The following is a 142,942-nucleotide window of genomic DNA, read 5'->3' as shown; positions in this document are numbered from 1 at the left end:
AGCATGGACTTGTAAATTCTCTGGCTTGATCATCCTGCACAAGCGTTTGATGAACAAAACTAACACAAACATTACTTAAAAGTACTTTTTATTTAACTTTAATTTCTGAGGTAAAATACTTTTTTCTTTCAACTTCCATAACAAAATACAGAGCTATCAGATACCCCTGGAAAAAATATGTATATTATACATATATTTCTATAACATTACATCATATATATAATATATATGCAAAAATTTGGAGACTGTATAGAAAGCGAAACATCTAAAAGGCACTGCACAATGGAGTTAAAATTACTTACATTTTATGTACATATACACACTTTATTCTGCTTATATGGGTAACTAGTGAAGTTACCTTTCACACATGAATGTCTTATTCACAAATCCCTGCATCACAATTTTATAACTCAAAGAATGTCTAAATATTTCAGAACAAATTAACTGGTAACTTTTTTCCCCAAGAAGAAACTAAAAATGGAACAATTCTTAAAAGACTGAATCAAAATTTTCTTTTAAACTACATAAAAATATATGATCCATTACTGTTTATAAAACAAAAGCACAAACATAATTACAGAATAAATTAACAACAACAACAACAACAACAACAGGGGACAAACAGCCAACTGACTACTCACTTGGTGAGGAGTGATTAACTATTTTTTTTTTTTTCTTTAATGCTTCTGGAAGTTTCTTGGCCCATGAATCACTAGGGTGTGGTAATTCCCTGTATTAGTGAGCTGGGTTTAATGTAGTACAACTTGACAATGGGGGTGGTGGGGCTTGGGATCTGTTTACATTTTACTCCTACCCTTCAGAAAACAAGGTGAGCTCAGCAAGGCTGGATGCCCTTAAGGGATCTCTACTGTTTCCTTCCTATAGCTAAAAAAAAAAAAAAAAAGCAAACTTTTTTACACGAACAAGTTCTTGATTAATGAAATTTCAATAATTTATATTTGCAAAGTCCTAGACATTTGGCACAGCAAAATTGGAAAAATGGAGGGGGGGGAGTAGATCTGGCTTTTGTCCCCCCCCTTTTTTCCATCTGCTGTCGGACAGTGATGAGATGCTCACGGAAGAGAAAAACCTGCCTTGTACCAGGCTGGTGACAGGTGCTGCCAGGAGTGGGCTGGGGGAGATAAAGACTCTTGCCAGAGGAAATGTCACTGACCTGCACATTCCCCAGTCTCCTTCCTGAGCAACCCGAAGTTCTGCTGTTTAAGAAGCTCCACCCCCACCCTCCCAGTGTGCAGTGCAAATCAACAATCACTGGTGGAATGGCAATCAAAGGAAACAGTTACAAAGCAAACAATTTCTTAAAGCCAAAAAACATTTTCCATGGAGTTAAACATATTTTGAGTGTGTTTTCAAGTGTAAAAGCGGTGACTTTTCTTCAAACAGAAGCAGCATCTAGGAATTAATTCTGGCACTTGGGTTCTAGGGGGTTACAGGTATGTAACATGGATTTTTCTCCCTCTTATTTTAAAGGCCCCATGTTTCTATTCCTGAGTTCATACTGACACCTGCTGGCCCTCCCCTCTAGTGGACGATGGGTGTCCAGCTGGCCTCCCTGGTTAGATTGGGCAATACCTAGCAGAGAGCCTTCTTTCACCTGCTGGGCTTGCTTTCTGATTTAGAGGTAAGTCAAGGTGCAGAGAAGAAAACACAACCACAAAGGCAGCATGACCAAAGCCTGAGTCATTAGGGACCATTCTCTCAGTCCCTTTCCTGGGGGAAAGACAAGTCACTCATGGAATTTGGATTAAGCAAGGAGGACACTTGTCATAAAAAAGCATGGACTCCAGTAAAACATTACTGTTAAATGTTACTTAGTATACAGTTTCTTAGGCCAGGGGAGTCAGGAATCTCTCCAATTCCCAGAAGCTATTCCCATGCCTCCCCTCTTCTCTGCTGCCCTGTTAAGGTGGATCTGGGCCACAGCCAGCTAGGTGTTTTCTACACTACAGAGGTACACATGCACACACATCCACAGCTGGCTGCTGCCTCCATGCCCCTGGGTACTAGTGTTTCGCTTCATATAAGACTAATATGTTTCCATTCTCTTGAAGCTGCTAGGAGGGAATCTCCCAGAAAGAAGTGTCTGTAAACTGGTCTGACTCAGGGTACTTAACTGATCAGGAGGACTCAGAACTAGCTGGGCAAACAGGGATGGCAAGAATGGCAACACTAGAAGAGCAGACACTGACTTCTACCCACACCAGACCTCTCAGCATCTAACTGTGACTGTCTTCTTTCTGCTCCTTCCTACAGACTCAACAAACTTCCACTTCTTCCTGGAGCAACCTTCTGTGTTACCAGGCATCTGTCCTCAGCTCTCATAATTTTGCCTTTTGCTATATCATTCCAACATTAAGAGGAAATGACTACCAGTAAGAAATTTAACCATGTCTCAACATTCCTTGATTATCTGAACAGTGGCCATGTCCTTTACAGGTTTACGTTGACAGACCCGTATCACTTTAAAGTGTGTTCATAGTTAAGGCTCGACTTAGGAAAATGATAAGAGAGTTAGACAAATGCAAAGACATGTCAGGCTTCTCAGTGAACTTGCTCACTTTGGTTTGGCTTCCCAAACCCACAATGGAAAAAGAAAAAAAGAAAAATGACTATTTTTTTTTAAAGGCATTGGGTTACTTCCTCCTGCCCTCTTCTTTCTTCCCTGAACAAGAGTTTACAAGTCTTCATGGCTTCTTAGTAGGTGAAGTGGATGAAAAGTCTGAGGAGGAGTGGGCTGCAGAGCTTACTTCCTGCCACCCCCAACCCCAAAGGGGAGAGAGCCTCCAGCCCCCACTCCCCTGGGGCAGTATCCTCATGTGTCCTGAAAACATTTTTAAAAAAGGAAATGAAAAATGCCAAACAACAACGAAAGAAAAAGAGGAAAAGAGAGACACCTAAACATCCTCTGCCCTAGTTAAGCCCCACATTCTATTGTTCTTCCCCTGAAATAATTAAAGAGTATTTTCATGTAAAATACTTACTGTTGAACCTCTCCCAGCTACAATGCTTTCCCTTTTTATGTCTGTCTCTCAGAACAAAAGAAACTCATCAATGGCTTTCCATGTATATATAGAGAAGAAAGTCTGGAACCTGAACTGTCATGGGACCAGTAAGTACCTGGGCCCTTTAGAAATTTCCTTGTCAGGAAGTATAAGCCTCAAATGGGAAACAAGGCTCCTTCCCCCTTCAGTTCAATACTGTGTCCTACTTCCCAGTAAAAAAAAGTGTGTTCACATCCAACCTAATTTACAACAGAAGATTCCCATCCCATCCCCAACAGAAAAGTACAAGACTATGCCCCAGAATGATCAAACCAGTCTAATGCCCTCCCCCCGCCCCAAATCTTGCTACATAAATACATGTATTTGATTATTATAATATAAACAGTCCCATCTCACTTGTAGTTCTAAGCATCAGCGGCAGCTGCTGCCAGGCCCCGAGGTCCTGCCCCACTCCACAAGAACTTGCCGGTCTTACTCAGCTCCCGGGCTTCAGGGTCACCATTCCAGCGCCGCTTCAATCGAAGCTTGGGGGGCATTAGGGCGTCTTCTTTCTTCTCAGGCGCACTGGGTTCTTTGCCTGATCTATCCTCACTGTCTTCAGTCACCTCTGGAGGTTCCTCATTGGAGGTACTAATGGGTGCAGAGGGCCAGACAGGTGGGGCAGTAGGGCGGGCAAAGATGGTGCCTTTCTCCTCTTCCATGGTCCTGCTTGGCACAGTGCCCTCCTCTTTAGAGTGCTCTTCCTTCTCCTGGGCTGACTGCCTGAGGCTCTCGGTATCCTTCTCAGAAGTGGGCTCCACCTTAATTCGAGGGGGAATGGGAGCCATGGTGGGCGCAGCAACAGGTACAGACTCCTCGGTGCTCTCTGCTCTCTCTCGGTTCTTCCGTCCAATGGGTGGGGGCTGCAGCTTGATAGAAAACTGAGTAGACTCTTCAGGATGCATTTGGCATTGCAGTGGTGGAACCATGAGCCCTGGGTAGCGGGGAAAAGTCCGAGGACTCAGATGATAATTGAACACAGAACAGGCTTGAGAATGAAGGTAGTGTTTCATTTCCTCTGGGTTGAAGGAGAAGCAACTGCTGTTGGTGAAGGGGCTGAGGCCTGGTGAAGGGCTATAGGAGAAGATGGTGGGAGTCAGGGAGAGGGCCGGTGAGATGGGGACACTAAGGACACCTCCACGGCTAGGAATTGGAGAGACAGCAAAAGGACTGTGGGGGTCAGGGTACATCCCTGGCCTAGAGAACAGAGGAAGCATTATGTCAGGCTTGCGTTTCTGATGGCTGATCCCTCCTCCACCAACAGCATTCCGGGAGGCCATGAGATCCACGCCCCGGCGCCAGTCAGCAGCTGAGCCATCTTCTAGCTCTGAAAGCTCCACCTTTCTATCGGTGCCATTATTTGACTCCTGGCCAGAGGCAGTTAGGGAGCTAGCAGAGAACCGCCCTGACTGCACATCACCAGGTGGAGAATGGGCATCCAGCGGTGGGAAATGGAACCTCGACGAGGCTGTTGGCACTGGTGGTGCACTTTGAGGAACCACACCTGTGATGGTGGAAAAGACAAGACTCCACTGATCATGTGCTCATTCACTATCATCAGTTTTACTATGCTAGTCCTGTGAATAATTCTCAGTGGCAACAGGATATAAACACTCCAAATGACCCAGATCCCATAGTTTCCTGTCTAACTAGAAAATACGGACCAGCCTGGGTGTAGTGGCATATACCTATGATCTCAGCACACAGGTGAATAGATAATGAGTTCAAAACAGCTGGGGTCCAGTGGCTCCTGCCTATAATCCAAGCTACACAGAAGGCTGAGATCTGAGGACTGCTGTCAGTGCAGGCAGGGAAGTCCATGAGACTCTTATCTCCAATTAACCAACAAAAAGCCAGAAGTGGAGCTGTGGCTCAAGTGGTAGAGTGCTGGCCTTGAGCAAAAATGCAGAGACAGCACCCAGGCCTGAGTTCAAGCCCAGGACTAGCATGTGTACACTCACACACACGTGCAGTCACACACACATTATTCAGCTTCTTTCCATTTAATCTGTCAACTTTTTTTTTCTTTTGTGGAACTCTGGGCCTGGGCACTGTCCCTGAGCTATTCAGCTCAAGGCTACTGCCCTACTCCTTGAGCTTCAGCCTCACTTCCCATTTTTCTAGTGGTTAACTGGAGATAAGAATCTCAGGTTCTTTAGTGCGCAGGCTGGCTTTGAACTGAGACCTTCAGATCTCAGCCTCCTGAGTAGCTAGGATTACAGGTGTGAGCCTCCTCACTCGGCTTAGCTGCCATCTTTCTCTAGTCACTTTATTGTCTTTACAGTATTCCTTACTATCAGCACTATTATACTATATTTTGATTTATACTGATATTTTATTAATGCTTATATTTTGATTTCTGAAGGCAGGGATTTCCTATTGTTTACAATTATATTCTTAGCAGTTCAAGATTTAGCAATTAGTAGATTCCTAATGAATATTAAGGTAAGTGTATGAGCACAAGAAACTTTTCTGCAATAAAAAATATATTGTGCAAGCATTACCTGCCTCAATTTTTAACACTGCAAATAATGTTCACATTTTCTTAAATTTTGGTCCTATCTAAAGTGAAGAAAATCTAACCAAAACACAAATAATGAAAATAACATCTAATACAAGTACCCCACCGAAAACCCAAAGATTGTGTATATTGTTAAAAAGCTCTATTACAGACCCTCCTGCCCCTGCCAAAAAAAAAAGTCTGTTCAGCTGCACCATGTCTGTGCTTTATATTTTTATTTTATAGTTTTAATAATGCTGAAGACTAGCACTCTACCACTTGAGCCACAGCTCCACATAAAGCTTTTTTTGGTGGTATATTGGAGATAATTCTCATGGACTTTCCTGCCTTAACTGCCTTCGAAACGCAATCCTCAGCAATCCTAAGATTACAGGTATGAATGATCAATGCCTACACGTATCTTCTACTGTTAGGGTAAGAGTATTTATATATATCTATATATGAGACTGTAGCTTTTAACAAGTCACTGTGCTAGAAGAACATTTCCTGAACTGATGTTCCACAGAAAACTGTTCTGTAATACTTTAAAGTCTCATAGACTTTCCTGCCTGGGCTGGTTTTGAACTGTGATCCTCACATCTCAGCCTCCTGAGGAGCTAGGATTACAGGTCTGCGGCTCTTTATTTTTTAAGAGTAAATGTACTCAAATGCAAAAAGATCACTTGTATGCATTCTGAAGGACAATAAGTTGTAAGCATAATGTGGGAAGATCCAACTCCTAAGCTATAGAAATACTTAGTGCTGTCCCTGAACTCTTCTGCTCAAGGCTACCACCCTACCCCTGGGCCTGGGCGCTGTTCCTGAACTTTTCAGCTCCAGGCTACTGACCTACCCAAGAGCCAAGCCTTACTTCCTGTTTTCTAGAGGTTAATTGGAGATAAGAGTCTCAGGTCCTTTTGTGCCGGGCTGGCTTTGAACCTTTATCTTCAGATCTCAGCCTCCAGAGCAGCTAGGATTACAAGCATGAGCCACCTCGCCTGGTTAGTATTTTTTTGCTAGTCCTGGGACATGAACTCAGGGGCCTGGGCACTGTCCTTGGTCACATTTTGTTCAAGGCTAGTGTTCTGCCATAAGCCACAGGGTCACTTCCAGCTTTTTCCTGTGTATCTGGTACCAAGCAATCAAACCCAGGGCTTCATGCACGCTAGGCGAGCACTCTACCACTAGGTTACACTCCTGGCCCCAGTTAGCATTTTTTTTTTAAGGAGAATATTTCAGTATTTACACTTATATGTACATTCACAAGGAGAAATAATATAACATTTCCCAAATGCATTTATGTGGGGCAAAGGAAGATCAGACATATGGAAGACAGCATTCTCATCCCTCTTCTCTGAGAAATGGAATTGCTCCCCACTTTTATGTTATATCTTGAGATGTCAATGCTAAGATTCTGTTCACAATGGAGTTTGCTGCTAAAAAAAACCCCCCAAAACGACAAATACTATTGCTCTTAAAAGACATCATTTCTATGGGACTCAAGTCACAGAGCTGAAAAATCTGGGTCTGAATCTCAACTCTGGCACCTTCTACCTTGTAGCCAAAGTAAGTAGCAAACTGGAATTCTTGAACCTCCTTTGGAAGAAATGAAAATATTCAATCCTGGTCACAGTTTATATCTGTGTGCCTGTTTCCTTACCCGTAAAACTGATAGTAATAGGACAACTCTAATATTCAAGTTAACAGCTAATACTTGTGAAGTCCTTAGAATAGTACCAGCGCATAGCTAATTGTTAAAATAATTTATTAGATAATAATCATGGTTCAAAAATCAAAACATAAAGGAAAGGCATACCTCGTTCAAAAATGTATTTCGATAACAGTATTAGAGCAATGTTAAACTTCCTGGGTGTGGCAATGTTATTGTGGTTAAAGAAAAGAATGTTCTTGCTCCTGAGAGATACATGCTGAAGTACAGGGGGTGAAGTGCCAGGATGTCTGTGATTTAATCTCAAAAGATTTAAAAAGTATATATAAATAGAAAGAGATAAAACAAATGTGGCAGTAACATTAACCATTTAGTAGATCTAAGGATAGATGGGTTCATTCACTGTTTCTAACCCAATTTTTCTGTAGGCTGAAGTTCTCCAAAATAATCATGAAAACTGAGGATAAGTAAGCATTGACAGGTATAGACAGATGAGATCTAAAGCCCTGCCCCACTTGTTGGTATCTACTTCTACTAACATCTTCTACATCTTTCTTATGTAAATAAAAGTAAACATTTAAATATACTCAGTAATACTTTTTTTTTTATTGTAATTAGTAAAAGGGTTACATGATATTCACCAGATAGAAGGTGCATTAATTTACATACATTGATACCCTTTCACATGTCTTGGTACCCGTTTCCCTCCCCCCCTCAGTAATACTTTCATAGGATGTTTTTAGTCATAAAAATAGGATAGTCTATATAAAGAACTGTTTTATTTTCTTTGTTACCTTTCCCTCCGCCCCCCCACCTCTTTCTCCTTTGTGCGTCTGGGGCTTGAACTTTAGGCCTGGGCATTGTCCCTCCTGAGCTCTTCAGCTCAAGGCTACCACCCTGCCCTTGGAGCCAAAAAGCCCCACTTTCCACTTTCTAGTGGTTAACTGGAGATAAGAGTCTCATGTTCCTCAGTGCCCAGGCTGGCTATAAGCTGAGATCCTCAGATCTCTGCTTCCTGAGTATCTAGGATTTCAAGAGTGAGCCACAATTTCTAGCTTCATTTTTTGGAGACAAGCTCCCATTATGTAGTACAGCCTATAGTTGAACATTCAATTCTTCTACCTGGGTTCCCAAGAACTGGGAACTACCTTGCATGATTTGTATTTCAACATTATTTGTTATTTCAACATTGTTCACATGTTAATTGTTCTACCTTAAACTGTTAGCGGTAAGACCAAGGGAAAGGAAAAAAATACAAATATTTATCCTGTTGCTCAATAAACTTTTGCATTATTTGACTATATTACAGCCAGCAATGTACCTATAGATAGAATGCCTTTGCTTTGAGGATCTAAATCTATACAGACTACTGTCTAGAGCACAACATTTCACATTACAATAAAACAAGTATATAGTGCCTCTCCTGCTAAACACTAAATTGCTTAAGGGAAAGAACTCCCCCATAATCCATAATTGTGCCTTTAGGATTTACACATCTATTTAACTAATAAATGAATCCCAAAATTGAGAAGAGGAATGTGTATAATCTATAAAATAGGAGCGATATTCAATCTTTCAGTTATCTCAACGAGTCAATTACATTTTACCAGAGCAGAAAGGATAGAATGAGAATTCACCAACCACTCAGCGAAAGTATCTCAATTAAGTATATGTTTAATAATTTTATACTCCTTTGTTATCATGAAAGTAAACACTTAGCCTATGTGGGCAAAATTCACCATATGCAACTGTTTCTCTGGAATTACTTGTACTTAAGATATGAGTAATCAAATTCGGTCTTATTTTCCCTGTAACATTTTTTTTTTAAGTGCTGATTATTGTACCCAGAGCTTTAAGATTGACAGGCACATACTCTTCTGATCTATATCCCAGACCCTCATTGTGACTTCTAGATTAAGGATCTGGAGGCTGTTAAGGACCAAGATTGATTCAATTAGAACAGGTGTGTGTCATACCACTACAGTTAGGTCTCCAGACCAGAGCCTTCACAGAGTACTTGCCCTGGAAAATCACCCTTCTCACAGGGGCTGATAAGATACTCCATTTCAGGTTGTCCAATTGTCTAGACTTGATGAGTTTTCAACCAACAGAAAATGAATCAAATAAGAATCAGACCAAGCTGGGCACTGGTGGCTCACACTTGCAATCCTAGCTACTCAGTAGGCTGAGATCTAAGGAACTTGGTTCAAAAGACCATGAGACTCTTATCTGTAATTAACCACCAGAAAACTGGAAGTGGCACTGTGCTTCAGTGGTAGAGTGCTGGCCTTGAGCTAAAGAGCTCAGAGACAGCACCCAGGCCCAGACTTCAAGTCCCACAACTGACAAAAAAAAAAAAAAAGAATCGGACCAATATAGTATGTAGGGTCAGGGTATAGCTGGTCCCAGACTCCCATCCACTGCCTACGTAAAGTCCTAATTCCTAAAGGTACACAGGGAAAGGGGCAATAGTGAGAAATAGAGGAAACAAGATTTCAGTCGCTAGAACAGGTCTGATTTCCTAATGCAGCTCCCTCAGGCACAAGGAAAGAAAACAGGCTGTAATTAGAGATGCATTCCAATACCACTTTTTTTTAAATGCATGCCCCAGGGACAGGAGGGAGTGGTTACAGGAAAGATGGAACTGTAATGATAGCAGAGTCAAGCTAAAACTGCCCTAACTTGTTGAGTGTAGTAATTACATATCTGCAATATATCTTCCCATTATAATCTCTCAGCCACACCCCATTCTAATTTTGCAGTTTCTTCAAACTTTTTTCTGAAAAGTTGTAGTATGTCAAAATCACAAACAGTTTTCTTTGGCTTAACACACAAGCCCTCGAGGATAGAAGGATGATGAACAGGTAAAAAAGTAATTAAATACAATCTATTGTTTTGAGGTAAGAACAGGAATAATTTTCATATTAACACCCCTACCCCAAACAACCCACTAACAAACAATACTGCCTTCTCCACCAAAAGAGGCAGTCCTGGGGAGAGTGTGTATTATATGTATGTGACATTGTCCATAAGGAATTGTACCCTTATCCAGGCATGATGGTTCATGCCTATAATCCTAGCTACACAAGAGGATGAGATCTGAGGATCAAGGTTCAAAGCCAGCCCAGGCACAAAAGAACCTGAGCTCAAGCCCCATGATCCACAAAAAAAAAAAAAAAAAAGAAAATTGTACTCTTTACCTAACTCATGTAACTGTTAACAACACCATACATCACCTTTATAATAACAATAAAAATTAATTTAAGAGAGGAGAGCCTGGGGAGAATGTATATAATATGTATTCATGGAAATGTCATAATGAACCTCCCCATTAAACACCTAATTTAAATAAAAAAGAAAAATGATAAGCACTAAAGCCTCTATGAGCTGGGATGGAAAGCTGTAACTCAGCAGTTGGAGGGGAAGCCCTGCTACACTTACAGCAGATAAGGCTAAGTAAGCCTTAGTGCCTTGTTCTCTGAGTTGCTGGCAGAGATCAAAGACACTGCCTTTCACTGCAAGCATGTGAACCTTCTCTTCTCTGATGAAGGATGCTGTGGTTTTGATGAGATTCACTTGATAAAAGAGCCTGATAGTTTCACAGAAAATCGGAAGTGTTTGTACTGAGTCCTGAACAAAAAAGTCAACATAGCCCTTCGGAACTCCATTTCTAAACAGTATACTTTAATACTATACAGGAGACTGCAAATAAGATGAAGAAAAAAGTTTAAATAAACAAATCTACTTTGGTATCTTCAAGTCTATTACTCCTTTTAGGAGATGAGGGGGGAGACTCAAAGAACAGAGGGCTGGGAATGTGGCTTACTGGGAGAGTGCTTGCCTAGCATGCATGAAGCACTGGGTTCAATTCCTCAGTACCATATACACAGAAAAAGCTGGAAGCTGTGGCTCAAGTGGTAGAGCACCAGCCTTGAGCAAAAGAATGAGAGACAGTGCCCTAGGCTCTGAGCTCAAGCCCCAGGGCTGGGAGGAAAAAAAAAAGAGGAAAAAACACTGATGTAATTCATCACATTGGTGCTTCTGAAATTCCCTTAAACATGTCTTAGAGTTTGCTTTTTAAAGTTCTTTTTCATTCAAAATACATTCTTAATCAAAGGAATTTGCATCTTACCACTTGACCGAATGTTGATGAATGGGTAGTTGGGCATCACCAGCTTATTGAAGTTAAACTTGTAAGTAAACCTTTTCCCTTTTGTTTTATGAAGAATCCTCTTGTTGTAATAATATCTGTAAAAAAGGAACACACTCAGTTTATCTTCTAGCCACTGACAGCTTCTGATAAATTTGAGTAATCACCAAGATCAACAATTCTTGCTCTTAATATAATTTGCAAACATTCTTATTGCTCCTCTGTGGCCTGGTCCTCAGGTTACAGCTAGGAGAATGAAGAGCTTACTTTTGTCATCCAATTTTCAACTAAGTCATTTGGTGAGAGCTTTTATAAAAGTATCCTTAATTTAAAGATCCCAGTCACCTACCCCAACTCTAACCACCTTTCTTCTCCATCTCTACAACTTCAATTCTACAGCTCACTTCCTTCCTGTTCTACTGCAAGTTCCTACAGAGTAGTTTATGCTAACTGTGTATTTTAATTTCTGTCTTGTCTGGTGTGGGGGGACGGGCAGACAAGTCTTTTGGGAGAACCTGATGTGGTTAGTCTGGAGACATAAGTGCAAGATACAAAGGAACATAAAATTATTTATGGTAGACAATGAGATAGGGAAAATAGCAGTCGTCCTGGTCTCTTCACCTTCAAACATTCAAAAGGAATATAGGACATGGGAAATTACTACAAAGTTACTGCACAGATTTTAAGTTCAGGGGACTAAGAATGATGAAAAGCAGGGAATGTTCATATACCTGGACCTTTTAACATGGCTTCTATTAAATAGTACAAGTCATAAACTGCCTCTAGCCTCTTGAAGGGCAGAGTCATGAAATTTAAAAACTACCCAATGAAAAGGAGTATCTGAAAGAATTTATAGTGATTGTTCTTTAGACTTATGCGGTAACCAGTGGACTGATAACTGAGCCTAAGGACATAGTATTTGGGTAGGTAGCTATGTGAGCAAGTCCTCCTGTGCTGGTTTTCCCTTCCTGGCCTCTTCTGGGTGAGCCCAATAAAAGAAATTCCAATGAACTCTCTCTAAGGAAATCTCAACTAATCCTCTGGATTAAAAAAGAACTCCAATCCATGTCTTACCATATACTCTCGCCCACTACAGGAGCACGATCGGCTGTCTGTCAAGATCCAGTGCCAGCTACACTGGAATTCCCTCCTACATATAACCAAAGATATGCCTTTTCTCCTCCTGAGCCTGCACTACTTGGATTCAACACCTCTTCCACTCCCACTCTTAACGCTACACATTATTCACTATAATATTGTAATTGCTTTATTATTTGATATCCTTTTTTATCTAAGATTTGCCAAACTGCGTGGTCTCCTTTCCAATCTGTTAACATCACAGATTTGGGAAATCTTTCTCTTACCTGAGGGCCCGGCTCAGCTTGTCATAGTTCATCTGTGGTTTGCATTTCCTGCGGCCCCAGAGGCGGGCCACCTCATCTGGATCCTTGATGACAAACTCCCCATACTCTCCCTGCTGCCAGGCAATGACATGGCGGAACTCTTCCTTCTGCAGCAGCTCCAGGATGAAGTGCCACAGCTGGATCTGCCGAGAGCCTGGGGATGACTCAGTTTTGTAGGCCCAGTCTGGAAACTGATACCCTTTAATGTGAAAAGGGTGAGATCAAAGAAATCATGAGCTAGGTACACACATACCAGAACCCCTAACTCCACATTCCACTGCTCAGAATTTCTAGAGTGCTTTGCAAACATGCCATAAACACCCAGGCAGCTGGGGCTAACCACAACAGGGGAGTAAAGGTCAGAGAAAATACCCATCTTATGGCAATCACTGAATCTGACAAAGCTGGGTAGTTAACACTCAAGCTACCCTTTCATATTTACAAATCTCACACATACTTTCTATAAGGACACCCAAGTTACCACAGAAACAAACAGGACAAACTATACAAAAATACAGCGGAAAAACTCCATATCATATCCCCCCCTCCTCAAGCTGAACTTATGTCTTCAACTAGGGAAGGGACTAAAACTTGGGAAAAAGGTGTATTTAGCAGACATGTTAAATACATAGCCTACAGCTGTCAATCATAGTCTAGCATTCTTGAGCTAAGCCCAAGTACAGAGAACAGGAACCATCAAGGGACATTCCAGGTACATTAGAATGATTAACTTCTGCTCACCTCCACCTCCTTCTGGCTTTTCCACGATGCTACAGCCTGCTTTCATTTTCGCCTTCCTGCTGAGAGACAGAAGCCACACAATTACTTTGTGATAGTATATATTATCCTCTTGAGCTTTTCCTGGCATAGCCTTTTCTCAGACTTCCTTTTCCCATTTTTCCTTCCTTACACAGGGTTGTCTTTCAAACATGTCACTTCCAAACTGCTAATCCTCAAGTCATCCAATGACAGTCCTCAGGCCTTCAGCCTCCAAAACCATAATTATCTCTCACCTGACTTTAACCACAAAGTGTAAACACTATCCTTAATATTTGCTTTTTCCTCCTGACCAACCCTTCAAATGCTTAAAAAAAAAAAAAAAAAGGAAGGGTACAGTGAAATGGGTCCAAAGAGGCAGCCAAAACAAGTCAGTTTGTCTTCTATTACTAGACAAGTCGAGATGCCAAGACACACAAGTCTGAGATCACCCAGATGTACTACTCTAAAGGGTGAAAAAAAAAAAAAGACAAATGCATCTGATTCCCACTCCAGAGTGAACATCTGATTTTGATTTCTTTTACTAAACTATGTGAGATGGGAGAAAGAAAACTCTCAGTCAGAAACTGTCCCCTCCCCCTAGAAAAAAACACTCGAGGATACAGGAAGTCAATGTACACAAGAAACACACTCTTAAAGTGTTTTGTTTTTTGAGAAGATGTTTTACATGCAATCCCTTTCACAGGGAAGGAGGAGTAGGAATCTTCGGCTGAAGAGCATTGTCTTGCTCTGATTTGAATTCATTCCATCCAGATTTATAGTTCCTCAATAAATTTCCTATTCCCAGCAGCAAGCTGCTTTGTGTCAGTCAGTCCACCAGTAAAGAGTGAAACTGCCAGAGGGATCTGGGGGCAGGAGGGCAGATTTACCCTCATTGTTCCCCAGGTGGATGACAGGCCCTGAGCACTCACATTAGCAGGTCAGGAGGGAATGTACACACACACCTCAGTGGCTCCGGGGTGGGGTGGGGACAAATTCCTAATCTTGTAAATGTCAACTAATTTGGGATTCCTCTAGAATCTAGATTTTCTTTCTCAACACACACTATTAAGGAGACTAGTACATTTCGGTCCATTAAAACCACCAGGGGAGATAAATAGCCCCAAGGAAGGAGAGAAAACATACACACACACAAGCACACAGATATACAATAACAAGGCACCAGAGGCTGAGGCAGGAGCTTCCTCTCCCATTTCCGTGAGGATGAGGGAGGAAAAACATTCATTTCCCCCATGGCTCCAGGAGGTTGCCAACCAGGGACACCCCTAACTCCTACACTGCTATGCCAGCTACAGGGATCTCCTTCAACCAGCAGGACCGTGGTGGTGGGGGATCCATACTCTAGTGACGACACTCGGATCTGCAATCCCTCCCTCGATACTCCAGCTCTCGATTTTCCCCTAAGGGGCACCGGGGATCCGAGAAGCCTCAACAGGCCTATTTTATATTATTCTTTTACGAAGTCGCCCCGACAACACTCCCTCTGCTCAAGGAGACTCACTCGAATTCAGCTCTGCAACCCGCAAGCCCCCCCCTACCCGGGTCTCCGATCCCGACCATTCCCTCAAGAATGAGATGCGGCCAGCTGGGCGCTGCGGACCACGCAAGCAGTTCCCCGTCCCGGAGCCTCCGCTCCCCTGGTCTCCAGGCCCGGCCTCCGCGGACCCATGCAGTCCCAGGTCCTGTCGCCCCTCGGACGCCGGCCCCCTCGCTCCTCGCCCGGGGCGAGGCCCGGCAGCACTGGCACAGCCTGGCTGGCGGTCCCGACCTCAGGGACACTGTTTCCGCGGGGGTCCCGGATGCTGGCTGCGGAGGGGCGGTGAGGGGGGGGGGAGCCCGGAGACCGCGACCGAGCCAGCTCACTCACCTCTCCCCGGCTCGGTCCGTCTTCAGTCCGGTCTCCTCCGCGGCGTCTCCAGCTCCTCCTCATCCACCCCAGCAGGAAGTGACCTCCTTGTCTGCTTTCGTCACTTCCATCCTTAAAGCGAGGGCGGGGGAGGAGGCGGCGCTCGCCCTCCCGCCGGCTTCGGGGCCTCGCCGCGCCGCGCCCTGCTGCGTCTCCCTTTCCTTTCTCCTTTTCCGCAGACGCCGACTTCCGCCCGCACTCCGCCCCCCTGCGTGCTCCTCACGCCGCCGCGTCCCGCGCCTCCGCCCGGTGCGCCGCCGTGTGCGTCACGCTGCGGGGACACGTGACGCGCGCACGCACGCAGGCACGCCGTGCACTCGCGGCCAGACTCCCGCCCCCCCCAGCCCCCGCAGCCAGGGTCTCAGCGCCGCCGGGTAGGGGCCGGGGGGCGGGGGGAGGGGGCCGCGGGGCGTCCTGCGTGGTGTCGCGGCGGCCGCGGAGGGCCCGGGGTCCCACGTCCCGCACAAGGAGTCCTCGCGGGCCCCACAGGGCTAGAGCGCACCGAGGAGACAGATCCCCGGCTTGCCCGGACAAGGGCTACGGCCTCCAGACGTGAGCGCCCTCCCGGGAAGGAGTCCCGCGGGCTGCCCTCCCCGCCCAGGGGTCCTTCCACGCCAGGTTAAAGAAGCGGGGGAGCCCTGGGCTCTGCCCCCCCCCGCCCCCGTCCAGTCCAGGCTCTGCCTCTCCTCTGATCACTTAATTTGTCCCTGATCCTCCTTGCCTTTCCTTTTATGCATGCAATCCCAAACAGCTTGTCTAAAGCAAAACTTTCTTTAAGGCTTGAAAAATGACACGAGGTACCAAACAGTATAGCAGACAGTTCCGTTTTGTGTCCAAAATCGAATGGGGGTGTCCAGAGGTAAAGAATAGGGTCAGTAAATGGTGAGATAAATTAGAACAATGTGTGTGTGTGTGTGTGTGTGTGTGTGTGTGTGTGTGTGTTTACCTAACACTTAAAAAAAAAATCTAGTGGGGTTTGGTGGCTCACACCTGTAATCGTAGCTACTCAGGAGGTTGAGATCTGAGGATCAAGGTTCAAAGCCAGCCCCAGGCAAAAAAAGGACTTGAGACTCTTATCTCCAATTAACCTCTAGAAAACAGGAAGTGGGGCTTGGCCCAAGGTGGTAGCCTTGAGCCTTGAGCTCAGGGTCAGGACCCAGGCCAAGTTCAAACCCCATGACCCATAAAAAAATAAAAAAATCTCCTCTGCCCGTAAAACATGAAAATACTGTCAGTTGTTAGTAAGAGTTGGCTTCCAGTTTTTGGGACATGCTACTTACTCCCTCACTGGCTGGTTCCATTTTAGCCTAAAATTGTCTTACTTGTAGAAAAAAAAAAGTATAAGCAATACAGGTCTTTTCATAATAGGTAATCTTATGAAATGAGAAAAAAATTAAGCGTCAGAGAATATTACTAGTATCTTTAACTATTCCACGGAGTTCTTTGAGTTCTTTGGTTGAACAGATCAAAATATCAGGAGGCTAACTAAAAGATTACATTTGAGTCCTCATGTCTTCAACCACTAGCTTTGTTACATTGTTACTTGACCTCTCTGTGCTAGTTTCTTGTTTGCCTGAGCATAGTACTGTGAAGAATTATGTAGACATCTCTATCTGTAAACATATCTATCATATATGTCTATATGTAGACATATCTTTTCTTGTATTTTTAAAATTGTTATAAAGGTGATGCGTGGAGGGGTTACAGTTACATAAGTCAACTATTGTGTACACTTCTTTTTGGACTAACCCTCTCTGTAGGTATCTCTTATTAATGTGTTACATTAGGTAGAGTGTTTAAGACAGAGAATGACATATTGTAAATATAGCAGATGAATAAACAGTGGCAAAGCAATTCTAAGAATCGTTAGGACCAGGGACCAGTAAGTAGTTCATGCCTATACTTCTAGCTAGTCCAGAGGCTGAGACCTGAAGATTGAGGTCAAAGCCAGTTCAGGCAGGAAGTCTATTAAGACTCTTATCTCTAACCACCAAAAAGTCTGAAGTGGAGGTATAGCTCAAGTGGAAGTAGGGCCAATCTTGAGCAGGAAAAGCTAAAAGGGCAGTGCCTAGGCCCTGAGTTCAAGCCCCAATACCAGGAAGAAAAATAATTGTTATAAGGATCTTGAACCTTTCATACCATGTAAATCTTACTGTGTTAACTCAGAAACCAGAGTGATGGGAACTGAGTAGTTTATTCAGAAAGTCTGAAATTGCCCATCTTTTTGCTCACAGTTAAAATGGTCCTGGTGAGAGCTAGCACTATTAACTTTTTTTTTTTTTGGTGGGTCATGGGACTTGAACTCTGGGCCTGGGTGCTGTCTCTGAGCTCTTCAGCTCAAGGCTACTGCCCTATTCTTGAGCCACAGCCCCACTTCCCATTTTCTAGAGGTCATGTTCTTTAGTGCCCAGGCTGGCTTTGAATCTCAATCCTTAGATCTCAGCCTCTTGAGTAGCTAGGATTATAGGTGTGAGCCACCACACCTGGCTGCACTATTAACTCTTAAGTACTCCTATGATCTACAGAGGGTTAGGAACCAGAGTTTAGGGACTCTTTTTACATGTAACTTTACTCATCCCAGACTCCTAGTGGCTTTTCTATTGCTGCTTTTCTAACTAATCAGGGTCACAAAGGATGATTTGAGTAAACACAGCAGAGACAAACAGGTCTCTCTACTTGGCTGGAATTCGAATTGGTAGATTGAGAAATGTTTATACCCCAGCATAACTCAACATTGAGTTTTTACACTGAGAATCTAGCCAGTGGCCTGAAAACTCCACAAGTGAATTTACAAACTGCACATCCCTAGCAATGAGTGGGTACATGAGCTGTGTACTGGGATTTGTCCTGTGGGGACAGAATCTGGGGAGACTCAGATGTCTGGGGACTTCTTGCCCAACATACCAAGTCCCTATCCACCATCTCCTTCACCACAGCACTGCTGTCTTCTGCATCTGCTGCAAACAGAGTTTCACAACTTGAAAATTCTTTGTATTCCAGAAGTAGGGAGGACATGTGTCTGCTGAGAGCAAGGGGGTGGAAACCCCTAGGCACAGCCAAGGAATCAGGACAGGTTGTAATAGCTCTTGAATTTCCACCTGCTCAGAGCTCTCTTTGTCCACTGACATTGCCCTCCTACCCCTTCCCACACTTTATAATTGCTCCATGTATCCAAGATTAGTTTCTGTTCTGAACCACACACTACTCTCAGCACAGCATAGCTATTTGTTTATCTAGGCAAGGTCTTGTTATGTAGCCCAGACTGGCCTCAAACTTGGGGTCTTCCAGCCTCAGCCTCCCAAGGACTGGGAACACAGGCTTGTAAAACACCATACATGACTTTCTACTTATCTTAAGTTTTAAAAAGAAAAGAGAATCTGTGTATCCATGGCCTAAGTCTAATCCTAGCTACTCAGGAGGCTGAGATCTGAGGATCGCAGTTTGAAGCCAGCCCAGGCAGGAAAACCGAGTCTCTTATCTCTAATTAACTGCCAAAAATGTTAGATGTGGTGGAGCTATGGCTCAAGTGATAAGAGTGCTAACCTTGAGCAAAGAAGCTCAGGGATAGTGCTCAGGTCCTGAGTTCAAGCGCCAGGATTGGCACACACACCCCTCCCCACAAAAGAGAATTTCTAAAATGCATTTTTTTCTTTCAAAAAACCCTTGTTGTTAGTTGGGTGCCAGTGGCTCACACTTGTAATCTTAGCTACTCAGGAGGCTGAGATCTGAGGATTGCAGTTCAAAGCCAGCCCTGGCACTGATGTCTGTGATACTCATCTCCAGTTTACCATCAGGACTGTGTAGTACTGTGTCTCAAGGGGTAGAGCTGTAGTCTTGAGCTGAAGAGCTCAGAGACAACACCCAGGCCCAGAGTTCAAGCTCCATGACTGATCAAAACACACACACGCACGCACGCACGCACGCACACACACACGCACGCACACACATGCACGCACACATGCACATACACACACACACCTTGTTGAGTATCCCATTCCCCTTTTTTGGTGAAGATACTGGAGCCTCAAGATTTCACTTGGCTTTTTCTGCTTTAGGTTGGTGTTCTACCACTTGATCCACATATCCACTTTCAGCTTTTTGCTGTTAATTGAGGATAAGTCTCAGATTTGTCTGCTCCTGCTGACTTCAAGTCTTGATCTTTAGATACTAAATTCTTGAGTGGCTAGAGCAGTTTGTACTTCTTTATTGCTCTCATTTTCACTTAGGCATTTAGGTTCTCCACACCCAGAGCCTACCTGAACATGTATGTCATCTAAGTGCTTTCCTGTCTACTCTTGTAGGGGTTCACTGTTCTCACTCTGTCATCTGTGTGTCATATACATATTTGTTCTTCCTAGCGTGTTTGTTTTAGATCGTAGGCCCTCAGAGGTTAGAGACGGTCCCCACAGTGCCAAGGCAGTTCTGTGCCACCATTTGAGTTGGCTAATGATAATAATTTCTTCCACTGCTATCCTGTGCTGAGGTGCTGTGTGGAGTGGCTTCTTCCCACTCCCTCAATCTTGTCAAAGTCTTCCAGTAAAAATATAGTCTTTCCCCTGCCCCAAGTTTGTTTCCCTGGAAATTTAGATAAATCTAAAGCAGGCCCAAGTTTCAGTACCTTCAGTTCTTCACAAACTTCATTCTCTGACAGTCCACTAACCTTTTCTGAGTTCCAGCCTCCACGTATCTACAAAGGGACAGTATTGATGTCCTTGATGAGGACAGAGTGTAATAGTGGCTGTACGGTGCTTGTCAACTCTGAAAGCCTTCACAGAGGTCAAGGATCATGATTACAATAGCTCCCATCCAAGACTCTTCACTGTTCTCAGTATCAACAATTCAAAGTTGACAGCACTTTTCACATAGTGTCACGAACTCTAAGTAGATTCAATGTTTCCAACTTAGATTGGAATGTAACGAGAAATGAATTTTGTCCTGAGAATTAGAGCTTCTGGGTTTCTCACCTAAGCATCATTTTAGGAGATTTAGCTCTTAATACTGCGTCTCAGTTTCTTCAGCTGAAATGATTATAAGGCCAGGGGCTGGTGGCTTACGCCTATAATCCTAGCTACTCAGAAGGCTGAGATCTGAAAATCCTAGGCAGAAAAGTCTGTGAGACTCTCATATCCAATGTTAATTCGGAAAAACTCAGAGGTGGAGGGGTGACTCAAGTGGTAGTGTGCCAACCTTGAGTGAAAAAAAGCCAACTGAGAGGATTGAGTTCAAGCCGCAGCTCCAGCATGCATGTGAATATGCATGGACACACGCACACACACACACACACACACACACACACACACACACACACACACACACACAAATCATAAGAATTTCCAGGAAGAAAAAAATACTATAACATCAAAACCTTATTGACATTTACAAAGTCATGAATGATATAAAATTGTGGATATAAAATTAGCTTATTTACATGCTTTGTGACTTGGCTTCCCTTTAAGTAAAGTGAAGGTAAGTTATATAAGGGTAAATTTTGACCAGATATGATTTGGATTTTACCACATTGGACTAGAGTAGCTAGTAATACCTTGCGTTTTGGTTTATTTTTCCCATCAACCTATGGTTGTTGTGAGGATAGAGGAATAATGTCAGCAACATGATTGGGGATCCCCAGATTAAAGGTTAAATGAGTCCAAAGCAGAAGTAACTTCACTCAAAATTATAGCTTAGCCAGAAGGAGTAGAGAACATGGCTATTTATTTAGCAATGATTTGGGGACTCAAGGACTCTCCGGGATTCCACGTCCACAACAGTCCACAAACACCCCTGCCTCTCATTTCCCTTTTTTAGGTCTTAGTTCCCGCTCTGAGATCAGCACACTGGGGAAGGTAGTGAGAGATCATGAAGGAACAGAATGGGAGAATAGGATCAGGGGAGGAAATGACCACTTTAAGTTATTTTATCTTTATTTATTTATGTATTTTGTATCCAGGAGAAAGATTTCCCTCACCAAAGGTTTGATGGCCAGAATCTTCTTCTGAAGGCTCACATGGTCCAGGATGCCTGCTGAAGCTAACTAGAGTAAAGAACCAGATTTTGGTCTTAACCCATCTATGCTGTGTTTCTCAAAGCCCAGTATTTGTTCGCCACTTTTACAATACTCCAAACCTTGACCTTGACCACATAAACCTTTTCACTTATTTTGTATTTATTCACTGTTTACATCTGACTCCCATGGTATTCTCTTTATAATTGTCCCTGCTGTTTATTATCCTAAGAGGGACTTTCTATCTACTTCTCTTTATATAATGGCCAATGAAAATGATAATCACTGTAACAGAGACATTGATGGTTAGATGCTAACAAATTTTAGTCATGGTTATAACAAATCCACATCAAGTGAGGCTCCAATCAAGTTAATTAAAAGCTTTAGAAATGCTTTGCTGGGCAGGGAGTTTGGCCTAGTGGTAGAGTGCTTGCCTAAAATGCACAAAGACCTGGGTTCAATTCCTCAGTACTACATAAATAGAAAAAGCTGAAAGTGGTGTGCCTGGCTCAAGTGGTAGAGCTCTAGCCTTGAGAAAAACCCAAGGACAGTGCTCAGGCCCTGAGTTCAAGCCTCAGGACTGACCCAAAAATAAAGAAAAATAAAAAAAGAAATGCTTTGCTGTAACCATCACCCCTGTTGTTTATGGAATTGCAGGAACTTGAAGATGAATGGGCATCATAAGTCATCGCTCCATTCTCTCATCCTTTAACCTTCACATTCCTGATGACGTGTTCATGTCTTTGCCCTACAACACAGTCTATGCTTTATCATCATAAAATACACTTCCCAATAAGATGAAAACATATGTGGATCAGTTAGAGAATTATAACAGAAACATTTTAGTGCTTATTGCCAAGTGAAGAGTAGATATTACTATTCCCCAGAAGTCTCAAAACTCAGTGTCCTGAGCATCTTAAACCTTCCTTATATGGAGCAAGATGCTTCTCTGACACTTCTAATCATGACTTCTGGTTCTGGGCGTTAGCGCTATGTGATTTAATTTAATATCTCTTCCATATGACACTCACCAGCTTTTGAAAACAGGTATTATATCAGAGTTTCTCCCCCCTCCAAATACTCTTGATTCCTTTCTTCTTCAAGTGTGACCTCCATAACTAACCACAGTTCTCCATAGACCTGTCTTGTCTAGCTAAGTGAGGAGTGAAACAGTTCCTTCTTTGAATTGGGTACATTTATTTATTTATTGCCAAGTGCTGGTGTCTTGTGCCTGTAATCCTAGCTAATCAGGAGGCTGAAATATGACAATTCTGGTTTGAGGGTAGACCAGGCAGCCAAATCCTGGAGAGTCTTATCTGTAATTAACCAGCAAAAACCAGAAGTGGAGGTGTGGCTCAAGTGGTAGAGTGCCAGCCTTGAGAAAAACAAGTTACGTGAGTGAGCAGGCAAGGCCCTGAGTTTAAGCCCTTAGTACTGGCACAAAAAAATAAATTACAACAATCAGACAAACAAACAAACATGTCTTTGGATAAAATCATCTGTTTCAAAACCTATTGAACATATGATTCAATACCCTCTGATTGAACTGCTCAATTCACAACCAAAATCCCCATGGCCTTCTTACAGGAACTGTGAATTCAGGTCTCTTCTGGTAAGTAGCTTTCAAACCTGAATACCAGACTTCATGTTAGTTACACTAATTCCTGTTAATTTACTTTGTGGATTTTTGTTCTGTTATTCACTCCAGCTTGTCCACATCGTCTTGATTTATTAGAATGTATTACTGTATCTTTTATTAATAGACAGAGTGTACTTGGAGCAAACATGAAAACAGTTTCTACAGAAGGCATTAAAACACTTAAGTTAAACTATTCTAAGCACGACAAAATGTTTTCTAAATGGCTCAGAAGTCCTTGCAGGATTGTGCAGCATCTCATCAGTCACTGCACCTTTGATCTGTGGGATGCCAGTTAGTAGCACTGCAGGTAATGCTTAGTGTGTGAAACTTTGCCAGCGTTTTAAAGCCATGGTGGAAAGCAGAGAACATCAAAGTAAAGCTAGTCATTATGTTGGCAGTAGGAGAGAGGAGTGGGAGTTCACCTCCAGTAGTTGGACATCATAAGGAACTGGGAATCTGTCCTATTTTGGCACCAATCCAAAAGGCGGAACATTGAGATACATGTATTGCCAGAATACTTTTCTCTCAACAATAGATTATTGTAATGGGCTTGGCTAATATGCTTGCAATAAATAATGTGTTAAGACCAGGTTTATTGGCATACTTCCAAAAAATTGCCATCATTACAGTAATAATCCTTGATTTTTGCAGCAAAAAAAAAAATCTGGGCTGCCAATGCTTTAAGGAAAGAAGAAGAAAAACAAAAACAAACAACAACAACAAAAAACCCTTCACAGCTTGTGGGGAAAACACTTTAACATGCAACTGGCTGTTAGGAAAGCACCCGAGGCACGGGAACAGGAGCTGCAAGAGCACGAACGCACACAAGTGCCATCTTGTCCTGCTTCTTCATTATGCAGATGTTGGTTGCAGACCAAGTCCTCTCCTGCCCCTGCATGCCACTCCAGTCCACAACAGTGCTAGTTTCTCTTATGTTCCTCGGAGAAAATATTTTGCCAGGGACTGCCCTTGAAGCCCTGAAACACTAATTGAACCTGAACGTTTTAATTGAACCTCATTACTTGAACTGCATGAGGGAGACATGAGTCCCTTGGGTCTGAAATAGGGCAAGAGGAGACTCAACTCCCAGTTACACAGTTGTCTCATGATGCCAAAATACACTGCCTCTGGGAACTCAGTTACTTGTGGCAACTTTGATTTTTTTTTTGTCTCCCTTGCTCCTCTTTTACTCATGTGATTTGCACCTTACCTGTCTGGCCTGAGTCTTCTCACCTTGATGCAGAGAGAGGCCCAGGGAGAGAGAGGGAGAGAAGGGGGAAGGGAGGAATGAAGGGAGGGATGGACAGGAAGAGGGAAGGAGAGGAAGGAAAGGAGGAGGGGGAAGAAGGGGAAGAGAAATCAAATGGAAATCAGTTTAATATTGGGGGCTAGAATTGGGGAAGGGTCAATCAGTCCACAGTGAATAGCATTTATTAGGTAAGTACTTGATTATTTTCCATTCTAAAGAAAACCAAAAGGAAGATATGTAAAGTTTTGTGGAGCAAGAGTGACATATGAGAGAATCTTGAAGTACTTTATGTGAATTTATGACATCCTGCACAAAAACTCCATGGGTCCCAAATCAAGTACCAATTCAGATAGCTCCATCATATAATTATGTAGGTATCACCAATTCAGATAGCTCCATCATATAATTATGTAGGTATCTTTGCTTCTTTCTTGAAATTACTCTCAGCATGGCAGCGCTCTGGACCTAGTGATCAAATTCATTTGGCTCATTCTTTATTCAAATAGAAGTAGCCTGGTGATATAGAGACTCCTGCTGATATACCACCTTTGTAAGTAGTGACAGAACAGAATGAGTACCCACTTCAAGAAGACATTTTTCTGGAAACCATATCAGCTACATATATCTGCATAACTAACATTTTTTTGCACTTGGTATATTCATCCAGTACTAATTATCTATTCCACAAAATTTTATATAGCAGCTCCACGCCATGTACTCTGCTAGACTTTGGGGAGACAAAGCCCCTTGAGTTTGGTTTCCTCTGATTGTAATAGCAGTTCCTTCCATTAGCAATATTCTCTTACTAGTTTTTAAAGGTGTGAACCACAGACTGTAAACCAAACAGATGAACAAAGTTTAATGTTGTAATCAAATATAACAGAAACAGGTTCATCTAGTTCATTAAGTTCTCTTCTTTTATTCCTTTCATCGACAGTGATTGGGCACCCTACTATATGCCAAGGCACCTGTGTAGGTCAATAGGGGTACACAGTTAGCTCATCTCTGCTCCACACAGTTGATGGAGAGATGGACATGTTGTGTGACAGACAGAGATCCTAATTTGAGAGCACAGCCTAACAGACTGTTTACTTTGCAGTCATTCCTACCCTTAAGTTCTGGTTTCTAGAGCTCTAATCCATTATAAAAGTGAAATTTCTGGGCTGAAGGTTTGGCACAAGTGGTAGAGTGACTGCCTAGCCAGCATTAAAGCCCTGAGTTCAAGCCCCAGTACCTCTCCCACCTCAAAAAATGTGAAAATACCTAGCTACTCAGGAGGCTGAGATCTGAGGATCCGTTTCAAAGCCAGCCCTGGCACTAAAGTCCGGGAGACTTACCTCAAATTAACCACCAGAAAACTGTAAGTGTCTCAAGGGGTAGGGCAGTAGCCTTGAGCTGAAGAGTGCAAGGACAATGCCCAGGCCTGAGGGGTAGGGTGGTAAGCCTTGAGCTGAAGGGCTCAGGGACAGTGCCCGGTCCCAGAGTTCAAGCCCCAAGACTGGGAAAGCGCACACACACACACACACACACACACACACACACACACACACACACACACACACACACGAAAATGCTTTTCTTACAACAGTCAATCTTGGTTTATATGTTTACTAGAAAGTTCTTAGGAAATGTTTTGCTCCTTGAAAAGAATAATTCCAGGGCTGGGAGTTTGGCCTGGTGTAGACTGCTTGCCTAGCATGCACGAAGACTTGAGTTTGATTCCTTGGTACCACATACATAGAAAAAGCCAGAAGTGGAGCTGTGGCTCAAGTGGCAGAGCTCTAGCCTTGAGAAAGCCCAAGGACAGTGCCCAGGCCCTGAATTTAAGCCCCAGAACTGGCAAAAAAATTCCTAGCTGGGTGCCAACGGCTCAAACCTGTAATAGTTGCTCAGGAGGTTGATGTCTGAGGATCACAGTTCAAAGCCAGCCAAGGCAGAAGAGTCCCTGTGGGACTCTTATCTTCAGTTAACTATCAGAAAATCAGAAGTGAAGCTATGGCTCAAAGTAATAGAGTGATAGCCTTGAGTGAAAAAAGCATGGAGCCCCTGAGTTTAAGTCCCACAACTGACAAAAAATAAAAACAAAAATAAAATCCTAGTGAGATGCTTTTATCCTAGAATCTCCTTCTGAATTATATTACCAGCCTCACAATTTGTATGTACAAATCCCATTCCTATACTTCAGAAGAGAACTGTTGAGTTAGGGTTTTTAAGGAGGTAATTGGGTTAAAATTAGGCCACTAGGATTCACCCTAATCCTATATGATGTTTTTATATGAGGACGACACAACACAGAGAGGAAAAAGCACAGGAAGATACAGGCAGAAGACAACCATCTCCAGCTAAGGAAGATGCCCCAAAGAAAACCAACTCTGCCATCAACCTTGATTGTGGACTTCTAACCTGAAGAACTACGAGGAAATAAAACTTCTATTGTGGAGCCATTGAGGCTGTAGCACTTCATTATAGCAATCCTAGCAAGCTAATGTCCCTTCCTTGAGTTTGAATATTGTTATGTGAGTCTGGAGCTGCTACACCCATTTTAACAGAAGGGCAAAGAAAATTCCAGAATGCTAACTTAGAACCCTGACATCACAGAGCCTACCTTGAGTCATCTACTTCTGAAATATGGACTTCTTGGGATGAGACAACAGCCCCTATTGTTTCAGCTGCCCTGGTTGTGGGAGTTCTGTTACACTCACAACCAGCCTAGGATTGAGGCTTTGGGATACCACCAAGATACTCTGAAGAGGTGACAGGATGACAACTCTAAGCATAGGTTTATCAAGATGTGTAGACGTTAATCAAAGGACTGGGCAAAGAGTGTTTCAAGCAGAAAGAAAAACAAAGAGCAGAGGTCACCAGATATGTGGGAGAAGCCTAATAGTCACAAGCCTTTGGCACTGTAGGAGCTCAAGTGTGGAGCTGGGAGAGACAAGACATGAAGCTGTGAAGAGTGGTAGGGGTGTGATAGTGGAATGGGGCCTCTGCCATTTCTGGCATGGAGCTGTGTCTGGTTCCTGCTGCCTTGGTCAGAATGATGTGAGAGGACTTTAAAGGGTCAAGATAAGGCACAAGTGGTTCATACCTATAATCCTAGTTACTCAGGAGGCTGAGATCTGAGGATCACTGTGGGAAGCCAGTCCAGGTAGACAAATCTGAGAGACTCTTATTTCCACTTGACTGCCCCCAAACTGAAGGAATGGCTCGAGTGGGAGAATGCCAGTCTTCAGTAGAAAAGCTCAGAGATAAACTTCAGGCCCTGAATTCAAGCCCCAGTTTCAGCACTCAGAAGAAGGAAAAAAGGTAAATAATAGTAAATAAATGACTGTAATTTATAAGAGAGCTCAGACTTCTAGAAAGAGAGCTGACCTTTATCCAGAAAGTCAAATGTTGTCCATTTTTTTACTTTTTATGAGAAAAAATTTAAAAAGTATCACTTACTTCCCTGTCTTCCACAGAGTTTTACTAGACAGAAACTAATCTTTTCTTGATGACTCACGGTCACCAGTATGAGAAAGGAAATTATCTGGGTGTAGAGGAAAGCCAGTCAGGGTGTAAAGGACAAGAGAAGAACTCCTGTGCTGGACAACGTAAGGTCAAGTTTACTCCCAGCTAATCTGTGTGGGCATGGAAAAGTCACGAAACCTCGCTGAGTATTTGTTTTCTCCTTGGCTACCTATTTCCCAGGCTTCCTGTGGAGGTGTGATGACATAATGTGTGTGCAAGGGAACCATAAAGCACCCGGTAACTATACAATGAGGCATTATAATACTTTTCCCAAAGCAAAGCTGGACATAACACAATTCCTGTCTCTACTTGAGTCCTATTGTCCTTTGCTGCTGGGTGTTTGCTGTCCCTTTGCTCCCCAGGGCTTCCCTCTCTGGAAAGGTTTTTCTCCCAACCCCACCTTTCTCTCCAAGGGCTCAGGGCTGGGAAAACAACAGGGGTTAGTGCTCTAAACTTCTGGTTTTGTCCACTATAACCCCACAAGGCTCCTTGTGGAGGCCAGAGGACCTGACTTTGGTTCCATTATTTGTCAGCTATTTTTGGAGCTCAAAGGCCTTTTTCACTTCCGGATTTGCTGCCACATTCCACAGAATTGAGGTTGTCAGAGACTAACTTCCAGTTAAGTGGGTGTAACTAAGGTGTTTTTATACTGTCAAGTGAACTGTCTAGTTTTCACTCACCCCCTGTTTGCTTAGTTCTCTTTTTATTTCTTTGTAACCAGTTTTTGATTATAATATATGTTGATTTACCCTCTCTCCTAACCCCTACACAGTAATATTAAGACAAAACTGCTTGAATATAACTTTTCACTAAAGGGGATTTTTTTTGATTTCTTCCCTTAAGGATTTAGGCTCCCTTAGTTCCTCCTCCCCTTCCTTGTTCTCTAAAGATGTCCCTAAAACTATATTGGGGTGCTTTTAGGCCCTCCATGCTGACTATCAGAGCTAATTATTGGAAAGAGAAATACAGTGAATCATATCTCTGCTACAGATTATAGGTCCAAAGTTCAACTGACCTGGCAATTGATTATAAAACATCATTCCAGGGAGAGGGACTCTACAACTTCTTTCATATGTACATAAAACTTTAGGGAAATACTGGGGAGAGGACATCCTCTTCTCTCTTCCCACTGAAGAGGGTGGAGGGAATCTTGGGCCAAAGAACACTCAGAATTTGTCAGTTTGCTTAGGTCTCAGTCCATTTATCTTCAATCATAAGTAAACAAATAAAAGTCCTGCCCAAGGTATCTTGGAAGGAAAGACAGTCTGGGATGGGTTGACACGATCTTCAAGTGTCAGTCCACGTGAGGATACTTGAGCAGTTCCTTACCCAGGACTCCATCTGGCCAGCAGTGGTGTTTCAATTCCGATGTTGACTGTAAGTTTTTCCACTGCACAGGTGTTTCCCTGTTTTATGGCTGACAGAGCACCTTCAAGGAACTATCAACAATGTTCTCTGGAAGCTCCATTCCCAGCAGTCCAGCCTTCTTTCCTGAGTGGTCACATTCCTTCACTCTGAGAAGGGGAGCCAGGGGCAGGCTATTCTAACTTTGACCAGGATGGAAACTTGAGCATTGTTCAAGTGGGCTTGCAAACAACTCACAGCTGGAATAGAGGAATTCCAGGATGGTGGTGGTGGTGTTGTGGTGAGGAGGGGTGACTATGAAAGAGATCAGGTGTCTGGCCTCAGGCTTTTACGTTCAAGATGGGGATAAGGTGGCTGCTTCCTCTAAGTGGGTGGGAGTGGGGTGGTGTTGGGAGAACTGGAAGCCATGACCAAGCAAGGTCTGAACAAATGCAATGTGCTGCTGTTTCAGAATCAAGGAGATATAGACAAAGCCAAAGTCAAAGAAGTCCTTTTAGAAGAGGTGGTAGGCTCCAATGGAAAGGGAAGTGAGAAAAAATATTCTAGGAGCACATGTTTTGTGGAAAGTTCCAGAAGTGGAGACGAACAATGTTCATGTTCAGCATATGCTAAGAATATTATTTGAGGTAGAGCATACGGACTCCTGCTGAGAAGACAGCTGTATGATTAGGAAAGTGGAAGGAAGGAAAGGGTGATGAATTACAGAGGGAGGTCTGCACAATCTTCAGGTTGTGCGTGTTCTTCATTTCTCTCATAGGGAGAAGGACCTGCCTCTCCCCATGAACTGGCTTGACCTCTGTCTCCAGACCAAGTGTTCAGTGCTTCCCCTAGGATCTACCTTTCCAACTCCCATCTCATCCCAGCAATAATTACTGTAGTAGTCGCTGAGTGCCTCCTATGTGCAAGATACTCTGAGAGGCTCTTTACTTGCAATTTCTCTTTTGACCCACCAGAAACATGAAGAGAGAACCTACACACTGTAATTGAGCAAGCTGAAATGATGGGACAGAGCCAGGAACAGGTTGAGAGAGATGCAGTCCCTTTCCCATGCATCTCTCAATCCTTACAAATGGCAAGATGAACAAGGAGCCCAGGCTTTTGTAATCAGGCCTGTAAGGTCTTTGGCATTGTGCAAAAGATTACATGAAGACCAGCTTTGTAAATTTATGGAGCCCAGTACAAAATGGAAAACAAAAGAAATGAGTCTTTCATTTAATATTTGTGTGTGTGTGTATATATATATACATATATATATATATATATTACTAGCCTTGAGTGGGAAAATACATATTATATATATATAAATAAATGAGATCTTGAAAGGGCTATATATATATATATATTTATAATTTGAGAATGGTGACAGTACTGCAGGTGCTGAGTGCAGGACCTGTGTGGATTGCTGGGGCAGGAGGGAGGGCTTGATTCCCTGGTTCACCAGAGAAGGGTCACAGTTGAAGGTTAGACATGAAGACTTCTGTGCAGTCAGCAGCCCTGTGCACCCTCCCCTACCCCACCATTTCTCCTCTCCCCTTGCTGGTTGATTTCATTCACTTAGGGAAGTTAGGGAGGAAAGAGTAGGAAAGCCAAGAAAGAGGAGAGTCAAGCTACCTTGGGATAATCTATTCTTTTTTTTTTTTTGCCAGTCCTGGGCTTGAGCTCAGGGTCTGAGCACTGTCCTTGGACTTTCTCAAGGCTAGAGCTCTACCACTTGAGCCTCAGCACCACTTCTGGCTTTTTTCTATGTATGTGGTACCAAGGAACCGAACCCGGGTCTTCATGCATGCTAGGCAAGCACTTTAACCACTAGGCCAAACTCCCGGCCCAGGATAATCTATTCTTAAAGGTCCTCCAGCTCCCAAGAGCCCAGCCCATTGGCCTGAGACCAGTGAAGCCAAGTAACACATCCATGTCCACAGAATACGATGTGAACAGGAGGATCCTTACAATCTCCTGGTTCTTTGTTGCTCAATTAAGGTGTACTCATAGCATGCTAGTACTTGTAAACAACCAGGGGAGGAAGAAGAACATGTAAAAGGAAAGTTAAAGCGTGTGTGTGTGTGTGTGTGTGTGTGTGTGTGTGTGTGTGTGTCTAGGCATTGTTCCTTAACTTGTTTGCTCAAGGCTGGTACTCTACCACTTGGGACTTTGGTGATTGACTAGAGATAAGAGTCTTGCTAGGCTGGTGGCTCACACCTGTAATCATAGCTACTCAAGAGCCTGAGATCTGAGGATCGAGGTTCAAAACCAGCCAGGGCACTAAAGACAGAGCCTCATTTCCAATTAATTACTAAAAACTGGGAAGTGGGGCTGTGGCTCAAGGGATAGGGTGGTAGCCTTGAGCTGAAGAGCTCAGGGACAGCTCCCAGGCCCAGAGTTCAAGCCCCATGACCCACCAAAAAAAAAAAAAAGTCTCCTGGGCTTTCCTGCCTGGGCTAGATTCAAACCATAATCCTTAGATCTCAGTCTCCTGCTGGGCTTGGTGGCTTACACCTGTAATCCTAGCAGCTCTGGTGGCTGAGATCTGAGGATCCAGGTTCAAAGTCATCCCAGTCACAAAAGGACCTGAGACTCTTATCTCCAATTAATCTCTAAAAAACAGGAAGTGGAGCCTGGCTCAAGGGTAGGGTGGTAGCCTTGAGCTGAAGAGCCCAGGGACAGCACCCAGGCCAAGTTCAACCCTCATGATCCACTAAAAAAAAAAAAAAAAAATCTGTCTCCTGAGTAGCTAGTATTACAGAGCTGAGCCATCTATGCCTGGCAAGTTCAGGTTCTGGTGCTCAAAGAACTTTGAACTCTGATCAAAGATAGAAGGCTTCTATACATCAAATAGCTAGAAGACAAAGCTGAGCAGCACTTCATTACATGCTAATCAGTGTAATGATGGCCAAGTGTCAAAATAGATGGCATCAATGTTCCTTGCAATGTGTATTGAGGAGGAGAAGACAATGAGTCAACAAGCAGGGGTTCATGAGACAGTGGAACTTTAGTGGGGTATTTAATTTGGGGGAGGAATCAAAAAGGGGAGGGGGCAATTCAGAGGTGGTATGTAGAGTGGGTGGGAGTTTTAACAAAACAAGAAGAGAACAAACATGGCGATTGTGTGAGCCTGAGAGGTGAGCAGACAGGCTGAGCCCCGTGGGTGGGTGACAGCAGAGGAGAGAATTCTGGAGTCAGACAGACTCAAGTTCAAGTCTGGTTCTGCAGGGAATTAGCTGCCAGACTGTGGTCATTAACCTTTCAGGCCTTGTTTTCCCTCTTCATATGGTAGAAGCTGCCATTCAGAATTGTTCGAAGGTTTCCATGTAAGTAAAACAAAGACAACATGTAGGAGCCAGGCATAACGTGTTTTTTTTTTTTTTTTTAAGTTAGCTACTGTTAGATTTATTATTATTTTTTTGCCAATGCTGGGGACAGAACTTAGGGCCTGAGCACTGTCCTTGGGCTTTTTCCTCTAGGCTAGCACTCTACCACTTGAGCCACAGCACCACTTCTGGCTTTTCTATATATGTGGTACCGAGGAATCGAACCCAGTTCTTCATGCATGCTAGGTAAGTACTCTACCACTAGCCCAAACTCCTGGCCCCTAGTATTTTAATTGCAGTACTGGGGCCTGAACTGCAGACCTTTTTCCCACTCAAGGTTAGTGCTCTACCACTTCAGTCACAGCTCTATTTCTGGCATTTTGTTGGTTAATTAGAACTAAGAGTCTCATGGACTTTCTTGATCAGGCTGGCATCAAACCATGATCCTCAAATCTCAGCCTCCTGAGTAGCCAGGATAACAGGTGTGAACCACGGAGAGGCAGCAGTTACAATTACATGGCGGTTCAGTTACATAGGTGAGAAAGATCAGGTTATTGTCTTGCATCAATCCTGGCTTAAGTCATTAACTGGACCAGTTTGGGCATTTTAACTATCCTGTCCTTCATGCCTCAGTTTCTTCATCTGAAAAGATAGATGGCAATGCCATCTTCCTTGTAGAGGGTTTGCAAAGAAAACACTTAGGATTGAGGTTGCTGCATAATGAGAGCTAATAAAAGTTCACTATTATTACAATGAATCCTCCCAACCCCTGCAAGTTTGTCTTTAAATATATATTTATTACTCCCATATGGTTGCTGAGGAAACAAAGGCTCAGGGGTTGAGGAACGGGTCCAAGGCCACCCAGCCAGCAACCAGAGAGCCAGCCTTCCAAAGGGACAGATAGAAACAGCCAGCCTGCGGTTCTCAGCCCAGAGCAAGAGCCTTTCCCTCTCACCCCCAAAGCCCTCTGCTTCTGCTGCAATCTTCCTTACCATCGGAGGGATACTGGCTGGCTCGCTCCAGGGCAAGGCTGGAATCTTACTCAACTTCTCTGAACCAGCACCTGACAATCAGTCCTGGAAGGGCTGGGGATGTTTGTTGACATGCTTTGAGGAGATGGGGGAGGGGGGTCAGCGCTGGGGACAGCCTGTGCTGGTGGTGTCACGAGTGACTCTGAGGCCTAGCCTAGGAGAACAGGAGAACTCTGAGTTGAAAATGGGGAGCCCAGAGAGGCTTTGGTCTGAGGAGAAAGCAGAGAGGAGGGAGGATGCAAAGGCCGCGTCCACGTTCAGACAAATTCCACTGAAGAGATAACAGTCCATGCTATAAAAAGCCATCTGCAGTCTCCCACTCCTTCCCCATAGACATCCCTGACCCTGCCCTGGACTTGTCTCATGATGGGAGACACCTGAGACACACCCAGGAAACCATAGCACTGAGACTGTTTGCACAACTATGAACACCCAACAGTGAGTGAGAAGAGTGTTTGTCCTTGTGGTGATGAGGATGAGGAGACCTGGAATGAGAGGGGTACAGAGAAGTCAGGCCAGGAGGGCTTTCAGGAGGAGGAGGAGGAGGAGGAGGCGACCTGGTTTTGGCCAGGTGGAAATAGTTATCTGGGCAGTGGAGAAGAGAATGGGGTGGGGGCAGCACACCGTGGGAGTGGAGGCATGCTGCCCTTGGCTGGGATCCTGGCACGGTCCACCAATCTATTCCCAGGAACGAGGGAGGAAGAGCGGATCACAGCTGTTGTGGGGGCTCAGAATGAGATCGCTAGGGAACCATGACAAGAATAACCATCCTAGCACCCAGGATGGCTCCCAGCTCAGCTGCCTTCTTCTCTGCCTGTGGGGGCTGCTCTTTCTGCCATGTGGACACCCCTCACTTCCCACTCATCTCTCTGTTACCCTGCTTCCCACCCCAGCAAGCCGTGAGAGGGAGAGGACCAGCAGCTCCCAGCGTGAGCTCCCCTCAGCCTGTCACGATCACCTCCTCCGGTTAGACAGGGCCCCCTTTTCTTCTTGCCAACAAACTCTCCCAGCCCACTCTCCTCCTTCTACGCCTCCTCCCCACAATACTGTCTCCCCTGAGAAGTTGACAGTGATCAAACCCGGCCAGGCAAGAAGTGAGGGGAGAACCAGATCACCTCTCTTCCCTCCCTCTTGGAAGCCAGCTCAGCTCCCAGCCCTAACCACTGGAATCCCCCAGACCCTCCCTCACTGCCAGTGCTTCCTTCCTGGGAGAGCTTCGTTCAGGCCCTCCCCATCCCTCAACTCCCCTGGGCGCTGCCCCAATAGCTTCTGTACCCTTCAAGAAGGTCCAGCAGCTGAGCTGCCCTGCCCAGACCTGGGTTCTTGAAGGGGGGCAGGGCAGCTCAGCTGCTGGGATTTCCCCAGCCTGTAGCCAGCAGGAAGTCTGACTGGGAGAGGGGAAACCTTCTTCTTGGCTGCTGTCCAGCCATTAAAACAGGACCAAAGTGCAAGGGAGGAGATTGTTTCCCCGGTCAGCTGGGGACTCCCAGCCGGCTGACCTCTACTCCTCAGGAGTTGGGGCTTTGCATTTCTGAGATTGGTTAGCAAGGTCAAGTTCAGGGGAAAGGCAGGTGGACAGGGAGGAAGCTGGGGGAGAGCAAGATGGGAGATGGTGCAGCTGATCTCCCAGCATGCATTATCAGGCCTGAGCTTGTTGAGCTCATGGCCCTTGGAACTGTCTGCTCTGCTCTGGGCATGTGGGCCAGATGACTCTACCCTCCTGAGCTCCAAAGGTATCCTGTGTTCCTAGAGAAGAATCTGTCTGGGGACCTACCTGGAAACTGGTCCTTTTGTTTAGTGCCTCAGTTTCCCCGTCCCTGGGGGCAGGCTGTTGGAGGGGGTACACTCTGTGAATGGGGTTATAGGGGAGCAGCCTCTTTGTCTAGGGTTCACAGAAGCACAGTAAAGGCCTCAAAGTCAACACAGGCTCTTCTCTCTGCTCTCGGAGTCTTTCCTCTCTGCCCTTACTCCTCCTGGTCGCCCAGTTTCCTGGCTCCAAATGAGCCCCATGGGGGACTCTCGGCAGTGAACACAACAGGGAAAGAGCAAGAGCCAGAACCAGCCCCTAGGGATGGTGAGGCAGACAACACTGATGACTTGGCACATTCCCTGCCTTCCGCACCCAGCAGGCGGTGTTCCCCCTCCTTAGTTTCCTCTTCATCTCTCAAAGCCCAGGCTGGGGTCTCCTTAGGAAAGACAGAAGAGTGATACTAAGTCAGAAGAAGCAAGGGTAGGAGGGATTCCCTGTGCAGGGTGGTGATGAGATCAGGGTCCTTGTGGGGTGGGGGAAAGAGTCATGGCTGGCAGAGAGAGGGGAGAGGAGGTCGTGCATCAACATACAACAGAAGCAACAGCTAGGAAGCACGGAGGAAGAACCTGCACAGAGCGCCATTGCCCTCTGGTGGCGAGTGCTGCAGCTGCACCCACAGGACTGAAAGCCTCAGCCTTGCTTGCTGAGGTCACACCGGTTGCCTCTCTGGATAGGTGGGTGGTGGAGATGCTGGTGGAGGTGGAGGTGGTAGGGGTCAAGGATGAGGAGAAAGAAGCCAAGTGTTGGTGGCTCATGTTTGTACTCCTAGCTATTCAGGAAACAGATCTGAGGATCATGGTTCAAAGCCAGCCCAGGCTGGAAAGGTCAGCGTCTCTTATCTCACATGAACTATCAGAAAACCAGAAGTGGAGCTGTGGCTCAGAGTGGTAGGGTGCTAACCCAGGGACAATGCCCAGCTCACCCAGGCCCTGAGTTCAAACTCCATGGCCAGGCCAGGCCAGGCCACTACCCTACCACCACCACCACCACCACCACAAAAAAGGTGAAAAGAGCATGGCTGTGTAGCTGTGACTCCAGTCCAGGTAAAGGCCCTCTAGTGAGGTGTCTTGGAGGATTACGGGTGTGAGCCACTGGCACCTGGCTAAATCTATAATTTCCTTTGTGTTATTTCCCACAATTTAAAAAGTCTTGTGCTGGGTGTTGGTGGCTTATGCCTGTAATCCTAACTTCTCAGGAGATTGAGATCTAAAGATCATGGTTTGAAGGCACTCCAGGCAGGAAAGACTGTGTGATGGTGTAGGCCCAGGGGCCCCCTGTCCCATAGTGGCATATCACAGGGAGAACAGGGAATGAGAGACTATAACAAATATACCATAAACATGGTATATATTAACAAATATATACCATGCTTGTGGCATAGGTTCATTAATAGTATGAAGAACCCCCCCCCCAAAAAAAAACTGTTTAGTTTTTTTTTTTTTAGTGGGTCACAGGGCTTGAACTAGGCCTGGGTGATGTCCCTGAGCTCTTCAGCTCAAGGCTACCACCCTACCCCTGGGCCTGGACACTGTCCCTGAGCTCTTCAGCTCAAGGCTACCACCTACTTCCTGTTTTCTAGAGGTTAATTGGAGATAAGAGTCTCATGTCCTTTTGTGCTTGGGCTGACTTTGAACCTTGATCCTAAGATCTCAGTCTCTTGAGTAGCTAGGATTACAGCCAGGAACCATTGTACCTGTTCAGTTTTGAAGAACATTTACTTCTCACATTACTGGATGCTGAAACATCTATGATCAAACACTAGCTGATTCTGTTCTAATGAGGACCGCTTTTTAGCTTACAGGTGGTGCCTCACAATTGAAAGTTACCTGGCTCTGCAGTCTCTTTCATCAGGTAGCATACTGTTGCTTAAATTCGGATACACAATGGGGCCGGGAGTTTGGCCTAGTTGTTAAAGTGCTTGCCTAGCATGCACGAGGACCCGGGTTTGATTCCTCGGTACCACATACATAGAAAAAAAAAAAGCCAGAACTGGTGCTGAGGCTCAAGTGGTAGAGCTCTAGCCTTGAGAAAATCCAAGGACAATGCTCAGGCCCTGAGTTCAAGCCCAGAACTGGCAAAAAAAAAATTCAGATACACAAGTCCTTCTAGATTTGCCCACCCTACAGAAAAGGCAGATGGTGACTTGTCCCCTCATCCACGCTACCACTCAACAGAAGGCCCCTGGGAGACAGGTGGATAGGTAGTAGATCAATTACAGTGACAGAGTGGCAGAGGTCAACTGTCACTCTGAGTTATGATGAGACCCAGAGGGAGGTCTGAGTAGATGCAAGGGTCCAGACCAGGTAAAGTAAGGTTCTTGAATTACCAAGATAGGCAGGGTCAGAGGGCTTTGGTGATGTCAATGCCTTTTGGGGGCATCATTGTATATGGGCTTCAATGGATCTTATATTAAAATGCTGAGGGCCAGGAGCATGGCCTAGGGATAAAGTGCTTGCTTAGCATGCATAAAGCCCTGGGTTCAATTCTTGAGTACCACATACACAGAAAAAGCCAGAAGTGGCTTAAGTGGTAGAGCACTAGCCTTGAGAAAGCCCAAGAACAGTACCCAGGCCCTGGGTTCAAGCCCCAGGACTAGCATGCACACACACAAAATGCTGAAGTGAGTGATGCCTGTTCTCAGGTGTTTTCTGTCCCTTAGGACAGTTTCGTTGTAGAGAATTAGGAAAATGTAGTTCCACCAGGGGGTGCTGCTGGCATTCTAGTTTATTAGCAAAGCCCTCCAAGGCTGCTCCTGCACAAAGGACACCACTGCAGCTTTGTGAAACATCTGCCAGTGACCTCCTGGAGCATGTGTACCAGACCTCAGTTATGCAACCCAGAGGCACGTGTATGCTGGTAAATTCATGGGCTCCGACAACTGCAGGCAATTTACTTACTGAACCTAATCAGTGAAAATGAGGTGGAGATCTAATTCTGTGCAGTTTTAGAGCCCGGGATTAACTAGGCCTTTGGCTGGTGCTCATGCAGTGAGTGCTTCTGACATAGGGCTCTGTAGGTCATCAAGTGTCTCTAGATCAGAGTCAGGAGGAGGCTCCCATGGGAATGGTATTTTCAGGCATGCCAGAAAGTTTCAGGGTGTTCCTGAACTTGGATCAGAATCCTCTTTGCTTGACCATCAGGGTCTATATCTAGCAAATTCCTCATCATAAGAAAATGGCCTTGTTAAAAGGGAGGAGTATGTTGGTTGGCAGACTTGGTAGCTGGGCCTTGACATGAGTTATTAATTATTATTGTTGAGCATTCATCACTGCTGACATAACCTCGTCATGAAGTGATTACTAGGAGGTGGCTTAAATAAATACTGCAAGAACTTAAGAGCTTTTAAGAATGGAAAGAGTCAGGTGCTGGTGGCCCAAGCCTGTAATCATAGCTGTTCAGGAGGCTGAGATCCTGAGGATCATGGTTCAAAGCCAGTCTGGGCAGGAAAGTCTGTGAGACTCTTTTCTCCAATAAACTACACAGGAAAAAGCTGGAAGTGGCTCTGTGGCTCAAAAGAGGTAGGGTGCTAGCCTTGAGAACAAAGAGGCTCAAGGACAGTGCCCAGGCCCTAAGTTCAAGCCCCAGGACCAGCAAAAAATAAACATTTTTGAAAGAAATGAGAATTAGATGTTGATCTTTGAAGTTCTTTTTTTCTGCGGTGTGAAGTGTTTGGAGACAGAGAGAGGTCAGCGGTGTCTCTGAAAAACAGAGTAGAGAAGATGAGGCCAGGGAAAGGCACTGAGGGGTCAGAGCACACCGATGATATGAATCAGGATGAGTGAGGGCGCTGCAAGAGTGGTTGCCAACAAGACAGAGGGCAACAAATGATACTAAAAAACTGCCCCACTGCAATTGGGGACCTTGATCTCTATGGTCTCAAAGAATGAGTCCACAGATACAGAAGGGAGACAGGAGCGGGTCCCAAGGGAAGGCAGCAGCTGGGTATATTGGCAGGGGTTAGAGAGGAGTCTCTAGGGAAGAGGAACATGACTGCCAAGGTCGCTGGACAGCCCGCCCTTCTCAGTCTGCAGACCCAATCAGAGGCTCCACACAGACTTCCTGAGCGCTCCATTTTGTGTCTCTGACTGGGAACTGGTTCCAGCACATACCCGGGGTGTAATCAGTCCATTGTTGATGTATGCATCTTCCAGAGGCAATGGGCCACTATGTGACATCCAGGGCCTGCATGGAAGCCTCTCAGGCCTCGGGGATGCGACATCCTGGGGACTGTGAATGGCGTTGCTCACAGCCATGATGAGGGAGGTAGAGCCTCTGTGGGAGGAGGCTTTTGCCCTGGTCATTTAGCCAAGCTCTTTGCTGCTCTCACAAGCACTTAGGAAGGGGTTAATCTCACAAAGTAGGAACTGTTATTGTCATTTTATAGATGAGAAGCTAATGCTAGGGGTTTAAATAATTGGGCTACAGTCAAAGAGCGATAGACATGGAAGTTGAGATTTGGACCAATCTGATGACACTTTGCACTTTCCACACAGTACCGAGTGACCAGCGAAGAACTGTGGACTGAATTGTCTCCAGAAACCAATCGTCCTTCTTGCTTAGTTTCCCCGTAGTTCAGGAGAAAAGCAGAGATAATAAACAGAAATATAATGGCTCAGCTCTTGTTCCTCCTGGAAAATTGGAAGGACTAAAGGAAAAAAGAGGAACTATTAGAAGAGTAGAAGAGGGTTAGGTGTTGAGTAGTGGAATGGCCTCTAGAACACCTACCAGACTCAAATTATTCCACAAAGGCAATTTCTGCAATCTGGCCAATTAAGATAAGAGTAGATAGATAAGGGGGTGGAGAGGGAAGGAAAAGCAGGGGGCAGGATGCTGAGGTGTCTAGCTCCTTCTTTGGAAACCTCAGCCAAGTCTGAAAGTTTAACTTTCACATCAAGACACTCTTCCTGGCCATTTTCATTGAGGGATTCCCTCCCACCCTTCTTTTCTTTCACATCTGTACTTCTAGGTCTGTCTGCCGCAGGTTTGCCTGAGGGATGGACCAAGTTGAATCTGAATTGTTTGATGTGCCTTTGTGAAGTGAGCAGAGCTTCTGGTGACTGGAGAATCTGCTCAGCGATCAGTCTTTATCTGCAGGTCCGGGAGAGAAGAAATCAGGCAAGATGTGCTATATAGCAAAAGTGACAGGAAAGTTTACCAGGAAAGAAATACGGCCGAGAAAGGAGATTTATTACATGGCACAATGCACTTGTATTTATCTTCAGCTACCTTCTAAGTATAGTCATGAGTTTTAACTGGGGAAGAATTACAGGTGGAGCAATCTGGATAACACTGATTACAGTATCTTAGGAGCACTCAAAGAATGCCAGCTGTCTGAAACAGGCCATAGAGCACCTGGGCAGACAAAAGTACCTTGAGCAGATGTACAAGACTCAACTCAGACCTGCAAATGGAGATGGATCTAAACAGTGTATTGTCCTTGAGCTCTTCAGCTCAAGGCTACTGCCCTACCCTTTGAGCCACAGCACCACTTCTGGTTTTCTAGTGGTTAATTGGAGATAAAAGTCTTATGGTCATAAGTGCCCAGACTGGCTTTGAACTGAGGATTACCGGTGTGACCCACCAGGCCTAGTAGGAATTCAGACTTTTATCTACTTTTTGTTGTTGTTGTTATCAGTGGAAAATATCTGCATTTGAGAAGAATGTTAACACTTGTCAACTCGCACATTTGGAAAGCAAGATGGCCAACACTGGACTCTGTCTTTGCCCTTCAGTTTGTGATGGGCATCTTCTGAGAACCCATCCATGCCTGGGTTCTCAGAAGGTGGAGAGATACTAGGTTACCTTTTGTAGAAGAGGCTGGTTCGTGTTGTATATCCACGAAACAGATGGTGAGCAGGACCAGTGGATCAATATGAAGACAAAGAGCCATGCTCAGTAAATATTTGCTGAATAGAAGCCAGGTCAAGGTTGATAGGGCTAATTTAGCTGAAAGATGCAACCTTGTTCCTGAGCATGTCACCCCTAGAGTCTCCATAGGCAGGGTGTGGACTGGGATGAGGACACACATCTGCTCTCAGGGGTCCATTGGCACTTGCACCAGCATGAGGGAGAAGCACCTTAGAGAGGAGCCGCTAAGCCACACATCTGTGGATAGCACATGTGACTGTCAGCAAGCTGGGAGTGCTGTGAGATCTTGAGCCCAAACATGTCTAGACAGTCCTTGGGGTTATTGTAATTGAGTCTGGAAGGGTCAGCAAGGAAGAGTCTTACTCCAGGGAAGGAGAGCAGGTAAGCAGGATGGAGGATGGATGGGGTATCTTTCTGATGAATGGGCCATCTTTCTGAGGTCCCTAGGGAACCCTTGTCAATGGAAGTTTATTTTTCTGTTGAATAGCTCCTGCTGGGGTACCCTCTCCCATCTATGTCCATTTAGTAATCATCAGTGCTTCAGGTGGGGACCAGAAGAGCCATATACTCTTTTTTTTTTTTGCCAGTCCTGGGCTTGGGCTCAGGACCTGAGCACTGTCCTTGGTCTTTCTCAAGGCTAGAGCTCTACCACTTCCAGCTTTTTTCTATGTATGTGGTACCGAGGAGTCGAACCCGGGTATTTGTGCATGGTAGGCAAGCACTCTACCACTAGGCCAAACTCCCGGCCCCCATATACTCTTCTTATTTTGCTAGTCCTGGGGCTTGAACTCCGGGCCTGGGCACTGTCCTTGAACTTTCTCAAGGCTTTCATTCAACTACTTCTGGCTTTTTCTGTGTATGTACTACCAGGCTTCATGCCTGCTAGCACTCTACCATTAGGCTATATTCCCAGCCTGCCATATAACGCTTTACTAGAATTCATATAGTGGTGGCCTGAGTGACTGGAATAGGTCAATGCTGAGATCTGCCTTCCTCTTCTGGACAGAGAGATGTTGAAAACCATTGAGCCAAGAACCACTCAGGAAATGTGGGTGGCTGGGCTTCCACTTTTCTGTGGGGGGAAATGCGACAGAGTTTCAGGGGAGCCTAGTGGAAAGGGGCCTGTGTGATATGGCTGGGGTGTGATATTCATAGTGTGGATGTGAGGTTGGGCAGGAGATGGGCAACAAGCATTTGCCCTGCCCATGGCAACTGCTCCTTCCCCGCCCCCCCCCTTGTCCTGGGGCTTGAACTCTGGGCTTGGGCACTCTGTCCCTGGGCTCCATTTTGCTCAAAGCTAGTAGTCCACTAATTGAACCATAGCACTACTTCTGGCCTTTTCTGTGATTAACTGGAGATGACAGTCTCATGAAGTTTCCTTCCCCTGGTTGGCTTTAAACCTCAATCCTCAGGTCTCAGCCTCTTAAGTAACTAGGATTACAGGTGTGAGCCATGTGACATTTTTATGGACTACACAATCCCTCTGGGACTTGGATGTGAGGAAAGATTTAATATGTCGCAATCATGAAGTCACAGAAGTTTTTAGCTTGCGGAAGCATGAGGTATAAGACCACTGTCACTTAGTTATTTTGAGCTATCTTGATTCTGTCAGAGTATCCTAAATTTGTAGAATACCTCATTGCTGGTGATTGAAATAGACAGAAATAAGAGATTCAAGATGGGTGTGGTGGGTCACTCCTATAATCCTAGCTACTCAGGAGGCTAAGATCTGAGGATCCTGATTCAAAACCAGCCCCACCGCTAAAGTCTGTGAAACTCTTATCTCCAATTAACCACCAGAAAACCAGAAGTGGCACTGTGGCTCAAAATGGTACATTAGACTTCAACGAAAAAAGAGCTCAGGGACAAGCCCAGAGTTCAAACCCCTCTAACAACGATGACGACGACAACAAAAGAAATATAGACATCCTAACAAAGAGCACTACACATGGAAGGCCCAGATTCTTCCATCCCTCCCCTCTTCTTGCAATGTACTTTGCTTCTACCAGTCTTCAAGGAGAAAAGAGGGACAGATTGGGGGTGAGCTGTATCAATCCAGCCTAGGGATTCCTGAGGTTCTTGTATACAGACTAGACAGAAAGTCTGGAAGCAGAACAATTAATATGGCAGCCATCAGTACACAGAAAGAAAATTCATGCAGGCTGCAGCAAGATTGCACACTGGGAAACAGGCCTGGAGCTAGAGCTAGGGTAATCCTCCTGTTCCTCCTGTTCCCCCTCCCCATCTTGTGGCCTGGCCAGGCAGATCTTGACCACAGTCATCTTTAACCCGAGGTTCTCATTGGAGCAAATAGATAGGACTGGTCGCTGTGGTGCCATTGGTGATTCTGGGGATTGGACTATGGATGGAAGAGGAAGAAGACAGAAACTGGGAAAGGCAGGTGCTGGGGACCCTGAGGGTTGGGCTGTCTGAAGGAGGGTGCAGTGGGTTGAAGAGATCCCCGGGCTGTTATTTGATAGAAAGCTCGTGTGCTGAGCATGAGGGTGTGTGTGAAAACCCAAAGAGAAAGACCACTGGTGGCTCATGTCTGTAGTCCTAGCTATGCAGGGGGGCTGAGAGCTGAGGACCCCAGTTCAAAGCCAGACTAGGCAAGGTGAAAGTGTTGTGGTGACTCAAGTGGTAGAGCACTTGCCTCAATCTAGAAAGCTCAGGGGCAGTGCCCAGATGCTAGGACTGGCATAGAATGAAAAAGGTAGGGTGGATGGTAGCCGGGACTGGGTATATGCTTCTGGTCCCTGGGTCAGTGGCTGCCCTTGGGTTGGAATTGGTGTGTGTGTGTGTGTGTGTGTGTGTGTGTGTGTGTGTGTGTGTGTGTGTTGGTCAGCTCAATGTCACAAATAAAATAAAATGTGACAAATAAAATAAATGAGCAATGTGTGAAATATTGAGTTAGGGATATGTGCCAAGGAGAAAGCAAAACCAGGAGGATGGATAGGTACATGGCCAGGTGTATATTTGTGTATACATATTTGCAATCGTCACTAGGATGTCAAGAAAATGACCCTGAGAAGAGAGAGCCTGGAGTAGGTGAGGACGTGAGCTGTGTTGGAGATGTTGGGTAGTCGGTGGAGAAGGCAGATGACAGAGCAAGTGCAAAGACTAGGCTTGAAGAGAAAGGTCTGTACAGAAGTTTCTTTGGGGGGGGGTGTGTGGGAGGGTTTACACCATGGAGAGCCAGAACTCTATGGTTGAGTCAGAGGCACAAAAGAGATAGATGGACTGACTGTCCCTGAGTCTGAGAAGCTGCCTCAGACCACTCTTCACAGCCACTTGCAGGAGGATTCAGATAGGAGCAGCTACCCTGGGTACAACCCTGGGGAGGCTCAGTAAGTCCACACGATGTCCAGAAACTCTGACCATGAAGAAACTGGAGCCGTGGGGGGCCTTGGTAATGTTGTTTTTACCTCATCCTTTACTTCAGAATTTTTGGCTATCCATCCTTAAGGTGGAGCTGATACCTGCCTCCTTAGTCTTCTTTTTATGAGCATCTATTATTTCTACAAGGAGGTTCCATTTTGTCATACTTATGTAGACATACAACATATCTTTTCCACACTCTCGCACCTGCTGTTTCTACCCCTCCGACACTAATCTCAGCAAGCTTTATGCCTCCATTTTTTACACATGTACATCAAGTATTTTGAATATATCCATCCTCCTTTACCCTCTGTGTTTGCTTTCCCTGCTCCTACTAGCATCCACAGCCCAGATAAGACATGTTTTACTTCAATACTAGTGATTTTTGTGGAAGTGTGTGTTAATTGCTCAATGCATATGTTCTACATTAATATATATATATATATATCTTTATCTTTTAGGTATAGCATCCACCATGAGAGAAAACTCATCTTTCTAACATGGCTTACTCCATCCAACACGATGTACTCCAGTGCCATCCATTTTGCTGTGTAGGGGCCTCTACTCTGTCCTGACTCGCATTCCTCTGAATGTATGTCCAGATGTGTGTATGACTGGATTATAAGTTAGTTCTGTTTTTAGTTTCTGAGGAACTTTGATTGTGGTTGCACTAGTTTGTATTCTTACCTGCAATGTATAAGCATTCCTTCTTCCTTTACCAGAATTTACGGTTTGGGGTTTCTTTTTCTTTCTTTCTTTTTTTTTTTTTTTGTGGGTAATGGGGCTTGGTCTTGGCCTGGGCACTGTCCCTGAGCTCTTCAGCTCAAGGCTACCACCCTACCCTTGAGCCAAGCCCCACTTCCTGTTTTCTAGAGATTAATTGGAGATAAGAGTCTCAGGTCCTTTTGTGACTGGGATGACTTTGAACCTGGATCCTCAGATCTCAGCCACCAGAGCTGCTAGGATTACAGATGTAAGCCACCAAGCCCAACAGGAGACTGAGATCTAAGGATTGTGGTTTGAATCTAGCCCAGGCAAGAAAGCCCAGGAGATTTTATTAATTGATTTGTTGATTTTTGGGAGGTTAGATTTGTGAACTCCCTATATGTTCTGATTAATAGTACCTCATCAGATGTATAGCTGGCAAAAATCTCCTGTCTGGATCCTGTCACTTCAGACAATTGACTATTTCCTTTGTTATGCAGAGACCTTTTTTTTTTTTTTTTTTTGCTGGTCTTGAGGCTTGAACTTGGCCTCAGCTCTGTCCCTGAGCCTCTCTGTACTTAAGGCTAGTGCTGTACTGCTTGAGCCACAGCTCTACTGCAGGATTTTTGAGTAGTTTATTGGAGATAAACTGGAAATATGGCTTAGTGGTAGAGTGCTTGCCTAGCAAGCAGGAGCCCTGGATTCAATTCCTCAATACCACACACACAGAAAAAGCCAGATATGATGCTGTGGCTCAAGTGGTAGAGTGCTAGCCTTGAGCAAAAGGGACAGTGCCCAAGCCCAAGACTGGCAATTAAGAAATAAGTAAATAGGCCGGGAGTTTGGCCTAGTGGTTAAAGTGCTTGCCTAGCATGCATGAAGACCCGGGCTCGATTCCTCGGTACCACATACATAGAAAAAAGCCGGAAGTGGTGCTGAGGCTCAAGTGGTAGAGCTCTAGCCTTGAGAAAGTCCAAGGACAGTGCTCAGGCCCTGAGCCCAAGCCCAGGACTGGCAAAAAAAAAAAAAAAAAGAAATAAGTAAATAATCTCACAGAGGTTCCTGGCCCGGCTGGCTTCAAACTATGATTCTCAGATATCAGCTTCCTGAGAAGTTAGGATTAGAGGCAGAAACTTTTTAGTTAACTAAATCTCATTTGATCAAATCCTTGCTCTTATTTGCTGAGCTATTGGAATTCTATTCAGAAAGTTATTACCTGGGCCAAGAAGTTCTAGTGCTTTCCATATTGTTTCCTGTAGTAGTTTCAAAGTTTCACGTCTTAAAACTAAGATCCGTAATCCCAGCCGACTCTCAATGGTTCCACCAATAATCCTAGCTGCTCAGGAGTCTGAGATTTGAGAATCCCATTTAGAATCCAGGCTGGGCAGACAAATCCATGAGACTTTTTTCTCCAATGAACAAGCAAAAGGAGGGAAATGGAGGTGTGCCTCAAATGGTAGAGCATCAGCCATTAAGGAATAAGTAGAAGAAGCTGGATGGGTCTTTGTGTTTTTGTTAGTGTTTATTATGTACTTACATTAAGGTACATACCTTCTTTTTCTAGCCTCTCCAGAACTTTTTATCATAAAGGGATGTTTCATTTTTGGTTGCTACCCACAATCTAGTACAGCAAGAGGGAATATCAGAGCTAAAGAAATGAGAAAAGATGAGTGGGGAGCCAGGGATTTCAGTGCTTATGGCTTCTGAACCCCTGTAAGCAAGCTTAATTATTTCATTCAGTACAGAGAAGGTCACTTACAAGTACCTGTAGAAAACAACATATCAATTTGTGGATGCAGCCATTAACATGAAACATAGGGATCACTGACTCCCTTCTTGCTAGGGAGCAGAGGGGAGTGGTAAACATTTAACTCTAACACAAATATTCACCTTGTGCCCAAGGTCTCAAGCTTTATAGGGTCCAAATAGCTTTAACTTAAAAAAATTCATAGGGTACAATTAATAGAAATTTAAGCATTTGTTTTGCCTTGTTTGGCCTTTCCTGGGTGCAGTTCTCAGCTTTCTGAATACTGACAGGGTAGCATTTCAACCTCTTAACCCTTTCCTGCTCTCATAGCTCGTGCTCAGAGTTTCCTATACATTTTGTTAAAGCCCTTTTCTCTGTCAATTGAGATAATCACATATAATCCTTGTCCTTGATCCCGTTTCTGGGCTGTATTACAATTATTGCTTTACATATGTTACACCAACCTTGCAAACCTGGAATGTCACCAATCTGATCTTATTGTGTTGTTGAATTCTCTAAGCAAGTATTATATTGGGAACGTTGGCATCTGTGTTTATGCAGGAGATCTGTTGTATAATTCTATTTCCTTGAGGCATCTCCATCAAGGTTTGAAGGAATTTAATTCTGGCTTTATAGACTTGGTTTGGTTGTGTTTCTCTCCTTGCATTTCATAGAAAAGTTTAAGGAATATCACTGTTAATACTTCTTTAACATCGCTGTAGAATTCAGCAGTGTGTCCTGGCTTTTCTTTGTTGAGAAGGTCTGTTATCACTTCAATCTTAGTGATCCTTATAGAACCATTTCAGTGGTTTTGTATTCTCTTCTTTTTCCCATATGTTAACCATAACCACACATAAACAAAATTTCATTCTTGTGTTATTTGAATTAAGCTTAGTTGAAATATTATTCTGCATCTGATCATACAAAATATTTGTTGTAATTATCTCTAGGAAATGGAAACAAGAGATCTCTGTTGTTTTCACTTTTATCATTCTTTTTGTTTGTTCATTTCTGTCTTTGGGAGCATAAGGGAAGGCACAGAAATGGGAGGAAAGGGAATATAATTGCAGCAGTGGTACTCACTAGAAACTATGTTGAAAATGAACTGTACAACTTGTTGGTGGGGATGGGGGATAAACAGAGTGAGGGAAGGAATGACATTATCCTAAAAGAAATGCACTCATTACCTGACTTATGTAACTGTAACCCCACATTACTTTTATGCCAAAAATACTTAAGAAGAAATTATTCCTTTAATGTCCTATTATTTGACCATTGTGAGTGGTCTGGGCTGAAGGTGGGCATGTCCACCCTAGTAAATGTCATTGAGTGTGACCATGACACACTGAGTCACTGTGGCTGAAAAAGGTGTGAACACAACTTTTTCAGTAATCAGTGGGCTGTGCCATGGAAGCAACACTGAGTTATGAGAAGAAAGCAGCTTCCCATCATAACCCATAACGTGGACCTTTCCACGGACCACGTCAACCTCTTCCAACGGTATCTGCAGCCGCCCTGCTCTCAGCCCCGCTCCCAGAAAGAAAACTTGTAAAAAAGAAAAAAAAAAGGTGCAAACCTTAAAAAAGCTAAAGGATAGCTAGCTCTATGGTCTTGATAAATAATTATACTTTGAATGTGAGCTCAACTACTTGATATGGAGGAAGGACAGTTTGGAATGGGATAAAAATCTAGCAATCTGGGTAGTTATGGGTAGAGTAACAATATTCCAGTTTTTGTTGTTGTTGTTTATGGAGCTTGAACTCAGGGCCTGAGCGCTGTCCTTGAGCCTCCTTATGTTCAAGGCTTGCTCTCTACCACTTTAGCCACAGTGTCACTTCTGGTTTTTGTGTGATTACTTGGAGATAACTTGGGGACTTTGTGGCCCAAACTGGCTTCAAACCATGACCTCAGATCTCAGCTTCCTTGGTAGGTAGGATTACAGGCATGAGCCACCAGCACCTGGCCTTCTTGCACTCTTTCGTGTATAACTAAATGGCCTTGACATGGTATCTCTTGTGTGTCTATTCATTTCTGACACTGGAGGGTTGTTGTGTACTTCTAACAAATGGAACCAACTGTATCTGGCTTCTTAGATGAGACTCAGTTCTAGGGCAAGTGATAGCAGAGACAATCTGGTGGAGGTGCTATTGTATAGCCTTGAGGTCATGAGTTACATGGGGTGGGGGGGTGGAGCAGGGGTGCACCTGATGCAGGGAGGGGAGGAGGGATGGGGTAAATCTATACTTTCTACTTCCCAGGGTCTAACTAAAAAGCACAAGGAAACTATATTAATAATTCCTCCAATGGTTCCTATTTACATATTTACTCTTAGTGAAAAATTTCAAGTGTTACGATAACTTAATAACTACAAGGTTTCTATATAATGATGTATGAGAGTTTTGAATGAATTACTGGGGATTGCAATTGTTCAGCTGACTGGTTCATCAAAAGGATGGGTCGGTGGTGTAAAAAAATAATTGAAACTCTGGGATATGTAAATAAGAACTTTATCTTTTTGTGATTGTTGTTCTTAATGCACTATGTTATTTCTTTTCTCTCTCTCTTTTTTTGTCCTTATGGTTAATCTCAGATTGTTACTGCATCTGACTTTGTTAACTGGTATATTGTATACACATTTATTTGTTTATTTGAATAGGAAAGAGAAGGGGGGAAACAAGATGACTGAGGGGTGGGGAGAGGGAAATGGGACAAAAACATGAGAGGGGGAATCAATGTGTGAGAAGTAATGCACCTACTACCTGACGAATGTAACTATAACCCCTCTATACATTATCCCAACAGTAAAAAAAAAAGGGGGGGGGAGGGGAAAGGAAAGGAAGGGAGAGGAGCAGGGGAAGAGAGAGAAGCGGGGGAGGGGACAGGAGGGGAAAAGGAAGCATGAGAGAGGAAAGGAGAGGAGAGGACATTTGAAAAGATACATTTTATCCCTATCAAAGATATGGCTTCTTTAGGGAAGGGACAGGAACGAGATGATAGAGGTGGTGGGAGGAAAGGGGGACAAAAACATGAGAAGAGATATTAATGTTTGAGAAGTAATGTATCCATTACTTGACAAATATAACTGTAACCCCTCTATACATTACCCTGACAATAAAAGAAAAAAAAAGAAAAAATAAATTTAAATAGGAATGGAAAATTCAGACTCAAATGATTGTCATCATGAGTAAAGTAAATAGACTTAAGTTCAAAAACCAGTGGACCAAATAATGTGAATGTATGTCAATCCTGTTAAACAAACCAACTTAGTTCCAGTAGAATTACTTTGCCACATTAAATTACCATTAACTTAAAATTTTTGCACTTTATTTATGTCATTTTTAAATTTTACTGTTTTAAGAAAAGCATAAAGTGTATAGATTTTGCTTGTATATTTTGTATTTATTTGATAATAAAATAATTTAAATAAAACTTTGAGTTCAAAGTATGGATAGTTTTTTTTTTTTCCAGTGCAGGGGTTTGAACTCAGGGCCTGGGCACTCTCCTTGGGCTTTCTCAAGGCTAGTGCCACACCACTTGAGCCATAGCACCACTTCTGGCCCTTTTTCTGTGTATGTGGTACTGAGGAATTGAACCAGGGTTTTGTGCATGCTAGGCAAGCGCTCTACCAGTAGGCCATGCTCCCAGCCCATGTATAGTGTTTTCTTTAATTAAAAAATTACCCTTAAATATTTGTATTTCAACATGTCAGTTTAAAAAATTATCCTTAAATATTTGTATTTCAACATGTCAACATGCCTGTTGATCATGTCACTTCTTCCAGCATTCTCTCCCATCTCTTCAACCCCATCAATTCCCTAACGCTACCCGGTTCCATGTTCACATTTGTACATTGAATATTAACACTGTAGTCACTTACCCTTCCTCTCTCCATTGTTCTGCCTCCCCTTCCTTCAATGTCTCTCATCTCTGACACAACATACCCCAGCTTCTGCTTCCTGAAATTCATTCTGTAAACTGAAAGTTAGTTGTTCAAAAAAGTCAAGCCAATAGAATCAGTTTGTGTATCTATATTTATGACTTTGCATATGTTTTCATATATATTCATAATTTAGATCAAACTTCTACATATGAGAAAGAACATGCATCCTTTGTCTATGCCTGACTTACGTCACTTAATATTTTTTTCCAGGTCCATCCATTTCCCTGCAAATAGTCTTTTAATTTTTAATTTTCAAAGAGATGTCATTCTCAGCTCTCAGGTGAGTTATACTACTGACATCTAGTGGCTGAAATCATAATGACAACTTTACTGAAAAAACATGGTTTCAGGGAAAAATAGGTCCTTTTTTTTTTTTAAATACAGATCTTCCCTCCCCGCCTACCCCTGTCCCCCCTAAATCCTGGGGCTTGAACTCTCTGGGCTTGGGCACTGTCTCTGAGCTCTTCAGCTCAAGGTCAATGCTTAACCACAGCCACAGCACCGCTTCCAGTTGTTTGTGCCTGAGTTGGCTTTGAGCCAAGGTCCTCAGAGCTCAGCCTCCTGAGTAGCTAGAATCGCAGGCTTGAGTCAATGGCACTTGGCTTCCAGGGAACTCTCGAAATGAGGGGCCACTGGTCCTTGATCTCCCATCTTGGCCTGTTCCACACTGAGGTTCTGCTTTAGGTGAAGCAGGTAAATGGAGGAGGGGATTTGTAGTAAGCTGCAGATAATGGCCAGGGTCAGGAATCCAAATTCAGTTTCCTGAATTTGGTGGGAGGTGGATACTGGACTTAGCCCTGGAACTCTGTAGGCTCAGGATTTAGCATGATCTTGGAGCTCTGTGCGGGTAGAAGAAAGAGGATCCTGCCCAAAGCAGCACCAGGCTTTTGCTTGGGGCTGTCTGTTCCATTTCTTTGTGCAAAACATCCATTTGAATCTCCATCCTCACTGTCTGAATAAAGTGAAGCCTTGCTAGGATATACTCAATGCAACATTGCTCTGGCCTTTCCCAGCAAGGCTGTCTTTGAAACCACTTCATCTAGTAGGAGATATAGTTGTGTAGGTAGGAAGTTCATCTCTATGTCTCTGGATTTAAGGAATTAAAACCAGTATCCTTAGCTTGTGAAAAAGGACTGGTCAGCTCTTTCTTTGACACAATGTAAGGGTTCCATGGAGGTTGAAACAGGAGGTACCCCAGGAATAGGAGCCAGGGAGACAGTTTCTTGATCCTGTCTTGAGTAGCACAAGGAGAAAAAAAGAGAAAAAATGCAGTTAAAAATTTATATTGTAAATAACAGCTGAAAAATAAAGCCTATTTCTTCCCATGAGGGATCTTAAGTCTATGGATTGACAGATCACAGAAGGTGTTATTTCTTTTATTTCTGGCACTAATGTGTTACAGTGGTCAAAAGAGTAACCAGAAAATGAAGCCAATGCAGAGAGAGACACCCCCCAAGAGATTGCATACGATGTGGGTGATTTGTGTGGAAGACTGACTTCCTGCTGCTCTCTCCTTCCCCTTTTCTTCCCTTCCACTCTTGGGGTTGGTGAAGGACCTGACAGTTCGGGGTCCAGTAAGGCTTCCGGTTGATTCTAGATTTGAGATTCATTACTCTAGAGACCTGAGCACAAAGGGGAAGAGTCAAATCTTAGTCACCATCAAAACCACAGTGGAACAACAACAACGAAAACCCCAAGGTGGCTGTGTTCCCACTTGCTTGAATCTGTGCAGATGGAGACTCAGGAATTGAAGGCCTGTATTTACAGAGCAATCTTGCTAAACACAGCAGGGGCCATGTCCACAACACCTGAGAGGAAACGCTCTCTGCCATGGTGCCCTGGAGAAAATCCATAGGACTAGGAAAACAGCAGCATTAGGCTGTGCTCAGTTGATCAGGAATATACACTAACCTCTGGGGAGTCTTTGCTGTGTGAGTGGCCCTTCATTTGGAAAGAAAGAGAAGCCTGCTTATGTTACTCCTTCTTGTAGAATGTCTTGTTGTAGAACTAGTCACTGAAGGCAGAGATGGGGCTGAGAGACCATAGAGAGAGGCAGAAAAAACTAGGGTTGCAAAAAAGTAAGGGTGGTAGGGACTTACTAATTGAAGTTTGTCTTGGATGCTATCAGCTCAGGTGGATCCCTGGACTCAGAAGCAAAAGGAGCCTTACTCAAAAGTAGGCCTCACTCCACAAGGATGTGCCTGGGATTTCTCCAAGGCTCTGAACAGGATATTGGTGAGACACAGTCCATGTGCCAAGGCCCAGACAAAATGCTTGGCTGACTGAGTCCATGTCTTTGCTTCTGAAACAGGTTTTGAAGGCATGCCTTCTAACACAATGGCTCTTGTCAGGTTACACTGGATCTCATCATATCTAATGATGTTTGCCATTTTTATACGGACTGTAACCATGACTACTAATAGTAATAAACTGTAAATAATGATCATGATTAATAGTAAAATCAATAGTTTGTGTTTTGTGAGTTATTTCTGCCTATTGGGCACTGCTCTAAGCGTTTTATTCATTCTTCACTCATTAAAAAAAAATAAACATGTCAGCTAGGAGCTTGTGGCTCACATCTGTAATCCTGTCTAAGTAAGAGGCTGAGATCTGAAGACTGAGGTTCACAGCCAGCTTGGGCAGGAAAATCTGTGAGACTCTTATCTCTAATTGAATCATAGAAAAAGCTAGAGGGAGCTGTGTACAGAAGATGACAGATTGTCTCATGGAGGGTGCCTGGAAGTGGGAAGACAGTAGATAAGCCAAGCAGCGAATCTATGAAGCATGAGGCCAATCGGCAGGTCCCATGAAGAAAGGAGAGGCTGACAGAAGGAAAGGGGAAGAGAGTGAGCAATATGTGGGTGTGAGTGGCTGCAGGAGCATGGCTTCAGGCAGGATGGTTAGAGTTTCTGTTCTCAGGATTCACCTCTGAACAGACAATTGATTGCAGCTCAGGACTGAGCTGGCAGGACTTTGGGGGGAAGGGCACAGGTCCAGAGGCACCATTAATCATGGTTGCAAAAGAGCTCACCCCATCCTACTCAAAATTTTACACATTCTTTTTTTTTTTTTTAAAGATTCATGCATTTATTTTTTATTTTTTTTGCCAGTCCTGGGCTTGGGCTCAGGGCCTGAGCACTGTCCTTCGACTTTCTTAAGGCTAGAGCTCTACCACTTGAGCCTCAGCACCACTTCCGGCTTTTTTCTATGTATGTGGTACCGAGGAATCGAACCTGGGTCTTCATGCATGCTAGGCAAGCACGTTAACCACTAGGCCAAACTCCCGGCCCCATTTTACACATTCTTTATAGTAACTGGCCATGAGCTTTGACAAATACACATTTCTATACAAGCATTCGCCTGCACCCCCTTGACTGTGAACCTCCTCTCTCACCCATCTCTGGTGGCCACTGATGTGTTTAAGTTGTCCTTAGTTTTCTTTTTTTTTATTGAGATTGCATGATTACATATATTTCACAGTACTGTGGTGTAGTTGTACTTTTGTACATCACATAATCATTTTTACATTCACACTGATGAGAATGTCCTTAGGTTTTTGCCTTTAGAATGTCCCAGAGGTCAAGTGCCAGTGGCTCATGCCTGTAGTCCTAGTTTTTCAGGAGGCTGAAAATAGAGGATTGTGGATTGAAGCCAATCTGGGCAAGAAAGTCCATAGGATTTTTTATCTCCAGTTAGCGCTCCAGACATGAGCGGAAAAAAAAAAAAAGCTAAGAGACAGAGACCAAACTCCAAGTTCAAACCTCAGTCCAGTAACGCACCATACACTACACACACACACACACACACACACACACACACACACTCACTCACACAGAGAGAAAAAGAGAGAGAATGTTATAGAATCAAACTGTTTTTAAAATTTTGAGAATGATTTCTTTCATGTGGCACAGTGCATTTGAATCATTCATGTTGTTTCTGCTATCAGGAGTTTTTTGTCGTTGTTGAGTTACTGAATAAAATTCTACTGTGTGAAATTTGTTTATTCATTTCCAAGTAAAGAGATATTTGGGGTGTTTCTAGTTTGGGAATTTTATGAACAGAGCTGATAAAAATAGCCATGTGGAGGTTTTATACAAGCTAGGTTTTCATCTCCCTTGGGGTAATACCTGGAATGGAACTGCTGGGTTGGATTGTTAAATGTACACTTTAAAGGAAACTGCCAAACTGACAAGTTTTTGTTTTTGTTTTTTGACTAGTCCTGGGACTTGAACTTAGGGCCTGAGCACTGTCCTTGGACTTTCTCAAGGCTAGCACTCTACCACTTGAGCCACAGCACCACTTCTGGCTTTTCTATGTATGTGGTGCCGCGGGTCTTTGTGCATGCTATGCAAGCACTCTACCACTAGACCAAACTCCTGGGCCACTGACAGTTTTGTTTTGTTTTGTTTTGTGGGTCGTGGGGCTTGAACTCTGGCCCTAGCACTATCCCTGAGCTTTTCAGTTCAGGGTACTACCCTACCCCTGAGCTACAGCACCATTTTCTAGTGATTAATTGGAGATAAGAGTCTCATGTTCTTCAGTGCCCAGGCTGGCTTTGAACTGCAATCCTTAGATCTCAGCCTCCTGAGTAGCTAAGATTACAGGCGTGAGCCACTGAACCAGGCTACAGTTGTTTTGTTTTGTTTTTAACAAAACAGGGGTACTGTTTGATGTTAGGAACCAGAAGGCAGAAAAAGGGGGTGAAAAAGGAATGGATATGACGGAATGCTTCATACATATATATGAAAATTGAACAGAGAAACCTACTGAAAGTTGCTTTAAGAGGGAGGAAAAGAAGGGATGAAATAGAGTAATAGAAGGATAGGTTGATCAAAACATACTATATACTTGTCTGGAAATACCACAATAAAATTCCTTTGTATAGTTAATGTATGCTAATAAATAATAAACAAATATGAACATGTTTAATGCGCTTTTGGTCACTTGCCTGTCTAGGCAGCTCATGACTGGGTGTGTGCATAATGCCAGCTCCTACTGCTGGCAAAGTTATTGTCTTCCAGTTGCTACCTTCCTCTGTGTTCTAGGGGAATCCCGATACAAAGCTAAACTGTTCCCCTGGGCACTTTTTTCTGGGCCTGCACCAGCCTAGGGCCCTAGTGCCACCTAGTGGTCATTAGCTAGACTTGTGACTTTCTTTTGATGCGCAACCATACTAAATACTATAGCCACATAGGTGTGTAAAGGGATACACATTATGTAAAAATTAAAACAGTAGAGACATGCAATAACAGCAAAGTTATTTCTTATTTTACTACTGTGTTGACCTGCTTTGTTTTAATTATCTGATCATTAACACACAAATATAAATAATATAACATTCTTAATTTGACAAGTTTCGGTAATTTTATGAATGGTATTGTAGGAAATATAGAGAATGCAGGACTTTGTTTCTTTCTGTCATCTTCTTGATTTCTTTTCTATTTTGTGCCCGTATTTGGACTTGAACTCAGGGCCTGGGCAATGTCTCTTAGTTGTTTTGTTCAAGGCTGGCACTCAGTCACTTGAGGCACAGTACCACTTCCAACTTTTTAGTGGTTAATTGGAGATAAGACTCTCTCAGGATTTTCCATTTAGAGTGACTTTGAACACTGATCCTCAGCTCTTAGCCTCCCTAATAGCTGGGATTATATGCATGAGTTACTGGCACTCAGTGACTTTCTGATTTATTAATTTATTTTTAGTTGGTTGTGGGGCTTGAACTCAGTGCCTGGGCACTGTCTCAGATCCTGTTTGTGGTCAAGGCTAGTGCTCTACCACTTGAGCCATTTACGGCTTTTGACTGGTTAATTGGAGATAAGAGTTTCAGAGGGGGCTGGGAGTTTGGCCTAGTGGTATAGTGCCTGCCTAGCATGCACAAAACGCTGGGTTTGATTCCTCGGTACCACATACATTGAAAAAAAAAGTCGGAAGTGTGGCTGTGGCTCAAGTGGTAGAGCTCTAGCCTTGAGAAAGTCCCAGGAAAGTGCTCAGGCCCTGAGCTCAAGTCCAGGACTGGCACACACACACACACACACACACACACACACACACACACACACACACACACACACAGTTTCAAAGGGACTTTTCTTCACTAAATTTTTCTAGTGATTAAATTTGCATTAAAATCTGATGCATCTAAGGGTCAGGAGTTTGGCCTAGTGGTAGAATGCTTGCCTGGCATGCATGAAGACCTGGGTTTGATTCCTGGCTACCACATACATAGAAAAAAAAATCAAAAGTAGTGCTGTGGCTCAAGTGGTAGAGTTCTAGCCTTGAGGAAAAGCCAAAGGACAGTGCTCAGACCCTGAGTTCAAGCCCCAGGACTGGCAAAAAAAAAAAAAAGAGTAATCTTTTTTTATCTTATCTTTCACCTTATTACCATTGTTGGACAAAAATCTATTGATTGTCTATTACACAGAAAACAAGAACATTATTGTCTATTACACAGAAAACAAGAACATTATTGCATGTCACTCTTTCCCGCTTCCAGATTTCAGCCATAGTTTCATTTTAGCCTGTAGCTAGTTTCTGGTAATTATGTATTCCGTGCTGTGGTTGATCCTAAAAACTGCAAACCTTAAACAGTATTTAAGGCGTTATGGCTATGTAAACACAATTCTGTGCAGAACCAAGTACTATGATTAGGCTTCTGGCAAAAGAAATAAAATAGGATATAATTAAATCTTAGGCACTCAAAGGAGAATGGTCTGTAAATGAAGGTCTCTTTCCTCTCTTGAATCAATTATCCACAATTACCTCATAGTTTAGTTTGCATCAAATTTGAACCACCGTTTTCTTAGACAGTCTTGTTTTTTCCCCAGGGTTTCTAATTGTCATTCTACTCGTCATTAAAGCTGTACTTGAAGACTCATATATCTTCATTCACCATTTAGAAATGACTAAGCCATTTAGGATTTATATTTTGAGTCTTCTTTATAGTTTCTGCACTAGAAGTGACTTGCTTACTAAACAGACTTTAATGAGCCCCCTGACTTTCTGTATGGCTCTCAGCTTTGACTTGTTTCCATCGTACATCCAAATCCCACATTTTCATGAATCTTATGTCATTTTTCCTTTCAGATTTTGACTTTCTTGCTAAAGTTTAGAGAGTGCACTCTCTTTTATAGCTTTGCAGCTATGTATAACTTTTTTTTTTTTTTTTTGCGTGGGGCTTGAACTCTAGCCCTGGGCGCTATCCCTGACCTCTTCAGCTCAAGGTTACCACCCTATCCCTGAAGCCACAGTGCCACTTCCAGTTTTCTAGTGGTTAACTGGAGATAAAAGTCTCATGGACTTTAGTGCCCAGGCTGGCTTTGAATCCCAGTCTTCAGATCTCAGCCTCCTGAGTAGCTAGGATTACAGGCCTGAACCACTGTAGCTGGGTTTTCAAGATTGAGAACAGAGGTCTTCGTTAGTAGTCTGTGGTCTTGGGCATTCCATCCATGTCTCTTTATTGGACAATTGTATAATCTTATCATCATGGCACAGTCATCTGTCACATTGGCAACATGCAGCTCCTTTGTGTGGTACTTCAGCATAGGATGAGCTCATGCATGTAGAACCGTGAGACACAAGGACCAATAAATGATAAAATGCTGTTTTGTGGGGGGCCAGGAGTTTGGCCTAATGGTAGAGTGCTTGCCTAGCATGCACGAAGAACCAGGTTCGATTCCTCGGTACCCCACATACATATCAAAACGCCAGAAGTGGTGCTGTGGCTCAAGTGGTAGAGTGCTAGCCTTGAGAAAGTCTAAGGACAGTGCTCAAACCCTAAGCTCAAGCCCAGGACTGGCAAAAAAAAAAAATGCTGTTTTGTGGACTGTTGGAGAGGAAAGGGTAAGTTGATGAGCTCATTTGGCCTGCAGAATTGGCCACTAAAACATGTTTCTGGAATGGTTATAAAGACCTGCTCTGCCACGGGACATTCCCTTGATGCTCTCATGCCAACTCACTCCAGTGACCAAGAGGTCTGTCTCCAGACTTCTCTTCTAAATCTACACTTACAGAGCTGTGTGCTTGGCAGTTACACACACACACACACACACACACACACACACACACACACACACATCCAATGCACACGTCAAATGTAATTTGTTCAAAAGCGCATTGCTGATCTTTTCTCATAAATTTATTCCATCCGTACTGTTTATCATCTCAGGATGGAGTTGCCATCCATCTGGCTGCTCATGTCTAATAGTCTTGGATCATATGGACTCTTTTCTTTCTCTTGTACTTTTCATCTAATCCATCAGTAAATTCTGGGGAAGTTACCTTCAGAATGTGCACCGCACCATTTCTGACCACCATCCCTGCTGCCACCTTCTTCATCTTGGTCTGAACCAGCAAAATCTCTCGCCTGGCTCTTGTGGTAGTCTTTGACCTGGCATCCCTGACTCCTCCTCCTCCTGCTGCTTCTTCTTGTTGCTCGTGGGACTTGAAGTCTGGGCCTGGGTGTTATCCCTGAGCTCTTCAGCTCAAGGCTCCTGCCTTACCCTTTGACCACAGCACCACTTCTTGGAGATAAGAGTCATGTTCTTTAGTGCCTTGGCTGGCTTTGAACCTTGATCCTCAGATCACAGCCTCCTGAGTAGCTAGGATTAAGGCATGAGCCATCATGCCCAGCTGTCCCTGACTCTTTCTTGTTCCCTCTTGTTTGTCCTCAGATCTGTTTGTCAGGTATGATGATGCTTTGTGACTTGTTCCCACTTGCTGGCACTTCTCCCTTTGTTGCCCATGAGTATACAAAGGGCCACCGAATCGCCATGCCTTTTTATCAAGTCACTGTCTCTATGACGGTTTCCTTGAATTCTGTATTTATGACTGCAGCTTTCTATGACTGCTTTGAATTCTCTTATTCTATTCTTTTTTTCTTTTGTGGCACATACCAATTTCTAAATTATAGCATACAATACTTTTTTTTTTTTTTTGCCAGTCCTGGGCTTGAGCTCAGGGCCTGAGCACTATCCTTGGACTTTCTCAAGGCTAGAGCTCTACCACTTGAGCCTCAGCACCATTTCTGGCTTTTTTTCTATGTATGTGGTACCAAGGAATCGAACCCGGGTCTTTGTGCATGCTAGGCAAGCACTTTAATCACTAGGCCAAACTCTTAGCGCGTGTGTGTTTGTGTGTGTGTGTGTGTGTGTGTGTGTGTGTGTGTGTGTGTGTGTGTGTTTTAAATCTATTCTGTTGTCAGGAGTCATGGTTCATGCCTATAATCCTAGCTACTCAGGAGGCTGAGACCTGAGGACTGTGGTTTGGGGCCAGCCCCACCAGAAAAGTCCTGAGACACCAGATCTCCAATTAGCAGGAAAAAAAACCTTAAACAAACAAAAAACAAAACCCCCAAACTGGAAATGGAGTTGCAGTTCAAGTGGTAGAGCACCAGCCTGGAGCGATAAAGTAAGAGACAGCGTAGACACACAGACACACACAGACCCACACACACCTTGCTTTGTTCACCCATGAGTTCTAAGTGCCTGGGTCAGCTGTAGACACTGAATTTATATCCAGTGAGCAAACAAGTGAGTGGCAGTGATGCGAGTGGGGTTCCACCCATTGCAATGCTTGCCAGGCATTTGAACACAGGGAGCAGAGTCTCTCTAAGGGCAAGAATGAGGGGAGGTAGCATTTGGCGTGCAGGAAGGAAGCAAGATGAAGTTCCAGAAACCTGAGAACTTCCCACTTAGCATGGAATGAACCAGCTGGTTCCTTCCAGCTCTCACCTGTAACTACAGGCCTTTAGTGGTACAGTTCCCCAGACCTGGAGCTATTCCAGTATGGCTGGGTGATATGTCAACAGAGATGCTGTGGAGAAACTCCAGTATGAGAATATGAAAAGATTGGATGGCCTTTGAGATCTCCTCTAACAATAAGCCTTGGGAATTCAATAACTGGCCATCTTCATCACAGTCCTGGAATCCCTGGCACTTTTGGGTGGTGGGTACCTGGCCTCGGTATACCACCATCACTCTATGATTTAGAGATACAGCACCTTTCCCCCTCACCTCAGAAGGTATCCTATTCTCGGTGAGGCCAGGTGACAGTTACCTTAACTGAGAGAAGGCACCATGGGCAGATGGAAGGAGGGTGAGTGAGAGGTACCTGTTCTAGGCTTTATCCATTGACCAATTCTTCCAATTCTCCCATTCACTCACCAATAGCCATGAGGTTAACATTGGGCTAGAGTGTTCCACTGGGCTTGTACTGTGGCTTTTCAAAGCTCACCTAAGAGCTATAACTGAGGATAATGAAGCTGAGATGGCCAAAGGAGGTTAGGGGCTGTGCATGGAGCAAACAGCCCCAAGGAGCCCAGAAAACCAGGCACCCTTAAAATCTTTTCATCCCTTAATCTCTTCAATTGCCTGGTGCCAGAAGCTCTAGAACTGCAGGATATGCCAGGGTCTGAACCAAGGAAACTATCTCAGGAACAAATTTATTCTTTGTTACTAAGAGACCTAGAAGAGTGTTTCTGGGGAAATCACCCCTTTGATTTTAATTTCTATAGGAAATGATCAGATCATACCCAAATCATGGAAATCTATCTTTGGGATTATGACAACATCCATTCCCATACCTCATACCCCTTGTCTATGTATCTTATGCCTCTCACATTAAAATGGCTAAAAGACTTTCTTTCATTGTCTTCTGAATTATTCTTTTGGACACCTCAGCAGCTGCTTCACTATAAGGAGGGAGGGACCTATAAAGGCAAATGCAAACCAGTATAAGCTTTTCAGGGAGCACAGGTGCCTAACCACCTGCTTCCATTGTTCACAGAGCTTATCTCCATTTCAATGCAATCCAGTCCAGCCGCTGTGGCTACTTTTCTTGCCTTAAAAGATCAGGTAACCAGAGCTCAGAGAAGCTAAATAGTGAGTGGTAGTGGCCGCAATAAGGAGCTACGTACCCATCGCCAGGAGCTGTTCTACTGCTTTACAATGCCTTGGTCCAAACGAGACCCATGCGGTGGAGCTGGGGAGATGTGAAGACATGCTGTAGCTCTGGGGGACACAGGCAAGGTCGCAGTGTGCACATGGTGATTCTATTGGAAGTCCTGGGAGGTGCCTGGTGTGCGTGGATGACGCTGGGGCGCTGATGGAGAGCAGAGATCCTGTGAAGGCCCGGGAGGTGTCCAGGCCAGCGTGCAGGTGCAGTGCGGTGGGCTGTTTGCAGGGAAGGAGTGGTGGGCAAGGAAGGGAAAAGGAGAATGTGTCTGTGATGTCCATGTGGGCAAGGAGGAAAGTAAGTAGCCGAGGCACAGGACCAAAATGTAATGAGGGAGGGCACTGCATGGACCAGGAATCGAACCCGGGCCTCCCACGTGGCAGGCGAGAATTCTACCACTGAACCACTTATGCGTGAAGGACTTGCTTCTCCTAATGGTGTTACTGACGTGGACTCGTGGCAGCCGCAGACAGCAGTTGCCTCCCTGCCTTCTGTAAGCGAGCCAGTGTTGGCTTACGCCGGGATCCTCGACGGCACAGAGAGGTTGCGGCGGGGCAAGTAGAAAGAAAGGCTGCCTCCCCGACAGTCAGTCCGGAGGGCGGTGGGCGCCTGGAGCTGGCGGGCAGGGGCGTGGGGAGCGAGAGGTAGACTGGCTCCTTCCCGCAGCGTCGCCACCCGAGTCCTGCCTGGCCGCGCCACGCCGTGCCACGCTGCGCGCCGCGGGTGGCGGAGCGCCAGGCTTTCCACGGCCACCTGTGCTCGCCAAAGTGAGCATGGGCTCTCTGGACGAAGCTTGCCGGGCCTGGCCTGGCCTGTCTGGTGCCACGCTCGGGGCAGGGGCATGGCTTCCGGTGCTGTGGGCCTCCCGGGTGTGTTCCCACGGCCCAGGCCAGGCGCTTTGCGCCTGGGGTGCTTTTGGGTGTCGGGGGCCCCGTCCACTCCCGCGGGTCATTGTTTCGGGATGGCTGGTCACTCCTCCGCTCCCCATTCTGCCCTGCCCCTCCCGGGCTGGGGCCATCTCCGGCCAGCCGTCTCCCCCAGCCCCGAGCCAAGCCGTCCCGAGAGGAGGAGGACGTCGAGGCAGGGCCTTCCCCACCCTCCGCCTGGCGGAGAGATGGAATGGGTGGGTCGGCGGGCGGGGTGGGCCCCGGGCAGGGGCCGAGGACTGGAGCCCGACAGGACGTCTCACGCCCAGGCTTGGCCTCTACAGCCTCTGTGCGCAGGAAGGTGCGGCTTTGGGGCAAGTGGCCCATCGGCGGGAGGCTTTGCCAAACGCACCGGGCAGGGGCGAGTTCTCGGCTGTCTCGGTCGCTGTGGGCTTGCTGGTCAGGGGTCTGTCTGTTCGAGGGAAAGCCCGAGCCAGAGCGTGCGGGGTGTGAATGGTGAGGGTAAAGGGAGATGGTAGGTCGAGGGCCAGTGGGTGGATGGCGTGAAGCAAAATGCAACGGAGGTAGCATCTGGGCTCCAGGTTGCGAGAGCGAGCTCTGGGCAAGATAGGTAGCGAGAAGGCAGGATTCCCTGAGTGTTTTGGACAAAACATATTGTCAGGAGTGGGATTCGAACCCACGCCTCCAGGGGAGACTGCGACCTGAACGCAGCGCCTTAGACCGCTCGGCCATCCTGACTGCACTCCTGCGTGCAGCTGCACGACTCAGCTGGCTCAGAGCAGGCGTGAACCCTGGCCGGGTGCCGCGCTCCCTCGGGGTGCTCTGGGCGGGCGGTGCGGCCGGCGCGGCAGGCAGAGGGTAGGGCAGGTCAGCGGTAGGGCTCGGGGGCTCAGTCCCACCCGGCCAACCCCACGCCCGTGGCCGCGATCGAGCGGCGTCGCCTGGCCTGCCAGCCCGAGGCGCGCAAGCCCCGGGCCCTGCCCGCATCCGCGCGGGCCGGCCGTCGCCTGTTGCTCTGGTCCTCAGGCGGTGGCAGCGTGCGACGGCGTCCGGGGCGGGCGAGGGCGGGGGCTGGGGTAGGGGGTGGATGGCCGGGTGGTTGCTCGGCAGGCGGGTGGGGCCGGGCTCGTGGGCAGAGTGCGCCGAGTGGCGCGGCGCCCTGGAGTCCGGGCTGGTCGGGTCGGAGGCCAGGCAGGGCAGGCGCGGGCCCCAGGCCGAGGCTGTGGCAGGGCGCGGGGGCCGGGACAGCGGGGCCCCAGGGCCGCGGGGCCGCAGGGCTGCAGGGCCGGGCGTGTGTGGAGAGGGTCGGTGTGTCCCAGACGGCGGCGGCGTCGTCCTCGTTAGTATAGTGGTGAGTATCCCCGCCTGTCACGCGGGAGACCGGGGTTCGATTCCCCGACGGGGAGACTGCGCTCCTTGTTTTCTTTCTTCTTTTCCTTGGGCCCACCGCGGGCCGTCGGCTCCTCGCTTCCCTCTTCGGGACGGCCCGGCAGCGCAGAGCCCGGGCGCCCCGCGGCCACCTGGGCTCGGTCGCTGAGGCGCCGTCGGCGTCGCGGTCCCCGTCACGGGTCTGGACGCGCGGACGAGCGAGCGAGCGAGCAGGCGGTCCCCCGAAGTGGGCGCTGTGTGGCGCGGGTGGCGACGAAGGGAGACGCCGTGGCTTTTGCGGCCGTCGCGTCGCCGCGCCCGCGCCCAGCCCGCCGGGGAGGCTCGGGAGCCGCGGAGCCCAGGGCTCCGGAGCAGCCAGGCGGCCGGAGCGCGCAGGGCGCCCGGGAGGAAGCGGGCGGCCAGGCTCGCCAGCCCGCCCGTTCCGAGTGTGGAGCAGGCGGGAGCTCAGGGCGGGCGCTGTGCAGGACGGGCCGGGCCGGGGGTGGCTGGAGCTGGCCGTGCCCCCGGCGAAGCGAGGCCCGGGGCTCCCGAGCCCAGCCCCAGCCCACGCCGCAGGAGCGCTGGCCACGCGCGCCAGTCCCGGGCGGCCTGTGTGTGCTGGACGTGCCGTGCGGCGTTGGTGGTATAGTGGTGAGCATAGCTGCCTTCCAAGCAGTTGACCCGGGTTCGATTCCCGGCCAACGCAGCGCAGTGTGTTGATCTTTTAGCCAGCTCCAGCTGTGGCTCCGCCTGTGGCAGTGAAGGTGCCATGTCCTGCCGGCCGGCTCGTACGGACTGGCCCAGCCTGCCACCACGGCGGGCTGCTCGGAGGGCGAGCTTGGCTTATGGGGTGGGATGGGAAGGTAGGCGAGGCCAGGCTCTCCAGCCAGCTTTTATTATTATTTTAATTTTGCCAGCCAAACCCCCAAACTCATGGGACCTGTGCAGTGAGTGCCCAGCAGAGCGGCTCGGTTGCAAGAGGCACTTACTGCAGAGCCAGATACGCGCTCCCTGGTGGTCTAGTGGTTAGGATTCGGCGCTCTCACCGCCGCGGCCCGGGTTCGATTCCCGGTCAGGGAAGTGCCTTTTCTTTTTCCCAATCGGATTTTCGTTTTCCTTCCTAACACCTTACAAAGTTCCGACATCGTTTTTATTTTTTATTTTTATTTTGTATCGGAAACTGACTCTGTAGCTCGTTTGTCCAGGACCCCAGCAAACACTCCCTCTGTGCACTGACCCTTCCTCCTGAAGCACTGCCTGGCAGCTTTCCTCTTCACCGCCTCCCCCACGCCCACGTCTTGAACGCCCATGTTGTCACCTTCAGCTTTCTCCACCTGCCCTTCTTTCTTAGCCAGCGCTCCCACGCGAATGTAATTTAGCATCAATAGGAACTTCTAACATCTGTCATGTGAGCTCTGTACAATTCTGAGGGCTAAAATGACAATTGATATACTTGTGTCCATATCCCTTAGAGCTGTATCTGAAGCCAATGGGCCAATGGGACCCTTTCTCTGTATGGGGAGAGGGCGAAAAGATTTTGCATGGGCCGGGAATCGAACCCGGGCCTCCCGCGTGGCAGGCGAGAATTCTACCACTGAACCACCCATGCAGGGACGGGGGCTTGGTCCTGATCATGCCCCAGATGTGCTTCCCGCCATGTAGGGATGGTGTTTACCTCTCTGCCCTCCAAGAGCTGCCTCTGATCCAGGACTCAAGATGACACCGGATTCGCGATGGCACCGGGAGCCAGGCGATGGGCAAGTAGAAGGAAAGGCCGGCTGAGGAGAGGACCTCAGGGTGCCTGGTGTTGCCTGGTGGGCTGGGAGGGCGTGAAGGGGACCCGTCCCGACCCTGGCTATCCCAGCTGGACCACCGATCGGGTTCAGCGTTGTCATTCTCGTCAGGACACTGGTCGTGCCCTGCCCTGTCATGCCATGTGCCCTGTGTGTCTGAGCCCCGGGATGAGGAGGAGGAAGTGGGGGAGGAGGAGGAGGAGGAGAAGGGGGAGGAGGCGGAGGATTTCCTAGCAAGACACACACAGCATCACCCTGGGCCTGGTATGGAGAGAAATGAAGGGGTTGTTGGGGAACATGGTGAGTAGACATCAGGGTCCCGAGGAGTGGTGAACAGGACAGGAGGTGGCACAGGGGCCCTCTAGAGCCTCCGTGTGCAGAAATCTGTGGATGTTGGGTGAGTGGCTGCCTAGGCCCACCTTCCAGAGACAGACAGAGGGTAGGTAGGGTGTGATAGAGGGAGGGGAAGGATTGGGAGGGGGGGGAGCAAGAGAGAGAGGCTGCTCTCTCAGGATTTCTCTTTCTTCCCCCTTTCTTCCATCTGAATCATGTCACCCACCTTCAGGTTGGGTCTTCCCTCTATGGGAAGAGGGTTTTTCACAGAGAGTCTTTCCTTTTGTGAAAAGATCCTTACAGACAAACCCAGAAGTGTGCTTTACTAATCTCCTAGGCATCACTCTCCAATCAAATTGACCATCCAGGTGAATCATTGCCACAAACCTCTTGAAGAGCCTCAACTGCCTTGCATTTAAAGCAGTAACTTTTGCTCCAGTTTCCAATAGATCAAAGACTGTAATAAAACAACTTCCCCCCTCCCCCCCACCCCTCCTCCTCCTCCTCTTCCTCTTCCTTCTCCTCCTTCTCCGATCAAATCTTTGCTGCAGCCACATCTGTTCAGGGAAGCTACATTCAAGGACAGATGGGCATCTTTTGAAGACTCCTGGCTTGGCAGAGGCTTTCCCCATCCTTCCTGACCAGCCAGTGACATGGCATCTGACAACTACATACTGCCAGGCTATTATTTGGCTCAAATTCTCCTTGGCCTCAAGCCTATTGAACCTGCTGTCTGATGATTCCCTAGAAAATAGCTTGCAGCAGAAGGCCATGTGCTAGCACAGGATGGATGAGTCTCATTCTAGAAAAAGAGCACAAAAGAGAACAGGCGGGGCTAAGAAAGAAGTAGAACACATACAGGGGTGGGTGTGTCCAAGTTGACTCCAGCATTGCAACAAGTGACTTGCTTAGTGTCTTGGGATGTGTTGTGGGGTCAAGAGGAGGAGATTCTACATCCCTCCAGGTGGGGATTCCACGTCCCACCAGAGTCCACCACACAGAGACAGTCTCATATAAAAAGGTGAATTTATTGGGGAAGTAGATAGTGAACTGACCGGCCAGGGACACAGTGCAGACTCGGGAGCGGACACTGTGACCCCGAGCGGCTCTCATGCAGGGTTTTTAAGGGCAAAACCCACGCGGTCGAACCTGGCCACACAGGTGGCCAATGGGATAGTTACATACACAGAGGGACCATTGCCAGCTCCGGCCACATGCAGGTAGCCAATGGAGTTACAGACCAGTGTTTGAATTACCTATCACCTTAGTTGGAGTTGGCGTGCAAATTGGGAAGGTCTCCACACAAAGCAGGCCCACCCCCACCCAAGCGGATATCCCTCCTCATGGGGGTGGAGAGAAGGTCAAGGTTGCCCCTCCCTAGAAGGGCAAAGATGGCTGGGCTGTACCAGATATCCCTCCTCATGGGGGGGGGAAGGTCAAGGTGGCTGGGCTTTACCATTGTCGACCTTCCACAATGGGGCGGGGAACTCTTAGGCATTCCAGATGGCACCAGTCCCTGCTCCCCTTAACCCTCCCTGCTCCCTTTAACAGATGTCTGTCCACTTATCAAGCTTTTGTGTTTCTCAATAGTACATTTGCACTGTTAAATTACTCACTAAATGAAATTTACTCACTAGATTTAATATCTTCTCAACCCTCTCCCCTTACACCTTCATACCTCTGCTAGGGACCCATGGTGGAAGTGGGTCCAGCCATACCTTCACACATGAGGAAGGACATGCATCATTACCTGAGAACCTGAACCCACAGTTACAGGAACCACACAAGTCATGGCAGTAGTCACTCCAGCCAGAACAGTACAGTGCATCTGCTCAGCAACACTTGATGGCCACCCCAGCCACACAGCTTTAGGACAATGTCCTTGTCACCAGCCATAAAACACTGGTCTGAGAGCTCCTTTTCCAGATTTGGCAGCCCAAAGAAAAGTCAGCTCCAAACCAATGACAGCTTCAAATAAGGAGTTGTAAACTAGCCATGCTACAAAGCCCCACTTAGCCTGTGCCAAGTAAGTGTCATCAATATGCAAAGTTCCCTGCTCTGGCTGAAGCAGGAGCCTCCCTCTTTACTATGTATATTTCCTCTTGATTTCTCCTTTGATTTCTCTAGGATTGACATCTCATGTACCTGACATTGAGATTGGAATTATGTCCCTGAAACTGCAGGCACTTTTTATTTATTAAAAAAAAGGCAGATTCTTTGAAATGTAGGACAGAGGTGAACATGAGCATCTGTGAGATTCCCTTGATCATGAGAAAGGGAGACAGTGGGGCTGAATGGTGCAGGCCCACACACTCCTTTTAAGCCCACCAGGGAGTCTGGTCACTGATCCTACCCTGAAAAGTGAGGAAGGAGTGAGGGAAGAGAGAGGCCGGGAGTATAGTCCCACAGGGACTTCCAACACATAGGGGCAATGATAAGAGTGATGGGAAGACATACATCACCCCCACCCCCACCCCCCACTGTTCCATCTGGGAGACTGAAGGAAAAGGCCTTCCAGGAGGGGAGCCTGCAGAAAGGCTGGGGAGGGAGTGGAGTAGAGCATCCTGGACGACAGGCAGGGTCTGGGGAATGGTAAGAGGAGTAGAGGAGTGCCCTAGGAAGGCTTTTATTTTAGTAAAGCTTACAATGGTCCACAGTGTACCAGAGTCAGAGATCAAGAGGAGATGTGACTGACATCATGCAAGTGGAACAAATCATCCATGGCTCAGAGGAGAAAGAAAATCACCTTGAAATCACCTTGATTGGAGAGTACATTCATTCCCACTGTTCATTCTTGAGTGTTCATTCGTGTGTGTGTGTGTGTGTGTGTGTGTGTGTGTGTGTGTGTGCTGGTCCTGAGGTTTGAACTTAGGGTCTGTGCACTGTCCCTGAAGTTCGTTCGTTCTTTTTTTTTTTTGCCAGTCCTGGGGCACTGTCCTTGGGTTTTCTCAAGACTAGAGCTCTACAATTTGAGTCACAGTGTCATTTCTGGCTTTTTCTACGTATGTGGTACGGAGGAATTGAACCTGGGTCTTCGTGCATGCTAGGCAAGCACTTTGCCGCTAAGCTGAACTCCTGGCCCTCTGTACTTCTTTTTACTCAAAGATAGTGCTCCACTACTTAAACTACTTCTCTACTCTGGCTTTTTTTTGGGGGGGGGGTATAGATTAGTGGAGATAAGAGTCTCACAGACTTTCCTGCCCAGGCTGGCTTTGATTCCCTATCCTCAGGTCTCAGCCTGAGAGCGCTCAGGCTCCTGAGCAGCTTGGATTGGACAGTGTGAGGAAACAAACCATCTTCAGTAACAGAGAAATTTAGCCACAGCACTGACGTTCCCCTGGCTGGAGGATGGCTCAGGTTGTTGTGTGATCCTTCAGAATGCCTAGCAGAGGCCCAGGGGAGCTGCCTCACAGATCTTCACTCCCAGGTAGATCCCTGGACCAGCATCACCTGGAAGCTTGTTGAAAGTGGAAATGCAGAACCTCAGGCTTCACACAGATTCTCAGAGTCACAGTATCTGCATTTCCCCAGGAACCTTATGTAATCAGTGGCATACTAAAGTCCTCTGAATCGAACCTGGGTCTTTGTGCATGCTAGGCAAGCATTCTACCAGTAAGCCAAACTCCTGGCCCTGAAGCCCTCCTTCTTGCTGAACCATTTTCTCCATCCCAGCTCCTTCTCTTTACTTCTTACTCAAGGGAAAGGCCTTCTGAGTTTTGGGGTAGTGTATGCTGTGTCTAATGCCAGTTTGGTTGTCCTCAGTTTCTCAATCATTGGTTCTTCCACTCAAACAGTAATTGAGCACCTCCTCTAGTCCAGCATGGTGCTCCTGACCTTGACTTTGCAGGCTTACTTCACGTACTCGCATGGGTAGATATTGGCACACGAGCAGGAAAGAAGTTATTGGGGAGTCAGGGGCTGACCTTAGAATTTCAGATAGAGTTTCAAAAGGGTGAAAAAAATACAGACCTGTGAGAGGGAGGTCGAAAGCTAGTCCATTGATCTTTGGGATATGTGCCTTTCATTTGGCATGGGATGGCAGGGACCCCACCAGAGATACACTCCTAAGAGCACAGTTGAGGGGATGATCTTGTTGAGGAACACCAACAGTAACCACATCTGAAGCTTACCAAAGAAGCCAGGAAACAGAGCAACTTATAAAAATACCACCAGCACGGACTGTAGCCCTGGAAACAGGCAGGTGTCCAGCAGGGCTCTAGCTTTCATTACACTGAGCAAGTGGCATAGGACACAAAGGCTTCTATAGATGCAGCCTGGGGCAGGCTGAATCCTCCCACTTTGGGAATCCTTCTGTCCCATGGAGAAGTTCAGGGGTTGAGACAACAGCTGGGCAGATGTGTGTGCTCAGATGTGTGTTTCATTGAGGAAGATAACTGCTGGGCCTGGATGCCGGCATGCGTGCCACCTTCACTTCCGCATAGATAACAGTGGACTCCTAGGTGGGAAGAGCTTGGGGTGAGTTGCAGAGATGATGGGCCCAGATAGGAGGCCATGCAGGTCAGGACACTCACCTTGTTCACAGGGACCGTGGGTTCAGAGGCCACTGTGGAAAGAAGAAGAGTATTCAGCTATGGAGACTGCTCTGCGGTCCTGTCCCTGTGCTGCTAGGCCTCCCCAGTTCCCCTAAGTCTCTTTCTGCCCAGCAAGTATTCTATCCGGTCCCAAGGCTCACAGCACTGACCAATATCACCTCACACTTTGTTCTGCGTGCTGAGCCGAGGGCTCGAAAAAGAAGAAAAGGACATTTTTCTCTTGTTAGTGCTTTGATTTTAGGTTCATATATGGATATGAAGAGGCAAAGTAACTAGGAGCAGGCTTTAAAGTCCATGGTGGATGGAGCCCTGGGTCTGCCTTGAGCTGTGGAGCAAGTCACACAACTTCTCTTGTCTTACCTCATCTATACGATGATGGAAGCCAACATGGCATCTGCCTATAGGTTAGTGGTGAACAAATATAACACAACAAATGTATCATACACATGCATGTATATGTCATATGTTTGTGGTTGTATAATTTCTATCCTATATCATGCAGTGAAGAGTTGTATCCTTTTTGCTCTCCTATCACATGCATGAATAGCACAGTGTACATGTATATATATGCATAAAGATGTTCCAGGTACAATTGTAAGGGATATGTACACATATGCATCTACTGTATTTAGATCTGCATCAGAACTGTACCTAGCAATAAGAATTGCTCACGTAATAGATGTTAGAAGTTATTGTTAATGCTAAATTATCTTCCCACTGGAGCAAAACATGGCATTGTCTACTTCGAGCTGAGTGTTAAGGATTCCTGGAACTGCACTGGGAGTTTCGATTCTGGAGGGCATTTTGTGTGTGTGTGTGTGTGTGTGTGTGTGTGTATGTGGGAGGGGGTGATTTATGACTTCAGACAAATCACTGAAGGTCTCTGCACAGTGTTTACCTCAAAAAGAGTTGTAAGTTTGAATGAGCTCCTAGGTGTTAGAAGGCTATTACAGAAAAAAAAGGGGGAGGCAAACCACACAGTTCTTTTTTTTTTTTTTTTGGTGGATCCTGAGGCTTGAACTCTGCCTGGGCGCTGTCCTGGAGCTCTGCAGCTCAAGACTACTGCCCTATCACTGGGCCTGGGTGTTGTCTTTGAGTTGTTCAGCTCAAAGCTACTGCCCTACCCTTGAGCCAAGACCTACTTCCCATTTTCTAACGGTTAATTGGAAATAAGAATCTCAGGTCCTTTTGTGCCTGGGCTGGCTTTGAACCTTGATCCTCAGCTCTCAGCCTCCTGTATAGCTAGGATTACAGGCATGAGCCACTGCATCCAGTTGCTGTTCCTCCTCCTCCTCCTCCTCCTCCTCCTCCTCCTCCTCCTTCTTCTTCTTCTTCTTCTTCTTTCTTCTTTCTTCTTCTCCTTCTCCTTCTCCTTCTCCTTCTCCTTCTCCTCCTTCTCCTTCTCCTTCTCCTTCTCCTCTTCCCAGTCCTGGGGCTTGAACTCAGCACCTGGGCACTATCCTTGGACAGTTTTTGTTCAAGGCTAGTGCTCTGCCACTTGAGCCACAGCACTACTTCTGGCTTTTTCTGTGTATATGGGACAAAGAAATCAAACCCAGGCCTTCGCGCATGCTAGGGGAGCACTCTACTACGAGGTCAAACTCCCGGTCCAACAACAACACAGTTCAGTTGGATTTATACAAAAGAATCAGAAACATAGAAAGGAAAGTGCACTAGCTAAAATCACTTGGCACTGTCTGTAAAGCAGACTTCGAAAGAAAAGCCTCTTTCTAGCTCCTGACAGCCAGCCTAGATTTCTCTTTGCGGCTCCTACAGCAAGGAGGGCTGTTGACACCGACAGACTTTGGATACACGTCATCACCACAGTTGCTTAATACCTTCACACCATTTCCACCTCTATGTTCTGGTGTCCTAGTCACCATAACCCTCTGTGGGGTAGCTGGGATTTTGTCCTTCCCCAAAAGAGATCCACATCCTCATCAAGGAACCTGAGAATAGGTAACCTTAGATGGCTTTTCGGATGAGAGACTTTGGGATTCTGGATGATCCATGGGAGTCTGATATGGATTCTTAAATTCAGAGAACTGTTCACAGGGAAGAATAGGTCCAATGTTGCCACGCTGTGGCTTTCATAGCTGGCCAGCAACCTGAGCTTTGCAGGTTGATGACCGGCACAGAAGGGAACACCAGCAGAGGGAAGTAGGTAAAGAAGCCAAGAAACACATGAACTCTATAGCTCCAGAAAGGTATGGGGTCCTGCCAACACCAAGGAGGACTCAGTAAGACTCATGTCAGACTTTCTACCTACAGAACTAGAAGACAGTTTGTATTATGTAAGCATACCAAGTTGATGGAAGTTTGTCACAGCAGCAATGGAAAATGAATAAAAGGTAGAAAGGTCCTGTTAGACTGAAAGTGTCTCTATCCAAATTCGTGTGTTGATGTTCAAACCCTCAATGTTACAGTATTTTTAGAGTTTGGGCCCCTAGAGATAGGTCATAGTAAGATTCATACTCTTTTGAGACACGAGAGAGAATTTCTATGCTATGTAAGAATAAAACAAGGTATCTGTCAGGGTTGGGAGTATGGTTCAAGTGATAGAACACTTCCTGACAAATGTGAGGACCTGAGTTCAAATCCCAATACTATTCAATAAATCAATCAAGGAGATTATCTATAAGCAAACCAGGGAGAGCATTCTCACTGAGAATCTAGCATCTTGATCTTGGGTGTCCAGCTTCCAGAACTGTAAGTAAAAAAAAAATGCTTGTTCTTTAAGATTCAATGTGTAGTATTTGATCATAGTGGCTGAACTGACTGAGAGAGTGGGAATGATAGGGATTTAGATCTTGGAGGGGTGAAGGGACTCCCCAAGGTGAGGATGATTTTGTTACACAGATGATACTGCATAGAATAGGGAAGCTTTGGGATCAACTTGATGCAATATTGACACAAGTTAAGATGCCCCAGGGACAAGGTGAGGGACAACTCTCTGCCTCATTGGTCCAGGCCTGCTAAGGAGCTAGAGACTGAGTTATCTGAGTTGAGATGCAGCCAGAATAGAGAATTCCTTAGGTCTTACCTGCAGTTGTGCTTTTCTTGGTGTGCTGTACTTGTGAGTAAACCACATCTCCTCCTAGATTTACTTAGAAAGAAATAGGTGTTTCAGAGGATGCTGAGGTACTTGTGTTTTGTCTCAGCTACTTCCTCATCCTCCTGCTGGTTTATTCTCTGGAAGGCCTCTGGCCCTCTAGAGCTGTGAGATGTCACTCATCTCTTGCCCCAATCATTTCCTCCTCCTCCTTCTTCTCCTCTTCCTCCTCCTTCTCTTCTTCCTCTTCCTTCTCTTCTTCCTCCTCCCCCTCCTCTCCTCCCCTCCCTCTCTCTTTCCCTCTCCCCCTCCCCTCCTCTTTCTCTTCCTCGCCTTCTCCTTCTCCTTCTCCTTCTTCTTGCCAGTCCCGAGGCTTGAACTCAGGGCCTGGGAACTGTCTTTGAGCTTTTTCAAGGCTAGTGCTCTACCACTTGAGCCACTGTACCACTTCTGGCCTTTTCTGTGTATGTGGTACACAGAATCAAACACAGGGCTTTGTGAATGCTAGACAAGCACTTTATCACTAGGGCACATACCAGGCCCCACTCCAACCACTTCTTACATGCACTTTATGGCCCTGACAATCTAGAGGGCCCTTGGTTCTTACCATTGTCATACACTGGTTGCAGTTCTACCCGGCTTGGTACATTGGAGTAGGTGGGTTCTTGAGGTTCTGAGTCAGAATGGCTCCTGTAAGATACAAAAATATTGATGCCTGACAGTGACCATATTCAGCTAGTGAGGTTTTCATTATAGAGTGACTGCCAAGCCTGAAAATATAGACAAGTATATAATGGATGATCTATGAGAACTGTATTAGATGTTTTTAGATGTTATGGCCACCTGCTATGCAATAAGCACTGACTGTGCTAATGCCTATATTTTATTTAGGCATTACATTTATATTTAGTTCCATGTTGCTGCCATTTTACACATGAAAAATGGAAATTCTTTTTAAGAAAAGACTGTGTGTGTGTGTGTGTGTGTGTGTGTGTGTGTGTGTGTGCTGATACTGAGCTTGAATTCAAGCCAGGACATGATCCTTAGCTTTACTTGCTCAATACTGGTATTCTACCACTTATGGCCTTTTTCTTGTTAGTTGGAAATGAGATTCATGGACTTTCCTGCTCAAGCTGACTTTGAACCACAGATTTCAGCCTCCTGAGTAAAGAAAAGACTTTTAGGGGCCGGGAGTTTGGCCTAGGTTAAAGTGCTTGCCTAGCAAGCATGAAGACCCGGGTTCGATTCCTCGGTACCCCACATACATAGCAAAAAGCCAGAAGTGGTGCTGAGGCTCAAGTGGTAGAGCTCTAGCCTTGAGAAAGTCCAAGGACAGTGCTCAAGCCCAAGACTGGCAAAAAAAAAAAAAAAAAAAAAAAAAGACTTTTATATAGCCTTACCCACAAGAAGGTAAGGTTCCAGACTTAAGAAAACCATGTAATCAGAAAAGGGCTAAGATTCAAACCAGGCTCTTCCAGCTTAAGAAAACCATGTAATCAGAAAAGGGGAAAGCTAAGATTCAAACCAGGCTCTATCAGCTCTATGAGATGAGAGCTGCAGAAATACTAGTAACCAGAAAGGCTATGTGAAAATTCTCAGTGGTCTGAATACTTCTATCCAAGGTCTCCCAAGGGGAGTCTGTCAGCTGTAAGTCAGCTTTCAGTGACACCACATCTTGCTGGCAAAGTGACTTCTCTGAGTTAAAGTGCATGGCTCCATCTTCTTGGCTGTCACCACAACTGGTTTTGACTGGCTTAGCCATGTCCAGAACTTTCCAGTCTAATGAAACTGTATCATCTCAAGACACAGATGGCTCAGTGGCCATAATGGTCACTTGGACAACCAACAATGGTACAATGATGCAAGTTAATAAGTGAAAAATCAGTGACCACCTGATATGACAAGAAGGACTACACAGCTAAGCAAAAGTCCTAGGAATTGTCTTGAACTACCCCAAGGAAGTTGGTGGTTGATAGGGTTATTATTCATCTCAGCAATATATAATAGAAATTGGACTTCCTTTTCATTATTTAGAGAATACTTTATTAGTTTCATCTTTGCTTTTTTTTTTTTTTTTTGCCAGTCCTAGTCTTGAGCTCAGGGCCTGAGCACTGTCCTTGGACTTTCTCAAGACTAGAGCTCTACCACTTGAGCCTCAGCACCACTTCTGGCTTTTTTCTATGTATGTGATACCGAGGAATCGAACCCGGGTCTTCATGCATGCTAGGCAAGCACTTTAACCACTAGGCTAAACTCCTGGCCCCAACCTTACATATTTAATACAGTGTGTTTACCCCTGTACAAATGAAAAATTAAGTTTAACGTTTCTAGACCAATATGGCTATTAATTTCTGTACAATGCCAACTCAACACGGTAAACTGGGATACTTTTTCCAAGGTTGACAGCACAGCTAAAGTTTCCAAAAATTCAAATTATATATATGTATATACATTCATATTTATATAAAAAGATCAGTATAGCAGTATGTTATACATTGATAGCAGCAACAGCTTTTCTTTTTGTGATAATCCGGTTCTGTTTCATTTTTCTCCCCTTTGGAAATTGCCATAACTATACTGAAATACTACCAAGGTCTTACCTGATGGGGTCAGAGGCAGGCATTCCATCTGCAAGGGAAAGCACAGGGGCATTGGATTTCAGAAAAGAATGTTTCTGCAGAGGACCCTGCCCTACCAGATACTATCACTGAAGTCTCAGTCCTTTACTATGCTGGAGGGAGGAGATGGAAGGGACAACAGCTACTGATCTTGACCTCCAGAAGGGTAATAGTTACTATGTGAAAGGGGAATCACAATCCACAATTCTTTAACCTGGAGGCTTAAAGGCAATGACCTCTGGTCAGAATACTTCATATACATGTATGAAAATATAATAATGCAACCCATTGAGAATGTTAAGTGGTAGAACACTTGCCTCGCAAGCAGAAGCCCTTGAGAGATTTTTTTCCTAATGTCCAATCAATTATACTCCTTCAATCTTTGATCTAAATGCATTTATTGCTATGACATATACTATATATCATATACAAATCTGTATCTATATTATTTTTAAAATCACTAAGCTGTTTTATCTGAATCAATATTACTGATATATATATATATAGATATATAAATAGATTCTCATTTGTTGTTTATACTAATTTTGTAATAAACTCATTAGAAAAGGAAAAAAAAATTTAAAAAGAAGGGAAGAAGCAAGGAGAGAGTTATGGAATGATTTTTGATTAAAGTACATTACATTCATGTATAGAAATATCACAGTGGAGTGCCTTTATAAAATATTATTTGCCAATAAAAGAAATGAAGATTAAAAAGGACAATGAACTCTGGAAAATACACATGATTCAACGCTGCTGGCAGGAACATAGATTTAGAGATGGGTAAATTTGGCTTTTGTTTTTACTCCTGCTTCTTAATTTTCCTCTCCCCATTTCTTGGGGTTTTGTATGAGGGAGATCCACTGCCATTCATGATGTTGGAGCATGCTCTCTCCAAAGGAAAGGTAGGGGATGTGAGACAGGAGAAGAGAAGCTCTTGAGAACTTGGGGAGGGGGGCAGGCCATACAGTCAGCCTAAGCCGTGGGAAAGAAGATGGAAAAGGCACGGATCAAGCCAAGGTGCTGAAGAGTGCTACCCACCTGCCTTTCCTAAGAGCCGACGAGAGTACAGTAGTGCCCCACCAGCCAGGACTGCCATGCTGAGCAGCGCCCCAGGGATGCCTGCTGCCACGGAACTGCTTCTGTCTCCTGTCAGCCCTGAGGGGAAGACCCCATCCATGAACCCAAGGGAGAAACATGTACTCTCCAGCTGCCCTAGTCGTAAAGCTGATGTCAGAGAGGAGAGAGGGAGAGGAGGAGGGGAAGGGGAGCTGGAGGGGAAGAGAGGGGGGAAAGGGAGAGGCAAAGGGGGAGAGGGGAAGGGGAGAGAGAGAGAGAACGAGGGAGAGGAGGGAGACTAGGTGACCAGCATTCCTGAGTCTCAGCAGGTGCTGTTGTGGACGGTGAAAGGCTCCTGTCTGTATGAAGAAGCCTGTCTTGTCTGTATGTCTGAGACAAGGCTGAGAGTCAGGATGCCTGGCAGTCAGTGAGAAGGGGCACGAAGCTGATGAGCAACACACTCAGGGATTACAGAGGATTACAGAGACATGTTAATGTGCTCAGCTTGCTCTGAGACAGGGACAAGTAACTTTCTGTCCCAGGACAGAAGCAGTGTCTGGAATCAGCACCATGAAGATTACCAGCAGTGTTCATGGAGAAAATGTTCGGTTCTTATCTGCAGCCTAGGCATAGGAAACATACCTGTGACGAAAATTGTCACCTTGTCACTCTGCTGAGCCCATAGGCCATTGTTGGCTTCACAGGCGTAGTTTCCAGAATATTCTTCAGTCACAGAAAAGTTGAAGAATGCTTTTCCACCAGAAGGGGCAGACTGATTCCCCAGGGTGATGTTCTCATAATAAAACTGGTACAGGATGGGGGGAGAGCCTCTCAGGGCCTCACAGACAAGCTCCACCACGTCTCCCACCACAACTTGGGCCTTGGGTGCCCTGAGGGTGAAGACAGGACGGGACACTGGAACTGAGAGAGAACCCCCCCACACAAAACTTTAATAGTCATTTCTGCTTCTAATATACTTGTAAGGAAGAAAAAGTATTATAAGCAAATGAAAGAAGTCAGCTCTCAATCCTGGAAAATGGTTGAAAACACCTATGGTATATAAAACTAATCACTGACCTACGAAAAGCTTTTCATGTACAACAATATTCAATAGAAAAGTTATCAAAAAAGTATATATGAATCACTAAGAACTTCCAATAGTCCATAAACATATAAAAGAAATTTCAACCTTATGATTACTTAACCAACTATAAATGATAACAACTATAAAATATTATTCCTTTTCTTTCTCATCGGTTTGGTACTCTTTAGATAGATTAACAACCCTGGAGAGGTTGTACATGAACAGGTATGCCTAGGTGGGAATGTGAAATTAAGACACTTCTTTAACGTAGCGATGTGGTGATATATACCTAATTTATAGAAGATATAAACATGGACTCTCCCAAACCAACTCCTCAGACCATATCCTTTAAGATAGTTGTACAAAGAATGTGTTGTGGAGGTAAAGCTTGGAACCTCAGCAGTGGGAGAAATCAATTCTGAAATCAAGTGATCCCTCGGATGAAGAGAGGGCTGCAGCAGTCAGCTTGAGTAGCTTAGGTCTTTTGCTAGCACTCCCAAAACATCTTGCTCACTTAATTTTGTCTGTATGTCTTATGACACCCAGGGAATCAAACAAGAGGAGCCAATATTCCTAGTCCATATTTTGGTTTGTATGACTCAGAAGGTGTTTGTGTACAATGCATTGTCTCCTATTTCTGGGTCGTATTCCAGGGGCAGGAAGAATTGGCTTTTTGCATACATCCTCTATTTGAGTCTTGCATACTCCATACTCCATGTCTACAAAACTCATGGACTTCTAGGTCAAGAGATGACCAGGATTTCCATTTAGTGTGGTTTCCCCACTTTATGGATGAAGAACTTGAAGTCAATAGGAAAGATACTTGCTTTCACCTTAGCTATCTTCCAAGTCAGATTTAGAACATTCACCTCAACAGCTGTATCCCAGGTTTATCTAAAAGGAATTTAGAGCTCACAAGAGCAGTTTCTCTTTGGCTATTCCATCTAAAAGCCAGAAGTAGAGACTAGAGAACCATTGGCTAGATGGTTATCCATGTTATCTTCCCCTCTCATTCCTGCCCAGCCTACCTGTGCCCCGGCTGTTAAAGATTGCCAAGTGTCTCTCCTTAAATCTGTATTCAATGTATGGCTATTATCAATATACTTTTAAAATATGGTATGTAGGGGCTGGGAGTTTGGCTAGTGGTAGAATGCTTGCCTAGCATGCACGAAGGTCCGGGTTCAATTCCTTGGTACCACATACATAGAAAAAAGCCAGAAGTGGTGCTAAGGCTCAAGTGGTAGAGCTCTAGCCTTGAGAAAGTCCAAGGACAGTGCTCAGGCGCTGAGCTCAAGCCCAGGACTGGCTATGTGTGTATATATATATATATATATATATATTGTACATAGCACTTGTTTCCTAGTACGGGAGGATGCTTATGAATAGAGGCTTGCTAGGAGCCTGACAGGGAGAGCCTGCTGTTCAGGGTGGCAGAACAACTAATATTTAAAAGTTCTCTCCTTCCTTCCTTGGTTGTTGGGCTTGAACTCTGGGCCTGAGTGTTGTCCCTGAACTCTTCAGCTCAGGGCTACCACCCTACCCATAGAGACACAGGGCCACTTCTTGTTTTCTAGTGATGAATTGGAGATAAGAGTCTCACAGAATTTAGTGCTCTGGTAGGCTTTGAACAGTGATCCTCAGATCTCAGCCTCCTGAGTAGCTAGGATTACAGGCATGAGCAACTGCACCTGGCTGGTTTCTCTTTTATGGCATAATATTCACATCAGAAAATAGTCTGTGTTCTAACATATTTTTCCTATTATTTTTTACTGATCAGAATTCAAAAGTTATTTGAACTATACTGTTAAGAAAGTCCATGCTCCTGAAAGTCTATCACAGGTACCTAAGACTCTGCATTTTCAAGAAGGGGCTCTATAGACAGGACTAAGCTGGATCGTCATTCCAGAAAGCAGCTTCTAGGAGCAAGGCTGCTTCAACCTCAGCTGTTAGGAAGAGAAGACACCATCTGTCTTGTACTGTTGCTGCTGCTGCTGCTGCTGCTGCTAGTGGGCGGGGCCAACTCACCTATAACTTTAATTGTCACCACCTCACTCTGCTGGGCTCCCACGACATTACTGGCTTCACAGGAATAGTTTCCAGAATGTTCCTCAGTCAGAAAGAGGTTGAAGGATGCTCCTCCTCCAAAGGGGGCTGAGCTGTTTTCCAGAGTGACATTCTCATGGTAAAACTTGTATTGGATTGGAGGTGAGCCTTTCCCAGCCTTACAGTGAAGCTCCACCAAATCCCCTAACACAGCTTGGGCTCTGGGCATCCTGAGTGTGAGGCCAAGGTGTGACACTGGAACTGAGGGAGGAAAGACAGCCATCAGCGCCTCGCTGTGAATGTGTTTTTTCCATACTAAAGACACTTCTAATGGGAGAGCTTTCACTAAGTTTGTGATATCTTACCATGCTAGTTAGAAATCAACTATGATTTCTTCAGTTCTCAGGAAAGGAGAATATTTATGTAGTACTATACGTATACACACACATATATCTTAGAATAATTAGATATCTAAATTCAAATTCAACAGATTGCACTGAAACTGAGGCATTTGAGAGAAAGAAGTTGCTTCAATAGAAATGAAGGGCAGGGCCAGGAGTTTGGCCTAGTGATAGAGTGCTTGCTTAGCATGCATGGAATTCCTCGGTACCACATACATAGAAAAGGCTGGAAATGGTGCTGTGGCTCAAGTGGTAGAGCTCTAGCCTTGAGGAATGTCCAAGGACAGTGGTCAAGCCCCGAGTTCAAGCCCCAGGACTGGCAAAAAAAGAAAAAAAAAGAAAAAGAAGGGCAGGAAAGATGTAATGTTTACTTAGTCATGGATATAATGGAATCCAAAATGGGTTCCACATGAGAACTATGATTAGTAAATGTGCTTGTTCTCATATTCATTCATTTAAAATTAACAAATAAGGAATCAGTCCCAATAACTGATCTGGGTGATTGGAAAGACACCGAGATCTGTTCTTTTGGAGCCTAACATCCTTAAGAAAAGGCAGACAGCAATTAGTTAAAAACATAAACATAGAATTAGATAATTGCTATGAAATAAGGGACAGGGTGCTATGAAATGTACAGCACTGGGAAATGATCTAGTAGGAAATAATCAGGAGAAGTGCCTTCATGATGTGACTTTTATTTTATTTTTTTATTGTAATTAGTAAAAGGGTTACATGATATTTGCCAGATAGACGGTGCATTAATTCACATACATTGATACCCTTTCACATGTCTTGGTACCCATTACCCTCCCCCATGAAGTGACTTTTAAAATTAACCCTGTGTAGGGGAATGGGAAGAAGCTGGCAGACAGGTAAGTAGTGCAAAGGCCCAGATGAGATGAATTTGGACATATTTGAGTTATTGAAATGAGATGGCATCAGTCATATAAGAAAAGGGCCCAAAGAGTTCCAGGAAATAGGCTGGAGAGCAGGCAGGGCTGCATAAAGTAGGCTGTTTGTTTCATCCTTTTCCATGAAAAAAATGGAAAGGCCATTCTGAGCTCAGCAAAATCCTTCTCTCCCAGGAACAGAAGTGGGATAGATGGGTATTTAGGTGACATTGCAATAGTTAAAAATGACAGTGGATTTGACTAGGATCATGCCAGTAGAGATAGAATAAATATCTGAGAAATATTTAGGAAGTAAACTCAACAGAGCTGGCTATGAACAGTGAGGGAGAGAGATGTTAATGGATGTCCTTGGATTTCTGTTGTATATGTTCAGATGGAGGAAGGGAATCTTTCACAGAGATAGGGTCACTTGGAAAAGACAGGACTGAGAGGAAGGTCAAGAGTTTCATGAGACAAATACTTAGGTTGAGAAGGTTTTGAGAAATGTGGGTGGCATGCCCAGGTGCTCATGTGGGAATTTTCTTTTAAAGATGGAAGTGTTGGAATCATGGGAGATGACAACACCTTTTCTACATGATCTACACAGGGACAAAGCTCTGGAACACACTCATGCTTAAAGACGATCTATAAAAGGAGGATCCCATAAAGAAGACCGAGAAAGAGTTGTTAGAGAGAGAAACCAGAAGTGACTGAGTCACTGAAGCCAGGGAAAGGACAGTTTTACAAAAGAAGGAATGATTATTATTTTTTTTTTAAAGAAATACTTTGGAGAAATCAAGTAAGGTGAAGACCGGAAATTAGCCACTGGATCTCAATACACTGGGATTGTTGAAGAGCATGGTGAGATCATCTTGATGGAGAAACTAGAAGAACCCTAAAAGCTTAGAACCTAGTAGGTACTGAGAAAATGAAGACAACCTAGGTAGTGGACTATGTTCAGAAGTTTTGTTATGAGAGAATAGTGGGGGGAGCCAAAGGAAGATGCAAGTTTCTTAATGCATGAGATGAGGATCAAATTATTTTCTCTTTTTCTTTGTCATAAAAGAAATGCAGAGATATGTTGAAAGCCATAGAATAGAAAGGGTGTAATTATTTTCCAAGCATGGCTGGAGGTGTGGTTCAGGTGATAGAACCCTGATCTAGCACAAGTTTGAGACCCTGAGTTCCAGTTCTTACTCCATAGGGGGAGGCTGCACAGGCAGCAGCCCTGACATAATGTGGCAAAGTGAGCAGCTCTTAAGAGCCTGAGCTCCAGCTCTGCCCACTGCAGAGGCACATACCTGTGACTTTGAGTGGTATTGTGACACTGCGCTGGGGCTCCTGCCCATTGCTAGCTTCACAGAGGTAATTTCCAGAATGTTCTTCAGTCAAGGAGAGCTTGAAGGATGCTCCTCCTCCAGAGGGGGCTGAGCTGCTCCCCAAGATGACGTTCTCATGATAAAACTGGTACCTGATGGGGGGAGAGCCTCGCAAGGCCTCACAGTGAAGCTCCATCAGGTCCCCCACCACAGCCTGGGCCCCAGGAGTCCTGAGCGTGAGGACAGGGCGGGACACTGGAACTGAGAAAGAACATGAGTTAGTCGACGTGTGTGTGTGTGTGTGTGTGTGTGTGTGTGTGTGTGTGTGTGTGTGTGTGTGTGTGTGTTTAAACCCAAACCAGCTCCTACTTCAAAAGTAATCAAACAGGACAGAATTTATAGAGTTAAAATAAAAAATTCCATCATTTCTCTTATTTTTGTTTCTCAGCAGTTGCCTCTATGAGACATTTGGTCCTCTCCACCCTCAGTGTGTGTGTGTGTGTGTGTGTGTGTGTGTGTGTGTGTTTCATATGTTCATACCTCTTAAGTTTCAAATGCAATAATCTCATTAACATTTATCTTTTGGTGTACATATTCGATTTTAAGACATTTTTAATTGTGTCTTTGAGTTTTGGTTTGTCAAGAGTTTGGCTTTCTTTTCTTTCTTTTTTTTTTTTTTTCTGGTCAGTCATGGAGCTTGAACTCAGGGCCTGGGCACTGTCCCTGAGCTCTTTTCTGCTTAAGCCTAGTACTCTACCATTTTGAGCCACTGCCAGAAGTGGTTCTGATTTTCTGGTAGTTAATTGGAGATGAGTTTTATGGACTTCCCTGCCCAGGCTAGTTTCGAATTGCAATCCTCGGATCTCAGCCTCCCGAGTAGCTAGGATTACAGATGTGAACCACCAGTGCTCAGCTTCAGTTTGTTTTTTCTGACATAACTCTAATGATTTCTCTTGTACGTGGGTAATAAACACTTAACTCAATATATGGGATATACATATCACACTTTTTGCAGTTATTTCTGTCTTTTCTAATTTGCACTTTGTATTTTTTTCTCAGACTGATTCTTCATTCAGTTGACAGTGCTAATAGGTATCTATCTGCTATCTATCTATCTATCTATCTATCTATCTATCTATCTATCTATCTATCTATCCATCTATTGCCAGTGCCAAGGCTTGCACTCAGAGATTGGGCACTGTCCTTGAGCCTCTCCGTCCTCAAGGTTAGCACTTTACCAGTTGAGTCAGTGTCACTTCTGGCTTTTTCTGTTTATATGGTACTGAGGAATGAAACCTAGGGCTTCATGCCCACTAGGCAAGCACTCTATCACTAAGCCACATTCCAGATCAGTTTCTTACTTTTTCTGTTTTTGTGGTGGGTCCTGGGGCTTGAACTTGGTCTGGCTGCTGACCCTGAGCTCTTAAGCTCAAGGCTATCGCCCTATCCTTAAGCCAAGCCCAACTTCCAGTTTTCTGGACGTTATCTTCCAATACACTGGAGATAAGGGTCTCAGGTTCTTTTGTGCCGGGCTGGCTTTGAACCTTGATCCTCAGATCTCAACCTCCTGAGTAGCTAGGATTACAGACATGAGCCACCACCCCTGGCCAGTTCCTTACTATCTTAAACAGCTTTGTTATTCATTTATCAGTTCTGCTAGATCATTTGTGTGATATTTTATTGCATTGTCATATTTTCTTTTACCTCTGTTAACTCATTTTCTAATATTTAAATTTACTTCAGTTGTATTGAAAATATTCAGAATTTTTTTTGTTTTCTAGAGCAATTTTTCCTCACAAAGGTGTATGTGTTCTTCATATACAAATATCTACATATAGATTTGCTTTTAATTCCCACACATATGCATATATAATGTGGTATGGCATCGTATTTCAATGCATTTATACAATGTGCAATGTTCACATGAGGGTAATTGTTTTATTCATTGCTTTAAACATTCATCATTTCTTTGTGTGGGGAACACTCCACAGAAACGCTGTCTACTAGCTGTTGTGAATGTATAGTGAACCACGTTCGTCAGTTTCCCTGTGGATGTGCTCGATGACATTTGTCTTATCTACTTGACCACCTGCTCTCCTCCCTGGCCTATCACTATTTTGGTCTCTAATGTTATGAGATCAGCTTATTTAACTTCCACATATAAATAATAACACGAACTATTTGTCTTTCTGTGCTTGCCTTATTTTTCATAATATAATGTCCTCAGGGTGGTACTTTTACTTACTGTTGAGATCTTATTTTAAAAATGGGATTCTATCAAGTTACAAAGCTTCTGCACAGCAAAGGAAACAATAAACAGAATCAAGGGACAACGTGTGGAGCAGGAGACATCGGCAAACCACTCATCTGACAAGGGGTTCATACACAAAGTACATAAGGAGCTTGAGCAACTCAACAGTCAAAAACAAGTAATTCAATTAAGACAGAAAATAGCCAACAAGTGTAGAAAAATGTTCATGAATCATTAGCAAAATGCAAATCAAACTACAACACAATGTCTCAGCTCAGATAAAATGGTGATTATAGGTATACTCAGGAGCTGATAAAGATACAGAAACGAGGAAATTCTCATTCACTCTCGGTGGTATATAAATTCGGGAAGTCATTAAGGAAAATGAAGTGGCGGCTCTTCGAGAAAAACTAAGACTAGAACTCCAGGGTAATGTAGCTAGCCCCGTTTTACGTATGTGTCCAAAGGAAAGGAAGTTGACCTGGCAAAAAGGCTTCCCTTTAAATAATTTTAAATGAAGATATGCAGAGATTATTACAGTGAACACATTTTTTTTCTTTTAACATATTCCTCAACGAATGAAGTTGTAATTCAGGGTCTGATATTTGCTGTTGGAAGTGTGTGGGTGAGTGTGGGCGTGTGTGTGTGTACAATTTGTTCAGGAGCCACAGGTCTGTCAATACACTGGAAATCTACCTGTGCCCTTGAATTGGGTCCCATTCCTTCAAATAATGCAGATTTTTCTGCCAGAAAGTATGTCTGACTCACAGTAAAACTTTCCAGCTCACAGACAGCTTGTTTGCTAGTTTGGGAGCTCTGGCCAGTTGGTATTATCAGAAGGTTCAGAGATCACTGTTTTCTCTCATGCTTCACTTCTCATTTCACCTGAGGTTTTGCTCTATGCCATACACAGGGATGTAGGGAGACCTAGGCTAGTGGTGTCTTGCTTTCACAAAGTTTGTTGACAGAAAAGAAACAGAAGTAAAGGGGTTTTAGATACTGCTAAATATCAGGAGATAGATCATCAGAGTAAAGGATGCATTAAACCCTTACTAGAGTCTTTTAGTTTTGGGTGTCAGTATAAGCATGTTTTGAAAATACATTATATTCTGGGTATATTTTAATTGTTCCATTGATCTGGCTTCCATACAATCTTTCCTATATTTCTTTCTCCCTGATAGTCTTCCAACAAAGTCTACCCACATTGTCACCCGAGCCTGTATTCTTGTGATGTCAGATAGTCTGTCATGCCAGACTTGAGATTTTTTTTTAAAAAACCATAACAACCCTGTTGCTCTGAAAAGAATCTATGCCTCTAAAAATGTTTAGAACACTAGAATCCAAACTTGCTCCTTTATTACTCCTTTGTACAATTAACTTCTGTTAAGAAACCAATGAAAGATGAATAATGAAAACATGGAAACTACCCACACAGCTATCAAGAGTAAATGTGTAAAATAGATTATGAAATATGGGTAAGGTGACATATACTGTATGGCTATGACAATGAATGAATCTGTGTCCACATCTGCATGTAGATGTAGACACATTCACCGACCTAGAATGCTGTGCACAGTATTCCATGGAAGGCAAAATGGCAGGTAGAGAATCACAGCGCATGCGTCAAACAATCAATATGCTCACATGACCTAAACAATATAGAGACCTGCTTGGAAGACAATTAATTCAAGGGATTTTGATCAACATCAAGTAATGGCCAGAACTCAGGGCTTACCAATGACTGAGAGGCTCATAGCCTCACTGTGCTTGATCCCTAGAAGGTTTCTGGCTGTGCAGTAGTACTTTCCAGAATGCTCTGTGGTCAGAGTGAAGCTGAAGGATGCTCCTCCTGTAGAGTAGGTTGTGTTGCTCCCCAAAAAAACAGTGCCATGATAGAACCGGTACCAGATGGGTGGAGAGCCACTCTGGGATTCACAATGCAGCGTTGCTATGTCTCCCTCCAGAGCCATGGCCTTAGCAGTCCTGATGGTGAGGACAGGCTGGGACACAGGGACTGAGGGAAAGAAAATCAGCTACCCAGTTAGTTCTGCCTTTCTGTAAACTTTCTTTTGTGGCCAGTGCAAAAGCTTCTGTCTCCCCTGGACTTGAGGAGAGCCTAGCCACCTCCTGAGCTTCTTGGAACAGCTCTAACCTGCCCCTACCATGCTGTTCTAGCCTGTTCCTTTCCCTTCAGACTTCTAGCTCCTTTCCTCCATCAGCTCTTTCCTCTCCCCCCACCTCCCCTACCTACAACTGTGGGAAAACTCTCCCTACCCCACCCTAACCTTCCCACCATTTTGAGTTTCCTTTTCAGTCTCGTTCTCTATTTCTCTTTTGCTCTGGCTGGGCTGAGGGCTCTGTCCTTAGCCCACGTAGTTTTTTGGGGGCCCCTTTTCTGCTTCTGATTTCTTCCTGAACTCACACTCATATTTTCAGTTCCGGGTAACATCTGTAATCCATGGAGACTACACAGTTGATCCTGGGGGTGCAGGGCTTAGTTGGTCAGAGCTCATCTCTGCTGGAGGGACAGCCTCTTCCAGACCTAACTCTTTCCTTCTAATATTTGACTAGAGCTTGGCAGGTCATTCAGTAACTGCTTGAGCCTTCATATTAGTGAATTCCTCACTGCCTATAGTCTTTCCTAAGGAGCTTCAGGTGTGGGTGGTAACCATTCCTTGGGGGATGCTTGGCACTTTGGTTACTGGATTGCTGGCAAAGTTGTTGGCTTCATAGGAATATACCCCGGCATTGTTATTTTTTCACCAGGGAACTCCTGAGCTTTGCTTCTGAGGACAGGTAAATCTTTGTTCATACTGCTTATCTCTTTTGTATCAGGAGACTTTTATGGGCCTTGGCATCCCCCCCCACACTTTTAATGAGCAAGAACACAAACTCATGCCCTCCAAACACCAACTTTGGGACTGGAAATGTGGGTATTTTGATATTGGCTGGAACTCCTAAATAAGTAAAGATGACATGCATGGGAATCTAACTGTGAGTGGCTTTGTGGATGGAAAAGAGTGACCAGCACAGAGGGCAAAATCTGCTGAACTCCTGTGGGAAGCTGGCCTAGGGTAGATTTAGGCTTGCTCTTGTGAGGAAGGAAGAAGGTGGGGAAACCTCAGCCCTTAGCTGTCTCCCTCTAGGGCTTGTAGAGAGTCTAGCCAGGAGTAGAAGCAACCCTGTCTAGCCTGCCTTCATTTCCGCCTCTCCCTGATAGAGCGGGATCAGCCATTGCAAAGATGTCGCCAGCTGTCCCAAAGCTGGGAAGCATGGGTGTGTGAAGTGGACAGGGAGATTTGGCATCCAAGGCGATTGTCCAGGGGAACATAGCAATCACAGTGTCTAAAATTAGAAATGAGACATTGTCATGCAGAGTAGCCTCACCCTAGAGCAAATGATTATTATTATTTTTTTTCTGGGCCATGGGGCTTGAACTCGGCCTGAGAGCTGTCCCTGAGCTCTTCAGCTCAAGGTTACCATCCTACCCTTGAGCCACAGCCCTGCCTTCCCGTTTTCTAGAGGTTAATTGGAAATAAGAGTCTCAGGTCCTTTTGTGCTTGGGCTGCCTTTGAACCTTGAGCCTCAGATCTCAGCCTCCTGAGCAGTTAGGATTACAGGCATGAGCCATTGCTCTCAGCTGAAAGCAAACTATTTTAGAGCAACACACTAAGGTTCAATTTAAGACTTCACACTTGCTAGGTAAGCACTCTATCCCTTGAGTCAGGCCCCCAACCCTTTCTGTTTTTGTTATTTTTTCAGTTAGGGTTCTTGTCCAGGCCAGTCTGGACCATAATGGCCCTAAGTAGATCTCGCATGCAGTTGGTATTATAACAGCGTTCCATTATGATCCTTTTTTTTTTTTTTTTGGTCAAAATGAGATCTGGCTAACTTTTTTGCTAGATCTGACCTGACACCACCATCTTCCCAGTCTCCTGAGTAACTGGTATTACAGGTATGAGCAACTGCACCTGGTTCTTAAACAAGCACTTCTGTAGCAGGTCAAATGATCAAAGGAGATGAGGTCAGAAAGTCCCTATTAAGCAGCATAATCTGTGATGGGTATGATTTCAGGTACTGATGGCTTACGACAGTGTCTTTTGAGTTATTCTCAGGTCTTCAGGACCAAGGATGATAACTAAATGGAGAAGTGGAAGAGGCTATGGGTGGAGTTCCATCACTGTGCTGAGGAAGAGATCTGATGATTGAGGTTTGAAGACAGCCTGGGCAGAAAGGTCTATGAGGCTCTTATTTCCAATTAACCACCCAAAGCAGAAAGTGGAGTTGTAGCTCAAGTATTAGAGCATCAGCCTTGATCAACACAGCTAAGGGAGAACACAAGACCCAGAGTTCAAGTTCTAGTACCTGCATAAGAAAACAAAAGCTCTACATCTATTTCCCTTAACAGACTAATAGGTTTTTTTCCCTTTAGGAATAGAATACATTTATGGAAAATGTTGTCACCTTCAGCATTTCCTCCCCACTCAGGAAATTGGATACCTCACACGGTATGTCCCTTTCTAATGCTCAGATAGACTTCCTGTGAGACAGACCAAATTAAATCAGGTACAGCCTATAGGCTACTGGTTAACAATTCTGCTTGAGAACTTATACAATTTTAGGAACTTAGGAAAAAGCAATATCCTGGGGACAGTAAGTTTGAAGCATTTATTCCCCCAGTTGTTCGTCCTTTCATTTTTCTTGTCTTTAACTTTTGATATGTGTTTCCATACATCACACATCCCCTTTATCCCTCCCCCCTTCACATCTCAGGAACTGTGGATACTCACTTTGCACAGGAATTTCAGAAGGCAGGCTGATTTTCCAAATACCGGATTTGCTCCCTGCCTGGCATGTGTAAGACTTTGAATCTTCTTTCCTTATGGCAGGAATATTCAGCTCTGGGGAGTTGCTGCAGCTTTTACTCAGATCTGTGTCATCTTTGAAGAAGCAAAACTTGAGCCGTTCCTTTGACTTTTGTGGAGAGAGCTGGGTGTCACAGGTGAGGGTCACTGGGCTTCCATCTGTGGGTTGGGGAGGACTGACGAGTAGCACAGGACGTGGAAACAGTTCTAGGGGAAGAATCACAACAGTCCTTGTGCAAAGAAGCTTCGACTGGTTTTGGAGAAAACCACAGTTTACCCTCAGCACCAGCAAGCAGAGTTAAGTCACCATCATCTACCAAAACCAGGCAAGAAAGGGATGCTACTTCTTTTTTTTTTTTTTTGCCAGTCCTGGGCTTGAGCTCAGGGCCTGAGCACTGTCCTTGGACTTTCTCAAGGCTAGAGCTCTACCACTTGAGCCTCACACCACTTCCGGCTTTTTTCTATGTATGTGGTACCAAGGAATTGAACCCGGGTCGTCATGCATGCTAGGCAAGCACTTTAACCACTAAGCAAAACTCCCAGCCCCATGCTACTTCTTTTATTTTTCATTTTGGCCATTACTGGGGCTTAAACTCCAGACCTGGGGTCTGTCCCTTCACTTTTATGCTCAAGGCTAGAGCTCTAACTTGAGCTCTAACTTCATTTCTGATATTTTGATGTTGAGTTGGAGATAGGAGACTCATGGACTTTCCTACCTAGGCTGGCTGTGAATTGACCCTCAGATCTCAGTCTCCTGAATAGCTAGGATTACAGGCGTGAGCCGTCAATGCTCAGCCAAAGTACACCACTTCTTGTTTCTAACATCCTTCAGCCCAAAGCTCTGTGCACTTCCTCTTTCTGCTGTTCATGTCTACCATCTTTTTCTTGTCCTATCTCTACAACATCACGTTCTATCTCGACAATGCTCCTTTTGTCTAACCCCTCGTAAAATAATGAAAGCTTTACCTTTGACTTGGATTTTGACACTGTTGGAAGAAATACTGAATTCCGCATATTTTTTATTACAGTGGTATTCACCATTGTGCTGCAGACCTGCCTGTCCAATGTGGTATTTCATATCTCGATGAGGTAATTTTGTGCCATCCTTGTAAAATGTTATTTTATCCGGGTCTGTGTATTGACTTGCCCAACAATTTAAAACCACAGAGTCTCTTTCAAATACCTCCAATGGAGCCTGTAGGATCAGCTCAGCTGAAGGAAACACAAGACCAATATTTGGTTGATCACATTGTTGTTTCATCTTGCTTTTCATTATTATACTAATTAGACTGTGTGTGTGTGTGTGTGTGTGTGTGTGTGTGTGTGTGTGTGTGTGTGTGTAAGTATTGAGGCTTGAATTCAGAGTCTAGGAGCTGCCTCTTGATTTTTTTCACTCAAGACCAGCACTCTACTACTTGAGCTAAAGTTCTACTTCTGGCTTTTTATTGATAAATTGGATATATGAGTCTCATGGACTTTCCGGCTTGGTCTGGCTTTGAAACACATTCCTCAGAATTCAGCCCTTCGAGTAGCTGAGATTATAGGCAAGAGCCACTGTGCCTGGCTTTTAATTAGGCTTTATAGGAAAGAGGATTGGGAGAAATGACTCAATTATCATTTCTATTTAAAATTTCTGTTCAAATGAATATGTGTATTTTGAGAAAAGTTAAAAAGCAGAAAGGTAAGCAAAAAGTTCCTATTATCTCACCTCCAGTAATTGTTTCTATTGACTTTTTTCAGTAGAGCACTGGGCTTGAACTCAAGGCCAGGGCATGATCCCCCAAGTAGATTTTGCCTAAGGATATTTTACTACTTGACCAACACATCCACTTCTGTGTGTGTGTGTGTGTGTGTGTGTGTGTGTGTGTGTGTGTGTGTGTTTGATTAATTGAAGATAAGATTCTCACAGACTTTTGTTGCCCTGACTGGCTTTGAACAGCAACCTTATCTCTCAGCCTCTATCTAAGTATCTATTGGTTTTAGGTGTGAACTACTAGTGCTTGCTTCGTGTAATGTTGACATATATCTTTTAAACTTTTTTTTGTTGTTGTTGGTCATGGGGCTTGAACTCTGGGCCTGGGAACTGTCCCTGAACTCTTTAGCTCAAGGCTACTGCCCTACTCTTGAGCCACAGCTCTACTTCTGGTTTTCTAGTGATTAGAGATAAGAATCTCAGGTTCTTTAGTGCTCTGGCTTGGCTTTGAACCATGATCCTCAGATCTCAGCCTCCTGAGTAGCTAGCATTATAGGCATGAGCAAATGTGTTCAGCTTCTTTTTAACTTTTTTTTTTTATAGGTACATATGTGATTCTTTGTGTATCCTTTTCCTTTTTAGGGAATAGGAGTGACATATATTAGATGGTTTACCTTTCACTGACAATGCTATGATATTTAACTAGTTTGACAATGCTATGATTTTTAACTAGATAGGTCACTGGTTTCATTATTAACTGATTTTCAATGGCCATGAAGTTTTCTTCAATTGAAGTAATAGAGTTTGTTTAATGAATCTTTCTTTCTTGTTCAGTTAGGGGTCTTCCACATTTGGGGGAGGTAAAATGGAATTGTTTACATCAAAAAGAATAAGGAGCTGGGTGCCAGTGGCTCACACTCATAGTCCTAGCCACTGAGGAAGCCTCCTGAAGATTATACTTTGAAGCCAGCCAGCAATGGCAGAAAACTCTGTGATAATATAATCTCCAAATAATTAACAAATTCAGAAATAGAGCTATAATTCAAGTGGCAGATCACTAATGCACTAACCTTTAGCATAAAAGCTAAGGGACATTTTTCAGGCCCTGGGTTTAAACTCCAGCAACAGTGCATACATGTTCACATGCATGCACGCAGGTGCACGCGTGCACACACATACACACACACACACACACACACACAAACACAATAAGCTTGTTTCCTCCACTTTGTTACTATACTTCTTCCTTGTTCACTAAATTAAAGTGTATTATAACAATGATTAAAACAACGTTAAAACAGCTGCTTTTATGAAAATAAAAGAAATACCATTTCCTCTTCCTCCTTCTTGGCATATGTATATCAGTCAGTCTGTCTTATACTTCCTGTTATAATCCATCTCCATCTCTATTGATAAATATGAAATATTCTCGCAGTATTTATATTTCTAATTAGTAAACTGGCTTGAAATTATACATATTAATGTACAGTTTTAATGATTCAGTAACTTCAGATTCTTGGGCCCTATCGATTTTACCATAGGAAATATAGAGTTGTTCCCAAGTATCTTCGTAGTTAAAAAGCTACCTAAGCTTTGTGACTCAGATTATTAGACTTTGGAAGGAGCACGAGTGTAGAAGGCATTAATCTTCTCTGTAGAAATTCTAGTCCTTAGCTTCTATAATCTTTAGCTATTATATATTATATATTACATAATATATAGCTCAAAGCAATTACCCACTGGATTGGATGAACTTTATCCAAATAATTTGTTTTTTTAATTTTTTTGTTGGTCATGGGGCTTGAACTCTGGGCCTGGGCATTGTCCCTGAGCTCTTTAGCTGAAGGATAACACCCTACCCCTTGAGCATCAGTGCCACTTCTGGTTTTCTAGTGGTTAATTGGAGATAAGAGTCTCATGGACTTTAGTGCCCAGGCTGGCTTTGAACTGTGACCTCAGGTATCCACCTCCTGAGTAGTTAGGATCACAGGCATGAGCCACCACACCCGGCTGTAACTTTTCTTTTTTGTGGGTCATGGGGCTTGAACTCAGCCTGGGCACTGTCCCAGGCTCTTCAGCTCAAGGCTACAGCCTTACCCTTGGGCCCGGACATTGTCCTTGAGCTCTTCAGCTCAAGGCTACTGCCCTACCCTTGAGCCAAGTCCCACTTCCTGTTTTCTAGAGGTTAACTGTAAATAAGAGTCTCAGGTTCTTTTGTGCCCGGGCTGGCTTTGAACCTTGATCCTCAGATCTTAGCCTCCTGAGTAGCTAGGATTATAGGCGTGAGTCACCAAGCCTAGCTCTGGCTGTAAGTTTTCTTAATATTTATGTTCAAACTTGAGGAGCTAATTCTATTTCCTGTCTGGTTTTATGCAGAGTTTTTGAACTGTCTCATTGTATGTGGAAATCACAATAAAGTATAATACTGTTCATCTATGTGTTGTTCAAAGTGAATAATGGTAACAGCTACAGAGAAAATGGGAATGAAATTATTTAGAAAGTTTTCATTTCTTTTATTTCCATCTCACCTTTGGAAAAATCCAAGTGCACAGATTTACTTGGAAGTAAGTTGTCAGCTTGGCATCTATAGTCTCCAGATTCATACACTTCAAATTTATTTATTGAGCGGTTCCTTACTACTTTATCTCCACGGTACCATTTAATGTTATTTGTCCAGTAGAAGCCAAATTTGTAGCAAGTCAGAGTCACTTTCTGTCCTGCAAAGTGATTGGTCCATGGAGGATTTACAGAAATCACAGATTTGAGTGCAGTTTCTGAGGAGGAGAGAGAAATGAGTCTGAGGCAAAGGAGTTCAGAGTCTTAGCTGCTGAGGGTCCTGTGGGAGAGATAGGGTGACTGGCTTTGGACAGTTCCTGAGATGCTCTAGGCCGCATGTCAGCCAGCAGGACTCTTCCCACAGGGGAGAGTGATAGCTGAGGGATGATAATGAGCAAAACGATTTCCAGGGGATTAGACGAGGTGATGGCAACGGTTAGTTAGTCTATTCTGGAAGAGTTCCTGCCATCTTGCTGTGCTCACAAACCTACAGGAGCTTATAGAAGCATTGTTAGTTTGCATTTGCTCTAAAATAATATATTTTTTTTATCCTAAATTTATAACACCAAAGAAAGCTTGAGGGAAGACATGAGAAAGGGTATCAATGTATGTGAAGTAATGCACCCTCTATCTAGTGAATATAATGTAACCCCTCTATTAATTACAATAAAAAATTTATGGGAAAAAAGAAAGAAAGCTTGAGGGATCAACTTGCTTAACTGCTCTGTTTTATAGATGGTTGTTCAAATGACCAGAAAAAAAAAATCATCACAGCTAATTATGGCAGAGCAAGGAATGGAAGGAAGCATCAGCAGAAATCTAGAGGGACCCAGATGATGGAGAAAAGGAGAAGCTGATGCTGGGTGGGTAGAGAAGTTGTAGCAGGTTCTTGCTATTCATGAGTTTCCTGAAATCCAAGCCCTCTCTGAGCCCCCACCCCCAAGTCACAGTAAGCCAAAACTAAGGAAATGTGGGGGCTGGGTAACTGGTATGCCTTTCTTTGTAATGGCTCAGTTGGTGGATGTTCCTTTGTTCTCTCTTCACTTCCCTCAGGATTTTGCTCCTAAAAGAGGCTGCAATGCCCCCTATGGCCTCTCCTTAGTGTGATGCTGTAAGGGGAATCTCCCAGTCCACTGCCTGGAGGGGATTCCACTCAGAATCTGGATGTTTACCGCAGAGAAGGCGTCCTGCCTGGCTCAGGGTAGTCCTGCAGTAGGAGCAAGTGCAGGACCCATGAGGGCCAGGGGCTGCCAGGTGTGCACTCAACTCTTCACCCATGGAGGATCTGAGGGGAAAATGAAGCTACTTGGGCTCTGGGGATCTCCTAAACCCAGCCACCACTTTCACATCCCCGCTTGCCTTGACAAGAAAATGAGAGAGATTAGGGATCCTCTGGCAGTCACGTAAATATTTTAAATTAAGGAGATACTTTTATCCCAGAACAAATAAAAACAAACAAAACAACAGCAGGGGTACTTACTAAATTGTCCACTGACAGACTGTACAGTGACAGGACCTGCAAAAATAAATGAACCAAGATAACAAAATAAACAAGATGAATGAACAACATGAAACAAAGAACCAGACATGCACACAGATCAAGGGATTTTTTTTTGAGATGATACATTTTGTTATCTATTTATTATGTCTTCCATTATACATTCACTTTTAAAATGTTAGCAATGAATCAAATATACTCATAATCTATATATACTAAGGTATATGTAATATATATAATACAAAGTATATATCATAAAGTACATATAGGTATATATATATATATATATATTTCCTAGACTTTTTTTTTTTTTTTTTGGTGGATCAGGGGACTTGAACTTAGCCTGGGCACTATCCCTGAGCTCTTCAGCTCAAGTCCTACCCTTGAGCCAAGCCCCACTTCCCATTTTCTAGAGGTTAATTGGAGATAAGAGTTTCTGGTTCTTTTGTGCCTGGGCTGGCTTTGAACCTTGATCCTCAGACCTCTGCCTCCTGAGTAGCTAGGCTTGCAGGCATGAGCCACCACGCCCGGTTTTTCCTAGACTTTTAAGATTAAAAACGAAATGGTATCTGCTTGTAACAAATTGACTGGTAAGAGAAACAAAAACACAAAACCAAGTGTTATAATTATACTATGTGACATAGTTATAATCATATAATGTCATTCAGCTAGTTTAGTGAAATGATAGAAGTATGCAAGGGATATGTTGGGAGTCGAGGTACAGCTCAGGCTGGTGTGGAGAGAGAGAGAGAGGCGGAGATTATTGACGAGCCAGGTGATGAGCACCATGCTTAGAACGTCATGAACAAAACACGGGTTGGCCAGATGAGGGTTAGTGTTTGTATATGGCAAAAACCTTGGGGAGAGTATCCAAGAGAGAAAGGAATAGAAGTAAAGAAATGCCATTGGTGTAAGGGAGTGTGTGTGTATGTGTGCACGCGTGGTGCACATCTAGAAAGCCAGGAAGTGGTGAGTAGCAAGATTACAGAGGAATATAAAGCCCAAGTACATAGCTTTGATTTTACTCTAAAAGCCATGAGGGGCCATAGGGAGGAGTCTAGGAATGTGAGAGTTAGAATTTGAAGCCCTGATGGCATGTTCTGGCAGAGAACAGGCTTCAGTGGGGCAAGATGTGAGACGTGGTAGAAGGCAATATGGGAGTTGGTGATATTTCATTTTCTTCAGAGTATTCAGCTAGAATGATCCAAATCAATTCTTTACTTGTTCACTTTGATTGCTTTCCCCTGTGAAGTGGGAATTCTTCTCTACCAAATGACCCTCTAGAATCTACGAGGCTAGGGGCCGGGAGTTTGGCCTAGTGGTTAAAGTGCTTGCCTAGCATTCATGAAGGCCCGGGTTCGATTCCTCAGTACCACATGCATAGAAAAAAAAAAAAAGCTGGAAGTGGTGCTGAGGCTCAAGTGGTAGAGCTCTAGCCTTGAGAAAATCCAAGGACAGTGCTCAGGCCCTGAGCTCAAGCCCAGGACTGGCAAAAAAAAAAAAAAGAATCTATGAGGCTATTTGACATGTAAGACACATCATTAAGTATTTATTGAATAATTAATTAATTAAAGATCTAGGTGAGTGATAGAGGTAGGTGAACACAGGTTTGAGAAACGCATAATGAAGACACAGAGGACGCAAAGTTGGCAGGGACAGATTTAGTTAATTCAACAGAAATTTCTGGATGTCGCCAAATGCCAAGACCAGGTAGGGGAAATCCAGCCATGGGTGAAAGATGCTTCATTCCTGCCTACATGAAATTCATGGAAAAGTTGCTGAAGCCCTGGTGTTTCTATTGAGAATAGAATTATGATTACCTAATTATTTTAGTCACCATCGTTTTTGCATTATTTTAAATGTAGCCAATATTTTCTCAAGTTCTTTCTTTCTTTCTTTCTTTCTTTCTTTCTCTCTCTCTCTCTCTCTCTCTCTCTCTCTCTCTCTCTCTCTCTCTCTTCTTTCTTTCTTTTTTTTTGTGGGTCATGGGGCTTGAACTAGGCCTGGGCGCTGTCTTCATGCTTGCTATTCAGCTCAAGACTACCACCCTACAGCTGGGCCTGGGCGGTGTCCCTGAACTCTTCAGCTCACAGATACCACCCTACCCTTGAGCCAAGCCCACTTCCCATTTTCTAGAGGTTAATTGGAGATAAGAGTCTCAGGTCCTTTTGTGCCGGGGCTGGCTTTGAACCTTGATCCTCCGATCTCAGCCTCCTGAATAGCTAGGATTACAGGTGTGAGCCACCACACCGGCTTTTCCTGAGTACTTTCTTTTTTTTTCTTTTTGCCAGTCCTGGGCTTAAGCTCAGGGCCTGAGCACTGTCCTTGGATTTTTCTCAAGGCTAGAGCTCTACCACTTGAGCCTCAGCACCACTTCTGGCTTTTTCTAAGTATGTGGTACCAAGGAATCGAACCCGGGTCTTCATGCATGCTAGGCAAGCACTTTACCACTAGGCCAAACTCCCGGTTCCTGAGTACTTTCTATATGGTATGTATTTATATATATTAGTTCATGTAATTTTTCCAATAACCATGAAGTAAGTACACCATTACTTTTAAGTAATTAGTAGGTGGCAGGATAGAGGTAGTTCCCCCCGCCCCTTTTTTTGCCAGTGTTGGGGCTTGAATTCAAAGCCTGGACATTGTCCTTTCACTTTTTTGTGCACTTGAGCCACAACTCCACTTCTGGCTTTTTGGTAGTTAGTTGGACATAAGTGTCTTACAGACTTTTCTGTCCATGCTGGCTTTGAATAGAAATCCTCAGCTTTCAACTTCTTGAGTAGCTAGGATTAAAGGTATGAGCCAGTTAGCACCCAGCTAGGATAGAGTTTGGAACCCAGATCTTCTTTGAGCCCAAAGCATATGGTCTGGCCATTCTCCATCCTGCTCCTCTGTGTTGAGCCACACAGGAATGTGTTTCTGTTTCTGAAACCATTGACAGTGCACCCTGCAGCTTCTTCCATCATGTCCACCCTGTTCCTCCTCCCTTTCCCAGGCTTCACGAAGCCTTTATTAACCAGCTGTGGTAGCTCATGTTTGCTTACGCCATGTAGTAGTGACTTTGCCTGGACAATTACTTAACTAGGATCCTTTTACATAGTCTTGCTGGGTTCCTGTCTATAGCTGAGCTTCCTGAAGGCACAGAAACGGGGCCTTCTGTGCTCTTCTAACATCTGGTATGGTGCTATGTTTATAAAGGTTCTGCTGAATGAATGAGTTAGAATATTTAATCTAATATATGTATTTTTTTTGCCAGTCTTGAGCCTTGGACTCAGGGCCTGAGCACTATCCTTGGGCTTTCTCAAGGCTAGGGCACTACCACTTGAGCCAGTACCACTTCGGGCTTTTTCTATGTATATGGTACCAAGGAATTGAACCTGGGTCTTCGCGCATGCTAGGCAAGCACTTATACCACCACTAGGCCAAACTCCTACCCACTAATTTAATGTTTTAACCTTGGCCAAACAGAGGGATGGATTTGGAGGTATGGATTGATGGAGACCTAGGCATGATCGAGGTACAAAGAGAATGTTACTGCTGCAGGTTTTGCCTTATTTTACCAGCTACATTCTCTGTGTCTACTCACTGGACCTACTGTGTTCCTGATCAGCCAATTACGGCTGTAATTTTTGCAGGAGGAGGCATCTTCCACGTCTTCCTATATCCAGGATCCAAACTTGGCCTTGTTATAAAGGGGAAAAATGCATCTCCAGTATAGAAAGGAGAGTAGGCTCTTGTCAGGATAAAGCACTATCAACCAAGCCGGGCACTCATGGTTTATGCCTGTAGTCCAAGCTACTCAAGAATCTGAGATCTGAAGACTGCAATTCAAAGCCAGCTCTGGAAATAATGTCCATGAGACTCTTATCTCCAATTAACAACCAAAAAGATGGAAGTCTACTTGAGCTGTGGCTCAAGCTGGGAGAGAGCTAGCTTTGAGGGAAGCAAAACAAAACAGAACAAAATAAAAACCAGCTCAGAGACAGCATCCAGGCACTGAGTTCAAGTCCCAGGACACAAACACAAGAACAATAACAACAACAAACCCAGAACAAAATACACTATCAATCAGCAGACATGACCATTCTCTTGGCTTTGTGAAGTATTTGTGGAAATTATAACTGAAACTTCAGTTACTGTGGTTTCCTTCTTTTAAAGTTAAAGGTTTTTTTTTCCCCTCTCAGCAGTTACCACTTTCTTTGGGCTCAAGAGAAGAAGTCTTGAGCTGCACAAAAAAGCTAGAAAATATGACTTTGGTAGATAGGAAGACTCTCTGAGCAGAGGGGCGCCAGGAAAGGGCTGGAGACAGAGAGCCTTCTCATCTCCCTCTGGGCTCATGCTGAGCCATGTACTCACCTAGGACCAGTAATATTGCCCACAGCAGCATGAAGATCAGAACCACCCAGAACAGATGCCAAAGCAGACGTTGTCTAAGGAACAGCAGATTTTGGTCTTGATTTTACAACCAATGTACAGTTCACACCAGCCTCAAGGAATGTAACTGCTTCTTTTGGTTTTAGAAGAACAAAATGTATTGGTGAATCGGATAAAAAAAGGGAAGTGGGAGTGCCCATCTTTAATAATCAAGTTTCCTGCTTTAATGGTATCATGTAAGAAGATAAATATTAGAGTTTTAAAAAATCAGATACCCATGAACTCATATTTATGCAAGTGGGAAATTACCTTAAGGAAAATATGAGAAGATAGTTTCACAAAAATATTTATGGGGGCTGGGAATGTGGCTTAGTGGTAGAGTGCTTGCCTAGCATGCATGAAACCCTGGGTTTGATTTCTCAGTACCACATAAACAGAAAATGCCAAATGTGGCACTGTGGCTCATGTTGTAGAGTGGTAGCCTTGAGTAAAAGAAGCTCAGGGGCAGTGCCCAGGCCCTGAGTTCAAGCCACAGGACTGGCAAATGTATATTTATGGTAGGCTTGGTCAAGGTGGTACATGCTTATAATCCTAGCTACTTGAAAGGTAGCATTTGGAAGGAAAGTATTCAAGATCAGCATAGGCAAGCAGTTAGCAAGATCTCATCTCAGTTAATAAGGCAGGGTGTGTACCTGGTTCCCTGTATGTGAGGTTGTAGATAGGAGGATCAAGTTCTCAAACTGGACCTGCTCTCCTCCCTCCCCCACTGCAAAAACAAACAACAGCAGTAAAAACCATGAGAGACCCTATCTGAAAAACAGCTAAGAGGTAAAAAGGTTTGAGAGTGTGGGCTCAAGTGACAGAGTACAAATGCAAGGTCCTAAATTCAAACCCTAGTGCTGAAAAAAAAAAAAAGGGTTAGTACAACATCATTCATTATTACCTAAACACTGGAGACAGCATAAAAGACTAGGAATATGGAATTGCGTGAGAATATTCTGGTCTACCTATACAACGACAGCCAGTAATAATAAGATAAATCTACACATGCTAGGAAGGTAAGACAACACTGATTAATGCAAGAGAAGTGAGGTGTACATTGGTTTTGTTTAATTATCCTTTGGGTATAAACAATATTATAAACTATACTTTATATGTAGTTATAAGGTATGCATTTTTTTGCATTTTTTTATTGTAATTAGTAAAAGGGTTACATAATATTTGCCAGATAGAAGGTGCATTAATTCACGTACATTGATACCCTTTCACATGTCTTGGTACCCATTTCCCTCCCCCAAGGTATGCATTTTTTTTCTGGAGAGTATGCCAAAATAAGGAGCTATCATATTATATCTTTTTATAGCTTTCTTTATTTCTTTTTACAAATTACCATGTGGATGTTTTGTTTTTACAGTATTTTAAAAGTCAGGTCTCCATATGGACATATGAGTCAACAAAGGTCCCTAAGACAAGGAGTGATGGTTTCTTCGAAATAATTTAAATATTAAAAAATATATTTTTAAAGATTTTGTTAACATTGATTTTTCAAATGTCATGTTTAACAAACAAGTATTCAAGAAAAGAATCTCTATATACAATCACTGGCACATAGTAAAAATATTTTTTTAAAAAAGAATCACACATGAAAGGGTATCAATGTATGTGAATTAATGCACCTTCTATCTGGCAAATATCATGTAACCCTTTTACTAATTACAATAAAAAAAAAGAATCACACCTTTTCTCTTTTGATTTATGGTCTTAGGATTTTGGTCTTCCCAGGGGGCTAGTTTCTTATCTACCAATACACATCTCCTTAGGTACATTATGTGACACCAGATCTATTGTACTTCAAGAAAAATATACAGGTTGAGTGCTAGTGGCTCACACTTATAATCCTATCTATTCAGAAGTCTGAGATCTGAGGACTATGGTTCAAAGCCAGCATGGAAAAGTCCATGAACTCTTATCTCCAATTAACCACAAAAAGCCAGAAGTGGAGGTGTGGCTCAAACGGTAGACAGCTAACCTAGATTGAAAAAGCTAAGTGGTAGTGTTAGGCCTTGAGTTTAAGCCCCATTGACAGTACAAGAAAAGAAAGGGAGAAAAAGAAAGAATGAAAGGAAAGATGGAAGGAAGAGAAAGAAACAAAGAAGGAAAGAGAAAGAGAATGAGAGGAAAAAAAGAAAGAAAGAAAAAAAAGAAAGATCATCATGCAGGAGGAGTACACAATTAATTCATTTCAGTTCATTATGAAGACATCAAAGTCTTTGCAAACTTTTGGAGTTAGAACAACATGTGGGCTGTGATCATTTTTGTATGTCTCCTGGTACATGTACACACGCATTTCTCTTGTGTGTATGCCTGGGAGTTGAATTCCTGGCTCACAAGGTGTTTAGATACTGTCTTTATTTTCAGAAAAATACTATTAAATTGTCACAGAATTGTCATTGTCTCAGGTTTTCTGCCAAATAACCTTTCTGACATTGATATGGTTAAATTCACCGATCTATTCCTTTATTCCTTTATGGTTAGAGATGTTTTGCATGTACCCTAATACATTCTATGTACTTCCAAATCCATGATGACATTCCTACAGGTTGTCTTTTAGAAACAAGTTTGATTTATTTTGTATCTGTAATATCATGTAAGTAAATATCTATTTATGTTGAATGTATATAGTGTGCACAACTTATCCAGCCTGATTTATTGAAAATTGTTTTATTCCCTAATGATATGCTACACAATATGTATTTTGTGTGTGTGTGGTTGGCGGGGGCGGTGGAGATAAGGGATGGAAAGAGGGTTCTGGGGCTTGCAGTCACTGTTCTGAGCTTCTTTTGCTCAAGGGCTTGTGCACTACCATTTGAGCAAAATCTCAATTTCTGGATTTTCTGGTAGTTTATTGGAGATAAGAGTCTTTTCCTGCTGGCTGGCTTCTAAGAGATCTGCAGATCTCAGCCTTCTGAGTAGATAGGATTAAAGGTGTGAACTACTGGTGCCAGGCTATATAAAATTTTTACCTTTATCATAAAACAAAAGGTCATGTGGTCTTTCACAGAAACTATTGTCTGGTTTATTAACTCTTCTTATGCTAATGCGACTAAAGTCATAAAATATTTTTATTGAAAATTATTTTGCCTATGCATTTAAAATCATCATTTCTTGTCCCCCAAAAAGCTGCCAGATTTTTTTTTTTTTGCCAGTTGTGGGGTTGAACTCAGGCCTAACCACTGTCCTTGGGCTTTCTCAAGGCTAGACCGCTAGACCTCTACCACTTGAGCCATAGCGCCACTCCAGCTTTTTCTATGTATATGGTACAGAGGAATTGAACACTGGTCTTCGTGCATGCTAGGCAAGCACTCTACCACTAGGCCAAACTCCTGGCTCCTCTGGCAGATTTTTAATCACTGATTGCATTGCATCTATAAGCTATTTGTATAAATTAATAAGGGCTGAGTTTTTGTTGTTGTTGTTGTTTTGCCAGTTCTGAGGCTTGAACTCAGGGCCTGAGCCCTGTACTTGGGCTTTCTCCAGGCTAATGCTAGGCAAGCACTCTTACCACTAGACCATGCTCCTTGCCTGAGGGCTCACAAGCATAGACTATCTATCCCCTGTTGACCTAGGTTGGCTTGAACTTTTCCAGTAATTTTTTGTGGTTTGTCTGTAGAAGATGTATATCTCATTAGGTTTATTCCTAGATATTTAATATAATTTTGATGATATTGTAAACAATATCTTTAAGTCTTTTTTAAAATATTTTTATCACTTATCTTCAGGTTTTTAGAGTTCATTAATAAACAATCCTACTGCTCGTGAACAATAGTTGTGTGTGTATTTGTGTGTGTGTGTGTCTGTTGTGCATGTGTGTATATTCTAGTCCTAGGGCTCAAACTCAGGACCGAGGCACTATCTCTGAGCTTTTGTGCTCAAGGCCAGCATTTTACCATGGTTGCTCTTGCAAAATTCTCTTGAGTTTGAAATAATATACTCTATTCCACTAAGATGACTTTACCTTGTGATAGTGGATTCTTATGAAAAAAGTCATGGGATTGGATATAATTGTATTTGGTTATCTGAAATTGGATAGGGAACGGGGGAAAACAAGATGAGGGGTGGGGGAGAGGGGAAGGGAAATGGGGACCATGACATGTGAAAGGGTATCAATGTGTGGGAATTAAGGCACCATTTATCTGGCAAATATCATGTAACCCTTCTATTAATTACAATAAAAATATATTAAAAAAAGTCATGGGAAGATACATACATACTTTATGTAGCCAAAGTTTAAGTTTTAACAATAAAATTCACTTAATCACCACATTCCAATTTTATTTATTTATTAGAGTTTTGTATATGTGTGGTACTGAGGGTCAAACCTGTGTATGATAGGTAAGCACTCTACTCTTTTTTTTTCTTGTTGTTCATGGGACTTGAACTCTGGGCTTAGACGCTGCCCCTGCCCCTGAGCTCTTCAGCTCAAGGCTACTGCCCTACCCCTTGAGCTACAGTGTCACTTCTGTTTTTCTAGTGGTTAATTGGAGATGAATCTCACGTTCTTTAGTGCCCAGGCTGGCTTTGAACCATGATCCTCAGATCTCACCCTCCTGAGTAACTAGGATTATAGGTGTGAGCCACAGTGCCCGGCTATGCACTCTACTATTAAGCTGTGTTCCCAGCTACTAATTTTATTAAATTGATTATTTGATTAATTATTAATTCACTTTTGTTCTTCCCAGTGCCTTGTATTAGGTAAGCACTGAGTTACACTGCGTTAGGTATCACTGAGTTACACCCTCATCCCACCACAACCTTGTTTTAGAACAGTTCCAGTAACCCCTAAAGGAACCTAGCACTCATTTTTTCCCATCATTCTTAACTCCCACCCACAGGTCCAGGCCATTAATTACTAATACTGACTTTCTTCCTCTAAAGATTTGCCTACTCTCAACATAGAAATGAGTTCATTCAGTGTCTGGTTTCTTTTCCCTTGTGTAATGGTCCCAAAGCATATTCATTCATGTTAAAGTATGCTTTGTTACTTTGTGGATTTACTTGCTCCAAGCATATCTACAGCCTACTCCAATGTAGCTTGAATCACATTAAGCTGTGTAGCAAGATTTATTTAAAATACACTAGAAGATTTCATAGATTTTTAATAATTTGATAATTAAAACCAAGCTAGAAGAAAATCAAAGAAATAATCTGATATATACTGAAAGCAGCTGCTTGGACCATGCTGGGCAAGTCACTTCCAACCCTAGGTCACTTGATATTATTATTATTAAAATAATTGTAAAAATATTTCAATTCAACATGTCAGTTTTTGAGCACAATGTATCTTAATCAATGTCATCTTTTCCATTATTCTCCATTTCCCCCCTCAAATTTCCTGGTTTCATTTTCATACATAAATGCTGAATATTATGACTGTTTTCATCCACTCTTCCTCTCTTCATAGGTTTATCCCCTTCCCAATGGCCTCTGTCTTCCAACAGCACCTGCTCCTGCTTACCAGTATTCATTTTGCTAAACTGTAAGTTGTACAAAAGTTATACCATTGGAATCTTCCTTTGCTTATACTATCTATAATTTGTTTGTGTTTATCTGTGTATGATGCTACAATTTTCCTAACCATATCTAGCATGATGATAAACGGATCTTTGACCCTGAGTTCTGGCTATCCTCTTTTTGTTTGCTGTGGCTTTGCCTATGTGCAAGGGGCTCCAGTCACTGCTAGTTCTCTGATCTGTGTCCGTTTTCCCACCTAAATCAATTCCTAGTAGCCTGTTTACTGATTTCCTTCCATATTTAATTAGCTTCTTGATTATATTTAGAAAAAAAACCCAATGGAAACAGGCACCTATCATTAGATTTCTCAGACAATATCATTTTAGTGGTAAGAAGACTCATCCAAAATTTCTTCCAACTCAACCAGCCATCTCAGTACAAGATTTCCTTGGCTTGTCAGACATTGATCCTCTGAACAAACCAGGAAGAGGTGGATATTGGATTAGACAGACATGGAATGGAATCTTAGTTCTATTGCTTATCATATAAGCGACTGTGGGCAAACTTTGTGATATGTTGGACCTCAGTTTCTCCACTTAGCAAGCAAATATTACATTTGCCTTCTAGTTGTTGTCAGGATGAACAAAATGTTGGTAACACATATTTCATGGAGCTCATAGAAGAAGTTGCATATGTGTCTGTCCTAAAGTTCGCTAGCCACCCTCTACTCTGATTTTGGTTTTTCTTTTCAGTCATATAGCAACTGTTTCACCAAGACTCTTGTGTTTCTGGAACTTTCAGACCCAGTTATCTTCCCAGATCGGCAGTAGGATATTAGAAATCCCAATGGTAGGTTCACAAAGGAGTAATGTAGAATTTAGAGAAAGAGAGCAGATGTTTGAATTCTGTTTGATTCTGGGTCATTTCTCCATTGGAAAAGCCTTTTGTGACTTGTTGAAAATGCCTGATCTAAGAGATCTTCTTGGCATGTGGCTGTGTAGGCCTCACATTCAGATGGGCCCCAAGACTGATTCAAAGGTTCTGCCATCTTGAAATTACTAATTTTATTTTTGAATGTGTGTTGTGAGAATGAAGTTGAAGAGTCAATAGTCAGTGCAGAGGCCTGCTGAATGCATGTACCAACCTCCCTTCGTTGCTGCCCACTTGTAAGGAGCAATTGTGAAATGTATGGAGTACACAAGTCCAGATGGACTTATCCTGGTGAAAGTTCAAGGAGACTCAAGGCAAGGAGTAAGTAGGATAGCAGGTCAACCACTGATGGTCTAAGAAGCTGCACTTTCCATGGGATTAAGAATTCTCCTTCTCCTTGAGACCCTTATACAGGAAGGAACACTTTCTCATCTGTTCTTATATTACTTAATGTTACCTATTTTACCTCCAGTGACTATGGTAGTTACTCACTTATGTTAACAATAGCACAAGGAAACCTGGAATTGCTTTACCTGTCAGTCTTTCCTTACTCATCAATAAGCCAAAGCCAGAAAGCTTTGCTAGAATATGTGCATTGTTAAGAAATGAAATAAAAGTGTGTGTATGAAGCTGGATACTCATGCTTTATGCCTATATTCCTAGCTACTCAGGAGGCTGAGATGTGTTCATGGTTCAAAGGCAGATCATGGTTCAAAGGCTGGAAAGTCCATGAGACTCTTACCTCTAATTAACGACCCAAAAGCCAGAAAGTGGAGCTGTGGCTCAAGTGGGTAGAGCACTAGTTTTGACCTAAAGAACTAAGGGACACAGCAGTAATACTCACTAGCCACTATGTTGGAAATGAGCTATAGAACTTGGAGGGCAGGAGAGGAGAGATGGGGAAAACTGGAAGAAAATGAGGGAGGAGGTGACAATATTCACGAAGAAATGTACTCATTACCTGATTTATACAATGGTAACACTTTTCACCTTTGTACATCATCTTTACTATAAAATTTTAAAAAAATCTGAGGGAGAGTTCCAGACTCTGAGTTCAAGCCCAAGACTATCATACAAAAGGAAGGAAGGAAGGAAGAAGACAGAGAGAGAGAGAGAGAGAGAGAGAGAGAGAGAGAGAGAGAGAGAGAGAGAGAGACAGAGACAGAGACAGAGACAGACAGAGAGAGACAGAGAGAGACAGAGAGAGAGACAGAGAGAGAGACAGACTTATACTGTTGTGGAAATAAACTTTGTAACATGGTCAGGAGGTGAGATGCAGAGGAGGTAAAATGGAAAAGAGGGGGATAACAATGTTTAACAACAAATATACTTCTTACCTTACCATGTAACTGTAACTCCCCTGACAAGAGCCTTATATTAAAATTAAACTAAATTAAATTAAAAAAAAAAGGAAGAACCGGGCTTGGTGGCTCCCTCCTGTAATCCTAGCTACTCAGGAGGCTGAGTTCTGAGAATCATGGTTCAAAGCCAGGTCTCGCACTAAAGACCATGAGACTTTTATCTCCAATTAATCGCTAGAAAAATGGGAAGTGGGGCTGTGGCTCTAGGGGTAGGGCAGTAGCCTTGAGCTGAAGAGCTCAAGGACAGTGCCCATTACCAAGCCCCATTACCAATAACAACAAAAAAAAAAAAAAGGAAGAGAGAGAGAAAGAAAATAAAAAAGGAAGACATTTGGGCCTTTTCTACTGCTCTGATAAGAAAAAATATACATACAACAGCTATAAAATAGGAATTGTTTAATTTTAGTGATTCCACATATTAATCAAAGGTTCTTATATTTGTGAATAAAATCAGCATTACAAAATATAAAGTTGGGCTGAAATGCTCATTTGAATCCTTAAAAAACTTATTCTTTCTTCTTTTGAATATCATTAAGACAGTGCACAGAATGTCAGGGAAGAGACCACAGAAGAAAGTTAAAACTTTATATTATAATATCTTTTGTGGTACTTTTTTTCTCTTGTTTTTGAACAAGAGATCTTGCATTTTCATTTTGCTCCAGGCCCCACTAATCATGTAGTAGTTGCGCATCTAATTCTATTATTAATTTATTTAGTGCTGATACCTGGGCTTAAACTCAGGACCCAGATCCTGTCACTTCTCTTTCTCTTCAGGCCAGTGTTCTATCAATTGAGACATACTTCCCACTTTGGTGATAAGAGTCTTATGGACTTTCCTGCCCAGGCTGGTTTCAAACCTCAATTCTCAGATTTCAACCTTCAGAGTAGCTAAAATTAAGGTATGAGCCAATGATATCCACTCTCTGTTCTCTTTTTGGAAGTTCTTGGGCAACTTCTGGAAAAGCACAGCTTTTGAATGTATGTGTTCTCTGGGAAGGAGAAAGAACCAACTTCCTCTTCTATTGAAAATCCTTATTTAAATCAGAAAATAACAGAAGTCAACTGGCTTGAGGCTTCCCCCTTTCTTCCCCTACCCCAGCTCATGTAAATGTTTGAGGTATATTTTTTTCTTGCCTCTGGGAAGTCCAACAAACCAGTTTACTTTGCATAAACACAAATGATATATTTATCCTGGAGTTCCTCTTTCTGTGGCTTTTGAAGTGACACTTGGGTGGAGGCTTTTTTTTTAGATTTTATTTCAAGTTGATACTCAGCTTTAGAGATTTTGTTAAATATGACCAACAGTAAGAACTAGGGATGGAGCTGTCATACACAAATAGAAGATGGTGGGAATAGGAAGACAGGAAGATATATATATATATAGATATATATATATGGATATGTGTATGGATATGCACATGGAATATATAAAGGATAGTAGACATTAGATATGTAATGTTCTACCTTGATTTGAGTGAAGGCAAGGAGTTGTCAATACCACACTGGATTCCTCAAGAAACAAAAAAAAGAGTAAACCACTGAATTTTGATCGAGAGGAAAGAACGCCATGTGAGTTCTGCCCTGGGTGAATATCCAGCAGCTTTTTCTTTTTTCCAGTTTCTGCTGTGATTACTCAATGAGCTCAGGATAAAGTGGACTAATGGAAGATGAGAGGTTCTATGTCCTGTAAGTCTGTGCTCACACAGGCTGCTCTGACCACCAGCTTCCCGGACAGAGCTGGAAGTGAGTGCTGGCTTTGCTGAGTGTGAGGTCCTTGGAGGGCAGTTTGCTATGTGCTAGTCCCTCCCTCATGAAAGGAACAATGACTCTCCTTACTCAAGAAACAAAAGCCATGTAATGAGTGATTATTGTCCTTAATGTACTATGTTGTCTCTCATCTCTTTTGCTGTCCCTTGGCTATTTCATGTTGTTACAGTATTTCACCTTGTTATCTGATATATTGGATATATGCGTATTTGGTTATTTGAAAGGGAAGGGGGGAAAACAAGATAAGGGGTGGGGGTGGGGGGGAGGGAAATGGGGACCAAGACATGAGAAAGGGTATCAATGTATGTGAAGTAATGCACCTTCTATCTGGCGAATATAATGTAACCATTCTATTAATTACAATAAAAAATATATGAAAAAAGTGGGCTGGGCCGCAGTGGCTCACGCTTGTAATCCTAGCTACTCAGGAGGCTGAGATCTGAGGATCAAGGTTCAAAGCCAGCCTGGGCACTAAAAGCCATGAGATTCTTATCTCCAATTAACCTCCAGAAAATGGGAAGTGGGGCGTGGCTCAAGGGTAGGGTGGTAACCTTGGGTTGAAGAGCTCAGGACAGTGCCCAGGCTGAGTTCAAACCCCATGGACCAAAACAAAAAAATAAAATAAAATAAATAAAAATAAAAAAGTGGAAGCATCTGTAGCATGTGGTGCATAATGGCCAGGGTGCTGAGAATGGACTAGGGCAGGAAAGAGGAAGGGGGAGACACACCACTGCTTTAATGGAAGTGACAGGTGCCTCAGGTAAGGATGACTGACAGTGTGAAGGTGACAAACATGGTGGTAATTTAGGGATAGAACTTGAACCGTTCATTTCATAAAATTGAGCATATACAAATGTAGAAGTAGAATAAGGCTCCTTTCTGGGAGTTGTGTTCAATATTTAGCTTCAGAAATGTTGTTGCACGTATTTGTAAGTGGATGTGTGGCTCAAGAGGTACAGGGCCAGCCTTGAGCACAAAAGCCAAGGGTGTGAGGTCTTAGGCTCAAGCCCCATGCACCAGCACAAAAGAAAAGGAAGGAAGGAGGGAGGGTGGGAGGGAGGAAGAAAGAAAGCAAAAGGTCTTATATATGGGCTGGGAGTTTGGCCTAGTGGTTAAAGTGCTTGCCTAGCATGCATGAAGACCTGGGTTTGATTCCTCAGTATCACATACATAGAAAGAAGCCAGAAGTGGTGCTGTGGCTCAAGTAGTAGAGCTCTAGCCTTGAGAAAACCCAAGGACAATGCTCAGTCCCTGAGTTCAAGGCCCAGGACTGGCAAAAAAATGTCTTATATATGACCAATCTCATCTCATCAAACTCATGCACATTTTCTATGCCTTCCCCTCATCAGGTTACATCAAGCCAAATTTATTATTTACTCTACTTTTTTTAAACATATATTTAATCCACATTAATACCTTTAATATTTCAGTATGAGCCCTACAAATTAGTAACCTTTTGTTTCAATTAAAAATGAAATTTTACTGGGTCCAGTGGCTCATGCCTGTAATCCTAGCTATTTAGGAGGCTGAGATCTGAGGATCAAAGTTCAAAGCTAGCCCAAGCAAAAAAGGACCTGAGACTCTTATCTCCAATTTACCTGTAGAAAACAGGAAGTAGTGCTTGGCTCAAGGATAGAGCAGTAGCTTTGACCTGAAGAGCTCAGGGACAATGTCCAGGCCCAGGGATAGAGCAGTAGCTTTGAGCTGAAGAATTCAAGGACAGCGACCAGGCCAAGTTCAAGCCCCATGACCCCCCCCCACCCCCCGACACACAAAAAAGACATTTCAATTATAAACCTTCACGCAATTTATCTATACAATTTACTTAGGAAGTTTATACAAGCTAGCTGGCTACATACTTCTGTGTATCTGAAATCCACTGTAAAAAGATATTAAAAGTAAGTTGGGCACTGGTGAGTAGCCCTAGCTACTCAGGAAGTTGAGATCTGAGGATTATGGTTCTAAGCTAGCCTGGGCAGGAAAGTCCATGAAACTCTTACCTCTAATAAATCACAGAAAAAAATCAAAAGTGGTATAGTGGCTCAAATAGTAGAGTACTAGCCTTGAGCAAAAGGAGCCCAGGGATAGCACCCAGTCTCAGAATTCAAGCTCCAGAATTGGCCAAAAAAACTAACAAATAAACAAAAAAACCAAATAACTGGGCATGGTGATACATGTTCCAGGTACATGGGAAGTATTCACAGAAGGATTGTGGTTTGAGGCTAGATCTAGGCAAAAGCAAGATCCTATCTGAAAAATAACTAAAGCAAAAAGAAAGAAACAAACAAACCCAAAACAAAACAAACATTAAAAAAAAAAAAGAGTTGGTGTGTGGCTCAAGTGATAGAGTGCCTGTCTAGTAAACATGAGGCTCTGAGTTCAAACCTCAGTACTAACAACAACAACAGAAACATAAGTGAGAAAAAAGAAAAGGAGACTTTTGTCCCAAATGACATAGGTAATGTTCTTGCTTTAGGAAGCTCAGCCTAGAGACTGCTTCTCGTGTTCTCCTGACTTTTAAAAAATTAAACACTTAATATTTATTTTAAAAGTTTTTGGATATTATGAACCTTTCAGGCAGGGGAGTGGGCTAGACATTTTCTGTGAAGCACCTGCACAGCCCCTCATGTTCAAACTAGGTGATGCAGAAGACTCTGCAGAATTATAAATATGCTAAACACAGTTCCAGAATGCTGTCTTCTCTTTGCACAAGTCCCAGCATTTCTCATAGAAATGCTTGCTTGTTTGTTAAACTCAGTCCTTCTCTCTCACTATTTCCCTTTCCTACAATGGTGACTGGGGCAGACCTCTCAGTGCAGGTCACAGAGTCTTCCCTTAACCGGACCTGGTGCTTTAAGCAAAGGATTTGCATGGACAGCCTATTACCACTTCAGAAGGATGATCTGAGTGTCCTGGAGTGGGGGGGAGAAATACTGACAGCTGGACCCACTGGTTATTCCGGGATCTTGGCTTCACTGGGCCTGGGTTTCTAGATCAGGTTCACATCAACTGAGGACACGTGTATTATATCATATTCCATATTGTCTTCATCCTTGGAGCTGCTGACCTTTTCTGCTGGGTTAGCTGAGGGCTGTAACTTCACTCCAGAATAGACAATGGAGGCCCTCTGGGATGGAGAGAAGGTAGGTAAGAACAGGAAAGGGAATGGGAGTATGGTGCTGCAGGAAATGCCAGGAGAGAAACAATGGGGAATGAAACTCACCTTTTGCTCTAGAGGAGTCCTGGAGCCGCTGGCTGTGGAGGGAAAGAAAATCACTGAGTCATAGGCATGAAGACAAACTTAGAGCCTAGTCTGCAGGTTTATTTCTCATAGTCTGGAGAGCCATTTGACTCTCTCCACTGATGGTCATAATTTTTCCCACTTCAAGTCCTCAACTGTATACAACCCATTTCATTTCCTGTTTCATCATTTCCTAGCCCAGCCCTCTGCAAGTTCTTCTCAAGCTTCATTGATCTGTGAAATCTCTTCTTCTACCAGATGTTGACAGGTTATTTTTCCTCTTTGTTCACTTCTTACTTCTCTTAAGTTATGGTACATCCATCTTAATAAAACATTCCCATCAAGCTCTCTATAGATTTGTTCTGTGAGAAAATGCTCTCTTATAATTAGCATGCTCTAGTCCTTGATTTTGTTGACATAGTTTCTTTCTTTCTTTTTGTTTTCCTGCCAGTCCTGGGGCTTGGAGATAAGAGTCTCATGGACTTTTGTGTCTTTGAACTGTGATCATCAGAGCTCAGCTCCTGAGAAGCTAGGATTACAGGCCTGAGCCACTAGACCCCTGCTAAAATATTCGTAATATACATAAGTTATTGGGACATAGCTCAATAAGTTTAAGTGGAGGAAAATTTGATATGTTATATATAAATGTTGCCAGAGTAGTAATTATCATGGTAGATACTTTACAAACATTAATTCATTCAGTCCTTGAGACAATCCTAATAATCTACTATAAGGATCATGATATCTCTTAGAAGAATGTGTAATTTTTGTTCTGATTATCAGTAAAGATTCATTATGTGTTCCATTTTTTTCTTCCTTCTTTAGAATCCAGGCTCTATAGGAAATTTTGTCTTTCTTGTTCATTGATTAACTCTTCATACACTTGCACGAGCACATAGGAGGCACCCAGAAACTATCTACTGGAGTGAACATAGTTTGCAGCCAGAATCTCTTCCCAGAGACATACCTTCTTCTTCTCCTCTCAGCCAAATAATCTGGATCTCAGAATACACTAAGTCATCTTCTTGGTATTGCACTGGAAAGAAAAGACAACATTTCTAGGCTGCATTGTCAGTGGTATACGTTGCAAATGCCTCTTCCCAAGAATTACCCCTATTTTTCCTGGACACACAATGAAGCAATTGCTTATGGTGAATATCTAAATTTGGGGAACTGTAGAGAGCTGAGGGTGGCTTTGCAAGACTCCAAGCACATTATCATTCCAGCTTTGTATAGGGGAGTCCTTACCATTACCATACAAGGGCTGCAGTTGCACCTGGGCAGGGCAGATGGAGTGAGGGGAGTCTCCAGAGGCAGGGTTGGGAGGGCTCCTGGGAGATGTAAAAACACACGATAAGCCCTGGAGCATTCTAACAGGTACAAAATGAGAGGACTCTAGTGAAAAGGCAGCAGCCAAAAGGAAATGGAAGAGTTTCATTGGTGCTTCAATGGTCTATATAGAAGATGTACTTTTAAGAGTAATCCAAGGATTGTGGTATGGGCTGGATGCCTGGGAACAGAGCTAGAGTCTTTTGATGTCTTAGTGACAGTGGTCTCATGGAATGGCTCCAATAATGGAGTGGCCTTATTGTCAGAAAGTAGTGACTAAGTGTCTTTACATTGTCACATCTGGACAAGTCAAGGAAGAATTAAACGTGACCTAGTGCCTAGTTTCTGGTTATCACCTAAGACTGAGATACTGACATAGACAACATTTTCCAAACTGAACTTAAGCACACAAAGTCCAATCAATACAGATGCATGTCTTGGGTAATAATAATAGTATTGGAAGCTTAGATTTCCTTGAAAAATGTAGAACATTTATAGAAAATCTGGAATCTAGTCATTGTGTGTATTGCTGTAGCAACACAGTCTAACTACCAGATTGTAGGTGTCAGAAATATTCTCTTCAAACTCAAGAAAATCAACCATTTTTGGGACCATGCATTCACATGAACGGGTTGATTTCAGAAAAAAAAATCTAGATAACATGCAAAATGAATAATGCTATGAACACACAAAAATGGTTCTAAGAAGCCTCATTTTTGGCCCATTCAAGAGACATGAAACTAGAAGTATCTAGCCATAAGATCTAAAATAACTTGATCAAAATTTTGCAACCTCACACAGTTTTGCATATTGCATAACTTGGGTAACAAAGAAACACTTACCTAGTTTCTTCTTCCTGGGAACAATTTCCTGAAAAATGAAACAAAGGCACAATTGTATCAGCAGAGGGAGCTGTTTCTCAAAGACTTCACATACTGGAGCTACCCAGACGGGTCATCCACAAGTTAACACAAACATGAGCCCAGCAACCGTTCTCATGAGGAAATACTGTGAGAAAGGATTGAACAAAGCATATAGATTTTCTAGGGCCAGTACTACAAATTCTTGAGTTAGATGTGCAATCATTTGAGACCATTAAGGGTGAGTATGTATAACTCAATAAATAAATGTTAATGAAGCAAAAAAAAATTCCTCTTTCAGAGTAGTGAGCTTTCAAGAAAGATTTCAAGGAACTGATTTCAAGGAACATTTGTGCCCAGAAGAACCTCAGGTCCCAGCTCGGGCTTCCTAAGGAGAATGTGGTTGGGAGTCCAAAACTCCTATGTTCAGCCCAGTATTGGGGCATAGAAATGTTTGTAAGGACCTGGATTGAATTGAATTAAGGGACAGAGTTGAAGGATGGGTGGAATGTTCTAAAGCTAAAAAATTCTGAGCTTGTCTTTTATAGCAGGTTTTCTGGCATCTGAAGCCATACTCTTCAAGGCTTGGGCAGAAATCCTTTGGAAACACGCAGGTATCTGGTGAGACCCTTTCCGGGCAGGGAGGCTCAAGATTGGGGAAAGGAGGTAGCTGAGACACAAGATGGAAGGTTCAAGCTTCAACCCAGAGAAGTCCAGCCTCCTAGCCAGCTCTTATTCTCAGCCATTTCTTTGGATCCTTTTAGTTTACTTTTAATATCTTTTTATGGTAGATTTCAGATTGAAAGAAGGCTCTAGCTGGCTAGTTTATATGTACTTCTCAAATAAATTATTTAGATAAATTATTTGGTTTAACAATAGAAATTCCATTTTCCTCTCCCTATTTATTGAGATATAATATACTAGAGTGGGTCTAAGTAGCTTCATCTACTTGGGTCTACTTAGGAAATTGCCCTTTAAGGGGACTGCTGGGGTGACAGGTGTGTCCTAGGCAGGGACCCAAGCAAGGATAACAAAATAGCACAAACCTGATTTCCTCCAGCTCCAGAAGAAAACCAGCAGGAGAAGAATGCTGAAGAGGCTTCCAGCAGCTCCCAAACCCACGAGGTTTCTTCTGTTGCCTGGCATTTCTAAGGGGAAAGAGCCTGTGTGAGCCTCAGCAGAAAAACTTAGGGCTTGAATTTGTCATGCAGTCCTGGAACTTACCTTATTTTGTCTAGCATCCCAAACTTTACAGAAGGATGAGGTAGGATTTAAAGGATGCCTAAGACCAAGGTATGGACAGAAAAGATCCTACGTAGACCAGGACAGAGTGACACTGTGTGTGTGTGTGTGTGTGTGTGTGTGTGTGTGTGTGTGTGTGTGTGTCCATCCCATATTCTTTTTTTTTTTTGTGCCAGTCCTGGGGCTTGAACTAAGGGCCTGACTTGTACACTGTCCTACTCTCCTTGAACACTTTTTGCTCAAGACTAGTGCTCTGCTACTTGAGCCACAGCACCACTTCTGGCTTTTTCTGTGTATGTGGTACCAAGGAATCGAACCTAGGGCTTCGTGCATGCTAGGAGAGCACTCTGCCATTAGGCCACACTGCCACTAGGCTCCATCCCATAGTCTTGTAATCTAGAGTCTTGGACATCTCTCCCAGATACTTAGTAAAATATTTTTTTTGATTTTTTTATTGTAATTAGTAAAAGGGTTACATGATATTTGCCAGATAGAAGGTGCATTAATTCACATACATTGATACCCTTTCACATGTCTTGGTACCCATTTCCCTCCCCCCCCATACCCCCCTACTTAGTAAAATATTATATGATTGGAGAACCAATAGATTGGTTCACCAATAGAAACTATGATATTGGGGGTTTCTGATTTTCCTGTAGCATCCACAGCCAGAGAGATTTCATTCAGTTTATCCATTCACTTAAACATTTACTGAATTCCAGCAAGTACTGGTCTTGATTCAGCCTTGAGGATCTTGCCAGTAAACACAATAGCACAGCTCAGGCCCATGTGGAGTTTGGGGGCTGGAGACAGGAGACAGCAATACAGAAATAAATGCAAGAGCAAGATCAGGGGACAAGGAGTGAGATGACAATGTTGATTTCCATACAGATCCTCAGTCCCCAAGTAAACTAAATTCAAGCTTCAGACACCAGTAGCCAGGAATTAACAGGGAACATCCAAACATCAGAGGAAAAGCAACAGTAATGATAATTTCCATTTATTTCATCTGATTCCTGGTACTCAGTAGCCAGCAGTTGACATTTCTCTTTCTATCCTTCCCTTCCTGACAAAACCAATAAATCTGTCATATGACCTATGACTGTCCTACCTACAAATGGTGTTCAGGGGCCAGCCAGCCCCTTCCCAACATGCTCAAGAGAAGGTGAGGAAGGAAGCAGGTACAATCCAGGGACACAATGGCTTGAGTCTTATGTCACCTGCTTGGGCCTCCGTCTGTGCAAAATGGAAATCAGCCATACTCATGCTTGGGACTAAATGGCCACACTTAAGAAAAGTTTCTGTCTTGGAAAGGATTCTAAAACCATATTATTGGGGTTAGGATCCCAGCTCTGCCACTTACTAGCTGGGTGTCTAGGGAATATGATTGAATCTTCTTAAGCCTCAGTTTTCCTATACAGAAAATGGGGCTGTCCCTTGGTTATCTCATATTGTTACATATCTCACTTTGTTACCTGACATATCAGATATATTTGTATTTGGTTATTTGAAATTGGATAGGGAATGGGGGAAAAAAGATGAGGGGTGGGGGTCAGGGGGAGGGAAATGGGGACCATGACATGTGAAAGGGTATCAATGTATGGGAATTAATGCACCATCTATCTGGCAAATATCACGTAACCCTTCTATTAATTACAATAAAAATATATGAAAAAAAAGAAAATGGGGCTACTAATAACATTTACTAAGAGGATGTGTGTGTGTGTGTGTGTGTGTGTGTGTGTGTGTGTGTGTGTGTGAAGTGGCCTAGATCAGAAGAAGAGAACCCATTCCATGATCTAGTCTTCTAAAGCAAAAGGAGTAATTTGGATTTCAGTGTGTATTACCAACAGATTCACAGCCCCCTTCCTCAGGACTATAACCTCTGTGGTCCCCGAGGCACAGTTTGCAGTAGGAACAGCAGAATTTCCTACTTCCAGAGTCATCCTGCATTTTCAGGACATCGAGTGCCCTTGGTAGCTTTTAACTTTTCTACCTCTCTCTTCCTCTTCCCCTACCTTGAAATTCCCTTCAAGTGCTGTGGACTGCAGTTTTTCTCCTGAGAATGATACCCAATGTTTCTGCTCCCCAAACAGTTCCTGGACTATGATGCACACTCTACTGTGACACTTGGTTCTGGGCAAGCATCACAGTCACTTGACCTGGGAGGGCCCCACTTGATCATCAGACTTGTCCCCAAGGGAGCTGAAAAGAAAATTGGACAGCAGCTGGGGTCTGAGCAGAGCAACCCTTCCCAGAGTCTCTAAACAGTTCAGGTTTGTGACTTTGACTGTCAGAGTTTTGACTGCTTATATAAATGGCACAGCTCCCTGCCTGCTTAGCATGCTTGATGGTAGGGATCTGACCATGTGGCACTTGTGTTGAGAACTTCAACATTATTATCTCTTTGAGCTGAAAGATTTCATCAGGGTTCAAATCTGTGTTGTCATGTATAAAACTCTGTGACTGTATGCAAATTACCAAACCTCTTTGAACTCTTTTTCTGTAGAATGCAAACAGTAATAACCTTATGTTCTAGGATTGTTACTACAATGAACAGAGACAATTGAAAGTAAAACTCATCTATTCTGTATATATTTATTGAATGCATGAGCTTAGCCCAACACTGTTCCAGGCATTTGACATACAACTGCGGTTACGACAAGGATCCACTATTGTGAGCAATACAGTGTACTTGGTAGTGTTCCTGGCCTGGTAGTTAGTGATAAGTTCCGTGGAAGGGGAAATCAAACAGAACCCAGAGAAGGAAAGTTGGGAAGAAGGCTCTTAGTTACATTGTATGGAGGAGGTAAACGGTGAACATGAGGCTATGGAGAAAGAGCAATAGGAAGGCATAACAGAGTTATGCCTGTAAATCTAAGGAAGGGACTGAAGGTCAGGTGTCTCTTGTGAAGGTGATAGGAAGAGTGCAGGGTCTGGTGAGTCCCAGGGAGAAGGGTGGCAGTCATTCTGAAGGAGACAGAGCCAGGGAAGGATTTTGAACAGAGCAACAAATGGTGACTTTAGAGAATACAATGTTGTATGGAGAATACAATGAGGAGCAATGAGTTTAGCAGAAGACTGTGGTTGCATCAATCCAAACAAAAAATTGTGGTGGTCTGGAACTGGTGTGGAGAATGGAAAGAGTTCAGAGTGGTAAGATAGAGTCTAGCTTTCCTTTATTTCCATTATTCCTTTGGAATAATGTCCAGTATTTTAGTTTGAGCAGTCAGGAAAGGAAGCTTTCTTTTTTGGTCAGACTCTAAGCAGAAACTTATTTGAGGGTCAAAAGCAAGTCTGAGTTACATATGAGTTATGCTTGAGAGGTTTAATTAGCTATTCTGGAGTGCGTGGGTACCCATATAGATTTTTGAGTTCAGCCTAGAGGTCGAGTTGTAGTCACAAGTATACAGAAGTTACAAATGTATTCAAAGTCATGAGACTGAACGCAGAAATCCACAAATGGAGCACACACAGTCTAAGGACACAAACTTAAGTGTGTTCAAAATATAAAGGTTGGAAATATGACAAGGATCCAGAAAATAAGCCTGAAATAAGTGCCTGGTGACTAGGTAGAGTGACAGGAGAAAGTTGTGGCCCTGATGTCAAGGATAGTGTTGTAAGCAGGAAAGGATCCCTTGTGGCAAGTGCTGGAGACAGCACTGCCCACAGCCTTCCATGACCTTCCATGAAGGTCGTCCATGATCTTCCTGAGAGTGATGCTGGTGGACTGAAGCAAGTCAGACAGTGGTGGAGTTCAGAGAAAATGGGACACTGAAGAGAGTAGACCTCACTCTTTGGAGGAGTTTTATTGTAATGAAAAGCACAATCGTTTCTTGTCATAATAAGAGCTTTCTCGGGTGGCCAGAGATGCAACTTGAACCTGAGAAGGAGGAGAAAGTGGAGCTCAATAGAAGTTGTTTCCTCAGCGTCTATGTTGTTGACTAAGAGGCTGGCTTGGCCCAGTGTGGCTCCTTGGCACCAGAGATATTGAAGGCTGTGAACTACAGCTTGCAGCTAGCTGTGAGCTAGTCTTGAGCTGTTTGTTATTTTTCTCAATGGATCAAGCTGGGCTCTATCTATTGTCTGTACTTGGGAGTTTCATAACCTACCAGCACACAATTTGGTAGCTCATCATTCCTCAGGCCTGCACCAATAAAGAACTGCCTTATGCCTTTGATTCTGTCCACTTTGAAGTACTGTTCTGATATCCCAGGGATGACTTGCTGAAATGAGAGGTATAGTTGACACTCTGGTGACAGAGCTGTGTCTCACTACTGCTAATGAGCTAAGGCTGTTCTTTAAGATGAACACACAATGGACCAGAGAACATACATATACAATCACCTCAGCATAGTCAAAGACTCCTTATCCCCATGGTAACACTTTGCTTGCACCAGATTGAGTTACTAATAAACAACTAGAAGAGGTCTGTCACAAGGAAAAATGGCCACATGGAAATCAATAAAGAGAGTGGTGTTGCTGCGTCATGCCAGCTCTGCCCACTCCTAATTTTGTGTAGTCTATAAAAATAAATAAGGTCAATGGTGACTTACAACTCACCTCTCACAGTGATGGTGATCACCTCGCTGCGGACGGGGCCATAACTGTTGTCAGCTGTGCAGTAGTATCCACCAGCATGGCTCTCCCTGATGGCCCCGATCTCCAGCTCTGCCCGCTGGGAACGCTCCGTTTTCCTCCCCAGACTCTTCTCTGTGTTCTCCCTGTGCCAGGAGAACGTGGTGTACCCTGTGCCTTCAGCCGCAGAGCAGATAAGGACCAGTGTCTCCCCTTCAACTGCCTGGCCCACTGGGGGCTGGGTCTCCAAGGAGACTTGAGACACAGGGATCCCTGGGAACAGGAGAGGGCAGGTGAGGGCCAGGCAGGGGAAGGCAGGGCTGAGGTGTTGTCCAGGGTCATTATTTATATATGACTTTAAGATATAGCTCTCCACACAAATTAGCATTGTGACCAATGGACTGGAGTTTGGACTTAGTTCAATACCTGCACAAATCAATCATAGACTTTCCCCGGAGACACACTGGCATTTTGTCTGATCTAACTGGGGGTCTGAATTATTTCTGAAAAATAGGGGGTAGCAATAGTGGCTGTTAAGTCTTTAGACTGGACTGTACTTGCTTTCAGAACCCTGCATTGACATCTATACCAAGCTGGTATTGCCATATTTAACTTTATATGTGTGCACCTCCTTGTTTTGTGCACATATTGGTCTAGGAAGAAGTGGATTTTTCCCTCGAAATAGCTTAGCATTGTGGAATCTACCCACTCAGGAGCATCTTGTTCTCACATTATTTCCCCAGACCTTATATCAAACTCCATGAATCACCTCTACCATTTTTCAAATGACCAAGTTGGCAAAGAAGACTTGAGTTTTTAGAGAAATAGAGATGGAAGCTGAATCTGTTATTTCTCACAACTCAATCTAAGCCTGGTGTCTTTATGAAGATGATAAATACCTATCTCTGATCAACAGTTTCTATGTCTATGGAGCCAGAAGGAGAGGCAAAAGACAAGAAGATGTCACAGTCCTCCCCCCCCACCCCTACCCCACCCACGGCCACTTGAGTGTCATACTCACTCTGCACGCTGATCTGTAGTAGGAGACTGTGTTTGAGGACGCTGTGGGTCACAGTTTTGGTGCCACACCCATATAATCCTGAGTCTTCCTTCCAGATGGTTGGGATCTGGAGCTCTGAGGACTTGTTCCATCCTGACAGGATGGCTCCATTGTCTTTGAAGAAGATGAAATGAAGGGGAGTGTCCAGTCGCTCTGGGTGAAGATGCGTTTCACAGCTCAGGTTCACAGAAGACCCCTCTGTGGGCTGAAAGGCTGTGGCATTCAGCTTTGGATGCGGAAATAGTTCTAGGAGAGAAAAGTTAACTCAAACATTCTCTCTCTCACTCTTCCTTTCCCCCTCACCCCCATGATGGTGATGGTGCCAGTCTGGTGGCCCCCTCTCTCATAGCTCAGCATGCTTCTTCGCTAGGCAACTTCAGGCCCATTCAGTAGAGGTAGTAAATAATTTCGGCATCAACCCCGCTGGCCTGGGATAGTCTCTTGGTGCTGGGCTATATCCACATCAGGCGGCAGGGTTCCCCTAAACCTCACAGGTCTTCAGGTCATCTGAGGGGATACTCCTTTGATCAGCTATGATCATGTAAGGCAGCAAAATCTCCCAAACCTCTCAGGTTATAAAAGGAACCCAACACAATAGCTGGGACCCTTCGTCTCTCTTGTGAGGAGGAGTCTCGTCAGTCTCTTTCCTGAAAATAAGCTCTTTTTTTTTTTTTGTTCTCTGTACCTGGATGTCTGAGTGGTTTTTTGGAAAAAATTGTATATTTTCTAACACTCTGTCTTTAGTCCGAGACTGGGACTTGGAATCTGACACTTTGAATCATAGGCTCTTCTACCAACTGAGTCGTGCCTTCAGTCTCTACAGGCTTGGTTATTTCTTTTCTTCAAGTTCTCCACAGGAAAGTATTCAGCACTCTGGGAGAAACAGGAAATGTCTGACTCATGGCATCATAAACTTAGCGAACTAAGTTTGCCTTCTGTAGGATGCTTCAAGTCCAGTCTTCCTACTTTCTCTGCCTCCTAGGAGACTTCTGCCTCACATTTATGTGTTTTGATAGTCATATAAACTCTTTGTGGCATGCCCAATGTTTCCAACTTCAACATTACTGAATAAATCTATATGAGATGAAGGTTTTACTTTGAAATTTTGTTGTTGTTGGTGGTGGTACTGGGGTTTGGGTCTTGTATTTGATAGGAAGGTGCTTACCACTTGAGATACACCTTTAATCTTTCCTGCTTTAGTTTGTGGTGTGTGTGTGTGTGTGTGTGTGTATGTACTGGTCCTAGGTCTTGAACTCAGTGCCTAGGGGCTGACCAAGGCTAGTGCTCTATGACTTAAGTTATCGTGCTACTTCCAGATTTTTTTCTGAGTAGCTTATTGGAGATAAGAGTCTCACAGATTTTCCTGCCTGGGCTGGCTTTGAACTGTGATCTTCAGATTTCAGTCTCCTGAGTAGCTAGGATTACAGATGTGAGCCACCAGAGCCTGTCTGGTTTATTCATTTTTCAAAATAGGCTCTCATATTTGTGATGGGACCAGCCTAACAGTTCTATTTGCAATTCTCATGTAGCTAGAGTGACAGGCTTGCATTATAATGTCTAACTTATTTAAAAAAATTAAATTAGTTGAGAGGAGCTATCATAAACCTTTTGCTTAGACTGGCCTCAAGCTTTGATCCTCCTATTCTCAACCTTCTGAGAGCCAGAATTAAAGGCAGGCACATCAACATGTCTGTCTTACCTTGAATTTTAATCAGCTTGGTATTTGATTTAAGTATATGATTTTTATCCACAGATCCAAAGCATTGGTAATTGCCACTGTTATTTAAGCTTGCTCTTGGAATATAAAGATTCAAGGTTTTGTTAGATTTATAGAGTATTTTTCCATTCCATTTATATTTCACATAATATAGCTTCTCTTTTCCTTGTTTTTGGCATCTCAGAAACAAAGTGTCTCCTTCAAACACAGAATGTGGAGCCTGTAAGATTAAGGAACCTGGAAACAACAGAGATAGGATAGCATCCTTTAGGCAGCTCCTTCCTCTGTGAACCTTGAATTACAAAGACTTGATTGTCTTTTCTACTACAGGATTTTGTCTCCTGAAGTAAGCATACTAGTCTTCTTCAACAATGTGTCACACTTCAGATACAAATCATATGTAAACTATAAGCGTATTTATTCAGTCATTCAAAGATAGATTTAAACTATAAAGTTTCTAATAAAGATAAGAAAAGGCGTGAAATATGGCTTAAATCCCTGATATCCTAGACTATGGGAAAGATCAACACCAACCTTCTCTTCAAATCTCAGTGTCGGGGCAGCATGTGGAGAAATATATACAAGGGAGTAGTTTAGGCATGGGTTATGTTATGTTGTGGGGTTACTGTCAGAGACACAAATCTAGGCTCAGTAGATAACAAAGATGACCCTCTATAGAAATCGTGTTATTCTGGAGCTTGAATTTGGGACTTGAGGCTTTCTGCTCGAGGCTGACATTCTACCACACCAGTTTGATCATTTTTAAAAAATTAGGTAACTGTGGAGACTGCCTCCTCCTCCAGCTCTGTGCCCATGATACAAACCATTATGTCTAAACTAAGTAAACCTGCAAAGAGATATAGTGGGTTGTAGACAGAAAAAATAGGAATGAAGGAAGGCCAATTTTGGGAAGTGGCACTGTGGCTCAGAGTGCTAGAGCACTAGCCCTGAGAGAAAGAGCCCAGGGACAGCACCCAGGCTTTGAGTTCAAGCCCTATAACCAACAAAAAAGAAAAAGAGGAAAAGACAGACCAGCTACCAGGCCCAGAACAGATGAAGATGAAAAGCCTGAGGCTGGAGATTTCTGCCCTCCTTTCTCATCTTCTGTTTGTGCTTAGCACATTTATGTGCATGATTTCTCTCTCACAAAGCTGTAAAAGCACACAGGGAAGGTCTCAGGTAGCTTCCTTATTGTGCTACGCAAAGCTAACTTGGTTCCTTAACTATGTAACTGCATAGATTTTTGGTTATGTTAATTAAGCATTTAAACTCAGATTTTAACCAACAAGCAAGAAAAAACAAGAACCCTCAATTTTCAAGTGAGAACCACTTATAGACCATGAGGAAGGTTGTGAAGTTGACAGGAGTCGAGGTTAAAAAAATTAGATAGGAAAAGAACTGCACAGAAATACCTTAAAAAAATTAACCAGCATTGGTAACCCATACCTGTAATCCTAGCCACTCAGGAGGCTGAGATCTGAGGATCATGGTTCAAAGCTAGCCTGGCCAAGAAAGAGACTCATTTCCAATTAGCAACCAAAAAACTAGAAGTGATGCTGTGGCTCAAGTGGTAGAGTGCTAGCCTTGAAGAGTTTAGGGATAGGCCTTGAGTTCAAACCCCACGACTGACATTCTCCCCCCTCCCCAACAAAATTAGGTAGGAATGAAAGATCTAGTTCTTACACCCCCAGGAAACCAAGATGAATCCAAAGCCATTTCTCTGTCTTTCTTACCTGCAGAAAAGAGTAGGCGCACAGGATCACTTACAGGTGAGCTCTGAACCTGACATCTGAACGCTCCAGCTTCATGGACCTCCAGGGTGTTGCCTGAAGTTTCTCTTTCTTTCTCTTTTCCCCTGTAGGGTCTATGGTACCATTTTGTTTTCTCTGATTTGTAGGAATGGAGTCCTTTGCAAGTCAGGTTCACTCTCTCTCCGTAAAAGACTGGGGTCCATGGAGGATGAAGGGAAATAACAGATTTGGGTATCGCTGCTAAGGAGAGAGAAATGGAGTTGAGATGGGGTGTCTGCATTCCCAGCCACAGAGATTCCTGAGAGATAGACAAATGGTATAGTTTTGGAGAACTCCCAGTGGTCCAGACAGGAGCACTGCTTCCCCAGGTCCTCTGGTCTTGTCTTTACTTTCCACCTGGCCTTACTGTACTGCAAAGGGGAAGTGGTTGCTTAGAAATTTACAGGAGCAGATAGATCTCTCAGAGAGTGTGAAAGTGGCAAGCCTAAGAGGACATATTCACCACTGATGAATGATAAAAGGCTCATAAACTCTCTTACCTTTCCAGGTGGGCCAGGACCTCAGGTATATATATGAATATTACACTTATCCTGACTCTCTCCTGGGTTCTTCATATAACATACTTCTCTCAGATAAATGTACCTGTGTGGTGGGTACCAGAATATGCCATCACAAAATATGCTCTTTGGAATATGGATTCTTATGAGAATTGACAGCCATCAAAAGTAAGAAAAAGGGCTGGGATGTAGCTCAGTGGCAAAGCGCTTGCCTAGCAAGTGAAACGTCCTGGATTGGAGCCCCAGTGCCAAAAAAAAAAAGACAAAAAATACAATTAAAAAAAGTAAGAAAAGCTCTAAAAATAGTCAACTTTCCTTTTTATTCAACTTTCCTTTTATAAAGAAAAAAATTCCTTTTGCAAGACGTCTTACTCACCTGGGCTTTCTCAATGGAGAAGGTAATAAATTAAATCTGCCGAACAAGCTCTACTAAACAACTTTTGGTCAATATATATTTCTGGACTCCTTCCCATAATTTGCTTCCCCAAAGCCTCAAACTCTGTTTCCTTTGTTTAGCATAATACAGTAAATAAACTTCCATCTTCTGGCTCACACAGTTATACTATGTGAACTCTGCATGTACATTTATGGCTGAAACTTTACTCTCTCTTGTGAATCTGGCTTTTTATCAGTTTTAGGCAATGAACCTCCAATGGAAGGAGGGAAAAATACATATAGCTAACGAATGTGGTGAGATGGAATTTGTCCACAGAGGGTCAATTAAGGAGTTTGAGGGAAAGATCCAAGTTGTATTTTTACTCATACCAATGAGAAGTAGGCATTGATTGAACTATCATCTGAAGTGCAAGAGTTCAGTGCTTCTAAGCCCCAAGTATCCAAGACACTCCCATGACAAGAAGACATTAACCTTGTATGAATTTGGCTCTAAGGTCTTTGAAACAAGGAGGGACAGAAACTGGAGAATTTAAGGGCAAATATAAATCTGTGAGAGGCTTAACTCTTCCTATTGTAAGCAAAGGAAGAGACTATTATTTTTTCCCCTGACCTTTTTTTTTTTTCAGTCATGGGTTTTGAACTCTGTGCCTGGGCACTGCCCCTGAGTTCCTCAACTCAAGGCTACCGTCCAACCCCTGGAGCCACCACACCACTTCCAGTTTTCTAGTGGTTAATTGGAGATAAGAGTCTTTAGTGCCCAGGATGGCTTTGAACTGTGATCCTCAGATCTCAGCCTCCTGAGTAGGATTATAGGCGTGAGCCACCAGCGCCGGTAGTAAATCTTTACTATGGTAATTGGCATCTGCTTGTCTCAGCTAGGTCTTAGGTGCCATCTTTTTGTTTGGTAGCCAACTAGGTATATCTTCCTTGTTTTCTGGTCCCTATGTGAGAGGAAGAGCCTGATGTTGGTGAGCTCACAATGCTCTCATACGCAAAACGAATGGTCCTCACCAAACTCTGAAAACTTTGTCTCTCTAAGGAGAAACCAGTTAGGTAACACACTGGCTTCTATGATAAAGTTAAGATGACTTCCTCCTTCAGGTCCTTTTGTTGGTTAGTGTTTGTCTGGAAAACTTGTATGTATGGATTGTTTCTGTTTGCCTGAACAAAGTAATAGGATTCCTTTCTGTCTTTTCAATCTCTAAGTGATAGCCTGTGATACATTCTGATTTATATTCGGTAATAAAAGTGTTTTCTTCCTTTACTATGTGAAGAGGATTTTTTTTTGATGAGGGTAGATTTTGTTTTAAACTATGCTTTCCTAATAAGAACTTGTTACTGGGACTCTTTCTAAATCTGTTTAGTTTCTGACTTGTGTAGTTTTGAGATTGTGAGGGCTAACAACAAAGATGACTGCCAACAAATTGTTTACCAGGAGAAGCATCCTTTCCTGTCACAAAGCTCCTGTTTGGCCTGCTCAGAGATCAGTGTTGGGAGTAGGCCAATCTTTCAATGGGAATTCAATGAATTTGTATTGCTATTTGAGATTCTGCCCAAGATGCAGTATTTCATGAAGTTGGTAAAAGTTCTGTGGAACTACTGTTCTGATGGTTTCTAACAACATTAAGGAGTGAGGCAGAGCAAAAGCAGTTAACAATCAAGGAGGAACTATCAATAAAGAAAGCATGGATCGCGCTCCTGAATGCTAGTCCCAATGGATTGTCTTCTAAAATGCTACCCACCATGGATTTGAAAAAGTGAGCCATGATTTTAGGTGCTAGGTTCTGATAAAGACATTGTACCAGGCACTACAGGGCTGCTTTTATAAACACACTGGCTCTTTGCTTGATGGAACTAGAACTGATGGGTAATTGAACACAGAATAAAAGTTGCCTTCATAGATCTCCCATCTCCATTATGACATTAAACATTGGGTCAGACTAGTTTTGTTAATCATTTAAGAGTACTTACCTAAAACCAGCAACATAGTTCTATATTTACCTAATCTATCTCCTTGAAGGTTGAAAACATAGGAATAACTATTTTCAAGAGTTTAGGCTTGACAAAGTGCTACTATAAACCTATAATCTCAGCACTTGGGACTTGATGCAGGAAGTTTGCAAGGCCAGCTTAGGCTATATAATGAGATCTGCAATAAAGAAAGAGAGAAAGAAAGGAAGGAAGGGATGAAGGAAAGAAGAAAGAAAGTATGGAAGGAAGAAAAGAAAGATGGGAGGAAGAAAGATGAAAATTCAAGGGAGGGAAGGGTAGGGAAAAGATGACTAGAACATCATAATCAACAGATTATCACATACCATGTCTTATTATAGATCACAGGGATCATGGAATGGTACCTATAAGTCATTTCCTTAAACCCGGAAAAGGGCAGTTGTCACCTTAAATAACTCCATTTTGTCTCTTTACTAGGAGAGGGAAATATCCAGCTCCTGGGCCATATAAGGCCTGCAAAGTCATTTGATACATGTCAAGATATACAGTTTTTGTTGGCTCTCATCAACTGCCCTTTGCTGTCTGTCTGCTTGTACCGATACTTTTATATGGACTTCAAATGATGAGATGACATAAATATCCAAATGGCCCCTGGGGAGAGAAAGAACTCCCTGCCCCAGTACCTATTACTTTTCTGAGTCATTTCTTCACCCCAGTTTATTGCAAACTCTAGGAACCAAAAGGTTTGCAGAAAAAATATCTTATGTCAAGAACCAAAATCTCGGCCAGGAGTTTGGCCTAGTGGTTAAAGTGCTTGCCTAGCATGTACAAAGACCCGGGTTCGATTCCTTGGTACCACATGCATAGAAAAAAGCTGGAAGTGGTGCTGAGGCTCAAGTGGTAGAGCTCTAACCTTGAGAAAGTCCAAGGACAGTGCTCATGCCCTGAGCTAAAGCCCAAGACTGGCAAAAAAACCCCCAAAACCCCCAAAATCTCTATGCCTGGAAAGCAGTTCTTTTGTTATTGGTGGTGGTGGTTGTAGGGCTTGAACTCAGGGCCTTAGCATTGTTCCTGAGCTTTTTTTTTTTTGCTCATGACTAGTGCTCTACCACTTTGAGCCACAGCTCCACTTCCAGCTTTTCTGAGTAGTTTATTGGTAACAAGTCTTATGGCCTTTCCTGCTGGCCTAGAACTTCAATCCTCAAAATCTCAGCCTCATACAGAGATAGGATTACAGACATGAGCCACCCAGCCTGGCTTGGAAGGCAGTTCTTACAAGTTGGCTAGACCCACTGTCTACCCATTGGGACCATGAAAACAAATTCCTTTCCTGCCTCATCACCACCCATCTCTACTGTCTGGAGAGCCTCAGTGAATAGTCAAATCTGGTTTTCTTGAGCCCCCAGAATGAGACCCCTAGTCTAAGACTTCAGTAACAGAAGTAAGCTAGGGAAAATGGGGGTTCTGGGGAAAAGTTTTTCCTTTACGTTTGAAGAAGAGAAGCACATAGGGAGTTCTCTGACAGCTCTAGTTCCTTCTTCCACCTGGGCCTGCCTCGAATACAGTCTTGATGCCTGAAGCTGTGGCAGCCACCACATTTGAAAAAAAAAAATGAGATTCATGCCTTTGTTGTGAAAATTGCCTATGTCATGTAACTTCTGGGAAGAGGAAAGTAAAACAGATTATTCTTATTTGTAGTGTTTTAAAATAAAAGTCTCAACTTTAGGGTGCATAATTTACTAGAAAATTCTACATAGACTCTCTTTACATATGTTTCTTTCTTGATAGTTTTACACTCAGAAGAGGGAGAGTATTTCCACTGAAGGGCCTATAAACAATCATTTTCCCAAAGTTTGAGACTTTAAATATTCTTACCATTTTTTCCCCTAAAAGAACTACCCAAATAGGTTCATTAGTTATGGAGAAATAAATAATAAAGGATTACCTTTTCTCTACCTGGGAGCAAGAGCTGAAAAGTGCTTTTAATGTGTGCTTTAGATAAGAATTTAGATGTGCTGTGCAGTAATGTAAGACATTTGCCAGTATTTTCAGCCTTAAGAGAGAAATTTTCTTAAAAGTTTGGACAGAGTGCTCTAAGTTCTCAATGAGAATAGCTTGTGTTTCTTCTGAAAAAAAAAAAAAAAAAGAAAGAAATTCTGGAAAGACCTGGAGATGGGAATGGTGGCCAGGAAGTGGGGGAGACGGTGTGCCGCTGTGAGCAATGACACCTGCTGGCTGGAGCAGGGTGACTACCAACAGCTCCCAAGATGCACTTGATGTGCTTGGGAGGGGGGGGAAAGAGGGGAAATACTCCACAGGGCTTTCCAAATAGCTATGAGACTGGGCTTTCTGCTGACCCGTCAAATGGATGGGAGTTCAGAGTCATTATAATTTAAGCTATTAATGAAAAAAAAATCTCAGAGAATAACAACATTTGGGCTAAATTGATTACACATGGTTAGGGGCAGAGCTATGGGAGTCTCACCTTCTTCCTGCTTTCATATAATGGCTTTTCTCTCTATTTATTTAAATGGCGGGTTGTGGGGCTTGAACTCTGGGCCTGGGCGCTGTCCCTGAACAGTTTAGCTCAAGGCTACCGCTCTACCTTTTGAGCCACAGCACCACTTTCAGTTTTCTAGTGGTTCTTTGGTTCCCAGGCTGGGTTTGAACCTCAATTCTCATATTTCAGCCTCCTAAGTAGCTAGGATTACAGGCGTGAGCCACTGCACCTAACTTCTCTCTCTCTTTTAAAACTAATTTTCCTCTCAGGATTCTTTGCATTCTATCAGGCTTGGTTTGAATCCTACCTTAGGCCAGTGTTACCTCCTCCTGCTGAGAATTCTGACTTGTATCTCGGCCTTCCATGACATTTTTGGTTTGAGAGTGATTTCAAGGAGATTAGTGCTTAGAGTCCCAGTCAACAGAAAAATGTGTTTTCTTGTCCTTGCAGCCTCAGGGAAAGGAGGAAAGGGGCAACTAGGTTTCTTCTTCCAAATATTTGAGATAGAGGCGAGTTAGGGCCAGTTATTAGAGATATAACAAGAAAAGAGAAAACAGGGACTTACCAAACTGTCCACTGACTGGAACTGTAAGAAAGGCAAAAGATAGGCATCAACATAGACACAGACTTCCCAGCCAGCTTCTCCCCAGTGCCTGCACACCACCATCTACTTCCAACCAAGAGGAAGCGAAACATACCGAGTTCCACCCACTCAACAAATCTGAACAACACAGTAGTCAATAAATTAGTTTGAACTCAGAAAGCCTAGCTTTAATTTTAGCTATGTGAATTTGGGCACACATGGCCCACGCTCAGTTTCCTCATTAAAATAAATGAGGACCATAAAAGTGAGTTCATAATATAATTGTATTGAGTAAAATTAGAAAGTCCTCAATTAATGGTTGCTGTCATTTTTTTAAAAAAAATATGAGGTTGTTGCTGACAGCATCCTCTTGGCTCCATCATCTTCTTGTCTTGTGGAATTAATATTTAATAGAATTCTTCTACACCTTCAGTACTTCATGAAATTATCACCTCCATTCATTAAGGCTCAAGCAAAGTCTTTGTAGATGCTACTCTGCTGAACAACCTTTCTTTTCTTTTGGCTGGAAAGCTGCCACAGCTTGTCTGGGACTTGTAATTGGACATATACTATGGTGTAGTGATTAAAAGCATAATTTCTAAAGACAGGTTACCACTTTGAATCCTGCCACTGTACTAGCATCAGTCATACTACCCCAATTTCTGTGCCTTAGTTTCTAAATTTGTACAGGAGGTAGGAGTTACAGGAATCATAGGCGTTCCAGTTTTGATTGCTAGAAAATAGAGTAGGCTGATCACGAGATAGTCTTAGAACATTGTCTAGGGGTCAGCAAGAATCAGTTACTATTAACACCCCTTATCTAATGACCCATTCTATAATATTTTCTCCTGCTGTCAAACATTCTTGCATTTGTACTTTGATACTCTAGTCAGTGTCAGCTCTTAAGGGTACAGCCAGGCCCCTCTACCCCGATTTCTGCACTGTTTAAGGTACCCAGCATCCAAATTACTGAGCTCCTATGATATGTCAAACACTCTAGTAACATTTCTCTTAGAGTCTAGAGTTATACATGAGAACAAGATTAATATACTCTACAAATACTTGATATACAAAAGACGGCCTTTCCAAATTTCCCAGTGCATATTTGGAAAATACTGACAACTAATACTGAAATATGGAAGGGAATCGAGGAAATCCATCTTAATTTTTTTCTTGCTCTTTGTAAATAAGAGTGGGTTTAATCTTAGGATACAGTGCACTGACAAATATTCTCAGTAGTAGTTATTTTTCCCTCAGCTCACAGTTAGGATATAGCCATTAACAAAGATCTTAGTTCATCTTTTTCTCTCTAGCTCCACAAGCTGTGATTTAGGAAGGAAACTGAATCTAGTAGTAGCTTTTATGGGTTTTAATTTTGCTGTTACTTTTATCTGAACAATATGCCCACTTTGGGGCAGAAATTTTCAAGCAAATTACAAGCAAAAGTAGACAAGGATCACACCTTAGTAAATCAATTACTATTTCCCCTTATACCATGAAATCAATATCTCCCCCACTGCTAATTTTATGCTATTCTGAAATGGGAGTAAAATCCATTCTTTCATCCAGCTAAGGAGGGGCCTTCCGGTCTTGATAAGACCTAGGCCAGGCCTCTCTCTCCATCACTTACCAAGGATGAGGAAGGATGCCCACAGCAACATAGAAGCCTGCTGGAGGAGGAGCTGTTGTGAGAGAAAGGCCAGGAAAATCAGACAGACAAAGCAATGCATGACCCACTGCCTGCCCATGGCAATGAGCTCTGTACCTGGGTCTGTAATGTGTCTTTGAGTATAGCTGGTTACATAATGAAGCAAAAAGAGGAAGTAAGGGGCTCTCCTTTAAAACTTCCAATAGCATGTTACTCACATGGTAGAATTGAGAAGGCAATAAACACACACACATATGTGTATGTGAATGTATATATATACATACATATATATACATAGAGAGAGAGAGACAGACAGACAGATAGAAAGACAGGCAGAGACACAGAGAAAGGGGGGATAGATAGAGAGAGAGAATGAGAGAAAGATTTTGATATATTATTATTATCATCATTATTATTATTGGTGCTGGTCCTGGTGCTTGAAATCAGATCTAGATGCTATCACTCTGTAGTGCTCTACCACTTGAGCAACAGCTCCCTTTACAGCTTTTTGGTGGTTAGTTGTAGATAAGAATCTTACAGATTTTTCCTGCCCAACCTTGCTTCCAACTGTCATCCTCTGATCTTAGCCTCCTGGATAGGATTACAGACATGAGCCTGCCATGTCTAGCCCAAATCAGTATTGAAGAGAGTTATTTAAGTTCTGATCTGATATCCTTGTGTGAAGAGCCTCACCAGGCTTTACTTTTTTGTTCACAAAAGCCCATTAGCTTCTGTCATTCCAGCAAACTGCAACTTAATATTTTCTGTTAGACACCGGACAAGACTGAAGACCCATTGAGATTCACATAATCTGAGGTTATAGCTGAAATACCCAGAGGTGGAGGGCTACACATTCAATCAGTAATGTTCTCCTCTGTCCAGATGTGCAAGCCTGGTTCAGCATATATAAATCAAGAAACACAATATAGCACATAAAATGAGAACAGGACTCATAAAATCACCTTAATTGATGCAGAAAAAGTCTTTGGTAAAATTCAGCAAACTTATAAAAGTGCTAAAGAAACTGGGAATAGAAGGGATGTGCTTCAATATATAATGAAGGATAGATATGACAAGCCAATAGCCAATATAATACTAAGTGGGGAAAAAATTAAGATCATTATCTAAAGCCAAGCAGGGACAAGGGTCTCTTTTCTCTCGACTCCTATTCACTATATTACTGGAATTCTTGGAAAGAGAAGTAAGAAAAGAAGTAAAAGGAATCCATATAGATAAGGAAGAAGTCAAATTATCCTATTTGCTGATGGTATGATCCTGTACCTGAAGAACTCCAAAGATTCTATTCTCCCCTCAAATACCTTGGTCTGTTAAACATTTTTGTCAATGCAGTAAGACACAAAATCAACAAATATGAATAGACTTTCTGTATATCAATCAACAATGAACAGACTGAGAAAGAAACTAAAAAAGCAATTATAATCATGGTAACCTCAGGGAATAGATTTAATCAGGTAACTAAAAAACCTTTATAGTAAGTGCTACAAAACCTTCACAAAAAGGAACTTGAAAAAGAATGAATGGATCAAGAAAATGTGGCATATACATACAATGGTATATTATTCAGTCATAAAGAAGAATGACATTATATTGATTGCCAGGAAATGGATGGAACTAGAGTAAGGGATGCTGAGTTCAGAAGACCAAAAGTTGCATGTTTTCTTTCATATGTAGATGCCATATCTAAGGTAAAATGATATATAAACATACCCAGGATCATATATACATATATCTAGAGAACATGTTTGTGGAATCTTTTGAGGGCACAGGGAGTGGAGAAAAGATGTTAGGGGGTGATCAGCCCCCAAATCCATTGCACTTGTGAAAGCAAAATGAAACCCACTGAAAGCAGTTGAATAACAGAAGGTAGTGGGTATATAGAGAAAGAGGACAGGGAATTAATCTGATTAAAACAGTGGATATGGATGTGTGCAGTATCGTAGTGAAACCCCTTTAAGGAATTAGCATACACGAAGAAATGAAAGGCAACAATGTAAAACAGGTCCTTTCTGGGGTGGGGTTGCTGCTGGGAGGCCAAACAAAGAGGGCGAAAAAGGTTGAATATAGCCAAAACATTTTGCATACATCTGTGGGAAGGGAACAGTGGAGCTTGTTCAGGTTGGTTTGAGCAATGGGGAATAATGGAGAGAGGCAGAGGAAGTGTCTCAAATATGTATATGCAGGATAAAACAAAATATCCTTATATAATTAATTGATGCTAATAAAAGTGTTTTTTTTTTTTTTTTAAATAAGAGAACTGCCTTCCTCTGGCCTCTTCTACAGCTGTGTGAATCTCCCCAGCTGCCCTTCTTGACATCTGATTAAAAACTTTGGGTCATAAGACAACCCACATTTCTGACCTATATGAAAATACCCTGACTCATCTGTTCCAAGATGGGGGAGGGAGGAAGTTACAACCTTTGATCTGAGAGGAGATGTCTGAAAGACAAAATTGAAGCCCCATCTTGCTATAATAGACCATGAGTTTTCAAGTTTTTAGAATCTAACATGTGCAACTGGAATGTCTTGGCAAATACTTATTGGGCACATAATTATCACAGGTAGGATGCTATACGCTAGGAACATGGTAGAAACCAAAACTCAACACACTTCCCATTCTAGTGGGTGAGACAGAAAGTCCACAGGGAAAGTCACACAGAGGGTAAGGTGTTCAAGTAGTTCAGCGAGAGGAACTCCCGACCCAGGGGTCCAGAATGAAGAGAATTCCTAGTGAAAATAACATCCAACTAGAAACAATATCCTCACCATCCTAAAAATACATGACCCTTGACCTTCCTTTGAGGGAGTTTTCCTAATGTAATATTTATATACATATATGTAATAATTTCCTTTTTTCAACTAGTATTGTTCAACTCTATATTAATCAATAATAATATTGAACTTTAGTATTATTCTAGGTAACATCTATGACCTTAGAAGTAGAAAAAGATGAATGAAATACGACTTCTCTAGGTTCCTTGAAGAAAGTCAATGTGTGAAGGACCACAGTGGACATAGCTAGGTACAAGAACTGTAGGGACACAAAGTTTGCCAAGGTGACTAGCCTCTAGCTTTGCCTCCTTACCCTGTGGCTTTTCTAGCTGCCTTCATTTATCCCATGGGTGTGAGAATGGTACTGGGGCTTGAATTCTGGGCCTAGGTGTTGTCCCTAAGCTTTTCAGCTCAAGGCTAGCACTCTACCCCTGAACTACAGCACCACTTCCAGTTTTCTAATGGTTAATTGGAGATAAGAGTCTCACCGTCTTTTAGTGCCCCTTTGAACCTCAATCCTCAGATCTCAGCCTCCCGAGTGGTTAAGATTACAGGCGTGAGCCACTGTGCCTGCTAACACCCAGTTGTTTTTGTTGTTGTTGTTTGAAATTACACATTTGAAGTCAGTTAGGGTGTCTGTGTCCTCAACAGTGCTTCAGGAGCAGAAAATGCTAGACCAATAAATGTATTATTCTTTTTACAAATAGCCTCTGTTACAAAACCTGTGCTGAAGTCTTTAATGATTTCTATAGCCATGTATTAGTGATGGAGTAACAATCACTTGGAATAAGCAACTGAATTTCACAGAAAAGACAATATATTTCATTAGATGAAGACAATATGGTCGTGAAGCTTTATTTCACTTTCCCTCCCTGTCCATAAAAACATTCCTAACTTATAGTGATAAAATGCCATGATTTAGAGACTTTCCTGTGATGTTTTCCTAATCTATGCTGAAAAATCCTCCATCTTCAGGAACATACAGATATTTTTGCTCAAAAACTGGGCCCAAAAGAATAAATTTCCCTTAATTTTATTTTATGTAGAAATTGAATTTCTTACTGCTTTACTTCCATTGGTTAAAACTGAGTTTAAATTTTGAAAAGAGAATAACCAAATTAGAAGAACTACTCTGTAAACTTCCATTAGATTTTGTGACTTCCCAAACAAAGTAATTTATTTGAAAGCCATGTGTTAAATAATTTAAAATTTAGATACTAAGGTAAAGTCATAAACCCAGTGGTAAATATTATTAAACTTTGTATTATATGACTTTAGAATTTCACTTTTAGCTTGAACTTCACATCACAAAATGTTCAACAGAGAAAGCTGCTTTAGAGAAGAATATGTTTTAAAATGAATTACACTGTCAAGTGCTCTGGAAATTTTTTTTTAAAGTATTACACTGGCAAGTGCTCTCTGTGGGAGCGCAGTCTGCTCACTCTTTACCGATTTGCTCTGTTCTGGTTTGATTGTTTTCATAGATTGGTGCCTCTGGCCTCTGTTTTAATCTGACTTAGCCTATTTCAAATAGACTTTGCAAACCTAAAGCCTATGGCAATACAAAGTGAAGAAAGTGAGGTGTTAGAAAAATTTTATTTATTTATTGCCTGAATGCTTAAAATCCAATTATTTTTCACTGAACTACTGGGCATGTTTGTAACAATACTAGCATGTATTTTAGATTATATTTTAAATACAAATTTGAAAAAGATAAATTGGAAGGCAGATTAATTATTCACTTTCCCCTCATTATTCATTAATTCTTAGTTGGAAATTGGAAACCTGTCATTTTTTTCTGACCAAGGAATGGGTGTCAGAACATTACATTTTACCTTGCATATGAAACTCAGAATTCAACTTTGTGTTCCTTAAACGGTTGCCTTATTTAGCTTTATTGCTTTCATAAAAGCAAACAGTTATTTGCAAATGGCGGCACTTCTAACCCTGGAAAAGAATTTTGCACAATAGTTTGTATATTTAGGATCATTTCTAAGATTTTTGCAGAATGCTGGCATTCCTCCATTGCTGTATTGTTCTTTGGTGTTGCCTTGCTCTTCAATTATTTCTATTTGTAACTCTCCAGTCCCCCATCAGTATGAAAAAAAAAAAGGCCAATTTAATTATGCTGGTTTATTTCCAGCATTTTATTTACTGAATTCATTATTTTAAAATTTCACCATTGGGGATGTGCTGTTCAAACCATTCTTTCCATTTCCCTAAACTGATTTTGCTGAATAAGATAGTAATTTGGGGGTAATTATTCATGCATGCGCCTCTGAGAAGTAGTGGAAATGCTCAAGTAGATTGTATTGTCCACTAAAAAGTCTAACTATCTGGTCTTTAGTGAGATGCTAAGGTCAAGATTGTTCGTTGGCCATACAGTTGCTCTAATTCATCATGATGCAAGGTTATCACTCTAGGAACCAAACCTTTACTGCTGGCAGACACTGAAATTATATTCAAGCCACTTAAGTTTTTGTATCCAAGTTGACTACTGTAATCTGCATCTTATTTATTAAGAAAAGTGTTAATCCCTCTGTTTTTTTAACTTTAGGAATTTATAACTTGGAGGGGGTCACAATGTTCAACAAGAAATGTACTCACTACCTTTTGTACGTAACTGTAACCCCTCTGTACATAAGCCTGACAATAAAATTAAATTTTAAAAAGTTATGACTTCACTTTTCCTTTAAAAGAAAAAGAATACTGAATCTGAGATGCATTCTAGTTCTAAAATTTAAGCACAGAGAGATCACAGGCATAAGATGTAATGATGGATTTTAGTTTTCCATCTCTATTCTCTTTACTAATGTTTCTACTCAGCATTTGACTTTTTCAAGACTTGTGATAGAAGGAAAGATAGCCCCAAAATCTTCCCTTTCATGCATCCATAGCCTTACAATGTGACTTCGTGGACATTTCTGTGTTTTTTTTTCTTTTTTGTTTGTTTATTTAAACAAACTTAAACTCAGGGCCTGTGCCCTGTACCTGAGCTCTTTTGCTCAACACTAGTGTTCTATCAATTTGAGCCATGGGGCCACTTCTTGTTTTCTAGTGGTTAATTGGAGATAAGAGCCTCCCGGACTTTCCTGCCCAGGCTGGCTTTGAACCATGATCCTCAGATCTCAGCCTCCAGAATAGCTAGGATTACAGGCAGGGGCCCTCAGCACCCAGCTCTTTGGATATTTCTAAAACGTGAACTCTATTTCTTTAGCTCTTGAATACCTTTGACGCTTATCTCTTGTAACATGAAAGACCTCTGACTGGTACAGAGTTCCTAAAATTTGTCATTTCCTGAATGATAGGGTAGCTAGGTTCAATATTTGTTCTTTTGCCTTCATTCCTGATACTGAACTTCTAGTTCCCTTGGCATTCCCTGGCTAATATAACCATCTTTTCTTTTAATGAAGTGACTCTTAATGTAGTCTTGAAGAGTTCCAGGAGGGCGACTGCTTAGAGTTCAAGAAAGACCAAGCAGGTCTCTGAGATGAGATGTAGTTATACACAAATTATACTGTTGGGGCCAAGATGAGCATTTCTAAGTCTCCTGTGTGCTGGCCAGAAAACCACCTAGTCTGGAGAAAGAGTCAGATGGTTTTTTTTTTCTTCTGTTTAGAACTATAAGAAGGAGAAACCAGAGACTAACCATAAACTAGAAATCTTCCACTCTTTCTGATCAATTGGTAGCCAGCTGAAAATGTCTGGAACCCACTAACCACTGCTTCCCCTTTTTATGACTACTTCCCTCAGTTCTTTTATGCCATATGTAAAGCAGCCTGAACTATGTGAAAGGCTGGAGAAGCAGTGGCTGTTGAAGAATCAATTAAATCCTCATCGATAGGTGAAAGAGAAAAGATCATTTCAAGAGTAGTTTGTGCAAGTATACAAAGCACTACACATAGGAGTGTGTATGCATCCATGCATGTGCATGCCTGTGTGCGTGTGTGTGTGTGTGTGTGTGTGTGTATGTGTCCTGAATAGCCTTCCTTTACCACTGGGTGCACATGTATCTGTGGATGTTAAACTTCCTCTTCCAGTATGATACTGTGAACTCCCTAGAGACAAGCTCTCTATTGATAATAATTTTGTGTTATTAACAATTTAACAACAACAAATTAATCCTTTAACAACTACCTGAGGATTGGGAAGAGTGAAGTGAAAAGACTAATTATGGAGAAGGGAGTGAACTACGTGCGTTTACCTATCTCTGGTGGATTTTACCTGAGATCAGGTTGGCTAGAACTTTGTTAGAAATCTCACATTTTCTGGCAAGATGAAGGAAGAAAGGAGTCTGATTAATCACAGTTCCTGGGAAGTAAGGGAAACATTAGTAACCTTACCAAGGAGAGAATATAAGGATGACGGGTCTTTCTGAAGGTTCTCCAAAAGATCAGCAAAATTAAAAAGTGCAAAACTAGAAACTATTTTTTTAAAAAATAGAGACTCTCTTTTCTTATAGAGCAAATACAAAGCATAATGACCCATACAAGGAAAGAGATGTTCAAGGGCTTGTGTCTCACACCTGTAATCTTAGCTACTCGAGAAGGCTGAGATCTGAGGCTGAAGGTGTAAAGCCAGAGCATAGATTCAAGAGATTCTTATCTTCAGTTAGTCAGCCAGAAGCTGGAAGTGGAGGTGTGGCTTAAGGGGTAGAGTGTCAGCCTTGAGTGAAAAAGCTAAGCAAGGGTGCGCGCTTCGGCAGCACATACACTAAAATTGGAACAATACAGAGAAGATTAGCATGGCCCCTGCGCAAGGATGACACGCAAATTTGTGAAGCGTTCCATATTTTTATCTGGTATAGGGTATATATGTGTATTTGGTTATTTGAAGTGGGAAAACAAGATGAGGGATGGGGGTGGGGGGAGGGAAATGGGGACCAAGACATGAGAAAGGGTATCAATGTTTGTGAAGTAATGCACCTTTTATCTGGTGAATATAATGTAACCCTTCTATGAATTACAATAAAAAATATATGAAAAAAAAAGCTAAGCAAGGGTTTGAGGCCCTGAGTTCAAGGTCTGGTACTGGCATGCACACACACACACACACACACACACACACACACACACACCTGAGCTTCAAAACTTTTAATGTTCAAAAGACATTAAGAAAAATTTTAAAACACATTCTAACTACACCTGAATATATGAAGATTACTGGCCACTCAACAGTACGGTGCGGGTGGCTCATGCCTGTAATCCTAACCACTCAGGAGATTTGATGATCAAGGTTCAAAACCATTTTTTTCTGGTCCTGGGACTTGAACTCAGGGCCTGGGCACAGACCCTGAGCCTTTTTGTACTCAAGCCTAGTGCTCTACCACCTGCGCCTAAACATCACTCTCATCTTTTTCTGAGTAGTTTATTGAAGACAAAAGTCTCATAGGCTCTGTATTAGTACACATTTAGGATTATCCTAGCAGAGGATCACAATAGCTCAAAAGCTATGTACATACAGCCATATAGGATGACGTTAAGCAAAATAAACTGTACGATATGGAAACAAGATGTTTATCTTTGTGATTGTTGTTATTCATGTATAATGTGAAGTTATTTTCTCTTTTTTCCCCTCTATGGTTTATCTCATGTTACTGCATCTGATTTTGTTACCTGGTATATTGTATATACATTTGTTTGTTTATTTGAAATAGGGAAGGGAAGGGAAAAACAAGATGATTGGGAGGGGGTGGGGAAGGGAAAGTGAGAGATAAAAATATGGGAAGGGGTATCAATGTCCAAGAAATAATGTACCCACTATCTGACAAATGTAACTGTAACCCCAACAAAAATACAATTTAAAAATGATTGCTAACTGTTAATTACTAGTTGTAACTGTTATCCCAACAATAAAATACAATAAAAAAAGATTACTAAAGAAAATTAAAAAAAAGAGTCTCACAAACTTTCCTGCATACGCCATCCTAAGATCTCCACCTCCTAAGAACTCTTGTAATTCTTTCTGTTTTTATCTCCAGCTAATTCTTTTTATGCTTATTTTTTATTAAAGAAATTATTAACATTGATTTTTACATCATATTTCAAATGATGTGTTTAACAAACAAGTATTCAAGAAGAGAATCTCTATATACAATCACTGGCACTTAAATTTTAGAACATAGTTAAAATTAGGCTGAGCTAATTCCACTACTTGGCATTTACCCAATCATCCAGAAACAAGGATATACTAAATCCACTAGCACAATGATGTTCATTGCAGCACTATTTACCCTAGCAAAGATATGGAACCAACCCAGATGCCCCTCAGTTGATGAATGGATCAACAAAATGTGGTATTTATACACAATGGAATTCTATGCTGCTGTCAGAAAGTACGACATCGCCCCATTTGTAAGGAAATAGGAAGACTTAGAAAAAATCATATTAAGTGAAGTAAGCCAGACTCAAAGGAACATAGGCTCAATAGTTTCCCTCATTTGTCATAATCAGTAGAAACCTTGGGTTCTCCTAGCAGAGATTTACAATACCTAGATACATAAGGCCATATAAGATGATGCTAAATGAAAGGACCTCCAGGATATAGAAACAAAGCCATGTAATGAGTGA

At 43.3% G+C, this 142,942-nt stretch overlaps 3 protein-coding genes, 1 long non-coding RNA gene and 6 other non-coding genes across 11 annotated transcripts in view; 5 read left to right on the top strand and 5 right to left on the bottom strand.

Moving 5' to 3' along the window:
• The window catches only part of Etv3 (ETS variant transcription factor 3), a 16,232-nt gene extending 521 nt beyond the window's left edge, over nt 1–15,711 (bottom strand). Inside the window, exons 1-5 of one of the 2 annotated variants that reach the window (XM_090340692.1) lie at nt 15,429–15,711; nt 13,526–13,581; nt 12,746–12,983; nt 11,364–11,479; nt 1–4,566 (exon numbers count right to left, since the gene is read on the bottom strand). The exon at nt 1–4,566 is cut by the window's left edge and continues 521 nt beyond it. In XM_090340692.1, the coding sequence (XP_090196818.1) occupies nt 3,428–4,566; nt 11,364–11,479; nt 12,746–12,983; nt 13,526–13,571 (1,539 nt within the window). In that variant the 5' untranslated portion in view covers nt 13,572–13,581; nt 15,429–15,711 and the 3' untranslated portion in view covers nt 1–3,427. Of the gene's footprint in view, nt 4,567–11,363; nt 11,480–12,745; nt 12,984–13,525; nt 13,585–15,428 lie in introns of both variants that reach the window. The other variant, XM_090340691.1, reaches the window with a different exon arrangement.
• Nucleotides 15,712–27,007: 11,296 nt separating this feature from the next.
• Nucleotides 27,008–30,425, top strand: LOC150058093 (uncharacterized). Its single transcript, XR_016536796.1, has 3 exons — nt 27,008–27,108; nt 27,557–27,662; nt 30,185–30,425. It is a non-coding gene; the product is annotated as an uncharacterized LOC150058093 (long non-coding RNA).
• Nucleotides 30,426–63,507: 33,082 nt separating this feature from the next.
• Trnal-cag (transfer RNA leucine (anticodon CAG)) lies at nt 63,508–63,590 on the bottom strand. Its single transcript has one exon. It is a non-coding gene; the product is annotated as a tRNA-Leu (tRNA).
• A 596-nt stretch (nt 63,591–64,186) lies between these two features.
• Trnad-guc (transfer RNA aspartic acid (anticodon GUC)) lies at nt 64,187–64,258 on the top strand. The gene has a single exon. It is a non-coding gene; the product is annotated as a tRNA-Asp (tRNA).
• A 596-nt stretch (nt 64,259–64,854) lies between these two features.
• Trnag-ucc (transfer RNA glycine (anticodon UCC)) lies at nt 64,855–64,926 on the top strand. Its single transcript has one exon. It is a non-coding gene; the product is annotated as a tRNA-Gly (tRNA).
• Nucleotides 64,927–65,228: 302 nt separating this feature from the next.
• Trnae-cuc (transfer RNA glutamic acid (anticodon CUC)) lies at nt 65,229–65,300 on the top strand. Its single transcript has one exon. It is a non-coding gene; the product is annotated as a tRNA-Glu (tRNA).
• Nucleotides 65,301–65,758: 458 nt separating this feature from the next.
• Nucleotides 65,759–65,829, bottom strand: Trnag-gcc (transfer RNA glycine (anticodon GCC)). Its single transcript has one exon. It is a non-coding gene; the product is annotated as a tRNA-Gly (tRNA).
• Nucleotides 65,830–66,324: 495 nt separating this feature from the next.
• Fcrl5 (Fc receptor like 5) lies at nt 66,325–100,668 on the bottom strand. Its single transcript, XM_090341626.1, has 15 exons — nt 100,585–100,668; nt 96,211–96,246; nt 94,703–94,948; nt 91,448–91,693; nt 90,407–90,688; nt 87,352–87,630; nt 83,348–83,626; nt 80,738–81,016; nt 78,271–78,549; nt 77,611–77,727; nt 76,552–76,579; nt 74,559–74,641; nt 73,943–74,005; nt 70,879–70,910; nt 66,325–66,432 (listed from the first exon to the last, which is right to left on the bottom strand). The coding sequence occupies exons 1-15, from the start codon at nt 100,613–100,615 to the stop codon at nt 66,325–66,327; spliced, it is 2,388 nt and encodes a 795-aa protein (XP_090197752.1). The 5' UTR covers nt 100,616–100,668.
• Nucleotides 100,669–112,912: 12,244 nt separating this feature from the next.
• Nucleotides 112,913–133,596, bottom strand: Fcrl4 (Fc receptor like 4). The gene is made up of 12 exons (XM_090341625.1): nt 133,566–133,596; nt 131,918–131,938; nt 125,932–126,189; nt 124,181–124,435; nt 122,443–122,727; nt 121,407–121,694; nt 116,648–116,749; nt 115,584–115,611; nt 114,661–114,743; nt 114,380–114,448; nt 113,395–113,426; nt 112,913–113,298 (listed from the first exon to the last, which is right to left on the bottom strand). The coding sequence occupies exons 1-12, from the start codon at nt 133,594–133,596 to the stop codon at nt 113,161–113,163; spliced, it is 1,590 nt and encodes a 529-aa protein (XP_090197751.1). The 3' UTR covers nt 112,913–113,160.
• Nucleotides 133,597–141,062: 7,466 nt separating this feature from the next.
• Nucleotides 141,063–141,169, top strand: LOC150058085 (U6 spliceosomal RNA). Its single transcript, XR_016536905.1, has one exon. It is a non-coding gene; the product is annotated as a U6 spliceosomal RNA (small nuclear RNA).
• Nucleotides 141,170–142,942: the final 1,773 nt, after the last annotated feature.

Source organism: Megascapheus bottae, chromosome 10 (genome assembly GCF_031878675.1).
Source record: "Megascapheus bottae isolate mThoBot1 chromosome 10, mThoBot2.hap1, whole genome shotgun sequence".
Taxonomy (NCBI): Eukaryota; Metazoa; Chordata; class Mammalia; order Rodentia; family Geomyidae; genus Megascapheus; species Megascapheus bottae.
Note: the sequence above shows the minus strand (reverse complement) of the source record. Positions and strands in the feature narration are given on the sequence as shown.

Bases quoted from the DNA above. Each gene is read 5' to 3' on its own strand.
- Fcrl5 (XM_090341626.1), bottom strand. From the start codon at position 100,615: ATGCTGCTGTGGGCAATATTACTGGTCCTAG. The intron at 70,911-73,942 runs GTAAGACCTAAG...TTCTTTCCACAG, and splicing joins CAAGAAAAGCACAACTGCAG to TGGCCTCTGAACCCACGGTC. The intron at 66,433-70,878 runs GTGAGTGTCCTG...TGTCTCTGGAAG, and splicing joins CCACGGTCCCTGTGAACAAG to GTGGGCCTAGGCAGCCACTC.
- Fcrl4 (XM_090341625.1), bottom strand. From the start codon at position 133,596: ATGTTGCTGTGGGCATCCTTCCTCATCCTTG. The intron at 116,750-121,406 runs GTGAGTTGTAAG...CTTTCCCCTTAG, and splicing joins GATCACCATCACTGTGAGAG to AAATGCCAGGCAACAGAAGA. The intron at 113,299-113,394 runs GTGAGTTTCATT...TCTCCATCCCAG, and splicing joins GGACTCCTCTAGAGCAAAAG to AGGGCCTCCATTGTCTATTC.